Consider the following 144,179-nt stretch of genomic DNA (forward strand, 5'->3'; position numbering starts at 1 on the left):
CACTCTTGCGGAACGAGCGGTAACTACTGAGTAAAGATGGAACGTGTGTTAGTATCGTCTACTTGTGAAGAGCACCAAGGTGTAGTCCGTTTTTTATGGGGAAAACAAAAAAATCCAAGTGAAATCCACAGGGAAATGCTGGAGGTGTATGGTGATGATTGTCTGGACCGTAGCAACATCTCCAGGTAGTGCAGGTTCTTCGAAGAGGGCCGAGTAAATCTTACCGACGAAGCACGTTTCTGCCGATCAGTGACCACTCCAACTCCACGCAATGTCAGAGGCATTGAGGCGGCAGTCACCCATCCTACAGCCCAGACCTTGCACCGCCTGAGTTTCACCTCTTCGGACCAATGAAAAAATTCCTAGGAGGCCAACGCTTTGGTTCGGATGAAGAAGTGAAATCAGTCGTGCGCAAGTGGTTAGGCCTATAGCCCAGAAAACGGAGTTTTATGAACGTGATGTACTGAATCTGGTGTCACGATGGAGGAAATGTGTCGAGAGACTTGGTTCCTGTCTTGAAAAATAGTTTTTGTCTGCATTAGTGCGTTTTTCTTACTTATTAAATACGTTGCCACAAAAAGTTGTTGTGCATTACTTTTCGATCGTCCCTCGTATTACACTACGTATGTTGAGTAAAAAGGGACGTACTCTTGAAGAGACTGGAGACATACGATTCCCCACTCCAGTCTGACGGGCAGGAGCACTTGATTTCTGCTTAGGTACTTTGAAATGTTTGTTGTCCTACTATAGCAGAGTATTTCCTTGAGAACATAGGCGTCTAAGATGTAGAACTGATATCCCTGGTGCTAGGCCTATTGGGATTGTCCTATGATGAAGAAGCCATAAAATCCCGGGACCTCTAATGGGATAGCCCTTTTTTATTATATAATTGTTCTTTTTTAAATATGACATTAGGTCAATTGACTCTCAGTTTTTTCCAACTCAGGCAGGCATTATTAGATGTTAATTTTTAAGTTTGTGTTACAGCAATATAGGCCTACCAATGTAAGATGTACCATTACTATATAGAAAACCATTATTGATTGTATTCGCTCTTCTTGACTGACATATGAATTCATATGTTCTAGAAATATCGAATTGTATAAATAATTTTATCCTTATATTTATTTTTATTATAACGGACTTCGAAAATTGTAGAATTCAATTGAGTTGGAATGTTGTCTGTAATACTTCTTCTTCTTCTTCTTCTTCTTCTTCTTCTTCAGGCTCTACAACTGTCAGGTGAAAGTTTTGGCCTTCTCAACAACTTTCTTCCATTCCTTGCGGCTTCCAACTCTCTTTGTCCAGTTTTCCACTTTCACAATTTCAAATCATTCAGGACATCATCCTCCCATCTATTTTTTGGTCTACCCTGCTTTCTGTTAATTATTGGTTTCCATTTGTATATTTGTTTGACCACTCTATTATTAGCAATTTTATATGATTGATCATGTTCCTATTCTTTATCAGCTCATTTAGTTCACTGTTATATTTAATTCTCCATGTACCATCATTCATTTTAGTTGGACTAAAATTTTTTCTTAGTATTGCTCTTTCAAAAATTAGTAGTCTGTGTTTTATGGATTTTTTAAGGACCCATGTTTCGCTGGCATAAGTTACTACAGGTCTTATTCTAGTACAGTATAGCTTAAATTTCGACTGTTTAGATATCAATTCACTTCTAAATAACTCCAGGTTGGCATGGTATGCTTTGTTTCCCATTACAATTCTTTCCCTTATTTATTCCTCAATGATGTTGTTGTTATTAACAGTTGATCCAAGATATTTGAAACTTGGTACCTACTTGTTGGATCATTATATCATTTATTTTAAAATCTCCTAAAGTTTCCCTTTTTGTGCTACATTTTAAGAATTTTGTTTTCTTCTCATTAATTATCAATTCCAAATTTCATTGTCTGTTCTTTTAAATTGTTAAATATTTGTATCAAAGCCGATTTTGTTCTTGCAGTTATTATTATGTCATCAGTATAAGCTATAAATTGCCTTAGTTTTGTTGTAATGTTTCCACTCATCTCCAGTTTCTTCAATATAAAGTCTATAACCAAACTAAATAATGTAGCTGAAAGCGAATCACCTTGTTTGACACCGTTTCGTATACTGAACTTTTCACTTATCTTATTGGTCACCCTTATTTTTGCCTCAGTGTTTCTTAATGTTAGGGCTATTAATCGTATCATTTTATTAGGTACTTCATAAAATTTCAAACACTCAATAATTCTATTTCTACATATTGCATCAAAAGCATTACTGAAGTCAATGAAGGTGTTATATAGATCAATATTAAATTCATGGCATTTCTCAAATATTTGTCTAACTATAAATATATTGTCTATAGTGTTGTCTGTAACAGCATAGTATAAATATTTTGGAGAAATATAGTGTATAATTCATCACTTATACTGTAGCGGAAAGGGCGAATTATTAAATTTTAATAATTATTTTACGGTTATCAATAAAATTATAACTGCAATAGTACAGACTAAAGTAATTATATTTGTCATGCAATTAGTGACAAAATGCATATTTAAAATTCATTACTGAACGAAGTTACTGCGGGAGCACACAGACAGACAAAGTGTTGTACATTACAATTTCTTTTCGTGTAAAAAAAAATGTCATTTCGAATTAGTCGCTTCCCTCATTTTATCCCGCTTCAATCCAATTTGGAAATGTCCGTCACCTGAATAATTATTTTGCCTAATCTCCCAGTCATGCACAGATGGCAGTCGTAATCAACAGGTTCAAATTCAATGTCACTTGTCAAAGGTACACAACAATACGCATGCAGCTTAACACAGGGTGAAATGCACAAAGGCCATTTAATAGATAAACCGCCTGCACGACAAAACTTCCCTTAGTGATATATATGTGTTACCAAGTCAGTTTCTGTCACGTATTCCATCCGACTGCAACTGTTCCAGTGTATGCCCGCCGTAATTGAAATTGCTGCAAAAGCCAATTCAATTCAATTTCACTTCTGTCCCAAACAATTACATTTAAAATAATATTGCGTTGCTCTGTGTTATAAACTGAGATTTAGCGAGCCTCAAATTAAGTTTCTATACACTTTATTCTTTATTGCATTCGAACGAATAAACATGTATTAGTCGTTAAAATTTAACATAAGATTACCGTTGTAGAACCTTTAGTGTACTGTGTGATTTAAAAATGTATGTCACTACTGTATTGATTAGGTCTAAGGCTGGTTGAGTGGAGAAGGTCTTATAGCCTTAATTCTGCCAGCGAAAATAGAACATTCCACAAAACAACGAAAATATGAAAGTGATATAAATTATTTATAAATATTTCGAAATATTTACCATTAGGTACACGTATGCTCTTTAGAACAAGTAAAAATTCTCTGTATTTTCCTGGGGTTTCTCAACTTTCTTCTGCCTATCGAATTGTAGGTGTAAGCCCTGGTCACATATATATCAGATTGCCCATTCCCATGTTATGAAATACCAATATACTATAAAAGAGAAAAACACTAGGATCTCCACTGTCGAGCAAGGTAATCTATGGCGAATTCAGGGCCTCATCTCGCCAAATATTATCTCGCTATCATCAATCTCATCGACGCTAAATAACCTAGTAGTTGATACAGCGTCGTTAAATAACCAATTAAAATAAAAAAAAATCCACTGTCGGAAATGAAATTTTTGGTAACGACCGCTAGATGGACGTACTGCTGCAAGCTATTACTCCATGCAGTTCCATCAAGGTTATAAGATTACTTCTTTTGCAGACTCTAGATGGCAGCATAGTGAAATTGATAAAAGTTGTCCTGAAAGTCAATTAGGCTGATCAATCTGTTATATGTGATCAGGGGTGTAAGCTAGTTTTGCTAATCTCTGGTCATACAACCTCTTTTAATATATTGCTAATAATTATTTTGTCTGTGTGGTAGTGACTAGTTGGCCTTAGTCTTTCATTCATAGTAGTTTTAGGCTATATAAATTAATTGCTATAGCAAAGATTATTCTTTCGTAGTAAATAATGTTAGAGATTTTATCTATTACTTTATATAAACGTATATATTATGTGACTTATATCTGACTTGTCTAAGATGAAGTTCCAAAATTGATTTTAGGGGCAGCACCATCGTTTTCGTCACTGTAAATAAAATGATGACGTCATACGCTGATAAAAATAACATTCGGCCGTGCAAGTGCAAGCTCACTTGTACCATGAAGGTTATTAACATTAAGTATGGTACTACTACAGTCTAGTATAGGCTATACAGTCACGAAGTTTGAGTTGTGAGGTACTAGGAACAATAGTCTGTGCCGGTACTATTTCGCATTGTCTGTAATGAGGCGATAGTAGCGATCCTAGTGATTAGCACTATGGGTGCATATTTACTACGATTAAGTTTCGTGACTGTATATATACTAGACTGTGGTAATACTATTCACGAAATGCATATGACGCTGAGTCTGTAGCTGAAATGCTAGCGCGTTAGTTTTCCATTCAGGCGAACCCGGGTTCGATCCCTGGTGAGGTCGTGATAGAATTTTTGGTGGACAAAGCGGATGTTGCAGAGGATTTTTCTCCGGGTACTCCCATTTCCTTCTATCATTACATCAGCACTCTCCACTTCCCTCTCATTTCATCTATCATCTGCAATTAAGACATTAAAAATAATGACAGTGACGAGTCTCCTAGAAGAGAATTTCATAGACATTTCAATCTCGGACGCTATGATCATGTGCCTAGTGCTCATGCCACCAACATATGGATTACAAAATTTGTTGACATAGGATCAGCTGTGAAAAGAAACCCGCCGAGGGGTAAAAAAACTGTCCTTGAATTTATTGCAAATGCACGCTATGCACAGTTCCACTACTATACAGGGTGTTTAAAAATACGGGGCATAATTTCAGGTATGTATTTCCCACATGTAGACAATCAAAATAGTTCATTACAACATGTGTCCGGAAATGCTTCATTTCCGAGTTATGGCCTTCACAACATTGAAATTCACCGGAATGTTTTTCTTTCCGCAGGTCGTTGTCATTACAGAAGATGTTCAAAATGTCCACCTCCTGCTTGAATACAGACCTCACATCGATGTCTCATTTATCTGCGAACACGATCCCAAACTCCAGGAGTATTGCGTATGTCCTCAGAACATGCCACAATTCGATTCCGAAGGGATTCCAAATCAGGCACCGGAGACGAATAAACCAATGATTTTAAATGGCCCTACAAGTAGAAATCGAGAGGGTTCAGATCAGGTGTACTTCTGTACTTCTGGAGTTGTAGATCTTGGTCGTCCCCTTCCCAAACCAGGAGAGTTAAATTTTCCATACTCGCACAGACGGTAATGGAGACGTACAAATGTCTTCCGATCTGGACATTGTCGCTGTGGGTACCTCTCCTGCTGGTACAAACGACGAGCCAGCGCAGCATTGCCGTCCGCCTTACCGTACATGAAGTGTATCTCTGCCAGCTCTTGATTTGAATGCATGTCGCACAGTCTAACGCCTATACAACACTGAACGTAACCTCCGCCTCGGAATGAACTGTCAGAGTGCCCTCTTAATTTCTCCTTTGACGGCAACGACCTGCGGAAAGAAAAACGTTCCGGTGAATTTCAATGTTGTGAAGGCCATAACTCGGAAATGAAGCATTTCCTGACATATGTTGTAATGAACTATTTTGATTGTCTATATGTGGGAAATACATACCTGAAATTATGCCCCGTATTTTTGAAACACCCTGTATCGTGACTAAACGTGTAGTGCTGCGTAAATGGCATAGTTTCGCTAACCATAACGACAGGAGGCAGCACATTTTATCGTGTATCGCATACTTTAAAACCGTCCCTTTCCTGGCGAGGTTTCTGTTTCCTATGGATAAATTAATTTCAGTTTCGCGCTCAACAATTGAAATAAATTGAATTTTGGGAGGTGGACAGTATGACGCAGCACTGCGACCTAGAAGAGCTAAGCTTACCCTTACCCTCGAGCTAAGCGATTTCACACCCGAAACAGGCTGATTATACGAAAATTCGCTGCATATTCAGGTTTCAAGCAGGCGAGCCCACTCGTCCCTACATCACTCCCCTCCGTGCGTCACCAGCCAGCTTCGAGAAATGCTATGGAACGGTCAGGAAGAAATTATGTTGATGCCTAATATGCAGAAACGGGATAATCCCCAGAAAAAAACCCAATTGCGACCTTTCAAATGAAAAACTCCAGGCCAAACAGGGACTTGAACCCGGACCGCATGCGTCGTAGGCCGAAGGTCTGACCACTCAACCTCAGCAGGGGTTATCTATGATAATCTGTTCAATTCATATGAAACTAGTTGCAAGCTACCTCTTGTAGACGACTTCAATCCTATTCTCTAATTTTATCAGTGTTATCGGTATCAAATAACTTACTTTCTTAAACATAAATTCTTGTAACAAAGACAGTTGTGCAGGTTTAGAGTGGCATGGAAGAGTAATAAAATTTTCAACGAAGAATGAGAGCACCTTTGTCCACTGTGCGGGGAAAAGGACTCCTGGAGACATATTTTATTGCAGTGTGTCGAATCGGAACATATCCGGAGAAAATAGCTATCTACCACCCTCGATGCTAAGTCAGAATAGGAGATCGCTTGCATGTCTTAACCTCATGGGGAATAGAGAATGCGAACAAAAGACTGGATTGTTCCTCTTGAAGGCGAGACAGATTAGAACTTCAGCTGTTGAAGTTTGTGATACGAACTGACGAAGGGATAATGGTAACTACTCAATTATACACTTTTATGCCTGTTTTAGGTTAGGATATGTTATATAATGTTTTGTTTGTGACATGTTCATTTTAATCTGTGTTCGTTTGGAGAGTGGTTGGATCTAATCATAGGTGAGGGGGATGAAACCTACAAAGTAGGACTTGTTTTACACAGCACGTACGGTCAGAAGACCCGTGCATTGGATTTAGGAGAAAATTCTGATAATATAGTACATCTGTATGTTTAATATTGCTCAATAAATCCATCTATCTACTTTTTTAAATAACTCAATATACAAATATTAAATTATAATTTTTTATACATTAAATGGAATCTAAGAGGGTATCTCAACCTGTATTTATGGAACTGAGTGCAGGGTAGGAAGCTTGTCTCTTGTGTTGTCTTGCTCTGCCTCGATTGTACTTGCAGGCTGACATATTGGTGCTGAAGTTAGAGCACTCATATATTGAGTGAGAAGAGAGCCCATTACGTCACAGCAGGGAGCATTTCTTTCCTCTCACCCTCCTGCTGCCACAGCCTTCTTCAAATTTTGCAACACGTTGCTCTCCTTACGCTACTTTGTAAGCACAAAGGACGACATCAAATCAACAGAATATGTACTTCAAACCGTAACCGAATTTTGTAGTCTTTGCGTTTTGTATGTGACGTTCAATGATGTACGGCCTTCACATTTTAGATGCATAAACGTGTGCATGATGTAGACGTCATCTGAGGCCTAGATGTTACCCTGATTGCCATTGGCTACGAGGTTCGCTGGTTCGAATACTGCTGAGGGCAATATATTTCTAAAATCTTAGCATGTCTTCTTACGGATTGCAAATTTTAGCTCGGAGGCCGATGCAGTACAATTACGGCAAGTAAGTGAGCTTTGTCCACGGATTAGAGGGCTCCTGACAAAATTCACCGACCATTCCTCATCTACATAAAAATTAAATTAATTCCTGTAATTTCTCATTACGCAACACACAACAACAGTTCCTAATCCTATCTTTATGCATGATCTTAAGCAAGTCCTCACAAAATTTGTCCATTAACAAACGAGAAAAGACAGAACTATCTATTCATAGGAAGCGTAACACTTTTTGCTATGATTTTCCAGATAATAAGATGCAATGTCTGTGAAACGGTAGGCCTACTTTCTGGAGATATACAATGAATGCGTCGACCTACAATTTCATTTGTTTTTCTACCTTATGTAAGGGAATAATTTAAATACAGGGTGAACCGTAAGTAATGTCATTAATTTCAGGAGGTTATTCTTTGAGATATTTTAAACGAAAAAGTTTAATACAATTTTGCTTGTTTTTCTGCTTCCTTTTGGAGATAAAAATTGTTTTATGTGAAACATTTCATTGCGTATTCTGGAAAAGCCATTGATTTAATTCAAAATATGCTCAATCAATTTAAGAGAGCAGTGTATTATGATAATAAATCATTGGAAGAATTTTAATTTTGTCCTTTAGATGTCCAAAAATGTGATCCGAACAAATGTAACATTGTAAAATTCCTTTGCATAACGAAAATTAAATTCGGATCAAATTTCTGCACATTTAAATAATAAGGGTCGTATTCATAGACATTCTTAGCGCGGGCTTTCGGTGGATGATCAGCGAACTAACGTTTTTCGTATTCATAAACCAGTGTCAGCGATATGATATGAATCATATTTAGCACGCTCGTAGCCCGGGATAGCGAAATGTCTATGAATAGCACCCTTAAATTTTATTTTTATCTCCAAAAGGAAGCAAAAGAACCAGCAAAATTGCATTAAATTTTTCTGTTTGAAATATCTCAAAGAATAACCTCCTGAAATTAATGAAATTACTTACGGTTAACTCTGTATATTATGCAGTATATCATTTGATCCAATTGTCAGTAAATGTTCACTTTGTGTTATGGTTTAAAACTAGACGTTCATTAGTGATCAAGAAGGATTATTAAATATTTCATAAGAAACGTTCCCGAATGAATTTGCTTATAGACACTGAACAGAAACAAAATGCGAACAATAATTTAAGAGAAGTCGTTATACACAAATATATGGATGGCTATGTAAGCAGATAGACAGACAGATGGACAGACAGACAGGAATATACAGACAGATGGAGAACATAGAGACAGCTTGGGAAAAAATTATTTCGATAACGAGTTTGCTGAAGTATAATGTCGAAAAACAATGTGTGCAATCCCGCAATATATCGCTTTTGTAGCTCAATTGGTCGACCTGCTTTCGAAACCGGGTGATTGAAGAATCGTAATAAAGCCAACTTTCCTGAGAGTTCTCGGGATTCTCCCGTTTCCTTCCATCACTCCAGCTGTCACTATTAATTTTTTTATTTGGTTATTTAACGACACTGTACGAGGTTATTTAGCGTCGGTGAGATATGTGATAGCGAGATGGTATTTGGCGAGATGAGGCCGAGAACCGAGAATTCGCCATAGATTACATGGCATTCACCTTACGGTTGGGGAAAACCTCGAAAAAACCCAACCAGGCAATCAGCCCAAGCGGGGATCGAACACGCGCCAACTATTATTTTCAATATTTATTAATCATTATCATTTCTATAGTGTTCACACAAAACAGTGCGGCGTAAAATAGTATTGTAATTGGCGTACAAATAGAATCAGACTGAAGGGGCTTAGTACGCATTTGGGAGAACGAAAAGACCCTATACTGGGACTTCATAGGACCCTTAAATATACACTCCCCAATCTACAGATGGCACCACATATCTGAGTCGCGAAATCTACAAAGAAAGCTGACGTTCTTCAACACTCCTTTTTACATGAAGGGTAGTAAGGCACATTAAGCGCATGACTCCTATGGAAGGACCCAGTGCACAGTCTTCTATTACTAAAGACCATCAAGACGTAGCCTAAAGCAGCAGTCTCTGGAGAACTTTAGTGAATGAGGCAAAAAATTGTCTCTAGTTAGAGCTCTCATGGATGTTATGTTTTATTAACGACGCTCGCAACTGCAGAGGTTATATCAGCGTCGCCGGATGTGCCAGAATTTTGTCCCGCAGGAGTTCTTTTACATGCCAGTAAATCTACTGACATGAGCCTGTAGCATTTAAGCACACTTAAATGCCATCGACCTGGCCCGGGATAGAACCCACAACCTTTGGGAATAGAAGGGCAGCGCGCTCTCATGGATCACTTCATGTTATACAGAGTGATTCATTATTACGTGTAAATACTTTGTGTGCGTAATGTAGAGGTGAAACTAAGACTAAAACGTTCTCTACAACTTTTTCTCAAAACCTTTAATTCCATTGTTAACGCCATTTTGCGTGGAACTTGTGCTGTAGTAACCACTGGCAGAATTGTCGACGATGTGGATAATCTGCAGCTGTCAACTCTTGTACTTTCTGCAGGTGCAATGGATACAGCTGTTGTCTCCGAAGCATGCGCCATACAGTACTTTGCGGAATTCCTAGTGCTGCACTAATTGCTCTAGTAGTCTAGTAGTTACGGCTGGATCCTGATCTGCCATGTCCAAAACACAGTCCTCTACATGGTCGTCCTGTATGTGGCGCACTTCGAATTCCGTACTCTCTCATACGCCTGCCCACACCTGCAAATGTCTGATGACTTGGTAATTGTAGTCTAGGAAACAGCTCACTGTATCGTCGTCGTGCTGCAAGTGCATTACCTTCTGCTGCACCATACACAAGGTGCATATCAGCATACTCAGTGTTTGTGTACATCTTTCCCTCAACACCACTGCTGTGTAGTACGAAGAACTGTCTAGCCGACTGACGCTGCATCAGGCAGGACAGTAATGCCTGTGCAGTTACTACAACGTGTCATCTACTGTAACTCTGGAATTAAAGGTTTTGAGAAAAATTTGTATAGAACATCTTAGTCTTAGTTTTACCTCTACAATACACACACAAAGTATTTACACGTAATAATGAATCACCCTGTATAGCAAACAAATTATAAAGAAAAAATAGGCCCTGCTCTAATATTAGACTAGTCGTTTATGACATTTAAAAAATAAACACCCATTAATACTTCTAAATAAAACAAGTAGGCCTATGCATCATAAACGGTTGAATTGGTTCGTAATTGCTGAACATGAGCAAAATCCGTCTATTTTCTTTTACATATATAAAAATAATGCCGGAAACGACTATATATATATATATATATATATATATATATATATATATATATATATATATGAGGCGTTCACAGCTAAAGTGGATCAAGTCCATGAGATGTACTTTCGAGATAATAGAACTTAAAGTTAACTTGCTCTAGTGGATTATCTAATTTGACTAGCAATAATTTTATTGCTCCATTCTCAAATTATAGATTTATAAAATATAAACAATTGTGATGTTAATTGATGCAACGCTTTGGTGACTTGATCCACTATGGCTCAGAACATCGTGAACAAAATCTGAGTCAAAAGTGACTGGTGTCACCTACCGGCGAATGCTTGAAATTAAGACTTGATCCATTACTGCTCGGAAAATATCCAACTTCAGATAAAATCAGAAAATGAATTAAACTCATTTTTATGAAAATTTGTGACTTGATCCACTTTAGCTCTGAACGCCTCATTATGAAATAATGATGAAACGGGAATATCCACAAAAATGTAGAAATCGATTCTTCCAGAATTACTATACTGTCGCCTTATACCTTATAAAATAATTGGTTATTGATGGAGAAAAATTCGCTTTCTCTCCGAGGATCGAACTTGGGACCACCAGTTCTACCCACTGAGCGCTCTAACCACTGAGCTACGGCGAGGCTCAATCCACAGCACCGATCGAATCCTTGTCCTTTTGGTATTTCTCTTAGTGGCCTTATAAAATAAATAAATAAAAATTAATAAATGAGTAAATAAATAAGTAAATTAACGAATAAACAAACAAATAAGTAAATGAGTAATTAAGTAAGTAATTAAGTAAGTAAACAAATAAATAATTAAATTACTAAATATATAAATTACTAAATAAATAACTAAATAAATAAAGTACATAAAATAATTAACATGTAAAATGCGTATGTAGCAAAACTTCTTTCCAAACAAAATAAATACAACAGAATGCAATTTATTAAAATGAATTAACTTTTTCTTCTTTTATCTTGTCCCCTTATATGCCATTACAGCGTCGAGGGGAGGTCCTTTACATTAATAAAGCATATACTTAGATGTATGCACTGGTTTGTTAATACAACATAAAAAAATAATAAAACTGATGGATGAATGGACAGGTGAATGTAATGGATCGACTGACCCACAGGCGGGCGAGCGGGCGGACAGACTGATAGACAGACGGAAGGACACAGACGGACAGACATACGGACGAACACAGACGGACAGACAGATAGACGGACACAGACTGACGGATAGACACACGGACCGACAGACATACTGGCAGACAGACGAACCGACAGACAGAAGAATCGACGGACAGGCGGATCGTCGGACAGACACAGAGAAAGAGAGAGAGAATGTAGAATGAAATGAAGTAGGGAATAATTGAAGTAAAATAAAAACGAAAATGAACTGAATTAGGGATGGCAATGAAACATTGAAAAAAGAAAGATGAACGGATAACTGTATAAATAAATAACCGCGGATACCATTATTGGAATGGCTGTTAAGCCGTTGACGTTGGGACAGCAGGTGTCGGCGTTTGAAAGCCTTGAAAGTGGAGTCACGTCGAGAGATGGAGGGCTGGAGTGGAATAAGACAGCTCTGCTACACCGCACACTGTTGTGAGACCTTTATTTACGTCATAGAGGGAGGGGGTGTGCCTGTTCGATCGCGTCCACGAACACGAGAGCATAGCGGACATTCATAACCAGAGCACAAATCAAGTGGTCACCTCAAGGTTACTATACATACAGTACGTGGCGGACTAAGGCTTCCGTGGAAATCTATGGCTGCCGGCGAAACAATACAAAATATCACTACAAGCAGCATACAACCTACAGTCAAACATACAGGGTTCTGAGTGAAATAAACCTAACCTGCCATAAAACTCGCCATTTCACCAAACTTTCGTAACTTCAGCGAAAGATGCGTGATATAGGCAAGGAAAAAAACAAAGAAAGAAAAAAATGTCGTTTTTACAAGTCACTATTTTATTTAAGTACAAGTACACTAACATTACTTTCAGGTAGACTGGGTGAATAGGCTGTAGAGAAAGCTCAACGCGACAATCCGGCTCACGACCGAGTCGCTCGCAGATCCCGGTCATGCAGAGAACGTACTATCGTAAATACTCCTGCGCTGGCTGAGTGGTTAGACCTCCGACCTGTCACGCAGGTTCGTGTCCCGGTCAGGTCTGGGATTTTTCATCGAAAAATTCATAGGACACTTGAGGCGGACAAAGTCGCAGTTAGGGTTTTTCTCGGGGTTCTTCTTGTTTTTCTCTCATATTAGGAAAGGAAGAGGCAGATCTAGGGACGAGGGGGATTGCTTGATCAAAACCTGGATACGCAGCGAATCTTAGTGTAGTCAGTCGGTGTGGGTTTGAGAATGCGCCTAGCTTGAGGGTTAACGCCACACATCGTAACAGGTCGCAGTGCTGGGCGATAGTGCCATCTCCCTTAGATTCCATTTTATACTATCGCTAATACGCAGTGCAGTGTGGGTAATTCAACACAATACAAGCTATTAATGTAAAATTCTACTAAATATAAACAGACAAAACAGCACTTATTCGTAGTACTGGCTGCATTCCCATTCAAAGATACATATAGGCAATGTTATCTTGGATGATATTTTAAATGTCTTCCAATGTTGTACACAATTTTTTGTTTTAGAATTCTCCAGAAATGAAAGTCACAAGAGATTAGGTCAGGGGATGAAAGGGACAACACATTCCTGCTGATAATTCTATCCTCGGATACTGACAAGGGAACCGTCCCAACTGGGCCTCAGCTATTTGAATAAAAAAAGTATATATATATATACGAGCTAATTTTTGTATAATAAACAACGTGGTATTATTATGTCGTGCATTAATCCCATTAGTGTTGGGAACATTAAAAAAACTGGAACTTGATAAGTTTTATGGTGAGATAATCGGAGAAGAAGCAAAAGATAAAACATTTTCGTATGAACTTCTACAACTTATACATGACAAATATAAAACATGACATTTATTGTAACCTGTGACACTTTAGACGTCGATAGTGATTCGGATAGTGGCGAAACTTTACATGAAGGAATTGTAGATTCAGAATCTGATCCAGAACCTTCCACTAGTCCTGAAAAACGAGCGGTCTGCACACGAAAAAATGCAAATGTTCTTGACAGGTACAAAAAGGTTAAGGAACTTTATGAGAGCCTAAAAGTCTTCGGAAATATCAAGAATCTACAGAAAAAGTATAACTGCATAGTAAAATAATTATATAAAAAAGACTATAGAATATTTAAAAAAACCTCCAAAGTCAAGCATACTATAAAAAAAGAAATGCACAGGCGTTGAATGTATCCCACAAACAGAACCTAACTGTCCACGATTTTGATTATATCAAAAGATGTAGTTATTCTATTTAACATATAATTAGGAAGAGAAATGCATCTTTTAAAACATTACGTATGTAGAGGAAGTCAAGAGAAAGTTAAATGGAAAATGAAAAGGATTCCTCTTGGTTTCGAAAAATGGAAGTCCGTGAAGTAAATAATGTCTGTTACTATGAAATGGATAGCTGGAATTCTGAACTGATTAGATCTTATTAGATATGAAAACTTTGGTGCTTTATGACTTTCCATCCTTGATCGGGTGCTTGATTTCATGCATGGGATTGTGCGAACGTTAGTCATCCAGGGAAAATATACTCATTACTAGTTTATGATCCGATAAAAATGATGATCGGTAGAATTTCGATGATAATCGAATTAATAGCATTAAATACCAAATGATGGTTTGCAGAAACAACAATAAGTCGAACACTACGATAAACAAAGCTCTACTGTTATGTCTTTTTCATATCAAAATACAGTGTTATTGGTGCTTGCTTTATCATACCAATGTTATAACAAATAGGCCTACCCCATACATTATCTCTGTCCAATTATACAATGTATTAAGAAAGCATTCAATATTTTGAGAGGTGATAGTATTCATGAAAATAAAAATATTCCAATGAACATGGGTCCTAAAAACTAATGTCTTCCAAGATGTGAATATTTATTTATCATCATCATAGGATTTTCTGAATGTAATTTCGATTTATTGTAACGCATGCTTCTGCCCTATGGCTCAGGGGACCATACCTTGTCACCCTTTTGTTTACTGCAGTTCCGTTATGATGCTGTATATCAGTAGTGTCAAAACAAGCACATTTTTATGACCTTGACGTCGTGCGCGGGTATCAAGCGCTAGGCATGGAAGGAGGAAGAATTAAGTATACGAATAAGCAGCCTGTTGAATTAAGAAAATTGTGGTGCACAAACTTCAAACGGAACGTGAAATTTTATGTCATTATTTTTATATGGCTTCTGTCTGTTTGATATTTTCTATATTGTCTGTACAACAAAAGTATTAACACCAATTTCTTAATATTACACTTGTGTTTTAAATGTTAATAACGTAATAAAGAGTTAAGAAGGAATATTCACATACATTCCATAGTAGTATAATTATACTATACCAAGTGAATGAAACACATCATTCATAAAGAAAGTGATATTCCAAAGAAAGAGACTGAGTATGACATGGTAAATTGGAATTGATATTGTACCATCTTTAGCCTTATAAAAGTAATCAATAAACTAATCAAAACAGTATTATAGTACAAAGCAAACTTACCTAATGTTTTAACTGCAACTAATATTACATATCAAAACTCTTATCGCATTATGCTTTTAAGGTGATACTGGTGTGCAGTTTCCTATCATTAGGTTTTTACGATGCTTTATCAACATCTTAAGTTGTTTAGCGCCTGAATGAACTGAAGATGATAATGCCGGTGAAATGAGTCCGGGGTCCAGTACCGATAGTTATTCAGCATTTGCTCATATTGGGTTGAGGGCAAACCTCGGAAAAATGTAGTCTTGGTCTATCAAAACGTCTACTTCGACTTGCCAGGATTTGAATTCGGACCTCTATCGCGAAGAGATGAACCTTTCCGGAGAACAAAGCATTTTTCAATTTATATTCAATACTTCGAAAGAAGTTATAACTTTCAACGAATAAGTTTCATTTTCTGGGTAGAATGCTAGATATTACAATATAGTTTAAAAAGCTTGTCATTTCTGTCAGACAAAATGCGTTACAGCTTTTTGTTCTCTAGTACATTCTATTTTAGAAATGAAAAAATAGAGAAACTGGAACTGAAGCGCAAATGATATGTTATTGCATGTGTTTTTAAAAGTCGTTAAGCATATTTCCCGCAGCATTTATGCCAAGAAAAGCAATTTATTACAATTTTGTGCCTGCACAATCCATTCTGGGTAAGTTTCGCAGAGTTACAGTTATTATTAACTGGTCATAAACTTTTTCCCTACATCTCGCTGGAATACTTCTATCTGGAGTTAAACTGCTTATGAAGTCATATATTTCCCATGCAGTGGTAGAAAATGACTTTTATGAAGAGGCAGTAAGGGAGGACAGATGGCATAGCGGGGCACACACCCTTAAAGCTAACATTTATGCAGAAGTGGGCGGATCGTCTCTTTTACATGCGAGGTGAGCTATGTGAACAGGAATAACTCTTCCGTCTAAAAATACCGCGTTCAGTCTTGTGCATTAAAAGACATAATAAACTTCTCGTATTTTGAATGTACGTTATGTATCGTTGACATTTAATATTATTATTTGCAATATTTACTTACACAAGGCTATATATTTATAGTAAGAGCAATAATAATAATAATAATAATAATAATAATAATAATAATAATAATAATAATAATAACACTTATCTGGCCTTATCAATTAGCACTTACCGTATCCGGCACAATGTAGTAGAGGTTTCATGTTTGACAGGTCACTGGAGCTGAAAACAGATTAAGAAACAATTAAGTAATAATAATAATAATAATAATAATAATAATAATAATAATAATAATAATAACACTTATCTGGCCTTATCAATTAGCACTTACCGTATCCGGCACAATGTAGTAGAGGTTTCATGTTTGACAGGTCACTGGAGCTGAAAACAGATTAAGAAACAATTAAGTAATAATAATAATAATAATAATAATAATAATAATAATAATAATAATAATAATAATAATAATAATAATATTAACTTGCTTACATAGTTGAACATACAACTGGATCAGATTTAAGTAATTACATAGTGAAAGGATTTAGGTACCTAATTAGATCAAAAGAGGTAGTTACATAAAAATTTACATCATAAAATAAAAATAAGCATAGTGGAATACATATTAATATTGTTAGAATCAAATACGAATCACACAAAAAAGGAGCCGATAATTCAATAAAATATGTACACAGTAAAAATAAAAATAAACACATTGCAATACATATCAGTATTAGATTACAAGTAAGTAGGCTTCACATAATTAAACCAGAAACCGAAAATTGAATAAAATGTACCCAATAAAAATAATAGACTAATAATAATAAAACACAGTGAAATACATATTGGTGTTAAGTGATAAATAAACACAATTTACATGTTTACACAATATAAATAAGAAACAAAAAAAAAAATATATATATAAATGCAGTGGAATACATTGCATTAAATATTTGCAACGCGTTAGGTCTGGCAACTCATCATAAGATGTTTTTGTAATTTACATTTAAAAGAATTTAAAGTTCGGCAGCCCTTGACTTCAGGCGGCAGAGAATTCCAGTGACCAGAAAGATGAAGAATAAAGAGATGATGAGTGGAGTGGTATTTCTAGCGTGTTATTGTCGGACCATCGGATCTGTGCACCTTCAGCGCTGTCGTCGAACTTGGAAAAGTTAACGCCTCTACTCACTCCATTCCACCAGCTTTCCTTCCACCACGTCAAACTGCAGGCCACGAACCTTGCCGAATAGGGATGTTGCCAAACTTCCGTCAAACAATGTCATGTCTCTTGAATATTGCTTATTAATGTGAGGTTAAATATTACTTATTCAAAATTTAATTTAAGTAGGTCTAATGACGCTGATTGACTTCTACGATTATTTGGAGATAATTGTATGATTACAGTGGATATTTGTTGGTTAAATGGAAATTACGTGATGGGAATCTATTTCGTTTTTAAAGAGAAATGTTTTCGTCATAAATACTTCGTCTTCACCTCATTATCTTACTTTGTTAGGTTTGGAACGTGATCAAGTCCTAATAAAATTGTAGGAATGAATGAACACAAAGTCATGTACCATCTTTCTTTCTCATCCGGACTAGGGACCGGCTATGGCGAAGTTACTACATGCTACGATCTTATATTTCTTCAATGTCGGAACTTCTTTCTGCATGGTATAAAATTCTTGTATCTTTCTTCTTAAAATACATTGGTTCATTCGTATACAAGAATTAAAGGTTCCCTTGGTCTGTTCTTCCCTAGTGATTCTAGCTTTTCATCTCCTACACAGACTACCTCTCTCCTGATTTTCATTATTAGGCGCTCTGACCTGCCTATATAAATTACATAAAAATGTTGTATTATGTCAGCATTAATTAAGTAATACGTAATCAATTGAAATAAAATAAGTCTCACCTGTGATCGCAGCTGCTTTTTTCGCTGCCTGATTTATAGGAAACAGATATTGACCTGTTTGTTTCTCTTCATCGCAAAATGCTAATACTTGCTTAATAATATTCTTTTCACCACTCCGTGCTACAGTATTCATGTTGAATTGACAACATTGGACTGCAAGTGCAAATAAACTGTCCTGCAAGAAGGCTCAAAATTGTGAATAGTGGAAGAGAGAAAGAGAGAGATATATAAAATAAAGAGATAAGAATGCAGGGAGAGAAATGAATTACCGAGGCTGAGAAGGAATTAGGGTTCAGTTCGCATATCCTACGGGGGCAAAGATCCGATGGTCCGACAATATCATAGTGTGACCGAGTATTTAAGTTATGATAGCGAGAAAGATTGTAGAATCGGAAAAATAAGTAAGCGGGAGAAGAGGTGTGCAAAATTCGGTAGGACAGTATTTCAAAATAATGCGCTTTAGGTTACTGTAACATGAGCACATCATGGTCTTCTAGAAAATAATTATAGTCAAGCACTACAAGGTCTATTTTTTACAGTTGTATTAGGTATTTATTTTACCGTTCTGCAAGCTTACGAATACATAGAAGCGTATCAGCTAATTTTTTACATGCATTGTAGTCAGCAAGCTGTGCCGCACATGAGCATAAGGCATATCTATTCCCCAGTCGCTCTCTTATCGCTTTGAGGAAGCGTTAAATTAGGACAAGTACTGCGAATTGTAAATTAGTCGCTAATGAAAAGAAAAAAAAAACTGGTCTTTTACAAGTCTTTTTTTTTTTTTTTTTCCAGCGAATTGGCTAGCAACTAAAGATGCTTGTTCAAAGCGAATGAAACCAGCACCGTGTAAATCACCGTGTAATGTATGTTATTATACACTGAAAACTTTTCCCACTGTAGAATGTTAAATAAAAAATAAGTGTAAGCAACATTTCTGTAAAAGAGATAGAAGAAAAAGAAAAACCTATGATTATGCAATATATCTTTGATTCTAAAGCTGCCCAGAGTTATTCTGGATCCCAGTTTTGAAACAAATTTATTATATGCTGGATTATTTTTTTCGTCATATTAGCCTGAATATAATAGTTTACTAAAGAGTATTATTTTTTGGTCCTATAGAATATATCTGTTACGGTAACAATTAATATGATATGATATGATATGATATGATATGATATGATATGATATGATATGATATGATATGATATGATATGATATGATATGATATGATATGATATGATATGATATGATATGATATGGTATGATATGATATGATATGATATGATATGATATGATATGATATATGATATTATATATTTGATGTCAACATTTACATCCATGTATTGTGGACCTCACAATTTTGTATCCAGTGCCACAATTACATTAATTACAGATATACCTTTTGTAGACGCTCTTATAACTTAACTTTCGACTGCATTTAAAATGATCATTATTCCCACCTTTAAAACCTAACAACTTAATTTAGATAATTCAAAATTGCCACTTTTACGACTCTGTTCTTGATTTTCAGTTCACTTATATCGAACACACACTGTTTCTAATAATACTTGTTACAAAAACATCTACACCATTGCCCAATATGTTCGTTATTATGTCTGTTTCTTATGTACATTCCCTTTTCAGATCTCACTAATTTTCTACATATCATACTTCGTTATCCTAGCTAGTCTTCCTCGCCATATTCCTCACCTAATTTCATGATCTGTATCGTTTTACTTAACTTCCTATTACACTCCTCTAATTCATTCAAAATTGACACTTTTATCATTCCGTTCTTGATTTTCAGTTCACGTCTTAGTCTATATCGAACACACACTATTTATAATAATACTTGTTACTAAAACATATTACATCATTGTCCAATATGTTCGTTATTATGCCTGTTTCTTGTGTACATTTCATTTTCAGATCTCGCTAATTTTCTACATATTATACTTCGCAATCCTAGCTAGCCTCTTCCACCATACTCCTTACCTATTTTCAATACCTCTAACGTCTTATCCAGGCCTGCAGAACTGTAGCTCCTGACAGCAACAAACCAATTACTTTATTTGAAGAATTTATTATGATTTTTCGTGCATTAATAAAGTTTTAATTCCTGTTTTTACAAAACTTGTATTACTGGTCTTCACTAGTTTTACTAATAATAGGACGATAAACAAATTGTACGTTGATAAGTAAGTGATAGCTATATGACCGGATGTCAATGCTGTCATTCAACATTGTAACGCACTCCAGCCAAATAAACAAACAAACAAACAAACAAAGAATCAAACAAACAAATAAACAAATAAATAAATAAATAAATAAATAAATAAATAAATAAATAAATAAATAAATAAATAAATAAATAAATAAATAAATAAATAGATAAATAAATAAACAAATAAGTAAATAAATAAATGAGAAAGTAAGTAAGAAAGTAATTAAATAAGTAAATAAGTAAATAAATAAGTAAATACGTAAATAAATAAATAAGTAAATAAATAAGTAAATATATAAGTAAATAAATAAGTAAATAAGTTAATAAATAAGTAAATAAGTAGGCCTAAATAAGTAAATAAGAAAATAAGTAAATAAGTAAGTAAGTAAATAAACAAACAAACAAACAAATAATACGCGTACTGCAGTTTAAAGAGAACTGGAACATGGCAAAATCTAAACCCGTGAAGGAATACTACTTCCAAAGGAAATGGGAATATGATTATTTTGTTGTTGAAGACGAAAGAATTGCTTGTTTACTGTGTCCCATCCCATTTATTTCACTCGTCATTTCAATATTAAACTACATTTCAACAAAGTCCATATTAAGAATTATGGAATGCACAAACTTTCTGGTAAGTTCATTATTACGAACTGTATATTGATTATTTGTTTATATACTGTAAAATTAAGGACGTCACTCGTTGTGTTCATTTTGAATTGAAATTAATATTGACTTTCAAGGTTCATTACTTAAATGCTATAAATTTATGTTTCCGTAGGTGATGATAGGAGGAAAGTTTTCGAAAATCTAAACCAGGTTAGGTGCAAAAAAATCTCAAAGAAACTACCGACAGGAAATCTAGCATAATTGTAAAACTTGAAACGGGGTAACGCATTATAAAAACAATGAATTTATTACAATCCTTTTTGAAAATTACATGCCACCACTGATGGACCTTTGACGACAAGAGAAGGTAAATAACTCTACGCGGAAGTCGATCATCCCCAATGGAAGTGGAGTGAGGCTGACGTCATATTTCTCCTTCTTACGAGTTCTGCAGGCCTGGTCTTATCTATCGTCTTATTTAACTTCCTATTACACTCTTCGATTTCATATTTCAATTTACTTACTAAGTCCTTAGTCGTGTCTTCCTTAGCCGTCTCTGGACCAGAAACATCCACTTCACCCTTTTCTGTTATAAACTCGTCTTTTTTTTTTCTTCACTTTACTTCTCACCATTTCAGCCCTTGCACTCATAGAAACAATTTCACTTCTCCTCTCGGCACTGACCTTCCTTCCCACTAATCTGGTTAAATCACTTCCCAGATCACTTGAATTTTTAATCGTGTCACTAAACTTCATTGCATTTGTGGCACTTACGCCGTTCTTATCTGATTTCTTCACATATGTTTTCTTCTTCCGTATTCTTGATCTCAGCATTTCTTGGTTCTGTCTCTCTTCCTCCGGCGCGATCTGCAATTCAGCCAATTCTCTATCGTCTACACGTACCTGATCAACGGTCTTGTTATGATAGTTACTTTCCACCGCAATTGAGATTGAGCAGACTGTTCATCACCTGTCACGTGTATTTTATCCTAGTTACAATTCCCATCTTCGCTTAACATCTATTTACTTGGGCTGGTCGGTATTAATCCATACCAATGATTTTCTTCAATTTCCCTACTTTTCAGTTTGTGAGATAACTGCTGTTGCTTCATTTTATTTTTCTCTTGACCATTCTTCTTCTTCACGATTGTAATTCCATCAGTTTGTCCATTCGTACCTTGCGACCTCGTGTCTTCAGATCTCCTCTGCTCTTTTGCATATTGATGATCTCGCTTCTTCGTACTTAATCCAAATATTGGATGGTTTTCATTTGCCTCACAGAATTCTACGTCATAGAATTTCCCATTGATTTTTAATTTGTCTTCATATAACTTTGCAAAGTGTCCATTCGCTCTTGCTGCCTTCATAAAAGGGAGTAGTAGCTTCCTTTTACATTTGATCTCGTAGCTCAGGTCTTTTTTTAACTCTCATTCACGTTCCTCGCACTCTATATAAGTTCCTTAATATTTTTTCTTTGGTTACTATATTTGAGGATCGTATCACAATAGCCCTTTACATATTAATCCGATTCTTTAAGTCTCCTCGATGTCTTCTGCTTTTACCTCCAGTTTGAAGATCTCGTAGCATATTCTGCGTACTGCCTCCTCGGTTTCTATATTGCGAATTCACGTCCTTTTTCCTCTATTCCGAAGATTAACAATGTCCTTTTTCTTTGACTTATTTCGTACTGCTTAATTTTCCTCTTCATTTTTTCTATTTCTTGTCTCAGCAATTCAATCTTCTCACTGTGTCCCTCTATGTTTATCTTAACCCTTTCAATCTCCTGTCTGTTGTCACTTGATTCATTATTATTTGTCCTTTCTTCATTATTTAGATCTCCTATATTCCGATCTACTAATTCTTTCACCCCTGCTAATATTTCCTGTTGTACACTACTATGCATTTTCACTTTCTTGGATTAAATTTTCTTCTGTAACATTTCCTGAGGTCAATGCCTCTCTACTTGCAACGTCAGAGCCGCCCTCAACTTGCGTCCGTTCACTACCAGTGCTTATTGACAACTGAATTAATGTAATAATTAATGAATATAATTGACTTGTGGGCACTCGTTAATTACTGTGCAACATACGTAGCAAGATGATGTATGGAATTTCCATAGCAACATCTAATCAAATCATTATTGAAGCTGATTTAACCAAAAACCGACACTTCATTATATCTCATATAGACCTAATATTGAAACAAATCATGATTATTTTCTTCATATAAAAACCTGGTAATGATTCACGTCTGAGATAGTATGCGGAAAACTCACAAACTCGTTACATTTTGCACTTTACATTTTTATTTTCGCTATACAAAAGCACAGTTTATCACAAGTTATTTAAGCCGACACAATTCATTTTTTTTTACAAATCATTACTACGTTTAATTGCAGGTTAGTAGTCTTCCATTCTTTTAAAATTAATATCGAACCGGTGAACAACGTTTATATAACGTAGTTGAAAACATTAACTCCAGCAAGTGACCTGTGAATTGGGACTCCATTGTTTGTAAAGCTCTAATTATAAACGGCAAAAAGCTATGAATGGTTTCATTATTTACCGAAATAAAACGATTGTTATTAAATTTTAAATCGGAGCTATCTGAGCCAGAAAAGCTCTTAACAACAAATTACCAATTGAACACATTAAAATAATTCTGAATAGCTTGTTTAACTTTTCACACCAGGGAGCCAAATTCAAATGCTTGTGACCTAAGTAGAATACCTTGTGATCAGATACCTCATTGGGTTAGATATCTTCGAGTTCTCTCGTTTCTTGTGGATTATATCAATAATTTTCCATCATTAAAAAAACCAGCCGAATGGTCAGTTTAACATGCTAATAATAATAATAATAATAATAATAATAATAATAATAATAATAATAATAATAATAATAATAATAATAATAAGTCGCTAAATGGCAGCATAGTGAAATTGATATAAGTTGTCTTGAAAGTGCATTAGGCTGATCAATCTATTATATAATTATGTGATCAGTGGTATTATCTAGTCAAGTCCGGGAGCTACACAATTTCCCAATAAGTTTTTATACAAAATTTAATTTCACTATCTTAAACTAAAAGTAAAGAGTGGACGAATAAGTGAAAAATATTAACTGCAGTTAATTTCTATAAATTTCAAAGCCTATTCTTAATTAAATTGTAACAGTTCGAGTATGATACTGGATCTGAACGACAGTCTTTCTCCATGAGGTTTAATTATTCCCTAGTTTTGCCTAAGGTTATATAGATGAAATAAAAATAATGATATAGCAATATAGTAATTGAATTGTTTAATACAGACGTGGACAAATTATAATTTGTCCACGTCTGTATTAAACAATTCAATTAGACTAAATTAATTTTATGTGCAATGAAGCTGTATTTATCGGTAGAAATAATGAACAAAAATGTATTTTGCACAGATACTGTATAATGAACAGAAAATTGAGTCTTGAGGTTACTAATATTTTGTGAACATTCCCTTATTGTTTATTAACACGTTGATTTTGTCAGGTATGGTGGAAACCAAAGTTTGACACTTTCTTTGAATATCAGCATCATTTAGCTAGATATCAGACAGTGCTTAAATGAGTCTATGTTTTGTTGTAAGCCTCTTTTTGTTCACTTTCTTCTTCAGTATAGATCACAGATTTTCAATTTCGTTCATCTCTGGTCTTCTTGCAGGCCATAGGAGATTATCTTCTGCAGTATATAATTAAAACACCAGTAGTACCAACATTGCCAGAAAAAATATACTTAACCATTGGATAAATATACTATAAGATGTAAACAATTATATTTACAACAATAGAGACTATGTGAATTATACTGATAGTTGATATGACGAATTATATTACGTTTCCAAGAAAAACGTTTTAGTCTAATAATTTGTCCACGTCTGTAAATGTGTTGCCCAAATTAGTTCATATTGTAATTTTGAGAGATATAAGATGTATTTACATCGTTGGTTACTTTAAAGCCCATACTATAGCATTCAAGAGTTTTTTTATTCACGCAACTACTAAATTAGATTGAGTTTCCTGATATTATTTATATTTTTACGACATCTACAGCAACGTACTGTATGTTTGCTTACGATACAAATTAATATAAATGGAATTAAATTAAACTGGTTTAATACTTCTTAAATCCTCAGGAGCAGAACAACAATTCTTTATAATTTTACACCTGACTCCATCAAATTAAAGTCATCTCAGCAGAATATTTTAAGGACCTCCTTTTAGCTTCCCACTTCGTCTACTCATGAAATCGTCAGAGAAGCCAATAACTTGTACGTAAGTTCTCCTTTAAGCGACAGACACACACTGTTCCTAAACCTCATATATTTTATTTTGTCGGAGAAGAAATTTATTGATGTCAGACAGAGACTTTCAAAGGAGGAATTTAGCCTGTGTCGTAGTTGATGCTTCGCTATAAGCCTTTATTAATTCCCTAAGAAAATCTGCTTTCATTGGTTTAAGTTCAGCGGCTTTGGTAATGTCTGTGCTACGTCAGGAGAGGATGAAGTCTCGTTTTGGTCAGAGCATCATTCTTTTCATTTTTCATTACGCGAATTATAAAGAGACAATTTTGTGGTGTTACCAAAGTTCTATTTTCAGAATTTTACGAATATACACATTACCAGTATCTGAAAAAAGTATACTTATCCGTATGTCTGTTCGTCTGCATTTACTGTAAATTGCTGGTCGGATTTTAACTTGTCCCATATTGATGCATACGAAATTTAATATTATTTAAATAAAATGAATTTATATTTAAAAATAAATAAAAATGACAAAGCCTCAAAATTACCTTTAATGATTTTCTTTCTTTCTTGCAGAAAATGAATCGATGGAGATCAAATGGTGGTCGAAGACACGTCGTCCACAGATACAACTTCAATCATATTTATGTCTACACATTACTTTGGTCGTCGTATTTATTGTCCGCATTTTTAAAGTCCACTGACTTTCAAGTTCATTTCAGTTTTGGTCCATACCTTTCATGTCCAAAACTGCAATGTCAATTTTACAAAGTCTGCATATGGAAGCTAAATTGTAATTTGTTGCATGAAATAATGGAACTGTAATATGAAATTACAGTAAGCGCTAAATTTGATAAAATACTCATTATGAGGTACGAAACAGTGCTAGTTTAAAGAAAGGCAGACATCTGTTACTGTTATATTATCAAAATGTCTGTTACCACAATTATTCCTAACTTACATTACATTTTGGCATGTCCGCAACTACATAAATACCGTTGAAAGTTAACATGACGCCTAATGGACAAAATAATTGAATCGGTTATTTGAGAAATCACACATGTCTTTAGCTATAAATTTTTAGAAAACTGCAAAAAATCTATCTGAAGCTTATAAAATACTGGACATACATTTTTATCTTTTTATAGTGAATTTTTGATATGAATTGCATATTTCTATATATTTTAAAGAAAAGTTTAATTATATTTGAGAGCGTCAGTGTGCACTAAAATTCGTGGACATGTGTTGTTTCTCAAACGCATAAAATATTTTTAGTAAAAATTGTAACAGATTGTATTTACTTTGTGTGTAAGTTAATGGGAACAAAAGCTATTTAGGTGTAAATTTAGTGCATAATGCAGTTTGTCTTTCATGTTACAAAATGAAGTTTTAAAGTAAAAACAAAGATATCGTTCCTCAGGTGCGCCAACTCTGTAAAGACTAGGCCAAAATAAATATATTTTTAAAATCTGTTGATTTTATCCACTTGAAGAAAATACTGTCATGACATCATCCCTTAAAATAAGACGACATGTCTAATTTCTCCTACAGAAGTGAAAATACATGTATTAATCACAGTAAACTCATTTTAGATAAAAATGGACTTGTTTGGTTTCTCAAATAACCCATTCAATTACCACACAACACTCGTCAATTTGGAATTTTATGAAGTTCATCAGGAAAGACCAATGGAATTACTAAATTACCATTACGAAGCTGATTGGCCTATCATCAAAATGATAGGCATTCTATTAAAATGACACACATCCTAAATTTAATGTAAGTACAGCAAATACATCAAAATTATTATCTATACAAGAATAAAAACAACGTAGCAAATGACCTGAAGAGCATTAGCTATCGTCTCAAGTATTATGAAGATGAGAATCTGCAACGAAATTAGTAAAATTATAGAAAATTGTATAATAACTTAGGGGAGAGTTGGGTAGTATCTGAAATCTGGTAATATCGTACAGTGCGTTTCTTTCATCTACCACCGCATGGTAGTACCTAAATGACATGGTTACATTTCTGTATGCGACATCACAGAAACGTAACCATGTCATTCAGGTACTATCATCTGGTTGTAGATGTAAGAAACTCACTGTCCGATATTACCCGATGTCTGATACTACCCAACTCTCCCTTACCCTTAAAGGAACTGCCTTTTTTTACTTCACACGATGGTGTATTTATAAATATTAAAACTAAAAATTAGCATTTAACCTATTGAACATTCCTTAATTTCAAAATTGATTTCTAGACTTAAGGAATTTTGGGCAGTGTATTCCTTGTCATTGTTTCATTCGGAAGGACGTAAATCGGGATGTTACGCAACGCGGATTTATAGAACGTAAAGAGATCTCGTTCTTTATTGAGATATCTTTAAATAAAGCGATCAGCTGGTTCATGCTTCACAAAGTTCCCTTCTTTGCGAATAGACGTCTTGCGGGCTAGCATCTGGATTGATATTGCATATGTGTCTGTTGAACAACGCCATGTAATACTGCGGAGGCTTGTGACTACAAAATAGAAAATAAGGTAGAAATATTATGGCGAGAGAAAAAAAAAAACGATAGACTGCAGTATGCCTATATTCGCAGCTGGCTAGCGAACGGACTTTCCAAATAAACTGAAGAAATCTTTCATTTTAATTTATTTTATTGTATTCAATAGATCTTACATTAGTTTTAAAGCTTCATGGTGTGGAACAAGTGAAGAGTTACACAATTTCTTGACGAGATGAAGTGAGGCCGAGGGTTCGCCATACATTACCTGATATTTGCCTTACGATTGGGGAAAATCGTAAAAACCCATCCAATTAATCAACCAAACGGGAATCCAACTCCTTCTTCAATATTTATAAATTCTGAGTAAGTGACTATTAAGTATATTTATTTCTAGTTTCTGTTTCCTATTTGATAAGTAAGATGTAAACCAATCCAATGCCTAATCTTTAATACCATAAAGCTCTAATTGTTTTACAAATAAATTGTCACTTACACAATCAAACGCTTTAGCCAGGTCACAAAATATCTTTCCGACATGTAATTACGAATTTGAAGAATTCAGTACTTCTCTCACTAACCTAAAAGCAGCATTCTCTGTCGACGTTTTCTTTTAAATCCAAACTGCTTTGAAACTGACACATTGTTGGATTCCAAATAATAATATAATCTATTATGCACAACTTTCATCCTGTGATTGAGGTCCGTCCCGCGCCGTAGCGTCGCGGTCTAAGGCATCTCGCCTAGGACTCGCGTTACGGAATGCGCGCTGGTTCGAGTCCTCATGGGTGAAGAAATTTTCTCATGAAATTTCGGCCACTGTATGGGACCGGTGCCCACCCAGCATCGTGATGCACTTGGGGAGCTACGATAGGTAGCGAAATCCGGTTGCGAATACCAGCTATAACGGCTGGGAGGATCATCGTGCTAACCACACGATACCTCCATTCTTGTTGGATGATCGTCCACCGCTGCTTCGGCATGTGGGCGTGAGGCCAGCAGCCGGCTGGTCGGTCTAGGCCCTTCATGAGCTGTAGCGCCACGGATTAATTAATTAATTAATGACTGAGGTTCTGGCTGATATGTACATCTATTATCAGGCAGTACATCTCACTTGATATGTGTCAGAGGAAGAACATTTGTGTGTATGAATCTGAAATCTGACTAGTGTAATATGTAGCTAGTCGGCGATGTATGCTATGGAGGGGAAGGGAACTGACGACCCTACCCATTATCTCCTGGCCTAGTTGCCTCATAAGTGGTGTCTTCTTGGTGCCTTTGAGACCTGGAAATTCATTGTTAATGCATCTGTTAAATAACAAATTGACACATCATCTGCACAAGCTTGAATTTTTAAGTTTCCAATAATATTTAATTAGAAGTCGTTAAAATTATTTGGAATAGATTTTGGATCCTCTACTTTATAATCATTGATTTTAATATAAGATACATTTTCATTCTTTAGATACAGACAAGTTTCAGTTTTAATAATATCCCAAATAGTTTTAATTTTATTTTCTGAATTTTGTATTATTTATCCAGATGAATTCTTTTTGCCTTTTTTATGACTTTTGATAGAATTTTACAGTAGTTATTATAGTAGTTATGAATATCAGGATCATTACTGTTCTTACTATTAAATATGATATGATATGATATGATATGATATGATATGATATGATATGATATGATATGATATGATATGATATGGTATGGTATGGTATGATATGATATGATATGATATGATATGATATATGATATATGATATGATATGATATATATTTATTTGTCAGCCAACTTTACAATTCACAGTTATGATGGACCTTCACATTTCTGATTTTCGATCCACCATCCCTTTGATCCATACAACCCTTTTCTATTAATATATTCATTTGCCGAGTATTTCTTGATTACTTTCTAATGTTTTGTTTTAACTGAATTGCTATATTATGTCCTTCCCTCTCTATCCTCTTATATTCTCTCTCATACCTAGACTGTCTCCCTTCCATTTCTCGTTTACCTATTAAATATTGCATATTCCTTCGTTAATAAATTTCCATTAGTTGTTTATTTTCTTCTCTACTCTCAAATCCAACCACTCTCAATCATTATTTTCCAGCTATTCTCTCCTACATTAATTGTTGACTTTTCCCTTTTCTCTATTTTATAACACTTACATCACTTATTTTTTTCTATCCTTTTTTTAATTACGTATTGATCTCTTTCTCTTCGATTCACTCCTAAATTTTCTATTTTATTACCTCTTTCCATATATTTATTTCTATAATACTCCTACAGTTATAGTACCCCTGATACTACTACCAACCCACAACACTGAAAATCATAAAATATCTAATTCACTTAATTACACTTCCAATTTCTCTCTCTTCACTTCACATTTGTTCAGATGTTCTTTTTTTCGCTTTAATTCTCTTTTATTCATTGTTTGTTAGTCTATCTTATTACACTCTTACACTATCTTCTTACACTTAACACTTTCTTCTCTGTTCCTATTCTACCACTTTTGCCACCACTAACTTTCTTGCACTCACTTTTTAGCTCTTTTTCCCTTCGCTAATAATCTCTTCATAGCCCTGTCTATTCTATCCTCACAGTCACTAATATCTGGTAGTCGCTTCATTCCTTCGCTCGTACTATTAAGTATAGATTACTCTTTGCAGTATATTATATTTTAATTCCCAGGGTTATCCACAGGTTTTTGCTTTTGAATTTTTTCACAACCTTGATTGGAAAACAATCATTGAAATAATTCGTAAATGTAGTGCAAAATACATTAAATTTACTATTAATATCAGTGGTATCGGTACTATATACATTTTCCCAAGACTCACCTTATAGATATGAATTTAAATGATCAATAGATGCAGCATTTATGATCCTCCTTTAGTTTTAAATTAATATTTTGGAATTTTTCAGTGACATTGAAAATACTTACTCGTCCTCAACATGTGGTACCGTAATTGAATTGTACAGAGATGTTCCCATTTCTATTTCAAAATAAATTTCTCATAAATAGTATTCCGACTGATATTAAAAAAGAGAGAAAGAGTAAAATGAATGGAAGGATCATAAAATTGAGGAGGAAGAGAAGAAAAATGAAGGGTTAAGAGCCATAGTGGGCCAAGCGCCATTTATTAAAAACGGGAAAAACAAGAGTTAAAATTAAGTGATTACCATAATTTAACGAAACATATAGCAAGTAAGATAAAGTATGCACATTAAAATTATATGATATGTCAATCGTCATTAAATTATGATATTTACTTAAATTTAACCCTTGCTTTCTCCGTTTTTAATAAAAGGCGTTTGGTCCACTATGGCTCTCAACCCTTCAAAAAAAAAACATATATATATATATATATATATATATCGTATTGTCGAATTTAGCGACTCTCATGCTATAGACATGTTGCAACAAAACTGATACACACTATATTTCAACTCTTCTATATTTCGTAGTAACAAGCTTACTAAAATGATAACTGTGTGTTCGACTTTCGACATTTCTGAGCACCCCGAACCCATCTCAGTCAGACATACAATAACTGTTAGTAGAATGGAGACTCTCTCAGCAAGCCAGAATTTCTGCTATACAATATTCTCCCATGATCCGATTGAATTGGAGGAGACGTGCTCAACTGAAGCTCAAGGCTTCTGTACTAACCCAGATGCGAAATCCTTCAGATCTGCAGGTTCCTCTTTGTGCTTGCAGAGCTGAGTGTAGCCTCATACATGCAATAATCATGTTCTTTCACTAGTTCGCCACGTCATGCAGAAGATAAATTATTTAATGCGCGTTAAAGCAAACAGAAATGTTTTATGTAAAAGAGGAGCCAAGACAGAAATGCTAGACAACAATAGGGCTTCATTTATATGCAATGCTTAAGATGAGCCCTGTAGCTCAGTTTGAATGGTAGAGTTGAAAACGTTTTCAGCTCTATGTAAATAGCTAATGTGTTCCTTGGTGGGGGCTCAAGTTGTAGCATATCTAGATAGAAACCCAGCAGTTTAGTTTTAAATTCCTCGTAGGAAAGTGTATAATTATTTAACTTCCACTGGAAGTCGGGTTTTAATTCTTGCCTTAGGACTGAAAGAGGAATTACGAGTTTTTAGCTCCAACGCGTTGGAGCGATTTTAACACCCACAAACCTCGTTGGATTTACTAATGACTTCAAAATAGGAGATGCTGCTAGAGTTGGCATTTGTGACTGAAGATCCAAGAGGGAACATTTTATGTTTCATTCGTTTATAAGCAACAGTGTTCCAAGAATTGTTGCACCACTTCCAGACAACGCAATGGAAACTTGCGACCATAATAAATTTAATATCGCCGTTCGCATTTTCTGATAACCAATTTGTGTTCAGTTCCCTAAAGTCGATTGTGATGTCTACGGGGCGGGTTAAAGTGTATAGGAATGTGCTTTGTCCATTGAATAATAATAATAATAATAATAATAATAATAATAATAATAATAATAATAAATTCTAAGTTGAAAGCCAAAGAATGTCATGAATGTGATACTTAATTTATTAGTTTGTTACAAGTATGACCAGGGCCGAGTATTTATTAAGATCGCGAAAATCACGACATAACAGATATACAATAGATCTTTACTAATCTCTACGAATTAAGTGATTCTGTTTAATAATATGCGGATAAATCAGTCGCGATAAATCGCGAAATAGAGTTCTAATAGCGAATTATGAACACATTTCTCGAATTATTACTATAGCGTCGTTTTATAGCAAATTTCATATTCTGAGTTTTGTTTTCGAATTTTTTTTCACTTGAAATTGTTGCATATCCAAGTAGGCTACATTACATGTTATTCCAGGTGTTCTGATTACATCAGTGAACTCAAAAGACGGAAAATTCAACATTTTACTAATAATTTGAAAGTGTTAATTTCAGGGCTGCAAATTTTTTTTAGTTTTTAATGAATGTATGTTAAATAAAGTCTCAATCCAACAAATATTGTCTATAGGCCATACCGCACCTTTACCAGAATCCAACGAACCTACTGAGTTAATACTGCAATTACAAAATAATATTGTATTTCCCAAAATTTCCATTAATCTCCGCTAAGGGTACAAACCAATCTCCAATAATCTCCTCCGACACCAATATTAAAAAAAAAAACATATGATAAAATTAATCTCCATAAATACCTCCCCCTGAGTATTACGCATTGTATAAAATTTACTTTTTATTGTGACTTTTCCATTTTTACCTTCATTGCAGCCTCTATTCCTATACCGTTAGTGGGAATGGTGGAAATAATTTCTAAGTTAGAACGGTTGCGCTTTGTAGATATCATGAATCAGCTCTGTGGTGCCATCTATCAACTTAGCCTGCATGTCATAAGGTTCCGATGAAATCCCATGAGACTGTCTTTCCATCCCCCAAAGAGTACTATGTTTCCTCAGACTATTAACATCAACATTCCTTACTTAACTGTCTTTAAAAACATATACCGGTACTTAAATGATTTTTTTATCACACTGAAAACAGAGTAAACATTTGTTTCTGTATTGCACAAAATGACAATTCTTTATATAATCCGTACAAGTAAGACGTTTGACTGGCCAACGACATACTCGTACAGTCTATATTATGGTACCGAGACAGCACTCGGGCGTGGGTTCGAATCTCGGTTAGGCTGATTAGCTGGTTGGTTTTTTCCAGGTGATACCGTAATTTTCGAGACTGAGATGATAATGAAAGACGAACTGAGAATTTCGGTGGAAAAACGAAGGAGAAAATGGAAAAACCCCCAAAACTTTGGTTTTGTGCACTCAAATACAGCTGCTCCATCTCTGCGATTTTAACTCGGATTCTTGGTCGTCGACTGAATGAATGAATGAATGAACGAATGAACGAACCGGGGAAATGGAAGGAAAAACATTTAAAGTGTCATTGTAAGAGAAATTCAGGCTAAGGGGAAATCTCTATGTGAGCTCTAAGTCTTTTGGCTACTTGTCCCACTCCGATTTTCGCCGTATGAAGGAACATTAGAGAATTTTGAAAGGAAAACCAAAAATTGACGTAACCTAATATCTACAACATGAGGAGGGACAGGATCGCCGAATATGTTAAAAACCTGGGCAGTGAGTGTGGAGAGGGAGAGCCGCAGTCCTCGCAAGAGAAGGGATTCGAGCCCTTGCGCTGTGCGAGTGACACTGGAGTAAGCTCGCCCTAGAGTACCTAAAATGACATGCGAAAGCCAGAACTCCGATTTCAGTAAACTTTAATTTGGAAAATTCCGAAATTTGTGTGGGAAGGGAGATGTAGATCCATTTCTTTTAGGGCTCATCCGGACATTCGTCTTAGAGCCTCAGGAGCTATTAAAAATATCTATACAACACTCAAGATTTGCAAATAGAATCAAATACCTTAATTTTGGAGTTAAAGAGACTGCGTTATTTATTTGTCAATTTGTTCAATTTATTTATTTATTTACTTATTTATTTGCTCTGCTGGAGTTAAGGCCACTAGAGCTTTTCTTCTACACCACAAGATGTAATCCAGAAAGGTATACACCTAGGCTATTTTCAATAATGTTTCAAGAATATAAAATATGAACGGCATATATCATTAGCAACATATAAAGAAATTGAATTATTAAGAAAAGCGCGAGAAAATAATGGTACCTTAGTTATACGAATTTTTAATGTGGAAAAGATTCCTAGATAATAATATTTTATTGCATTTCAGCAATCAACTACTTTTGGATTATTTTTGTTTTCAAACGCAGCCTAGAGAAATAAATCATCTAATAAAACAGAATATTTTCGCAATTTCTTGTAACACTGTATGGAACAAGATGTGATAAAAGGAGATGTATTTTAGACCCTACAGAAATAAGGCTGTGACAATATCTAACCGAAGTAGAAACCAGCAAATAAGAAAGCTACGTGGCATGTAGAAGATAGGTGAATGGGAGAAAGAGAACATGGGAGTAATGTAGAGATTTCAGGAATGGCGGTAAACAGGATTGTAAAAACTGTAATAAATTGTTTTCCTTTAGAAGAAAGAAGTCTTGGAAGGCCACAAAAAGAAAAAGTTTTACAAAACTATAGAAGAAGACAGCATCTAAAAAAGTCTGAGGTCACTATGGTTTCCTGAACAAATATGTGTTCCCTCCCCATTACACTAACGGCATTACTATTGTCTGTTATATATTGCGATATATACTGACATTGCCGGAGAGGAGAGCAGCTTACTCAGTCTGATCTGTCATAATGAAAGTATCGACGTTGAATTATTAATTGGCGAAGATAGCTTCCCATGATGGAGCCAACTAACTACACTCCTGTGAATTAGTATTCTATTTCCCAGTCCGACAGGAACAGCTAAAACTCAAAGAAGCTTATGGTTTCCCACTGAAGATTCGACATTCAATTCTCAAAGGGTTCGCTTGGGATATTACGTGAGTACACAAGCTGTAGAGTCCAGCGCAGTGGAGTAACTATTAGCACGTCTGACCGTGAAACGAGCGGGCCCGGTTTCAAATCCTGGTTGGAACAAGTTACTGTTGATAGGTATAAAATGAATAATTTAATATTTTTTTCCGTCACTGACTTAACATTTCATGTATAAAGTGTGAACCATTATATTACATATTTATTCTTGGGTATTAACGTTTTCGTCGTACTAAACGATATCATCAGATACCATTATTAAATTACAATATAATAATTTCTTAATTATATATACACATATGCCCTTGACGACAAAAAGAATTGAAAGCTTAACCTAATGTACATAAAGTATAAAAGTACAAGTCTTCTTAGTTCAAATTTTTTTTAAATTTGGGAAATATCATAAACATATTAAGTATGAAGACTTTCTTACATACAAATTTGATTTTTTTATCATACAACTTTATTGTGGATAAAATAAAATATCATTTTAACCTGATAATATATTGATGTGTTCATGCTAAGTATGCAAGTATTGAGTTATTAAGGCGTTGAAGCTTTTGTTAGAAACTACTAATGTTGATAGTGAAGGTTGTCACATCAGACGAAATATTTCTTGTTATGAAACGTGTTCTTCTATATTGAATTGGTGACATGGGATTGTGTTATGAACATAGTTAACCTCGGTCTTCAATCTGGGAGGAATATTATATGAGATTATGAGGTTAGAAGATTTCCAAGATAACTTGTATTAAAGGAAGACGCCCTCAATCTATGAGCGATGTTGAATATTACTGTAAGCGAAGCTGTGAAGTTACGTTTTTTGGAGATGTACAAGACTGTGTTAGGCCTACATGTTGACTGGACAGAAGTTGTATGGTGACTGTGTGTTACGTGGTTAGCGGAGGTTGTGCACATATCATCATCATCATCATCATCATCATCATCATCATCATCATCATCATCATCATCATCATCATCATCCATACCACAGCTCCGGTCAAGTTCACGGCGCGGTGTGCTGTACTTGTACAAGAGCGCGGCCATTCGGCTACCAATCATTCACAGAATAGGAGTGGTAAGCTCAGGCTGCAGTGTAAACCTTCAGGTCCCTTCTCCGTACAAAAGAAAAGAGAGAGAGAGAGAGAGAGAGAGAGATAAGCTGTAGAGTAAATTTCTATCCTAAGTTTTCCAGAAAATTCGACAGTAAGCCTATTTGTTTTTTAAGAGAGTACGGACTATTTGATTTCCTTAAGGAAATGTCTTCTGTAGGTTTTATAAGCCATTTAAACATATAATTTATCTGATTAAATTGTCGGATACCTTAGTCTCTATTGTGACTTACAACTAGCATATAAGATCCTCAGAATACTGCAATTTTCGAATTTTTTATATTATTATATTCCCTAGAGAATTGTGTTACTAGAAAACATTAAAAGAAACAATTCTCAACCACTTTTTGATTAAGCTAGCGGTCTATCTTTAGATTCATGATTCCATCATCACCTTAAGTGTCTACAGATACTTTTTCTTTCAGTCCATTTTCCAACATCAACTTCACAAATTTAGGTTTGAGGTCTGTTTCTATAGCATGAAACTCATAATTGAAGTTAAAGAAGAATTTATTAATGTAAATGCCTATAAGAATTATTTAACTAATAATATTCTAATTAGCAACAACAAATGACATTAATGAAGCCAAAAAGCAATCTAAAAATCTGGTTTTGGGGCGTAAAACGCGTCTTTTTTCTTTCGGTTAATGCAGTGCTTCACAGAGTGCCCTGCACTGCGCAATGCACTTTGCACGTGCATTAAAAAGACAATACTGAGGGGGTGTCAGTGCGAACTGTATACGTGGCGGCGAAATAAATAAATGTAAGTTACACATTTATTTACAACTTTTGTTTTGTTAAGTAATATCTGACTGGAAGTGTGTTGAGGTAACTTGAATGTTTATTTTATTGACAGAAACATAACACCACTTAACACAAAACGTAGCCTAGTGATGTTTCTTTCGTTGTTGTTTTTTTGCGATGATACCAGTTATATCAGGGGCAATAGCAGACTGACAGAAACCCTGAGAATATAGTTTAAATTAGCATCTGAAATAGTCGACCGCAGTTTTGTTTTTGTACACTTGAGGACAGGAAAAAATCGTTCACATATACGAGTTGAGTAAACTTAAAGTAGGCCTAAACAAAGTTAAGCTCCGTTCAGTGATCTATAGCACACAATTATTTTTACATGTTGTGCCAACCTAAGATTTTATTTATCTAATGTAGCCTAACCAAACATAAAAAAACGTATTTTTTTATTTCCCTAAACAACACTATTCTGAAGATTAGAAAAAAAAGATCGATCATTAAACTGCGTAACCTTTCGACTCAGACTCCGCCTCCAGTTCCGCCCCCTAGCTAGACTTGCTGCAATAATCGCGGAAGATGTATTTGGATACTTCACAGCAGTACTCTTTACCTCGTTGCACCGTGCATTGCACCGTTGCACGGCTCTTTGCACGCGTGCAATTTTGAGCATTTGTGAAGCCCTGGGTTAAGAGGTTAAAATGATAGATGATACTCTATTTGAGTATGTTCTTTGAATATGTTAATACCAGTTACCTTGTAAACAGTTTTTTTCTTAAGTTTAAATGTTCGGATCTTGTCTGATATTAATTTCTTTTTCCGTTTAAACGAGTTATCTCTGCTACTGAAAGTAGGAGCTTCTTCTCCGTCATTTCTATTTTACTTTCATCGGATCGTTTAAATGTCCAATTCTCATCAGTACTGACATCTTTTGTAACATTAAAGTTGTGTAGTTTTAAAAGCTTTTTTTTTAATGTCCTGCATATTATTTCACACAAGCTACAAATTTATTTAGTTCTACATTGACGTTTTCTGTTTGGTAAAAGGACATCATAATCAAATAATCGAAGTTATTGAATTGCTCTATTACTTTACTGTCAGGTATAACTATTATTTTATATCTCATACGATTTTTTTTCCTCAAATGTCATTACTTTTGTTTTGTAACATTTTAAATTGGATTGCCTTATGTAATTTTGTTTAAATTTTCCAATCAGTGTCATTTGTACTATTTGACCACGACAACAGATGTTTTATTTTGGTTGGTGCTGTTAACACTGTCACAAAAGAAAAACACTATATAGCCCTAATTGAATGTGGAAATAACACTGTTGCAGCATTGGTTGCAATTCGTTTCGCTACTTTACAAAAAGGTATGGCTATATCACGTCTGCTTTCGGCATCAGAAAACAGTATTATACACTTGATTGCATGATACAATTGATACGCTTCATCTGACTAGAGAAAACACATATTTTCGTAAGCGATACAGTGAACTGAAGGAAAGCATTCTCTCTAAGTGTTGATACACAAGTGATTATCAAAATTCAAAATTAAATTGGGAAATTTTGTCGTACTTAATGCTTTTTAGGTATTGCTAGAAGTGTTTATCTGTGTTTTTTTTTACTCTAGATTAAAATTGCAAGTTTCTTGTTTATGTTAGTTAATTGGTTAGGATATAATTAATTACGATACTTAATCACTCATTTAAAGTTTGTGTGACTGCAACCTGTGTATATTTTTGTGTGGTTTTACTTTGTTTATAGTGTGATTTTTTTCTTTTTATTTCTATTATTGTATTTGTATTTCTGGTGGTGTGGAAGAGAAGCCCTGATGGCCTTAACTACACCAGAATAAATAAATAAATAAATAAATAAATAAATAAATAAATAAATAAATAAATAAATAAATAAATAAATAAATAAATAAGTAAATAAATAAATATATAAGTACATAAATAAATAAATAAATAAATAAATAAATAAATAAATAAATACATACATAAATAAATACATCAATACATAAATAAATAAATAAATAAGTTAATAAACAAATAAATAAATAAACAAACAAATAAGTAAGTAAATGAATAAATAAATAAGTAAATAAATAGATAAATGAATAAATGAATAAATAAATAAATAAATAAATAAATAAATAAATAAATAAATAAATAAATAAATAAATAAATAAATAAATAAATAAATAAATAAATACACGAGAAGTAAGAGTAGCAAAACACGTCGTAATTCTGTTTTCGGCCGCTTCTGAAATATAGCATTTGTGTTTTTATACTTTGGAAGTGAATGTGATCAGAAATAGGCATTTGAATAAATAATCCGCCGTGTCTAGGTACTTAACATTTTCTAATTGATTATTTTGCGACGCTTTATCAATTACGATGGCTATCTAGCTCCTGAGTGAAATGAAGGTGATAATGCCAGCGAAATGAGTCCAGAGTCCAGCGTCGACGGTTAGCCAGCATTTGCTCCTAATGGGTTAAGAGTCAACCAAGTAACTTGTCCCAACCAGAATTTGAGGCTAGGCCCTCTAGTTACAATGTCAGGCATACTAATCGTTACTCCACAGCTGTGGACGACAACACTAGTAACGTTTCGGAACTACATACAGGTTCCATCAACAGGGCAAATGAGTATGGCCACGACAATGATCACAAGGAGGACTATGATAGAGATCACAAGGACTACGATTGCGATAAGAACTATGAGGATGACAAGGACCACAACAAGGACAACGATAAGGACAAAGACAAGGACAACGATAAGGATCATGACATGGGCCACGACGAGCACTACGAGAATGATCATGAAAGGGACCACGACATTGGGCCACGATGAGGATCGCAAGGAACAGGATTGCGATAAGAACTATGAGATTGACAAGGACCACTATAGGACCACGACAATAACAAAGACAGGGATCACAATAAAGATCCCAACATGGATGACGACAAGGAACTCGAGAATGATCACGATAGGGACCACGACATGGGCGACGATGAATATCACGGCAAGAACCATGATAGGAACCAAGACCACGATAAGGACAATGACAAAAACAACAAATACCTAATAAGGACCATGACAAAAGCAGCAAAAAAGACGATAAAGACTATTACAAATCCAACAAGAACCACGATAAAGATAACAAAGATCACGATAAGGGACATGTCAAAGACAACAAGGACCACAACAAAAACAATAAGGATCACGATAAGGACCATGACAAGGAAAACAAGGACCAATATAAGAAACGCGACATAGATAAAGACAAGGTCCACGATAATAATTACGAAATGGACCACGATAAGGACAAAGTTCACAATAAGGGACACGACATGAACCACGACATGGACCAAGACTACTATAAGGACCATAACAAAGACAACAAATACCACGATAAGGATCATGATAAAGACAACAAGAACGATAAGGGCCATTGCAGTGACAAGGATCGTGATAAGAACCACAACAAAGACAAAATGTTTAAAGAAATTTCCAAAAACTAAGATTTTAGACAGAACTGCTACCTCTCATTAATAATTTATTAAGAATTAACGACATTGATGTCAATGACAATGTCATGCTTAGTAGGTAGACAATTTTAATTGAATGAAGATTGATAAGTAGATACGGTATATCAATACATTAATTGTACTTGCTGACTAGATAATATAAAACAAATCTGAAAACGAAATCGAGAATTATATTTTTAAACTCGACGAAGTGGCGATGGATTAAAATTTTAAAACTTCAACATTTAACTAAAGAATATGGCGTTTCAATGAAAATATACCAAAAAGAATAGGATAATACTCTACAAAAAACTCAAAGATTCGCAACCTGGTTATGTGAAATGGAATACCACACACTTACAAGAAACAAAATCAGTAAGTTCAGGAATATAGTATGTGGCACCACAGAACTTTGAAAGACAAGACTGAAAACAAACTCAGATGAAGTTCTACAGAGTGATGGCCATATGGTGGTGAAACTTGGACAGTTAATAAACAAACTTCAAAACTCGCTAACAGCAGCAGAATTATAGTTTCTAAGATCTGGGAAAGGCTGTTGTGGAAAATAAAAATTTCTTAAAAACAATGTATATAAAAACAAGCTAAGAGGTGCTGAGATGAGGAAAATCAATAAAAACTATGGACTGAGCGGGAAAATAGAAAGTAATACATCTCCAGCGCTGGCTTATAAATACAAACTCAAAAATAAAATAGAGATGATCAGCCGTAGAAAGCAATAGAATGAATGAAGGCATTGCAGACCATTGGTCTGTACCTTGTAGTTCAGGTCTATGTTGTTATGAACAGAATACATAATACAATTAAAAGGAAAGTTTGAAAATGTTGCCAAATAAGTTCAGGAGTTAATTTGAAATTTCTAACAGTGCTATTTATTAATTCTTAAAACTATAGATTGTAAACCAAAAACACAAATTTTAATAATTAGGGCTAGGATTTTATGAAATTGCATGTTTTTTCTGGTAAGTCTGAAGCATAGCTGCTACAGTATTTACACGCTTTATAAGTGGAGTGTTTTAAGAAATATTTGTTAGGACATTTTAAAAAATTTTCCTCTTAGGAGCGATTTTGTTATATGCTGTAATTTTTAGGGTATTTTCATTGTGTTTTGGTCAAAAATCTCCATTAAGGCCGTTATTTCACTTCTTATTTTTTTTTAACATTTTCTCCACATCATTATCCAGTATAGTTAATGATTTTCATTTATGCTGAAAAGTTTTCTAAGCAATTCTGTGTAATAATATGTCAGATTTTCTGAAAACGTACATAAAATGTTTATAGTATACTGCAATTCGGTAAGACGTGAAACTGTAAATTAACAAACATTGATAGATTAATACAGATGGAAACAATATCAGGTAAAATGATTTATGTACAGTAGTGGCAAAAAAAAAAAAAAAAACCGGACCGACCCTTGTAGCTGATTTCAGAGCCTTGTTCACTCAGAGCACGATAGACTTGTAACTAAGACTTTTGTGGTTCGAATCCTGCGTGGGAAGGAAACTTTTTTTTGTTCTATATTCAAATTTATTCCCAATACTTTTCGATTGCAGCGATATTTTACTACTTAATTAACTTATTATTCTCAGAACATGAATTTTACCGGTTAGTATATCCTGGAGTTTCAGGGTTCAAAATCTAACCTTAAATGCTTATGTCAGGACGCTAAGAAAGGTAAAATCTAGTTCGGTAATAATAATAATAATAATAATAATAATAATAATAATAATAATAATAATAATAATAATAATAATGTAGCATGGCAACTGTAAGTGGGATTGCTACTAAATTGAAATGGTCTGTCCGGCTACTTTTTAACCACATAAACGCACTAAAATTGCGAAACTAGCGCTGTACAAAATATTAGTGCTACTTATGACAGGAAATATAATTAGATCGATGATAATACTGAACTAGTGTATATAATATATATTATAGAATATAATAGTAAACATGATACACATTAACTGTATATGCTCTATAAATACATATCATACAATTAATTATTCATTTAACAAAATCAGCTCCGTTACGGTAAACAAAAATATATACTCTGATATTATGAAATTCATACCTTTTGCCATATCTGCAAGTAAAAATTTGTTTAAGCTAAGAAAATGTTCTTCCTATGTCACAAGACGTTACAGTGACAGAATTATAATAACAAAAATCAATATACAAATTAACAATATTTATATTTTACACAATATATACAAAATACAGATAAAATGAAATACAATATAACATAGATTGATTAATTAAAATAATATTAACACAAAAGTCTGAATGAAAATGCAACTTACTCAGTATTAGAATCAGATCACAATGTAGTCGTAACTTGGTGTTTTACATATACAACATTGACAATGGAGCGCCTGTATTGTTCTATGATTCATAGTCTATGCGTACCTGCTTACAATACTACCCTGCTTATGCATCCATGGCTAACGATCCACGTTATGCATCGACGTGACGTAATAGATGTACCAGAAGAAACTACTCGATATGCTGTACGTTTGGGAACAAAATGCGCTGCCTGCTAATAACCACGAGCCGCCACTGGTTGGAATCAAGGCCGAAGCAGATCGAAGGGCCTAATCCTTTGAAAGCAGAAGAAGGGGAAAACAATACTTTCTGATTATACTCAATAAAACATGTCAATCACTGTAGGAGTTGAAATGAGGCTCGGAAAATCTCTTCTTCCAAGCGTTCATTCCAAGATTTGAGGTTGTAATCAGACTTCCTAGGAGACAGGGGATAGTAAGTAAATGATTATGCTGAACCATTCGTAACATTTCCTAGGCTTCAGACTCCGTTCCCGGATATAGTGAAGTGAACGTTATTAAGTTAACGGAAAATCGCAGAAATGAAGCGTATGATGTGCAAAGTTAAGTCAATGTAACGTAGTTACAGCGTCCACGGGAGTGTAATCAGATTAGCCATACAAAAAATGAGCTGAAACCAGTGAACACGGCTGTGAAGTTTAATGGAAGGAAGAAACCCGCGCTCGCCAGACTTGTAGGTTAACTTTACAACTGTCCGTAGCAACTTTCACCGAACACACATTGCAGAGTTTGTGGCCATCAAAGACGAAAGCATTAGTTTTCTCAATCTAACAGTCGGTTTCGAAAGTATTCAAGCGTCAAGTTAACTACTTAACATCATATTTTCCTGAATTCTATGTTCTTTCATCGCCGCCAATGTACAAAAATAAGACTCTAGTCATCTAACGAGTATCGATATCATAGTATTTCTGAGTCCCAGTTATTTCGCATTGAAAATTTAGGGTCTATTCTTTTTTAACTTCGGAAAATAATTAATGCTCTCAGACAAGACTTCCTCAGCAGTGAAGCATAAACTAATTTTAAAAGTCTAAAAATTCAGAAAATTAGATTTTGGTGGCATATTGTAAAAGAGGTTCTGGGCTACCATTCTGACATGTTTATAAATGAAAAAAATTATCTTAATCCACTTTAATGAGACGTCAAAATTTAGGATCCTCCTATTTCGCCTTTCTTCAATTATTCATTCATTCATTCATTCATTACATTTATTCTGATCAAATTTGTTCACATTTAAAGGAAAAACTAAAATTCTTTCAATCATTTATTATCATAATGCACTGCTCTCTTTAATTGGCCGAGCATATTGGGAATTAATGCAATGGCTTTCCCAAAACACGCTATGAAATGTTTCAAATAAAACAATTTTTATCTCGGAAAGGAAGTAAAAACGAGCAAAATTGTATGGTATTAAACTTTTCAGTTTGAAATATCTTAAAGAATAACCCCATGAAATTAATGATATTACTTAGGCCTACGGTTCACCTTGTAGCGTATAGAGTTTCGTCTCAAAATTAAAAATCTTGAAGTTGCAAGTAGGTATTTCATACTATTTCATACTTTTTACTCACCTTGTATACAAAATGTATTTTAAGGCTATTTTACTTCCTTTCGAGTCTTGAAATGAACATTGTTTTAAAACATTGACACCAGTGTAATTTTAAAACCGACAAATTAACGTGTATCTCATTTCACAAGGAAGTATTAGGTGAGTTTCAAATTGCATGCAGAACTCAAAAGTTCGTATATGCGTAATACTAAATATCCCATAAAGTCTTATTTACTTATGGCTTTTAAGGAACTCGGAGGTTCATTGCCGACCTCACATAAGCCAGCCATTGGCCCCTATCCTCAGCAAGATTAATCCAGTCCGTACCATCATATCCCACCTCCCTCAAATCCATTTTAATATTATCCTCCCATCTACGTCTCGACCTTCCCAAAGGTCTTATTCCCTCCGGCCTCCCAACTAACACGCTACTGTATATGCATTTCTGGATTCGCCTATACGTGCTACATGCCCTGCCCATCTCCAACGTCTGGATTTAATGTTCCTAATTATGCCAGGTGAAGAATACAATGCGTGCAGTTCTGTGTTGTGTAACTTTCTCCATTCTCCTGTAACTTCATCCCTCTTAGCCCCAAATATTTTCCTAAGAACCTTATTCTCAAATACCCTTAACCTCTGTTCCTCTTTCAAAGTGAGAGTCCAAGTTTCACAACCATACAGAACAGCCGGTAGTATAATTGTTTTATAAATTCTAACTTTCAGATTTCTTGACAGCAGACTAGATGACAAAAGGTTCTCAACCGAATAATAGCAGGCATTTCCCATATTTATTCTGCGTTTAATATCCTCCCGAGTGTCATTTATATTTGTTACTGTTGCTCCAAGATATTTGAATTTTTCCACCTCTTCGAAGGATAAATCTCCAATTTTTATAGTTCCATTTCGTATAATATTCTGGTCACGAGATATAATCATATACTTAGTCTCTTCGGGATTTACTTCCAAACCTATCGCTTTACTTGCTTCAAGTAGAATTTCCGTGTGTTTCCCTAATCGTTTGTGGATTTTCTCCTAACATATTCACGTCATCCACATAGACAGGAAGCTGATGTAATCCGTTCAATTCCAAACCCTATCTGTTATCCTGAACTTTCCTAATAGCATATTCTAGAGCGAAGTTAAAAAGCAAAGGTGATAGTGCATCTCCTTGCTTTAGCCCGCAGTGAATTGATAAAGCCTTATGCAATTCAAAATAAAAAGGCTGTAAAAGTTATTGTAGAAGTAACGACAAGGGTTGTATTGAATTTCGTACGAAATTTAGCCTTATACGAGAAGTCATATCATCAATTTTCATCTCTGGTTTGCTAAAGTTAAATGTTACGCACCTACAATCATGCATAACATGAAGGAACTGAGGGACTCGACCAAACCTTTGGCGAGATAGTGGGGAGCCGTAATACAGAGTTTGTGAACTACTGCTATAAACATAAAACCTCTTGTACCACGAGCGTCTCTGAAGAAACTTGCAACTTTTTGCTTCTAGCAATTTTGTAGACGGTCACATCGGTAGTCTATGGTGCAAAATGTAGTGCGCTTTCTCACGCTAGTACAGTTATTCACTCCTGACACGAAATAAGATGTGTTCAAGAAGACAAAAAGATTCGCTTACTGCGCGTTGCTTTCAACTTGAGCGTTATAACAGGAAAATAGCAGCAATCTATTAATTATTCACAGATGCAGAGTACTTCTTTCAGTTTGGTTTTGCCTGAAGGAGGCGAATAATAATAATAATAATAATAATAATAATAATAATAATAATAATAATAATAATAATAATATAGGTAGTTTATTTTAACTGGCAGTGTTAAGAACTTTCTCTTCCACTCAACTAGGTCTACAATTATTATTACAGGAATATGAGTAATAGTAATAATAATAATAATAATAATAATAATAATAATAATAATAATAATAATAATAATAATAATAATAATAATAATATAGGTAGTTTATTTTAACTGGCAGAGTTAAGAACTTTCTCTTCCACTCAACTAGGTCTACAATTATTATTACAGGAATATGAGTAATAGTAATAATAATAATAATAATAATAATAATAATAATACTAATAATAATAATGGATAGGCTATTTTGTGAAATACTACATATTACTGAAAATTATACAATAATTCACCTGTTGATCTGAATACATTAGAAATGTAAGGATGATTACTTATAATTGTAATTTATAAAGTAAAATACATTTTATTAAGATATTTAAATATAATCACTGTTTAACATACTAAGAGAAAACCAATCAGTAAACTAGTCTCAAAAGAAACCTCAAATTTATCAAGAGAAAATAATAGAAAAGGGGAAAGGAAACGTAAGGGAAGAAAAAAGAAAAGGAAAAGGGAGAGGAAAGGAAAGGAAAGGAAAGGAAAGGAAAGGAAAGGAAAGGAAAGGAAAGGAAAGGAAAGGAAAGGGAAGAAAAGATGTTGAAAAGACATTGGTTACAATTGTTATGAATATCAGCAACTATTATAGGAAAAAAATCCATTTTGACTTTTTCCTTATCAACAATTAAAAGACTCATGACGACTTGTAAAATGTAAAAAGTTTTTCGTTCTTCGAAATATTGATTTGCTATTTAACATCTGAGGGATTGATTCCTTTTTATTTATGAAGTTTAAAGTGTGAAGAGTTTGCATTACAATTATCTTACTATGATGAAAAGGAAAGTGTTAGTAATTTATAATAACTGTTGACATTTAATGGATATTATGCTGTATTTATTACGTTTGAGAAGACGATAAATTAAGTTTTCAATATTTTTTCTATATCTGTTTTCTTCCTGTAGGGTTTAGATGAGACTTGGTTGATGTTTACCATGCATCTGAAAGCAGCACAGTCTGGCACAGGTCGGCGGAACAAAACAGTATTTTCGGGTCACTATTAGGACTGTTGTGGGAGTCACGTGCCTGCTTGTGAGGAAAGGTTGACGACAGGCGAGCTATATCGTGCGCAAGCCCATTCACGAAGGTAAACAGTTATGGGCAGGCCTGAATGAGATTTTGCCTGTCTCTGACATACAGCAATACAAACAGAATTTCAACAATAGTCCACGGCCTACTGATATACCCAAAAATCCTACATACACATATGATCTAGAGGTTTTTTTTTTTTTAACTAACGCCGCGCATACTGACGTGTAGACATTTGCGCCTCCGCCTCTTGTTAGCGATTAAGAAGAATTCAGTTCTGAGGTTGGGGCACTCTAGGTGGAATGCTCTAATCCCATATGATAGGATTAAAGCGTATAAATAAACGTAAATAAAAAACCGTTCCTGTAGTAACAGTTGAATGGTAATTAAAACATCCATCGGTATGTTTATGGCAACTAAGCAAAATAATATACGAAAAGCTCCTTTGTTTAACAAACACAAATTGACTTTATATTGAATAAACTTAAATAAAAAGTGTGGCACTTACAAAATAAAACTTTCTTTTAAATAACTTGTATTTACAAGACTTTACAAGTTTTAATATTTTACAGCTATAAGTAACGAAATGGCGACTTCCGGTTGAAGATTTGTATGAAGTGGAGTGAACGGTATGTTGTAATTTTAATAAATTATTACTGTGATATAATTTTGAATGAAAGAGGCTATTCGAAGACGTTTAATTGCTGAAAGTATAATTTGACGATGATGCAATGTTATAAGTAGGGGCCGGATTCATTAAAATATGCATTAAAAAGGAAAAATATGCATGCACCTATGTACCTAAAACTAGGATATATGCACTAAAAATAAGAAAATATGCATTGTTATAATAAAAAAGACTTATTTTATTTTAAACAAATTACTATTCTAATAATCCGTGGCGCTACATCCCACGAAGTGCCAAGACCGACCAGCCGGCTGCTGGCCTCACGGCCACATGCCGAAGCAGAGGTGTACGATCATTCAACCAGAATGGAGGTATCGTGTGGTTAGCATGATGAGCCCCCCCAGCCGTTATAGCTGGTTTGCGTAAACGGATTTCGCTACCTATCGTAGCTCCCCAAGTGCATCACGATGCTGGGTGGGCACCGGTCCCATACACTGATCGAAATTTCATGAGAAAATTTCTTCCCCCATGAGGACTCGAACCAGCGCGCATTCCGTAACGCGAGTCGTAGGCGGGATGCCTATTAATTACTATTAATGATGGTTTTTATGTTGTACTGACGTAAGAATACTGAGATATCATCAGTTGTTAAAGTTGCTTGCCATTCAACTCACTACTTAAGCAGTACTCTTCTGGCACATTTTTCGTTCGGCACCGTTAATAAAACAATTTTCTTGCGGGTAAGCTGTTCTAAAATACAGTTCACTTTACGCATATCGAATTTTCTCTAACTTGTCACCACAGTACAATTAAATATTCCGATTTGTCACGTCGGCAAGTATAAGGCAGAGAATTGGATTATCAGGTCTATATTATTGTTGATAGGCGGGGAAATTCGAGTTTAGCGGGCGGAAACAAGACTATCAATATTTCCTGCAATTTCCGCGCCTACCATATTGCAGCGTTCTCGTGACATCTGTCAAAATCTTACGGACGTTCTTATTTTGATTATCAGTTCTTTTAATCTCAACTTTCATCCATCATATCGTCTCTATATTATACACTTTCACAGAGTCACCAGTGCATTTAATAATGGAGTGTTTTGTTGTTTCCCGCCGAATTGTACGCAATGATTCGCTCACAACAGTACACTGTCTACATGTTGTTAGATTGTAATAAATACAATGTAACTTTACTACTGTAATGTGTTTTAGTGTCTGTATTTCTTCCGTATTTCATTTTTGTGATTTGTTGTAGTCTTAATATTGGTTTAAGCACCAGATAAAAACTAACAAAATATGTGTTTATATGCACTAAAAGCTGAAATATGCATTAATCCCTTAAATATGCATATATAATTGCACATATAATTACAAATGCACTATAAAATCTTGATCTTTGTTTACAAATAACTTAAATGCATTTATGCAATGGTAGCATATGATTTACAGCTAAGGAATAAAATATCCAAATACTGTATGTCATAAAATAATGTTATAAATTTCAATCAAAGACACAACTATCTGCAAATGTTTATTTGCTACATGAATATAAGGTATATAAACGTTTTCGCCTTGTGGGGCATCATCAGATATATTAAAATTATGTGATCTGAACTTAGATTAAATTAGATTTATAAAAGCAAATACGAACAGTGTGTAATACATGGTGATAAAATTTCATGAGTTATATGTATACTAATTGTAACAAGAAATAAGATAAAATGACGAATTTCAATGTAGTGTAAATTCAAATATGATTAAAATTGGAATTGTGTGTACATATAACTCATGTTACATTATAATACATATTTATCAAATAATGTTATGCAAATTATGATCATGCTAAAATGAATAAACGGATAAAATCTTGAGTTAAAGTTATTCAATGTTTAGAAAATGACACATCTTGGAGAACTGTGTATCATACCGAAGTTTGCAGTAATCGATGTTGTAGGCTGATTGTGATGTGCGTATAAATTATCATTCATATACTGTAAACATAAAAGTATGATTTATTTATATAAATTATGAGCATTATTTAGTGATCAAATGGGATAGAAGTCTATTTTGATTTTGGAGATGTATTATAATGTAACATGAGTTATATGTACACACAATTCCAATTTTAATCATATTTGAATTTACACTACATTGAAATTCATACTTTTATCTTATTTCTTGTTACAATTAGTATACATATAACTCATGAAATTTTACCACCATGTATTACACACTGTTCGTATTTGCTTTTATAAATCTAATTTAATCTAAGTTCAGATCACATAATTTTAATATATCTGATGATGCCCCACAAGGCGAAAACGTTTATATACCTTATATTCATGTAGCAAATAAACATTTGCAGATAATTGTGTCTTTGATTGAAATTTATATCATTATTTTATGACATTACTAGACACATCTGAAATATAAAATGAATTGCAAAATACTGTATGCTAAAATTCGCCCCCTAGTTACAAGGAAAAAACGAAGTAGCAACTGGGTAAATTTAATCGCAAACTGTCTTCCTCTAGCACCATTCTACCGGGAATTTAATTTCGATTCCTTGAATGAAAAGTCTGCTGACTGAACTACGACTGAGTTGGCCGATATTTTAACCACGTTGCTATGACAACGCACGTGACCTGTATGTCAGTTATAGAACATTGATCTCCCCTCAGCTGGTTTGTTCAATTACCCATCTCCAAGAATTTCTTTTAGATCTGTGAAATTAGGGGAGGCGTTCAATTAGTGAAACGGTTTAATGCGTCGGTTTTATACGCTTCAGACTCACTTTTAAATGCTGGCGAGTTCAAATTAAATTTGTGGTTAACAAAACAAAAGTACAGTATGTGCTGAAGGAGTTTTTTTTTTCCTCTGCTTGTCATTTCCCTTTTTTTCATTTACAATTTACAATTTATTATAAGGCTCTTCGATAGCTCAGTTGATAGAGCAGCTGGCGACGGACTGGAAGGTCTGAGGTTCAAACCCTGTGATGACTGGATTTTCTCGTTGCCAAACTTCCAGAACTGCCGAAGGTTTACTCAGCCCCCTTTCAAACTGAATATCGGGTCTTTCCCGGGGTTAAAAGACGGTCGGAGCGTAGTGCCGACCACATCATCTCATTCTCGTCCTGCAGTGAAGAGAGCATGGGGCTGTACCGGAAAATCATTGCAGAGTAAAGATAGGCGCTCACTTACCTGAACGGATTCGTTCGGCGCGTCCGGAGTTTTATTCTTTGCATTATTTTAAATGGAGATCGCCCACTGGCCAGAGAATTCTAAACGGATTTCCGCACGGGCAAAGATCGAAATAAAGAATGTCATGAAAATTATATAGATTGCAAGGCCTCCAATCGCGGTAATATTGAAGGTATATTGCACTTTCACTTTGTATATTCAAAATACATTATTCTTTGCGCGCGACCAGATAATTCTCTAAGAATCAGAAGACCATCTTCAAGCAGCAGTAGACGTATCGACTCTCACAGAATACGAGATAATACAGGCTAATCTTAAAATCCCTGCCTCAAAAACGAAATCTATGTTTTTTTTATGCAAACACCCTATCGGAACGAAAATTATATTCGACAATAATATAATTGAATTAATATCTCATTTTAGACACCTTGGCTACGAGATATCATTTAACAGAGACAGAGACGTAGACAGGAAGCTGTGTAAGTTTCAAATAATATGTGGCATACTTAAAAGGATATAAAAAATAAAGAAAATATAGAAACACGGTACCTACTATCCTATTTGGGAGTAAGACACGGATATTAAATCAAAGAGTTTATCAGTCCCTAACAACAGAAGAGATGAACTACCATAGATCAGTAAAGGGTTGTACAAGAACAGACAGTATAAGAAATTATATTATAAGAGGAGAATTAGGAATATCCCCTCCCTGTGAACAGATCGATAGTTACGGACAGAAGTGGGATGAACATCTACTTCGAATGGATAACAAATGATTTCTAAAAATTGTACATTAATACATGCCAGTGAGAAGAAGGGATATAGGAAGACCAAGAAGAAGATGAGAAGTGTGAAGTCGGAGCAGACCTATGAGCCTAAACCGTGTGGATGATGATGATGATGACGATGATAAAAATGAAAATGAGGAGTGCTAGAAAAGGAGAAGTTCGAGAAAAACAAGAATTGCGATAAAAAGAATTGAGAAGAAAAAAAATTTCGGAGAAATAGACGTTCGCGGGAAAAGAAGTTCGTGTCGGAAAGAAAATGTTTGAGGCAAAAGAAGAAGCTCGAGCGAAAGAAGAAGTTCGGGGGAAAAGAATTTCGATGGAAAAGAAGAAGTCTGAAGAGAAAGGAGAAGGAGAAGTTGAAGGAAAACGGAGAAGGACGAGGGAAAAAGAGACGTAAGAGAAGTTGGAGGAAAAAGAAGTACGACATACTGTGAGAAATACGAGGAGAAAAGACAAAATCGAGGATATAGGAGAAGACCAAGGGAAAAGGAGAAGTACGACGTAAAAGAAGACGTGCGAGGGTAGAGACATGCAAGGTAAAAGTAGAAGTTGGAGGGAATAAGGAAAAGTACAACATAAAAGGAGAAGTGCGAGGGTAGAGACATGCGAGGTAAAAGGAAAAGCTGGGGAGAAAAAGGAGAAATACAACGTAAAAGGAGACGTGCGAGGTAAAAGGAGAAGTTGGAGGGAAAAAGTGAAGTACGAGATAAAATGAGAAGATCGAAAATAATGAAGTACGAGAATAAACGAGAAGTTCGAGGGAAAAAGTAGAAATGCGTGGGAAATGGAGAAGTGCGAGTAAAATAGAGAGCAAGTAGGCAGAAAGGAAAAGTGTGGGAAGACAGATGTGTGAACGAAAATAACTGAAAACGGAATAAAGACGAGAAAACGGAAACAAAGTATTAGGCGAAACGGATGCAATAGAAATAATATTGACAGGAGAGGAAATAAGAATGAGATAGGCAAGAGCGAGAAGAAGGAATAACATACAAGATCAGAACAAGAAAAACGAGAAGAGAAAGGAGGATCTGAAGGACGAAAGTATCAAAGGTTTCATATAGGATCAGCTACTTCCGCTACACATGCACGATGACAATATTGAATGTTACCGTACGTCATCGTATTGGACCTTACATAGCGAATATCGGTTTTGATTCCTCCGTATCTCGCTTCATTACAGCTTTAATCACAAGTATTTTTGTCGCCCAGAATGCAATTATCTTCACAAAAGATTCACTGAACTATATTCCTTGCTGTAATAACCGTGCTGACGAACGACACAATGAATTCGTTCTACGATCCAACGGACTTATACTGAACCAATTAGCGTACGGAACTCATTGTTCTACAATTCCTTTTTTGCGTTTTATTCGTTATGGCTATTCTAACCGAGGAAGCCCCACTCAAGCACTCTTAACAAACAATACGAACCAATTTTTACGCGATGTTATTACATTTCCAAATGATATTCAATACCCTGGACTTAATGTACGAGACTTTAATTATTCGGGCACATTTTTGGCGTTACAATTAAGCTTTTCACAATATCAGAGCCAGCCAGAAGTAGCGAGTGAAAGGGGTGGATGGTTCTCCCATTACGCCTATAGAGGACTTCTCTTTGTCACTGGTAAATGAAAAACATTTCCAGCGCTTTATTTATTTTTCCTCACACTTTTGCCAGAATGTAATATCTCGCGGACAGCCATACAAGCAGTACTTATCATTTACAAAATCTTGTTGAGGAAGTAGTGCGCCTTAGGCAACATCTGTACAGACATATTAAAAAACGGTTCTTTTCCTAATCGCTCGAAAACTGAAATGGAGAAAGTAGCTTTGATTTATAATGTGGAAAAGGATGAAGTCACAGTCTAGTATATACAGTCGCGAAGCTCAATACGTAGTAAATATGCAAACATTAGATAGTTGCTCACCACTAGGATCGCTAATGTCGCCTCATTACAGGCAATGCAAAATAGAACCGTCACAGTCTATTGTTTCTAGCACCCTCAAAACTCAAGCTTCGTGACTGTATATAGTAGACTGTGATGAAGTCATAATTTGCGGAATATTCTATCTTACGAGATTATTTTATAAAATTGTCCACACTTGTGGAGTAACGGCTAGCGCATTTGGCCACGAAACTAGGTGGTCCGGGTTCGAATCCTGGTCGGGACAACTTGCCGGGGTTTTCCTGAACCCATTATGAGCAAATGCTGGGTAACTATCGGTGCTGGACCCCGGACTCATTTCATCGGCATTATCACATTCACTTCATTCAGACGGTAAATAACCTGAGATGTTGGTACAGCGTCGTAAAATAACCCACTAATAGAATTCTAAAAGCTCAAGTTACAATACACAAGACAATGTTATAGAACAGGTATGCTCATTCTCTGACTCGCGATTACGTTCTGTAATCACAACCTTCGAATGTAGAGCGTGCTGTTCTTCGTTCGAAGCTCGACGGATGGCTGCGGAAGGCAGTTCAATTACTTAGTAACGTAAAATAGTACAGTCATTCCGTACAGTTTGGGAGGAAGACTATTTTTTGTTGTGCATTCGGTGAAAACGTAAAGTGTTTATTATGTTGTAAGGCACTGTCAGGAATACTACTGAGCAACATAAAACGACATTATACGCTCTGCCATCCAGAACATGCCGAAGTGACAGGGAAGCTGTTTTCTGTAATATGCATTCCTATATCAAAGTTATTATTATTATTATTATTATTATTATTATTATTATTACTTTATTGTTATTTTGGCGATTTTATTCCAATAGATATGATGAAATAATTTTTCAGGGGTGCAACGTGCACTACAGCTTCAAGAATTGAAAGCACTTCATGAAAGGCCAAACATTGAAGAGAGTCGAACAATTCAGAGTCTATGTTTAGGAGCAAGTTCTGTAGTATGTTGGGAATTAGTAAGGCACTAAAACCCTTCACGGATGGTGAACTTGTAAAGAGATATATGGTGGCTGAACAAAACATAGTTAATTATATTTCTGTACTGGAACAGCTCAAATGTGAATTCACAGAACATAGATTTAGTGATTTTAGATGTAGGCCTATGGATAGTGATATTAATCTTTTTGTTAATCCTTTCATAGTAAATTTAGTACAGTCCGTGAGTGAAGTTCCAGGACGAGTTAATTGATGTACGAAGTCACGTAGAATTCAGAATTAAATGCAGAGAATATGACTTAACAAGCATCGAAATTTATTAAAAAATGAACCAAACGAAATATCCCAAGATGAGCTTATTTGCTGCCACTATGCAAGCTACCTTTGCCTTGACATGTGTGCGAACAATTATTTTCGAGAATGAGGGTTGCTAAATCCAAAAATCCAAACATAGATCCCGACTAACAAATGAACATCTTTTGGACATTGCAGTAAATTCGTTGGAAATAGATTTCCGATTACTTGCAGAAAAGAATCCACATGTTGCATAGGCCACAATGTATGGTGGTATATGAAAATAACATTATTTATGATATAATAGTATCATAACTATATCAAATATAATATAATAAATAATGTAATAACTGAATATTACAGTGTATACTCTTTCCTTTTTCAATTTCAGTTTATTATACGTATTTGTAAACGGGTGTGAGCGATGGCATGGGCGGTGCTGCAATGTAGTTGCGGAGCCCAGTCCGTACATTGTGTGTGTTATGCAGTGCAGCATCATCCGTGTAATCGGAGCTTTTACAATTTTGAGCATACCTGTTATAGAATGAAGTCACGTGTGATGCGAAGCAAACAAAAACAAAGCCTAATAATGACAATAGCATTATTTAAATACTGTATTGGTTGGGTCACTGGCTGAGAAGAAACTGCCTACTGAAGGATGCACTGAAAGGAAGAAGAGTTCGGAGTAGAAGAAGATATCAGCTGATAGGCGACATTAAGATATGTGGATCATATGCGGAGACTAAGAGGAAGGCAGAAAATAGGAAAGATTGGAGAATGCTGGGTTTGCAGTGAAAGACTTGCAGAACATGTATGTATGTATGTATGTATGTATGTATGTATGTATGTATGTATGTATGTATGTATGTATGTATGTATGTATGTATGTATGTATGTATGTATGTATGTATGTACGTACGTACGTATGGATATTTTGTAAAGCGAAACGAAGATTATCGCCTCCTTTCTTAACGAACGAAAATTAGCTTAAATGTGCATTTTCATTAAATTCAAGCATCATGGACTGGGACGGTTCCCTTATCAGCATTGTAACATATAGTCCAAAATACAGCATTTTTGTTATATAGACAGAGATAGAGAGTGAAAGACAGAGAGGCAGAAAGATAGACAAAGCAACAAAATATATATTACACCTCACTACACAGGAATTTAACACATTCACGAGTAGCTATAGGTGCTTCATTTCTGAACAGCCATTTGAACTGAAAACATAGTAAGAGAGAGAGAGAGAGAGAGAGAGAACGAGTAAAACACGAGACGTGTACGGTTTTACTGCCGTAACATACTCGTATCCACAGGAACATCGTAAATCTTCATATTTAACCGCTATTTAGGTCTGAAAAGGTACAAGGAGACAGAAAATAAGTTTGCCTCTGATACCGGACACTGCAGGATATCGTCTGACATCTAGAAAAATAATCGTATTTCCAAAGATACTTAAGAGAAATGTATATTAAAAGTTAATGACAGATACGTAATTGCTAAATAGTGAGAATGCAATAAACGAAGATTATAAAAATTAGTATTTACATAACGTCCTACAGCTTGTGTCCAAAGCTCTTCAATTAAAAAATCAACATGTTCATAGCTTCATTATGCTTTGCGTGCACTAGAACTACGTTGGATGTGACCACTTGCTGACCAGGAGAGCAAGGGGAATGGAAGGAGAATAAGAGAAATACTGGTGAACGCAAGGGGAAAAGGAGGACAGAAAGAAGGAGAACAAAATGACGTCAAGAAGTACAAGGTGAATAAAATGAGAAAAAGAGAAAGACAAAATAAACAATCAAAATGCAAAGATAACAAGAGGGATGCAAGAAGAACAAAGGAGAGGAAAAAAAAAAAAGAATTCTAATACAAACATTGGTGCTGCCACATTTTGACTATTGCGACATTCTACTAACAGATTTAAATTCTAACTTAGCCTAAAGATTGCAGCGCGTTCATAATCCTGCATACTTTTCATTTGCAACATCCGCAAATACGACCACATTACACCTTCCACTCAAACGCTCCAATGGGTAAGATTACAGGACCGAATATATATCCATTCACTAATTTTCCTATATCGCATCATCAATAGGCCTACTTCTTCGTCTAACTATCTCTCGGTGCGTTTTAATTTCTTGTCCTCTTATCACAGTCCGGGTACTAGTTCTAAAAATGACCCTTTACTATCTATGCCTTGCCATAAAACAGCTCACTATTGTTCCTCTTTCACAGTATCAGCAATTCGTTTGTGGAACTCCCTACCCAACTCCCTCAGGAACTGTCGAACGATATTGCAATTTGAAAGTAAATTGTTTAAACACGTGACCAGTATTCATGTTTAATTCTCCTTTGTGTGTATGTGTGTGTGTGTGTGTGTGTGTATATATATATATATATATATAATTTTCCTCAGTGTTGTATAGTTATAATTTACTTTGAATTTGTTATTCTTGTAATTTGTAATATTAGTTCACTTACCGCTTGAATATTCATTGAATGTAACTTCTAGCTTTATATTATTTTGTAATTATTATTTAGTATGTTTGCATTAATTCACTCAACTTGTGCTTGTATGACTGTATAAATTTTTTATTGGCGTTCTTTAAATATTAGTAAAATTGTATTAGCTTCTTTTGTTTCTGGCTGAAGCTGTAGTCGGGTGGTCCAGCGATAGTAAGATATTTTTTCTCCTATATAAGTTATAGTATAGTTTCATTTTAGATATTTCTACATTTCTGTAAGATGTTTAACTTACGCGAGGGAGATCAGCGAAGCGCGTAATAGGCTCTTTATTCACTCAGTCTGACAGGCGCCTAACGCATTTAAGACTAGTAGACGCGAGGTAGGTTACTGAACTTTAGTATAGCATAAAGGGGTTTTTCCTGTCTAGGAACGCGCTGGTAGCGTTGTTTGAATCTGGCAAACAATAGTAGCGTCTGGTGAGCGCTTCACCTTAGTGAGTATTTAAAAGGACGTGAGCCGAGCGTGTGCCTTCCTAGACGATTGCCGGCCTGTGAGCCGAGCGTGTATCCCCGAGACGATTACCGGCCTGTGAGCCGAGCGTGTATTTTCTCAGAATATTACCGGCCAGTGAGCCGATCGTGTGTTTGGTCAGAAGACTGCCGGCCAGTGGCATGTTTACTCACTTATATAGTCTACGGCCTGTGAGCCGATCGCGTGAGTATTAATAATATTTCCGGTACTTGTTCCGATCGTGTATATCTTATCATTCTCCGTTTTCCAGCCGATCGAAGTGATAAAGTATAGATTTCGCACTTTTTAGCTTTGTGTTTTACTCAAAAAGTGACAGCAGCGATTTTAAACTGGCGTTAGACGAGAAGCCGAAATCATACGGAAGACAACAGCCAGTATTCCGTCGCTTGGACTCAAGCAAGGGAAGTGAGCCGAATAAATACACTTAGTGGAACTATACTCCTTGGTTTCTTTTCGTGAGAACGACGAACATCACATTATATCCTACGCCCACAAAACCACAAGGTCCCTGAGAAGAGATCTCCTCTACCGGGGGACAAGATCTTCCAGCATCCGTCCATCGACTTCTCCTCTGCCGGCGACGCGGCAGAACAAGAAGAGGGCAACCGTCGAAATTGGCGCAACCAACACGTGCCACCAGGTAAAACCCGTCGCATGGCTAAGTGGAAGAGAAGGTCTGATGGCCTTAACTTCGCCAGAATAAATAAATAAATAAAAATAATAATAATAATAATAAATAATAATAATAATAATAATAATAATAATTATTATTATTATTATTACTATTATTATTAATAAATAGAGCGACTTGAAGAATAATAGGACAAAAAAGAGAACAACGGAAATACAAGGCAAAGAACAGAGATAATATAAGGAGAATAAGGGAAGAGAAAGGCAGCTAGGGCGATGAAGAGAGAAACCGAGAAACGTATGGAGAGGAAGGGGAATACAAGAAGAGCAAGGGGAATATAAAGAGGACAATAAGGGAAATAAAAAGATAACAAGAGGAATACGAGGAGAACAATAGGAATACGTAAGGTAGGAAGAAAATACGGGAGAACAAGAAGAATGCAAGAAAAACAAGGGTACTGCAAGAGCGAGAGGAGACTGCATTTTTATGTGACGATCAAGTCTCAAGCTATCCCCCCATATCTAGTGAGTACAAAGTCGTAGTTCTAATTTTGTCTAATGGCGGCTACTTGACTATTCATCATTCACCCTTATGAAGCCAATTGTCCAGCCAAATTTACAGACAGAGTCGTTGCCCATGGTGCGCCATAGGAGGTTGGTCTACGCTACACCCGCGTTGAGATAAGATGAGGTGATGATGATGATGATGATGATTTTTTGTGACGGCACGAGAGAACTGAAGCTCCAAGAAAAACATCCGTGTTACCGGAACCCCTGACTTATCCAACACAAGTCAAAATCCGGGTTACGCCGGGGATTGAACTCTGGTACACCTGATTATGAATCCAGCGCTCCAGCCATTGGACCGACGCAAGTGTGCAAAAGCGCAAATCTAGCTGGAAAAATTAATAACTTCTCTGAATTCTAACGGACTGTTATGAAACATTGTACATATCTTATAGCAGCACGTAAGTTATTTTTTGTTTACAAACTCTGATTATGTTTGTGTAAGAGAAATTACCACTTTATAGAGGGTAGTTTTAGACAAAATTAATAACTTCTCATTGTACGGAAGTTACAGGTAACATATATTTTATGTACAAACTCTGATTACATCTGTATGCCGCCTGTAGGCCTAATTGTTGTATAACATTTCATAATATACTATATAGGCGAGATAAGGGTATAAAGGAATTTAAGAACGGATATCAGCCAAGGGTAAACGTGATCAAGGATGAGAATGATGACTTGCTTGCAGACTCTCTATCAATCCTAAACAGATGGAAAAACTATTTTGCGCAACTACTAAATGTACATAGGCCAAATAGAAATGATCGGGACGAAATTGAAATACAAACTGCTGAGCCATTTACACCCGAACCCACGCTTTCAGAAGTCGAAATTGCGATAGAAAATCTGAAAAAGTACAAGTCTCCAGGTATCGATCAAATTCCAGCAGAATTAATACAAGAGGGTGGAAGTGCATTATATAGCGAAATTTATAAACTTGTACTTGCTATTTGGGAAAAGGAAATTATACCAGAACAATGGAAGGAGTCCATAATTGTACCTATTTTTAAAAAGGGGGACAAAACCAACTGTGGTAACTTTCGAGTAATATCACTTTTGTTGACGTCGTACAAAATTTTGTCCAATATTCTTTTGAGAAGATTAACTCCGTACGTAGATGAAATTATTGGGGATCATCAGTGCGGTTTTCGGCGTAATAGATCGACTATTGATCAGATGTTTTGTATTCGACAGATAATGGAGAAAAAATGGGAGTATAAGGGTACAGTACATCAGTTATCCATAGATTTCAAAAAGGCATATGACTCGGTTAAGAGGGAAGTATTGTATGTTATTCTTATTGAATTTGGTATTCCCAAGAAACTAGTTCGATTAATTAAAATGTGTCTCAGTGAAACATACAGCAGAGTCCGTATAGGTCAGTTTCTATCTGATGCTTTTCCAATTCACTGCGGGCTAAAGCAGGGCACCTTCACTTTTTAACTTCGCTCTAGAATATGCCATTAGGAAAGTTCAGGATAACAGGCAGGGTTTGGAATTGAACGGGTTACATCAGCTTCTTGTCTATGCTGATGGCGTGAATATGTTAGAAGAAAATACACAAACGATTAGGGAAAACACGGAAATTTTACTTGAAGCAAGTAAAGCGATCGGTTTGGAAGTAAATCCCGAAAAGACAAAGTATATGATTATGTCTCGTGACCAGAATATTGTACGAAATGGAAATATAAAAATTTGAGATTTATCCTTCGAAGAGGTGGAAAAATTCAAATATCTTGGAGCAACAGTAACAAATATAAATGACACTCGGGAGGAAATTAAACGCAGAATAAATATGGGAAATGCGTGTTATTATTCGGTTGAGAAGCTCTTATCATCCAGTCTGTTGTCCAAAAATCTGCAAGTTAGAATTTATAAAACAGTTATATTACCGGTTCTTCTGTATGGTTGTGAAACTTGGATTCTCACTCTGGGAGAGGAACATAGGTTAAGGATGTTTGAGAATAAGGTGCTTAGGAAAATATTTGGGGCTAAGCGGGATGAAGTTACAGGAGAATGGAGAAAGTTACACAACACAGAACTGGACGCATTGTATTCTTCACCTAACATAATTAGGAACTTAAAATCCAGACGTGTGAGATGGGCAGGGCATGTAGCACGTATGGGCGAATCCAGAAATGCATATAGAGTGTTAGTGGGGAGACCGGAGGGAAAAAGACCTTTAGGGAGGCCGAGACGTAGATGGGAGGATAATATTAAAATGGATTTGAGGGAGGTGGGATATGATGATAGAGACTGGATTAATCTTGCACAGGATAGGGACCGATGGCTGTCTTATGTGAGGGCGGCAATGAACCTTCGGGTTCCTTAAAAGCCATTTGTAAGTAAGTAACTATATAGGCGAGAAGTTATTATTAATTTTGTCTAAATTTACTATTATAAATGGGAAATTTCTCTTATAGAAACATATTCAGACTTTGTAGACAAAAAATATATTCTACCTGTAAATTCTATATATAATAAAGTTTGATAAAAATAGTTGTTAATTTTGTTTAAATGCTCGCCCTATAAAGGACCTATAGGTATTAAAAGTCACTATATTTGGAGAATCTTAAAAAAATATATATTTTTATTGTAATATTTAAACCATACTGTGAAAAGAAAAATACATTTTATTTCTCACAACACAATAAATCACTAAGAATTGATTTTTTTCACCCACATAGTAAGCCACTCTGTCTACGACTGAACAACCGGAGCGAGAAATGTTAGAAAGATTCTTGTTCATATCCCAACATTCTTCAAGTGTTAAACAATATAAGTTCATATTCATCTACACCTAACTAAACAAGTTCATCTAGATAAGGGAAATTGCACACTGTACGTCGTGGCAGTATATTGTATATACAGTATATAATATAAGTAATGTGGTATGGGCAAAAAGAAGTACTTCATTTTGTATAATAATAATAATAATAATAATAATAATAATAATAATAATAATAATAATAATAGGCCTAGCATTATTAAGAAACAATACAAATGTGAATAGGCTAAGAATAGGAACTGATGACATAAACAGAACAATTAATAGCACAACAAACTAAGTTAATTTTGTTTAGTGTTCAAATTGAAGTCCTTCAGCATTTAGACATTTCTAGAGTTCTTTAGTGTCTACAATTTACTGACATGTTTCTGTTATGAACTGAATCACGTCATCAAGAGCGAGTGGTTTTCTTGAGAACACTTTATCTTTGACAGTACCCCAAAAAGTATTCCATTGGCGCAATGCCAGGTGATGGTGGTGGCCATTCATCTGGCACTCGGCAACTTACCCACCTATGGGGTATTTGTTGATCAAGAAAATCTCATAGAGCATTATGGATAGGAACCCCATTTTGCTGAACAAATCTTCGTTACTATGTTGCAACCTTAATTGTGGCATAATATTTCCCATTAATATATTAAGACACAGGTGTTTGTTCGCAGTTGACTGGAAAAAGATAGCTCCAATAACCACTTTACATCAAAGCCTGATCAAACTGTAACCCCATGTTGATATAACTGTTGTTCCATTGCTAGATTTAGTTTTCATTTTGAGTAGTACGTGCAATTGTGCCTATTAATAGTGTGTGAAAGTTTAAAACATGTTTCGTCTAAATAAGTAATCATTCGAATGAACTATCTCACAGAATTGTAGATTGTTTGGATTATCCTTCAATAACACTAGTAAACAGCCAAAATGTTATTAGCATCTTGTGCTAATTTCGTGCTGCTAATTACAAATATAACATTAAAAATGGTCATTGTGGTCTGGTTGTCAATATATAACAAATATCTGCTATTATTGATTTTAGAAAGAATGTTGACAGTTTTTCTATGAAGATCACCGCACCATCGCTTAGACATAAGTGGGGGAGAAAGATTAATGGCCCTAAGAGGCTGCTTTTGCTTCTATAAATATTGTTAGTTCCATGAATGTGAGAATTTTCTGAATGCATAATGGTTTTTTTTTTTGTCTTTATTTAATATTAAATTAATAACCAGGCTTAGGATCCGGGACACTTTAGGAACCAATATACGCACAACTTGACCATAGAGTTCCTTGAACATAGTAAACAGACGTACTGTGAATGTAAATAACGACGTCAATATGCTTCGTTATATTATATTGTTAATAGTAGTACAATCTAGTGACAGTGGAGAATGAAATATGACTTATATCTCACAAGTTTTCATGTTACTCGTCGACATTGAAGTCGTTAGCGTTACAATGAACAATCGTGTAGTACAGCTATCAAGTGCAAAACTCGCCTTATCCAGGTAAAGTGATTTGTCAGAAAACAGGAAAAGCCATTATGAATATGGATATTTTTACATTTGATAGTAGTTTTCTGAGCTCTATGGATAGGAATTAGACAAGATTGGCACAAACCGACTATATCAGTAGATAGAGAGCTGCAAGAAATACAACATCCCATATGTAACTCATTTTTTATTTTATTTATTTTTTTTTTATTTTGGATAAGGCGAGTTTTGCACTTGATAGCCATTATATTGCGTAAAATGTGAAGGCGTCTAAGCACAGAACGCGCCAAAAGACTTTGGAACAAATTTTCGAAGTAAATACTCGTAATGACATTGTATTCAGTAATTATGTGGGAGGCATAATGGAAGCCATAAATATCCAACACACGTCAGAACTATGGAGGCTGTTTTTAGATTCATCCACGCTGAGTCTTACCAGGTACGCTAATAAGTTAAACACCTCCATACTCAATTCCGCTCTAAGATCTATTAAAACAAAAAAGATGACGTAACAGTTGTACTATTAGACATAAGAAAAGCCTTTGACAACGTAGGTCATACTCACCTTAATAAAACCCTACGAGCTGAAGGAATTCCTTCTAGATTAACCGATTTAATCATGAATTTGCAATCCAATAATATCACTCAAATTGAAACCCCTCATGGCAAGACGAAAGCAGTTTCATTTTTACGAGGCGTCATGCAGGGGTCACCGTTATCGCCAATATTATATAATATCGCAACTAACCAATCCTCGACGAATTAACTGAAGATAACATTTGTAAATATTATGGAAAAACACTGAGCCCAGACCTGCCACCTCTTACAGTTTTGGGTTTTGCCGACGACACCGCAATCATTGGCAAAAGTAGAGAAGCAGCTATAGAATTAACACACACAGCTATGCAGAAATTTAATGAGATAGGCCACGAAGTAAACCCAAGAAAATGTGTTGACATTCGTATTGAGAAAGGGGAACTTGTAGAAGAACCCTTGGATCTAGATGTTAATTGTAGGATAAGAGTATTGAAACACGGAGAATCAATTAAATATCTCGGCGTCACGTTCAATGATTCCCTAAATTTTGACTCTAAAGGTACAATTCAGAATCTACACAAAAAACTCGATTTACTGGCTTCTACACCCTTATTGAAATGTGAACAAAAATTTCTGGTTTTAAACATATCTATTTGTACATCGTTGATTTATCTCTTCCAGACCGCGGAGCCGAACAAAATCCCAATTAAGTTTCTTCAAGACAGTGATAAACTTATCAGAAGTGCCTCAAACAAATTCTACAGCTCCCAACGGACACGCCAGACCATATGATTTATTCAGTATGAAGTGTAAAGGTCTTGGTCTCTTCAAAGCAGAGTGGGAAACCCATCTTCAGCACGCCAATACTTGTCGCGTCCTCGCACTGTCAGCCAATCCCTATGTCACAGCCACTCGAAATCTCTTTACTGAAAGCACCGAATGCGTCAAATCTTTGCAGTTAACCGAGACATCCGACGTAATTAAAGACCCACGAACCAGTTTGTATGACGCTCGACGTATGAGGAAAAAACTGCGAGAAAAGGAATTAGAGGCGTGGGCTAAGCTACCCCAGAAAGGTCTTGGCGTAGAGCTATACAGCGAGTTTACTCCGACGAATTCCTGGATACGACATCGTAAAGGCCTAATCTCTAGCGAGTGGCGCGAAGCTATTAAAATAACTGCACACGTGTCTTCCGTATGTTCCCTTCCGGGCAGGACTCGGGACAACATCCTCTGTCGGCGATGCCACAGAGAGCCTGAAACACTTGCACATGTCCTGGGCTGTTGTCCGCACGGTGAAGTACTCCGTAACTCACGACACCATAGAATTCGTTCGATGATCGCCGAACAGTTTAGATCAATAAATTTTCAAGTGTTCGAAGAAGTTTACGGACTGGCAGACAATGGCAGTACAAGAAGAATAGACATGATTGCCATCCCGCCAAATAACAACAATGGCTACATCATCGATCCCACCGTTAGATTTGAAAAACAAAAGAGCCAACCTGATTATGTAAATAGGGAAAAAAACGACATCTATGTACGTACCATTCCATATTTCATGGACAAATACGGTCTACAACAAATTGAAGTAATAGGCCTTATGGTTGGAGCGCGCGGAACTATTCCCGGTTTCTTCTCCCAGACCTGGCAACGTTTCGGCCTACAGAGGAGGCAATTGATGACATCGTTCTTGCAGCTCTGAGAGGATCAATATTTATACTCCGCAACCATCTCTACGGTCAACATTGATCTTCAACTAATTAATTAGTACCTAATTATTTATTCAGTCATTTCTTGTCGTTGTTGTAAGACTCCTTTCAACTTATACATATGTATATTATTTATACTTCGAACTGCCTATTGCACAATATTCTCTGTCTTTGTGGCAGCCTGTTAATACAGGGGCTGTTATCGTTTAGATAAATAAATAAATATTGCACAATGTCAGTACTTTACCTTCAGTTCCAGTTGCCACAGCTGTGCATATGAAAGAGACATATCAGAATACGAAACATCTTTTTTAACTGCATAAATTATGACAGATATAAGTGGCAAATATGTGGATATTTAAAGATCTTAATTGGTCTACAACCGGGGAATACAAAGTATTGCTGTTTTCTTCGCGAATGGGCTAAGACTTTGGATTACGAAAGGAAAGACTGGCCTCTTTGACAATCTTTAGAACCTGAAAAGAAGAACATACTGCAGCAACCATTGATTGAATCTAGTAAAATTTTGCAACACAAAACTGAATTATAAAGTAAATAAAAAAGAAACTGAGTAATATAATTATATACACATTTCCACACGTCAGAGAAAAATACGTCCTGCAGAAGTAATTAAATGAGTACCAGAAAATCAGTTGAAATTAAATTCCTTGGAAGTCTAAGAGGTTCAACAAGGTTTGCCAAAATAAATAAGCAAGGCAGAGAGAATAATTAAATATGGGGCAATAAAAATAACATGTTAAAACACAGAGAGAAGCGGATCGAGCATTTAATAAGAATGGAAGAGTATGCAGTTCCTAAAGCAAGATGAGAAAAGGAATGCTCTAATAAGCGGTGGAAGAACCTGAAAAGCTAAAACGAACAAAGGGAGCAAGAAGGAGAAGAAAATAAAAGACTACAAGTCTGTATCACTACTTAAAACAGCAAGTACTAATATGTTATTAGAACTAGAAGAGATGAAAATGCGCCAGAATAAATTGTTTCTCATGTACCTATAATTTCTCTTTATGTTATGGATTATAATGAAACAGTAGCGGTACTAGAGTTGTATTTAAATTCACAGCAATAATCATCACTTACTGTAGTACTGCATGTTAAACTGACCCTTCACAATGCATATGATGTCGTAACGCTTGAAACCTATTATGGAAATAATGGTTACTGGTAGAGAACAGAAGTCCGTGCTCGTCACTTTTACTCCCAAGGAAATACTCATGGTACTCATTTCTGTAAGAGTCTAAATTCCAGGACATTAGTGCATGTGGACGAGCATGTAAAGATGCCATTATTAATTAATTTATTCATTCATTCATAGTTTTCTGACCAAGGGCAGGCCTTTTACTGCAAACCCAACATTCTCCAGTCTTTCCTATCATCTGCCTTGCTCTTAGTCTCCACATATGATCCATATATCTTAAAGTCGTCTATTATTTGATATCTTCTTCAGCTCCGAACTCTTCTCCCATTCACCATACCTTCCGGTGCATCCTTCAGTAGACAGTTTCTTCTGAGCCAGTGGCCCAGCCCATTCCTTTTCTTATTTCTGATCAGTTTTATCATTATTCTTTCTTCACCTATTCTTTGCAATACAGCTTCGTTACTTATTCTGTCTGTCCATTTCATAAGCTCCATTCTTCTCCATATCCACATTTCAAGCGCTTCTAGTCGCTTCACTTCACTTCACTTCAAATAGAGATATTGACATATTGTAGATAGATAAGTAGACTGGTAGTCATTTGCATGCCTAGATAGACAGATAGATATAGATTGGTACAGTAGATAGAAAAATACGCAAGCACATAGGTAGATTCAAAGATATATATATATATATATATATATATATATATAGATATATATATATATATATATATATATATATATATATATATATATATATATATATAAAGAGGTTGACATGTATATGAATAATGAAGAAAGCTACGCATGTAGATAAGTAGGTAAGTATAGAGTTAGCCGAACAGATAAGTAGGTAGGTGTTGAGGCAGGCATGCAAATAGGTAGCTAGACAGACAGACAGACGGACAGATCGATGGACGGACGGACGGACATACAGACAGACAGATAGATAAATACAGTAGACAGGCAGGCAGGCAGACAGACAGACAGACAGACAGACAGACAGACAGACAGACAGACAGACAGACAGACAGACAGACAGATAGATAGATAGATAGATAGATAGATAGATAGATAGATAGATAGATAGATAGATAGATAGATAGATAGATAGATAGATAGATAGATAGATAGATAGATAGATAGATAGATAGATAGATAGATAGAGATAGGTAGATAGACAGACAGACAGACAGACAGACAGATAGATAGATAGATAGATAGATAGATAGATAGATAGATAGATAGATAGATAGATAGATAGATAGATAGATAGATAGATAGATAGATAGATAGATAGATAGATAGATAGATAGATAGATAGATAGATAGATAGACTAAACTGAATTTACTGCAGCTTTCCTTAAAAATGTGGAGTCTGGATAATGAAAGCATTCGGTTGGTTGGTTTAATGTCTTTCTTTACCCACTAAAATGACAGTAAAACACGAACCGATAGTCTTTCCTTGCGTAAATTCATTTTAAAATAGAAATAAAGTTCGTTAAAAAGTAAGGGGAACTGGGATGAAGCGGAAGGAAAACGATCCTCTGTGAAAGGGATTAATATGGCGCTGAGAAACCATAAAACAAATGAAAGACACGAGGCGTATCTGTATAAATCCGACCGGATGAGCTGGCACTTGATACGGCGGAATGGAGCCATTCACGGAAAGCGTTCTTTGAAACTGTGGCAGTACAGTTACTGACAGGAATTGACAAAATTAGATTTCCACAACTCTTCTATAGCGTCAAGGGACGATTTTGGGAAGTTAGAGGAGATTTAAACACGAATTGGACAATTCGCATTCATGCCCCAAAGTCCTCTCATTCGATTTCGTTACTGCTGAGGAATACAATTCCTAAATCGTCGGAGCTTCAAATACAATAAAATGTGGTATATAAATGAAACAGTCTCTGATTGTCTGTTTCACAAATAAGTGGTACGAATTCTAAAGCTTTGTCAAATTCATTGTAAGCTATCTCCTTTAGTTCTCTTTTCTCTTCGGAAACTACAAACGCCCAACTGTTAAGAAAAGAGAGGCGATTAATAAGATAACTGTAATTACGTGAAACGTTTGTGCTATCATTTTGGTGTTATGATATTTAGATTCTTAAGGAATGCATTCTTATTTAAAATTATTTTGCTATTATTTTCTCGTTGAATATACACGCTAAAGCATTTCCCGAGCATTCCAAACTGCATATTTAACAATAGTATCTTTCTTCCAGTTACAAGTAGTAACATCTGTAATATTTACAAAAATAATACCATACAAATTAAATTAAACGATGTCACCTCAGAATACAGGACGGTAACTGAAGGTTTAGTCCTAGAATGCTATCGTATGTAATTTTGACGTATAATGGGTAAACAATATTGATCCTCACTACTTTTCCCTCCAAGCGAGCACCTCCTTCTTCTAGCTATGCTTCCATCTGTAAGTTATTGGCTGCACTGAACAACAAGAATTTTGCTCCGACTTAAAACAATGTGTCCCTTATGGGTTGGTGTGCACTGAATCCGAAAATGCATCTCTTGTCTTCGTATCACGTAAGTTTTAAAGATATACTATGATTTCACTTTTCGATAAGCGCTCTCCCAGGAAACATCTGGAGCGGGTTGGGGGTTGTAAACCAAAACAAAATCTAATGCATTTTATGAATTTATGACCTATTTCCGGTTTATTATGGTTGTTGGCATGTTCTTTTGTACTTCTAATAAATAAACAGATATTGGTCTTCATCCGCTTACGGGAGGGGGAGTCCTCTCTGTAACTGTTCCTGAGTTCCTAGTCTTCTGCATTATCTCTGCAAGGATTCATTTCTTAAGAGGAAGATGGCTCCAACATGAATCCAGAATGTCATCAAAATACTCTTACAATGTCACTCACAAGGAGTGACGAAAAGCAGGATGTCCACAGAAAAGACTCCTAGACCCTGTTTAGCTGAGATCGAAACGTGTAAAAATGGTCTAATTTCGTGCATGATGTATAATGATGTATGTATGTGTTTATTTATTAACACTACAATTGGGTATACACCCGGTGGCAGTGATATACAATAATAACATTACAATAGTTATATTAATAAAATTTACAATAATTACAGTAATAAAAAATAAAATAAAACTTCTAACTATAAATAAATAGATGCAATAAACCTAGAACTATAAATAAAAACTATGCTATAATAACGCCTACAATAAGCAAAAGTAAACCTAACTTATAAGTATTTCTATTACACCCAACTATTACCAACTTAAATAATTACATATCAACTTAATTACATATCATCTTAATTAATTAAATATCAACTTAATTACATGACACAACTTAGATAATTACACTGCACCTACAATTACATTTTCAGTCTAATCTTCTCAACCTTTCCTTAAATGTATTGATTTTGAGAGGACTACCCTGAAAGATTGCCGCAGGTAAGCTGTTCCAGTCTACTATTGTGCGGTTAACAAAGGAAAATTTTGCCACGCCCTTAATATGATCAGCCCTGCCTAAGTATGATGGTGTCACTAATCTAGCATTGATGTCGGTCCATGCTTTGTGTCCCATTTGTGTCTTAAACAATGCGGTTAGTCTGTTTTTTCGTCGCCTTGATTTGAGAAATTCCCACCCTAATGATATATAAGCCTCCCATAAAATTATATATTTAAAATTATATACATTGGAATTACTGTATTTCGAATTCACTACGAGAGGGTGGTGATGTGGTCAGCACCAAACTCGCCTCACAGAGGAAATGGTCGAACGTGATTCGAACCCACTTCCCATCAGATCCTCGAAGCACGAGTCTCCTTTGTTACTCATAGAGTATGTCGGTGAGCTTTATTTTGCGGTTATTACTAAAGGCAGGAATTTATACCTCGACATGAGGATATTAGGTTAGTTGTAATTAGACTGTCGTTACGTCATGAATGACGTGAATCCTGAGGCACGGCCAAGTTACAACTGAAATATGTTGTGTGCAGCAAATGAATGGGGATACGTTTTTCGTGCGTTCGATTCAGCGTTGTGCTCCGGCAACTGGTTTGTTTACATTGTACTGCGATTCGTTGATTGGTTAACCACATGAAGCTACAATCTCTCCCTGCTTATACCACGGCAGAGTTCCCTAACATGCACCTGCATTGCTAGCTATGCTGACTCTCTCTTTTAACAACGAACACTATGCATACCTAACCTTGTAATCTCTGTGGGTAAATTTCTATATCTTTAGTTATTTATTAGGCCTACAAATGGCTACATTCACATTAATGATTTGATCTGATACTCTTTTCTCGCTTTTTGTTTGTCTAAAGAGGAAGGCAGAATACACATACAGAGTGGCCTACATAAGTGTTGCAAGTTAGTTCCTCATATATGGATAAAATTAAATCCTGATTTGTTCAACTCTTGTTAGACTAGGGTAACTTTCAGATTGCGTCATGAACGGCATTTCGTTGCGCCACACCCATGGTGTAAATGAGGAAATTCTTTTAGATATTCTGGTTCTCGCAATGAGCCGGACAACTTTAGTTTGAAATATTATTGTGATGTACCGAAGTACGTATGATATTAATTTCCGTGCAGGAATTCTGCATTACCATATGATGAAGGATAGATGGAGCGGAACGTTAACTGAGAGGATTCAATCCGGCATCGGAACTGGAATTCGGTGTTGCTTAGTGGATAAAGCGTCAGCACGTAGAGCTGAAAACCCCGGTTCGAGTCCTGGTGTCGGAGAGAATTTTTCTCGCTCCATCCATCCTTCATCATTTAGTTTGAAACATTTATTTTAAAGTGGATTATTAAGAAGTTACAGCGATTTTACGGTCATATATTATAAATATCAAATGAAATTTTTACAGTGTTCACATGTGTATATTGATAACATGTACATTTATAGTTAAATGTTAAAAAAATTATGATTTTAACATTTCAAAATAGGCCCTATCCATATTATAAACGTTACAGCGTGTTTTAATAAGGTATAATAGGTAAAGATACTAATTAACAAAAACTACTGAACTATTACTTTTCATGACTTTATTAAGTACTGAAAGTAACCTCCATTAACACTTTTTGTAGATGAGAACTGTACATTTTGAGCATTGTTGATCATTAAATGTTTGGTATGGCATTCTTCGAATCTTTATCATACTTTTATCGAGGCACAATGCTATTTTGTCAGCTGTGATTTACCTATAGGAAATGTGCTTCTTAATGTAAAAGTGTGGTACCAGTAGGATGGTGCGTAAAACGTACAAGTAAATTGTTAAACGACAACTTCAGAGATACACTTGGGGAGAGATTACAACAAATCTTCACTATCCCATTGCCATCTCTTTCTCATGTCGCGCGACAATTCTGAACTTCACAGGATTATCACGTCTATCTTTCACTTGTCGACAGAATGTCAAGTGGTGATTAAATGCAATGCTATAATTGAGTTGTAATTATTTTAAGCATGATTGAAGTATGTAGCATTCTATCGAATATCTGGTTGAACAAAACCGTTATGTTTAAAGGTTGCATGTATGAACGCACAATTTACAACACAGAGAAAATAAATATGATGCACAGTCATTGCCCTAGTAGTAAGCTAAAAATTGATCGACATTAATTGATAAATTTAAATTATTTTTGTAACTTTGTTATTCATGAAGCCGAAACAATAGCGTTCTTCCTATATTATTACAAAAATAGAGTGTTGTTTAGTCAACTGTCCAAAGAGAGGTCTGAACCTTACAAGTGATATCAATAAGAATCACTCATGAGGCAACTAGGACAGGGGAAAATGGGGTAGGATGGCCAGCTCCTTTCTCCCTAAAAAAATAGATGAGGTATTTTTTATTTAAGTAAGTGAAAAATTATTCGTACAGTGAATAAATGATTTTAAAAAACGTTAATTTGATTAGTTCATTTATGTCAATTAAGGAGGAAGAGTTATGCTGCCTACTATTCTTAACCAGGGCGTAAAACTATAAATACACTAACTATAAAATAATTAGTAAATCTAGCTAATCGCAAGAAAGAAAGAAAGAAAGAAAGAAATAAAGAAAGAAAGAAAGAAAGAAAGAAAGAAAGAAATGTATTAATAGAGTGAAGACTAAATGAAAAAAATATTGGGAAGAGAAGAAGAGGGCTCAGGATAATTCCGTCCTAAACTTACCGATGGTCGAAAAAACATTAAGACATTTTCTTCGCTATCATTGACACAACCACTGTGCACTGACTTATACAGACTCAGAGCTTTAATTGAATAACAGCATTTACTTTCCTTCAGGCATTAAGATTGGCGCTGGGTTTCGTCCTACAGCTGTTGTATTGCTAGAATGGAATGCAATTTCGAGAGGGGGCACTATTTAAGGTTCGCTGTGTAGCTAGAATTCGAGCAGGAAATCTCTCTGACCGAACTACGGAGCCTGCGAAATGGAGAAATGTTGACGGAATGAAGTAGATACCTAATATGGGGAAATGGGAGAACCCCGAGAAAAACTCTAACTACGACCTTGTCCGCCATAAGTGTCGCTATGGATTTTTCAATGAAAATTCCATACCTGACGTAACTCAGGTGGTAGGAGCATTATTTTGTCTACTGATCCGGTATCGTGTTCGTTTGGATTTCCGCTTAGGCTTATTACTTGGTTTGATATTTTCCGAGGCTTTTCAACTATAAGACGCATGTCAGGTAAACCCATGGTGAATTTTCGGTTTCATTTCGCCAAACACTATTTCGATGTCACCGATTCCATTGACAAATGAACTCGTAATTGTTACAACGTCATTAAATAGCTCACAAAAAATAGAAATAAATATATTAATTAAGTAAAGCGCCTTATAATCCTTCTGTCGAACCACCAAACCAGGCAGGCGCCGTTTCTTCAGTCTCGATTGTAACCAGTGACTCGTTTGAGTTCTTTCGTATTGAATGGAGGTCACAATTCGAATGGAAACTTCCGTGCAGTTGAGCATGCTAGTATGTGTTTTAATTTATTCGCATATGTATCTTCATCAAGGTGCTTTATTACGCTCGTAATAACTTCTCTTGCTGTGCTGTGTGCTGTCTTTCCCAATTTACGAGCAGTCGTCATAGCGAAATGCCTAACAAAACACGGTCAGGATTACTACACAATAATGGAATTAGACTTGGTAGGTAATTGAGGGAACGGGAACGATGCGTGCTTAGGAGATACCAGAGGAAATAAAGCGCAAAAATTTTACGGTCTTACTAATAAACCGTGTATAGTTTTTATACGAGACTTATGCAGCGTTGAGACAGAAAACGTTACTAATAAACCATGCATAAGCGATGGATGTATAAACAATCTGTAACTATACAATGGGAATTGGTTTGCAGTAGTTATATATACGAAACCCTTTGTTTAAGCGTTGTATATAGAGAAAAAATGGCCGCCCCACTAACAGCTGTTCGTATCGACTGTAATTTTATGATGATGGATGCCTTGTAACCACAGAAGAACACACCAAAGAGCACAGAATAAGTAGAATATTATTTCTGTAGCTTGTTCTCTTTGACCAAAATATAGTGTGGTAATCGATCAGAGCCAGTTTACTATCGATTCTTAACACGGCACACTAGAGTGCTCTACCGGATGCAATAGAGAATCTCAGATATTCTATTACCTTTCGCAATGAAGTAATGACGAAAGTATAACGTAGCTGTGTAACAGTTATACTGTTATACACGACGTATGTATAGTAGTGATTATTAGTAACGAATTTACACACGACTTATAAACGAGCTACTCATTGCATAAGTATAAGAGAGTTAAACATCTGTATATAGAGTTTTTATTAGTAAGACCGTTAATGTATAGCTAAGAAACAGAATTCACCACGAAGCTATCAGGAAGAGGAACAAAATCAAAGATACTGCTGACAAAGCAAAGACCTTGAAGAGGAGGTGGACAGACAACGTGATGTGTCTGGACCAGTACCAATGGACCAGGTTCACAACGTCGGATCCACGTAAAGGCAAAAGAAAGGTGAAAAGACAAAAAGTGGGTTGGGCTGACCTGTCAATGGTCAAGGAGTGCTAGGGACTGCCATTTGTGGAAGTACTTGGAAAATACCTTTTTGAAATAGAATGACACCTTAAAATTGTGCAAGAGTTTTCCCCCAGAATAGCTAGTTGCACGGGAATTGTATTTTAAGGTCATATCGCGAAGCAAGAGACCCTTGCCCATATGAGGTTTGTGTGCTAATACTAATTACTGAAAAACAAATCTCCAGTAATAATTCTAAGTAATAAATTTCACTTACTTACTTACTGGCTTTTAAGCAACCCGGAGGTTCATTGCCGCCCTCACATAAGCCCGCCATTGGTCCCTATCCTGTGCAAGATTAATCCATTCTCTATCATCATATCCCACCTCCCTCAAATCCATTTTAATATTATCTTCCCATCTACGTCTCGGCCTCCCTAAAGGTCTTTTTCCCTCCGGCCACCCAACTAACACTCTATATCATATAAAACTTCTCTCTTAACCGAATCATATACCTTTTTAAAATCTATGAATAACTGATGCACTGTACCCTTATACTCCCATTTTTTCTCCAATATCTGTCGAATACAAAATATCTGGTCAATAGTTGATCTATTACGCCTAAAACCACATTGATGATCCCCAATAATTTCGTCTAAATATGGAGTTAATCTTCTCAAAAGAATATTGGACAAAATTTTGTACGACGTCAACAAAAGTGATATTCCTCGAAAGTTACTACAGTTAGTCTTGTCCCCCTTCTTAAAGATAGGTACGATTATGGACTCCTTCCATTGTTCTGGTACAATTTCCTTTTCCCAAATGGCAAGTACAAGCTTATAAATTTCGTTAGATAATGCACTTCCACCCTCTTGTATTAATTCTGCTGGAATTTGATCGATACCTGGAGACTTATAATTTTTCAGATTTTCTATCGCACTATATAGACTTGTAACAATCCAAGTACCAAATCTCAAAACCTTATTCCTTTGCTGTGGTCGTGTCAGAGAATCAGTCCCATTTCCGAGGCTTATTTGAAGGATTCGTAACAAGCTTTTTTTTACGGTGATGGATTGTTAGCCCTTCGCCCAACCCCCAAGCTGGAGGACCACTCCTCATCGGCTGTCCGCGACTGCTTATTCAATATATTCACAGGTACCCTCCATATCTGGAGACCGTCTCCTCGATCCGCAACCTGAGGACGCGCCATGCCGTGGTGATAGGGACCCACAACACATGGAATAAATTTCACTATAATTTATTTTTAAACATAAGAGCAAGAGTTACGAGCGTAATCGCAGTATATTTTCCACAAAACTTAAAAATAAAACCGATTTTGTCTTAAACCATTTCAACATAGTCCTAGTTGCAGTTCTCTTACACGAATAAAAACCTTGGAGAATTCCTCAAGAACTCGCTGACTCACGCTATAATTATATTTTAAGAAAGAAAAGAGAGCAGTAACAGCTTTTTGTAAAGAATTCTTCACACTCTTGTGTTGTAGCATCAGGAGGAGATGATTGGAAGACTCTAAAGCTGGATTCGCGGTCTGTGGGAAGGGAAATGGGATTCCAATTAATATTTGAAAGGAATGCAATATGTAACCCAAATAATGGAATGTAATATTAGAGGCATACAGACAGATACACTAATAGCATTCCAGACGTCTGATAGGAGCTATACCACATCAAGGTTCAATTATGAAGCGTTTACGCAGGCAAGAGAGAGCGAAATCTTGTTATGTTAGACCGGACAGCCATTACCTTCATCTATCAATCCATCCGTGTCACTCACTTTACGGTACGAATTCAATAACACGTTACTTACAAACAGAGCTATAAAAACAGTTAATGATTTCATAAAAATTCTACAGGAAACATTCGTATGTGCAATGTGTGCCAATGGTATACTTGTGATATCCCAGATTAAAAATAATAATAAACGGTTTGCGAATTAATTACACAAAATCTAAACAGCTCAGCCAGCAAGGAACATCCCATGTTAGAAGAATTTATACGAAATATTAGATTTTGAAAATATCAAGTACAATACATTGCACGGAACAATTAGAGAAACACTTGTAATGAAATATTGAGTTTATTGTTTTCTGAAGCTATGGTGCTAAAAATTGTAGAGTATGTAAATTTAAATTTTAAGGGGATACTGTGGTGAAATTAGTATCTTAGAAACCGATGCATCTTTTCGTTTCATTTATTTTTTCCCACAAACGACTCTCAAAGACTTACTTATGTGTTGAAATTTTTAGAGTGATTGATTAAGAACTGTGTCGTTAAAAAAATATATTTTCATATAAATTATATAAAATCTTGAGAATCATTTTGGAAGTGTATCAGAAATTGTGATTACATGTTTCTGTGCACAAAATATAGAGACAACATGGGTCTATGTACTCCTTGATTATTGTTGGTTAACATCACCTTCTTAGCCGGAAAAAAATGCATTCTTTCATTATTTATTTATTTATTTATTTATTTATTTATTTATTATTTTGCTAATAATTGTAACATAAATTATAAAATATACAGAGAAACTTTAGCTCGCCCCTGAAAGAGTAGAACTTGTGCTCAGGGGCGGAGTCCTGAATTGAAATTAATAATTATACAATACAATTTGCAATTATAGTATATAAATTTAAATCACAGTACAAATATTCGAATTAAAAATTACATACAATACTAAAATAATCATATATCCGATCTGCTGTTAGACAGAACAAAATGAATACTAGAGCTGTTGTATAATACAATATGTATTTAACGTGTGTACCAAATTTTATGCGTCTAGTCTAAGACAATAAAGAATAAAATTAATCCCAGTATTGAAAAATGAGAAATTTAGCAGGAGATTTAAAAGGACGAGAGTGTGGCCCTTGAGCAATGCAAATGTTTAAAAACGACTGTAATAACAAGTGTTCTAGTTGCGCCAATGTCACTAAATTTACCATACTTGTTAAAAAAAGCCATGGAGAATATTTAAATGTAAAAATAAACAAAAATAGATTTTTTTTAAGAAATACGAACATATTTCACTGCAGTACCCCTTAAAAAATTAATGGTACAAATTCAGAGTACAGACGTGTGCAAATTATTAGATCCAGCACCACATTTTTTACATTTTCATAATTATCATGAATTACTGGCACACAAATAAATAACCTAATACTGTAGAACTCAATGCGACAGGATCAGTACAGAAAAGTCCTAGAGACCCCAATATTTCCAGAAATGGTGGATTGGTTCCCTGATGGTGATTGTGTCTTCATGCAGACTGAGCACCCTGCCACAAAACCGGATCAGTAACTAATTTTCGGCTGAAAATAATGTAGACGTCCTTCCCTGGCCAGGTAACAGCCCAGACGCAAATTCAATTGAAAATCTTTGGTATATCGTAAAGAAAAAACTAAAAAAGACGACGATTACCATCATGGTGAACATCATAGAAGCACTTTTCCAAATATGGCACAGAGATGAAAACATAAAAAAACAATGTGAAAATCGCATGAACAACATGCCAAACCGCATAAAAGTGAAGATAAACAACAAAGGGTTTCATACTAAATATTAATTGTTGCAAATAGTGTGTAATAAATAAGTTTTGTAGAATAAATGTTACTTGAATCATATATATTATCGTTTGAGTCTAACAATTTGCACACGTCTGTAATCCACACCTCCACACCCTCTTACGTAGCATCTCGTTTTGTTTACCTTTCAATACCTCGAACCCGGAACATGTACCTTCTCTCTATTCCTCTGCACAGAACATCCTTCTACTCATCATCTTTCAGCATATCTATTCCACGCCTCTGGAATTCTCTCCCTGACCACGTCAGAGACTGTCGGACAATATCAAAATTCAAATTTAAATTAAAAAATCACATTCTAGTTCGTGGAATTGCTTGTTGAACACATGTCAGGTTGCGCAACTTCACCTTAACCCATGACATTTAGTAAATATTGTAACTATGCTGTTGTAAAATTGAAAATTAATATGTAATATATTTATTATTACTATTATTATTATTATTATTATTACTACTATTGTTATTATTATTATTATTATTATTATTATTATTATTATTATTATTATTATTATTGTCAGTTATCAATATCATCATTGCTATCTCTGTTTTCTTTCTTTTTGTTGTATTAGCTCGATGAGAGCTCTATAATGTACTTTTGACTCTGTTGACTCTCTATAGGGCTTTAACTTACTTTGTATCATTTTCATCAGTGTTTGTATTTCTTTTTGTATTTATATGTGCTATCTGGTAGGATGGAAGAGAAGGCCTTATGACCTTAATCCTGTCAGATTAAATAAATTATTATTATTATTATAAACTGAAATAAAAGATATCGCGATATATTTTTTTTATTAATATAGGAGGTACCTAATGGAAAACTTTTCATTGGCAAGTTTTCTGGCATTGTCATGGTAACGAATGCTGATTATTGCATTGTTTACTCAAGCTACTGACAAAATGAGATATTTAAACGATTTAGGAATTACCATGCCTGTGAGCAGATTATGAGTTTCCCGCCAGCGCGCAGTCAGTCAGCCCAGTCTCGGTATTGAGGGCTGTTGAGACCGCACGTGTGCAAGAGTGTGCTAAGAAAGGCATGACTAATACGGATCAAAGTATTCTATTCCACAACGAGTATCTAGTACGATTCATAGGTGCGTACAAAACCAGCTCTTGCAGTCAAGAGATTATTCCAAGAAAATTTACCTCATGATCGCTTTCCAACTCATGCAGTGCTGCATCCATAAATTAGTTAACACTTTTCGGGAAACGAGTAGTGTTCGAGCTAAGAAGCGAATATGACGACGTACAGTGTTCACTGAAGAAGTTCTCGATAACATCATGTATAGCCTAAAAATTTCCCTCGGCAATTTCATTAATCGATGCCAGAAATGTTTGGAATATGAAGGAAGTCAGTTCCAACATTTCCTTGGGTGACACGGGTGAGTGCATGTCTTTTTAAATGATTCTTGTTTTGTAATATTATTGGCCAGTGTCTCCAGTATTGAAGTTGTAGCACAGTCTACTATATACAGTCGCGAAGCTTGAGGTGACTTTTTGCAAATCTCGCGTTAAAGCGCTCCAAGCGGTTAGCAACTAGAAACAATAGACTGTCCACGGTCGACTTTGGATTTAGAGTGGACTGAGTCGTATTTCAATCGAGTGCTAGATCGTTGCGTATTTCGCATTGATGCTCGTGAAGAAAATTCCTAACATCTATTTCTTATTTTAATTCTAGATGCAAAAAGTGGTTAATAAACAGCAGGAGGGAAGATCTAATGACAAAGAATGAAGCATATCTTTATAATAATATAAAGGTTTGCTCTCTTCATTTCGAAAACACACAATTTATGAATGAAAACAAAAATAAATTAATCTGGAATGCAGTTCCAACTTTATTTGATGTTTCAAATAAACCTGTTCTGTTATACCTGCAGCTGAGAAACAAAAGCTTTGCACTAATTCTACGTCTGTATCAGCTGATTACTTGAATAATTGTACATTTTCAGACAACTTAGGCCTACTTTTTTTTTTTCAAAGGATATGTTTTTAATTATAGCTGTTAATTTTGTTGTTATTTTTATTTGTTACTTTACTAGAGACGTAGAAAAAGTAAGTCTGTTACAATAAAATTTATTGATCACGTTTTATTTCCAATTCTGGTGTGATTATTATTGCTTAACCTCATCCCACTTTGTTAACTACGTAAGCCTGCACTACAAGTCCCGGTACACGTAAGTTACTCCCATTAATTCATATTTCCATTATTATTGTTGTAAAGGGAAATGCAAATTAATATTTATTGGTTTCATAGTTCATTATCGCTATAATCTTGAATGAGTGAAGCGATTATAGTAAATTTCAGTTCGTCTTGCACAAACAAAAATAATATTAACCTATTTCTTGGAGGTATCTTCGAGTTTATTAATATACTTCACTAAAATAATAAATGAACTTTATCCATTTAATATTTCAATAATGGAAGGAAAGTGTTAATTTTTACAAAAGAACACGACAACGAAAATGTAACATATTTTGTGTGAGATCGTGCGTATTTGCTTGCATGTTCGAGGAAAAGATTGAAAAAGCGAAACGTAGTTGAGCATTTTTAATTTCCGAGAACATGAAAACAAACATACCGCTCTTGTAACGCATATTACTATTGTCATCTGCTAGGAGAGATCTGTGATGATGAGGCGATAGTAGCGATCCTAGTGGTGGGCAACTACCCATGTTTGCATTTTTACTACATATTGAGCTTCGCGACTGTATATAGTAGACTATGGTTGTAGTTTGGTAAAGCGCGGACCCGTTTTGCCGTACGGCCGTGAGAACAGGCTGCGCGGCCCATGCAGCCCCTCGCGTAGCACGGGAAACTCGTAATTTTTTCATCCTGTAATACAAGGACAATCTCTGCCACAAAGGAGTAGTGTTAAAGAGTTGGCAACAGCAGGAAACGCAAAACAAACGTTCGGGATGACAGATTCATTAACACTTGTGTTCTGCGACGGCATACAGGTAGGCTACTTCAAGAAGAGGCATATTGAATGAGCTCAATATGGCTTCTGGAATCCGGAATCAGATTGTGAGTAACAAATTGGCTTTGCTTAGTTTGGCTATTCAAGGGCTGGACCCGGATAATGTATTGCATCAATGTAAGCAGAGTTATAGAAAAGGGGCTGTAATAAGGAAATAAAGCGTTTCCGGAACAATGTCCATTATAATATTTATTCATCCACTCTATGAGAGGAATACGCCCTTAAAGTTTTGACATACATTTTAGTTACACTCTGTATTTAAACATGTTGAACATATTGACCCACAAAAGAATGAAGTTCGTTTATGTAAAAGCGATTAATATAGAATTAAAATTGATCGCCAATTTATTAATAAATCACTAGTTGCTTCCGAAAAAAGGGGCAGATTACATAGCATACACTTGTAACCATTTATCAACATAGCGACCAGATCTGCGTCTTGGCTTCATAATCATCAAAGAAACCGACATCTACTTTAATTTCTTTGCAGCCTATTACTTATTCTGTGGTAAGGAGTCACATAACAATTGATTGAAACTTGAAGTGGGCTATTTCAACATTTTCACAGAAGTGGGGTAACAGGCCTATATTTCCAACATTTAGTCGTTAAGATTTTATGACGGAAAAATGTTTAACGAAAAAACTCGTAAGTAGTGCCGAAAATTTTGAAAAAAAAAAAAAACACACGGTTATAATACCCATAATACAAATCGCAACAGCTGTTTAATAATCTCTACTCATACATTGCAACTCTGAAGATGTGAATACGAAACAATGAATGTCATCAGGTTAAATGACATATACTCGTATGCTATGAAAACATCCACACAACCACGGCTGTAAGAGACAATACTTTTGCTTTAAATAATATTACATTCACAAAGATATGGAAATGGCGTGTTGACTCAGCGCTGTCTGAATGGCTCGTGACGAATGGCTATTTTCCATCCACTACAACCCCGTTGAAGACAAAATTAGCTTCTACTAGTTTTACTATATCTCTCCCCCTACGAGTTTGATGTACAGTGTACAGTTTCATTATTACCCTCCGAGCAGCTCTTCTGCAAGCCGTGGCGTATGTATGTCAATGTTAAACCGCAGCTTTAATATGACGCAGCAGATAGGGTTATGAATTTTAAAGATGGAGTTAAACCTCAAATGTGTGTGTAATGACTACCCAATTCACTTACGTGATTCGGGTTCCTATATTGTGGATAGATGGCAGGACTGTGACCCATTTCAAGCTGCACACCACTTCGGCGTGCCACGTTATGGGTGATGTATATCTGTGAAGAATTATGTTGTGTACTAGGGTGAGTGTATGTGTAAGTGTAGTGTAGGGAATGGGTTAGAATTATGATGGTGATGATGATAATGCAGGTGCGGAAGGGTGAAGGGGAAACCCGGTGTCGGCACTTAGCCTACTCCTGTCGAATAGCAACAAGGGGGCCGCCATTCTTAACGTCTCCATCTGACGGATGAATCACTATCAACAGTGACATATGCCTTCTCTTCATATGCACTGGGGAGAGATTTGAGATCTAACCCAGGCATATTATTGCACAATTTAGTGATTAGAAGTTGTGCACCGACATCTCTCCTAGTCCCGAGATAGAAATTTTACAGAGCTAACTAGAACCACAAATATGTTAAAGAGAATCAAAATCGTTTCCAAAAGTAACGTTATTATTAAGTCATAGAGGCATATAGAATGGCGGGAAGAAAAAGCTTCTATTTTATTTAACAATCGGTTCAAACCTGTCTTCGGACAGTTGACTAAACAACAATTGATTTTATTTTGGGATTCATTCTTGGATGTTACTGATTTCATTTTTAATGTGGTCTTGTGCTTTACATTCCTTTATTTTTCTCAAGAAACTCATTATTGAGCTCTGAATTTTTTCAATTGGTTATTTGTGACGCTTTATCAACTGCTATGTTCATCTAGCGTCTGAATGTTATGGTGATAATGCCGGCGAAGTAGTCCAGGGTTCAGCGCCGAAGTTATCCAACATTTGCTCTTAATTGGTCGAAAAGAAAGCCCGGAATAAAACCTCAACCTGATAACTTGTTCCAACCAGGATTTGAATCCGGAGGCGCTCGTTTCACAGTCAGACATGCTAACAGTTACTCAACAACGGTGGACTAGCTCTGAATTCCAGCTAGATTTGGATATACAGGGTTGTCCTCACCGACAAACTTTTAGGAAGAATAGGTCACACAGTGAGGATCATTTTTTGTTAAGGAACGTATGCTCGATGACACGTCTTTTAGGAATTATGCATCCAAAAATTAGATGTCCAGTATTTTTTTTTTACAGAAATGAAATGTAATTTTTCATACATGTTCTGATAACTTAAACAACTGTTAAAATTACATTCCCTATTACAGTACCTCATTACATTTTTGGCACCTTAGCAGCATCCATCATACAACTCTGTTACGCATGGCAGTGTTGTGTTAGATTGTTGGATGGTAAGACTGATTGAAGATGCACCAGACGGACCAGTAACAAACTACAGCAGTATAACAGAGATGATAAGGACTTACGGCACACTTATGCAACATAAATGATGCCGAATGCGCTTCTAAAAAGATGCTTAACTCATGAAGGACTCGTCATCGAGCTTATGTTCGTTAAGAAAAAATGACCCTCTCTGTGGAATCTATAATTCCTCAAAGTTTGTCGGTGAGATCCCGTTACACCCTGTATAATGCATAATTCACGTTCAGTCTACATGGGAGACATATAAATCTCATTTTATACCGGATATCGAATCTATATTTATAGTCGGGTAAGACATGAAGGCTATGAACGTTCATTAATTAATTCTAGTTTGAAAGTGGAGCGGTGTGTCCAAAATAGAACATAATGAGAGTTTTATATCATATCTCATGTGATATAAAGTAACTGGCATTCGAAATATCTGAAGTGAACACACACCATCGCCTTCCTCTTATATTAGATTTCTCTTCAGAATGAAAATATTGGCTTAAACTGCTTCTGCTGGGAAATTCCCAGGTCTTCATATGAGTTTTAATCAATTTGATGAACACAGAGAACGTCTTGTATAAACAACAAAGATCCTGTCCACAGACTACCATATAAATTAAATGAAACCATGAGAAGAGTTATGAAATTTCTCCAGCAGAGACGGACTTAAAAAATTAAAACTCTTGTGCAAGTCAAGCTACAAACATGCTCCTGTTATTGATTTGAAAGCTTTAGTGAGTGAAATATGTGGTCTTTGGCGAAACATACGGTTTCAAGCAGAGAGGTTTCTGTTCCGCTTCTTTAGAATGACTCTCAATAACAGATCTGGGACACATTCCATTAAAATTATAAAGCAGCAAGTTAGAAACTACAAAAAACCTCTTCTGAACTATGCTGTCGTACTTTTATGTTCCACAAAATAATATATAGCTACAAGTGACGTCATAATTCTTGTATGTACGTTTCAAAGAGCTAAATATGACGCTTTGTGAATTTATATGCCACAATGAACAAAATATAAGCAGTACAGACAGCGGATTTAGTAACTGATGTCTAACCGATACTACTATTCTCTATAATCTGTGGCTCCAAGGCGAAGTGTGATATCGTTGATGTTGAAACAGCAACCTCCTATGTCAAAATATTGAATTTTACAGGAGAGTAAAAAAAAAAAAAACATATTAATAACATAAAATTTTCTTAAAATTAAAACGTTAAAATTGTTAAAAATGGTAATTTATACCTTAATGACAGACGGGCTCTTTTCGACACCACTGTGTCACCATCAGAGTCTCTCGAAAAAAAGGGGCTCCAGCTCGTCGATTGCTGTCGTCAGTTGTGGGGGTGTGCTGCTCTTATGGTGGTCAGGGATTGTTTGTATGTCGTGCATTATGATACTTGTATTGAACTGTAATAATTGTGTATTAAATATATTTTGTGGGTATTTATTGTGTGCTTGTATATTTCGTATTATTATAATATGTTTAAAGCAATAAATAAACCATACATCACATCAAATAACGCAGAACACATTACTAACAGCAATCACAACTACAATAACAAAGAAGCAGATATGGACATACTTCACATCACACCAAAAAGTCCACAATTAAACAAAGAGGGAAAATGAAGATATGCATATCATACTGTATTTTGCCACAATAAAGAGACCTTAAGGCGACACAACATATAGGAAAAACATATAGCCAAAAATTGACATCTCACTTTTACCTTAGAATCACAGATTATGTAAGATATTGTGGCGCCATGTTAGAAGATTCTGGTAGTGCCAGGGAGTTGCGCACGCATCTAGCGAGAGGGAAGGCGCGGAGAAACGGAAACTCGTTCTTCGGTCGGCGCTGTAGCGCAACACGGAACGAGAGAAAAGAACTGCGAAGAACCACGGCGCGGAGCGGAGAGAGCAGGGGAAACATCTAGAAGCGTATCCCTTTCAAAGGTTCAGAAAGCCACGCGAATCGAAGATTCCAGACGTTACGGTTTAATAAATAAAAGCAAGAAGCAGTCTTGGGGAGTCAGTTAGTAAGTCTTTCTGCAAGTGAGTCTTCGAGCGAGCAAGGAAGCCAGCCTTCGAGAGCATCTGGTAGACCGGAGTTCGACGTGCAGAGAACCGCAACTGGGAAGACCTGAGTTCGACGTGTTGTGAACCGTAACCGGAAGACCGGGGTTCGACGTGCAGTGAACTTGAGTGAGTCCGTAACTGTGGCACTGTCCAGGGGAATGCGACGTATCCGGAAGACCTGGGTTCGATGTGCAGTGAACTTGAACAGGGAGCTAGAAGAACTAGCCAAGGCGAACGAACTGTGAACTGAGAACTGACAGTTTTGTTCTGCACATAATGCTTTGTGAACATTAGTTGAAATTAGGAGTACATTGCTGTTCTTCTCAAAAATACATGTGTATTGTCATTTCATTGTCGCTATGTGGAGTGCAATAACGACTACTGTGTTGCTGTGTTGAGTGGAATACCCATTGTTGTAGGGTGAATTTTTAAGAATGAAAGTCACATTATTGACAGGTGTGATGGTTAAAAGTAGAAATAAAAGTTACAATATTCTGCCGAGCCGAAATTGTTCTTCGAAACTGCACTAGGGCGTGGGTCCAAACGCAGCTTGGACTAATTAATCTGGGTGATTTTTCCTGAAATTCTCCCGGACTCTAAGGCAAATGCCAAAATACAGCACTGCCATCCACGCTAGATAACTTGATAGATTTTACATTGATGTTAGGCCCGTATACACGACAAAAGAAATATTAAGAAGTCAATACGTACAGATAGAATGCTGAAAACTACTTTTTCAATTGTAGGGATTTAGATAAAGTAATTTTCTCGTGAAAATCTCGAAATAAGTTTTTCTTCAGCGTGAATATTATTTTTCCTTTGATACAGAGGTGGACCTGGAGGCTAGCACTGCAGTCTCTGGTGGTCTTATTGTACTTTGTTACTCCTATCATACGCGTATTGTTCTTTTCTAATGTGGTGCAAACACTTCCAGATATGTGGTAAGCAGCAACCATCTTTTGGAATTTACCATGGAAAGCTTTACTGCGTTATTAATTCTTTAGTGCCTGTGAAATGTTTGTAAATACACGTTCCAAACTGCAGGGGGAAACCCTCGGGGGAAAAGATTTTCTGCGTCCTTGAGCACGTCTGCCTCCTCCCACATTTGTAATTTAAATATAGTCAGCTAGTTCATCGATGTCGTCATGTAACAAATCAAATCTGGCTTCGAATTTTTTAATGTATCCATCATGTTTATTTTATTTTTGCAAAGGAATTACTTGAGGCATTATAGTTTAAGTTTGTAACAGAAATCTTAGTGTTCCTAACTTGCTTACAAACGATTATAATACAGCACAGTGAACAATTTTGGACATTTTTGTTCCTGGACATTAAACAGTGGACATTCTTCTGACTGGACATTTGTGTCCACGGATATTTTTCCTTGGACAAGTTACACTGGACATTTTTGGATATGGACATCTTTTTCTGTGGACAATTTGGAATGGACATTTTAACCTGGAAGCCTTCCAACACCTTATTTAAGAAGTGAATACCTTTAAAACTTTGCTGTCTTTCCCGTCAGCTCTCCCAGAGTCTGCTACGCATGGTAAACAACTCGGCTACAGCGGGTTCAAATGCAGATTAACGGACCGCGAAATATTCGCACCTCTTATATAAATTTATTCTATAATATTGTTAAATGAAATCACAAGGAACTGTGGCGCTTAGCAACCGAAAGACGGAGTCAACCGTTATCTTAACAGCATTACATACACACAATAGTAGCTTTGTTTTTACCATCTCGAAATGGAGTTAATCATTGTTATTATTCATAACGAACCAAATCTGAAATTTGTAAATCTCTGTTAAGATCTAACACACTCTATTATTTGATGTGGAACGTGTAATCTGTTCTCAAACTCATGTTGAACATTTTTAAGAGATCGATTTCGTGGCAGATAAACATTTTGGTAGGTCACACTGGAACTGCTGAGATATTTTCAGTAAATCTGGAAAATTGTTGAAAATGCAGAGTGTAGAGGAAATCTCATTGCAAGCAGATATTTCCCAAAGGCCTGATCTTCAAAATCCTGCTGATTTCTCAAAGTGAGATAATATAATATAAAGAATTCCTCTAAATAATTCTTATAATTTGAGGAAATGAGGAGATCAGTTGCTCAGGAAATTCAGAAATTCCCGCTGAGCATAGTGTAAAAGAGAGAGACTATTAATGATTAAAGAATTCTGGTCATATTGTAATTCTTTATTACTATCCTTCAGCATACATAAATTCATTCTTTTTTAATCAAACGGTGCTTTTATTTCTATGCAAAGTTTTGCGATTTCTATAGAGAGTATTTTTTTAATAATCTCGCATATTTAGTATACGAAACGTATACATGCAATGTCCTATGCATATAAAGGAGGAGCGAAGCGGATTTTGTTTTATCTAAACTCCAGTGTTTATATATAAATTGTTAATTTGCAATACTTCAAACGTACTGTACCTCCGTATCTCACTGTAAAAAGCTAACAAGATTACCATGTTGATTAAAAATTACACAAATCCAACTTATTTCACATGTAGTGAGTGTAATTCCACTGTTGTGATGGCTTTGCTCGATTTGTGATGCAAATCAGTTGCTTCATTAAATTACGGATTTATCGTGAATAATTACAAACCACGGAAATTGAATTTACAAGTTCAAGGGATGCTTATGGAAAAACAATATTTGCGTTGGTAAAAATACAGAGATTCGTGCAATTTCTGTCAAGGTAAAATAAAATTTATAACGACATATTTAGAAGACCAACACTGTCATTATAGTTGCTAAAAGCTTGCTTACGCTTCAGAATATAGGGATGAACTTTCCCGTCAAGCAGAAATCAATGCAATGCCAACCATCACGATTCGTTGTCGTAATTATTATCATTATCATCATAATCTGTTCTTAATATTTCAGCTCTTTGACCCTTTCCATCCTAATTACAACAGCTAAGAATATTATGAATTCTCACTGAAATTCACAAGTACCAAGTCTCATTGGTGATGTGGTGACATGATGAAAATCCACTACATGACATAAGACTAGATAAACGCAAAAAGTGATACACAATGTGTTTCATAGAATAGATTTTTTCACCTCTGCTTATATGGACTCGTGGTTCTTTCAATGTTTAGCGAGAAAGGATATAGGTCAGACGTCCTCATGGTAGGCATTTTGCCCATTGTGTGCAGCGGGCACTAGGTGTGTGTGCGCTGGAAACCTGCTGCACATGTCAACAAACAGTGTCGCGCCGTCAAACCTAGCATAACCAAGCAGTATCACCGCTGGCGGTTTGTAAAATGGTCTACTGATATGGTATTAATTTATTTGTTCATTTATTTACTTATTTATTTATTCATCCATTGACTTATTTATTACTCAGTTACTTATTTAGTTACCAGAATTCATTCATTCATTCTTTCTTTCTTTCTTTCTTTCTTTCTTTCTTTCTTTCTTTCTTTCTTTCTTTCTTTCTTCTTTATTCTTTTAGTTTATTTATTTATTTCTTTCTTTATTCAATTTTTTCTTCCTTTTTCTCTCTTTGTTTATTTACTTCTTTATTCATTTATTTATTTTATCTGGTAGAAATGACGTCATCAGACCTTCCCTCCCCTTCTACTAAGGCAGGCCTACAGAACTCGCAAAGTAGGGGAACTATGACGTCAGCCTCACTCCACTTCTATTGGGGATGATCGACTTCCGCCCCGAGAATCAATGTTGATGCAGACGAGCGTAACTATAACGCCGTGACCGCACAGGTAGAAATGGTGGGTGGGGTAAAATAGGGGAGGAAAGCAGTCGCTCTCAAGAGCTACAGTTCTGCAGGCCTGTACTAGGGGATTACAACGGCAATATCAAGAATACAATTAAAATTAAAATTACAATCGATATTAAATTTACAGTTACAATAAAATCAAAGTACCAAAACATTACCTGATTAATAAAGACAAGACAATTTATTGTAGAATTAAAGAACAAAGAAAGTATTAGTTACTGAAGTAGGCCTAGAAATTAAACATAGAATAATTATCTAGATATGTAATTACTGGAGACTGAAGTATTTTATGCTACAACAAGAAACTATTTAGAAAGAGAACAGAACAAGTAGCGGTACTAGATTTAAAGTGATTCAAGGTTCCCAATGAGAGGAAAGGTTTCTATGTGTTCAAACTGGCGAACGGGCCAAATGCTTAGCATGAGGACACATAATAGTATATATATATATATATATATATATATATATATATATATACACACATACATACCGTTGAGCCAGCAGACTACAACACCAGGTATGCCCAAACATAATTTATAATAGTACTGTTTGAGATGAGAGTATGCAACTAATAGAAAAATTTAAAGCAATCCTTCGTGAATAAGATAAATTGTTTTAGGAAAGTAAATTATTGTTTCAGACATTTCCCTGCTTATTGTAAAATACAAAACAAAACATATAAGGAAATACATAAATCAAAATCATCATCATAATAATCATATTTATTAAACACAGTATGTAGGCCTACATAAGTATAATTAAGTAACGTTAGCATCGTTTGCATAGTGGGATAGTGTCAACGTTCTTTCTTTGTATTCGAAGACGTGATACGTATCGCAGGGTCCTCCACATATGGTGCACTGACATCCGTCGGTGGGGCTGTGGCATCCCTTGGTTACGTATATTCGGTCTTGTAGTTCGATGGCACAGCTGGTAGTTGACTTCCTTCCATTCCCTGTTCGTCATCACTGGGATGCTGAGGAGTCTGTGGTTAATGTATTTTGCTTTCTCTCGCCTGTCTTCCAGGAATCTGGTGCTTTGTGGTGTTGGTACCAGGCTGTGAGTTGCCATCAGGTCCTCTATGATGTAAGTCGTGTCTGCTAAAATATATGCTATTCTGTTTTGCGTGCATTTTGAGATGCAGAGCATTCTTTTCAGGTAGGCTGCTCTGACTCCCTCGAGCCGTTTGTGATTTGAGTACGTGAGGTGGTTCCATATAAGTTGTGTTCCGTATGTTACAATGGGCGCAATCTTTATGTTGAAAAGCCTCAGAGCTGTCCTGACGGATAGTAGGCTCAAAAAAGTAATAGCATTTCATTCTGTAGATAATGTAAATATATTGTAAAAACAACTCTCTGTTTTGAAAAGACAAATTGAAACATAAAAGAAAATGCATAAAGCATAACATCTTGTTTATTTATCTTCGATATAATTGCAGACGGCGAGATCCTCATATATGAATATAAAATAGCCTATATATATTTTGTTTTTTAGGTAATGTAAATATAGTTGAAATTGTTTCTCACTTTTTTTTACATTTCTATAGAGAGGGATCTATAGCTTTCACCAGATTTTCGAAGGGGGCCGTTACTCAAAAAAGATTAAGAACCACTGTCCTAGTGGGATTGACAAGAATATTTTAACGCTTTATTTCAGTATTAGACCTATGTCTTTTAAAATTAGAGAGTTGTATTTATAATATATTTATATTATCTACACAACGAAATGTTATTATGATTTTGCTTTATGTATTTCCTCATATGTTTTCTTTGTGTTTTGCAATAAGCAGGGAAATATCTGAAACAATAATTTACTTTCCTAAAACAACATACATCATTCAAGAAGGATTGCTTTAAATTTTCTATTAGTTGCATACGCACATTCTAAACAGAACTATATGTTTGAACATTCCTGGTGTAGTAGTCTGGCTCAACGTTATATACTCGTGTGTATATATAACAGTGTGTCCAGATACTAAGCATTTAACACGTTCGCCAGTTTGAACAGAAAGAAACCGCTCCTCTCATTGCGACTCTTAAATCACTTTAACTGTAGTGTCGGTACTTGTTCTATTCCTTTGTAGACAGCTCTTTTGTAACATAAAATACTTCTGTCTCCAGGAATTTCATATCTAGATATTATTCTACGTTTAATTCGTACTGTAGTAACTAAAACTTTTTTTGTTCTTAAGTTCTACAATAAATTGTTCTATTCTTATTAATCAGGTAATGCTTTAGTACTTTGATTTTATTGTAACTGTAAATTTAATATTGATTGTAATTTTAATTTTAACTCTACTATGATTAAATAAATAAATAAATAAATAAATTAAATAAATAAATTGAATATATAAAATAAAATAAAAATAAAATAAATAAAATAAAATGAATAAATTAAATTAAATTAAATAAATAAATAAATTAATTAAATAAATAAATAAATTAAATAAATAAATTAATTAATTAAATAAATAAATTAAGTTAAATTAAATTAACTTAAATTAATTAACTGACAAATTAAATAAATTAAATTAATTTTTTTTTTGTCTGACCCAATATTTTGGGTTTTCCCTGCGACACAGAATAGCTCACAATAAAATTTAAAATGAAAAATTATATGAACAGGTTTCAGACAAAAGTGAATAAAACATAAGAAAAAAAAATAGAACCAAGTGTAATTTAAATTGAATGTACACCATAAAGATGCTGACGAAATATCGCTACAGAAAATTTTATTATGGTGGTGATGATGGCATCTTGAAGATCTTAAAATAAATAAAATTAAAATAAATAAATTAAATTAAAATAAATAAATTAAATTAAAATAAATAGATAGATAGATAGACAGACAGACAGATAGATATAGAGATAGAGATAGAGATAGAAATAGAGATAGAGATAGAGATAGAGATAGAGATAGAGATAGAGAGACAGACAGACAGACAGACAGACAGACAGACAGACAGACAGACAGACAGACAGACAGACAGACAGACAGACAGACAGACAGACAGACAGACAGACAGATAGATAGATAGATAGATAGATAGATAGATAGATAGATAGATAGATAGATAGATAGATAGATAGATAGATAGATAGATAGATAGATAGATAGATAGATAGATAGATAGATAGATAGATAGATAGATAGATAAGGAAAGAACATTTAAATAATTTTGAGAAAAATTTCGTCATGTATAAACGTAAAAATGCTTTAGTAGTAGGTTAGGAATTTGTTTAGTAGTTTATTTAACGACAGTGTATCAGTTACAAGGCTATTAGGGTCTATAGAATTTGTGTTAGTGAGATGAGGCCGAGGATACGCCATATGACTACCTGGTATTATCCTTGTAGTTGGGGAAAATTTCAGAAAAAATCCCATCCAGGTAATCAGCCCAAGCGGGTATGAAACACTTGGGAGTTCATCAGTTGAGTGGAAGAGAAAATTGAGTCCTTTAGGCTTTCTAATGTGTATAAATATCAGCGTATTCCAAATCTCACCGGACCGGTGGACAAAAATGACGTCACGCTGCAGCGAAATAGGAACAAAACTGCTGGAAGGATCGATGGCTGTCATGGCGACTGTATAAGTTGTCTGTGCTAAGCTAGCAAAATTTTGCGAAATTTCCGTACTGCCATCTCGTTCAAAGAAAAGAGAGCATAAACAATTTATTTCTTGAACCGGTAGTAATAACTGGTCCGTTGACATGTTCGCTCATAAGCCATTAACATATTGTTTTTACGTTGTGCTCATTACAAACAATACAGCAGAACTAAAGCAGAACACACCGCCATGACACAACAGTGCACGATATTATTCGTCTGCTAATTTCCGCCCTATACAAGAACCAATCAGATTCACTGATGGCGGCTGATGGAGACTGCCACCACCTCTGCAAGCTGAACAGCGTATTCCGAATCTCACCGGTCCGGTGGCATCAATGATGTCAACGTTGCAGCGAAATAAGGAACAAAACTGCTGGAAGGATCGATGACTGTCATGGTGACTGTACAAGTTCTTGTCTGTGCTACGCTAGCAAAATTTTGCGAAATTTTCGTACTCCCATCTCGTTCAAAGAAAAGATAGCAAAAACAATTTATTTCTTGAACCGGTAGTAATAACAGGTCCGTTGACATGTTCCCTCATAAGCCATTAACATTTTGTTTTTACGTTTGCTCATTACAAACAATACAGCAAAACTAAAGCAGAACACACCGCCATGACACAACAGTGCACGATATTATTCGTCTGCTAATTTCCGCCCTATACAAGAACCAATCAGATTCACTGATGGCGGCTGATGGAGACTGCCACCACCTCTGCAAGTTGATGGCACCGGTGCGACACCGGTGGAGCATCAATGACGTCATCGGTGGAATTCGGAACACCGTGATGCCATCGGATTGCTCACCGGTGAGATTCGGAATTAGCTCGATGGCACAGGTGCGACACCGGTGGAGCATCAGCATCAGTGACGCCATCGGTGAAATTCGGAACACCGTGATGCCATCAAATTGCTCAGTGCTGAGATTCGGAATACGCTCTATAACAATACTGACAACGGTAAATGGTAGAACTGAGTATTCGGTCTTTCATTTCTTCCTCCAAATTAAGTCGGGGATGCATTTGTTGGATATTCAGATAGCAACCAACCTGTTAATGGAAGTATCACAGCCTTTGCTGATTATTTGGTATCAAATTTCATAGAACCGAATTCGTTATTTCCTCCTGAAATATGGGCTTCCAATACTGTTACATCAGACAGAAGTAATAATGGATGTGAGGCGTTCCACAAAGCGTTATCCCTGAATTTTAAATATTGCGCAGCCTCATATATAATTGTTTCTTCAAGTCATTATTAAGACACGAACTAGCACATACTTACATTAAAATGAATGACAACAGGAATATTGTTATAGCCAATCCTATATATAAAAGTAGGAAACAGTAGCCTACAAAGTAATTATAGACGCGGAAATATTACTAGAATTAGTTTCCTACAGAGAGTGGCCTACTATTATCCAAGAAAGTGATCTAGATATTAAACAATCCATTACTGGCACTGGAACAAATATTTTAAACTCTGACAATTACCAAGTTATCGGTACGAGCATTTTAAACTCTGACAAGTACCAATTTATCGGTACGAGCATTTCTACGAGAGTAGCATTTTTAACCATATCTGTCAATGTACAAAATGGGAATGGAAATTGCTGCGGCTTGTGTTAAACTGACCGCCGCGCTCAACTGATGCATCCCAAAACTGACCTCCGCGCTCAACTGAGGCATCTCAAAACTGACCTCCGCGCTCAACTGATGCATCCCAAAACTGACCTCCGCGCTCAACTGATGCATCCCAAAACTGACCTCCGCGCTCAACTGAGTCATCTCAAAACTGACCTCCGCGCTCAACCGATGCAGCCCAAAACTGACCTCCGCGCTCAACTGAGTCATCTCAAAACTGACCTCCGCGCTCAACTGATGCATCCCAAAACTGACCTCCGCGCTCAACTGATGCATCCCAAAACTGACCTCCGCGCTCAACTGATGCATCCCAAAACTGACTTCCGCGCTCAACTGAGTCATCTCAAAACTGACCTCCGCGCTCAACCGATGCAGCCCAAAACTGACCTCCGCGCTCAACTGAGTCATCTCAAAACTGACCTCCGCGCTCAACTGATGCAGCCCAAAACTGCCCTCCGCGCTCAACTGATGCATCCCAAAACTGACCTCCGCGCTCAACTGAGGCATCTCAAAACTGACCTCCGCGCTCAACTGATGCAGCCCAAAACTGCCCTCCGCGCTCAACTGATGCAGCCCAAAACTGACCTCCGCGCTCAACTGATGCATCCCAAAACTGACCTTCGCCCTCAACTGATGCATTCAGTTCAGGTAAATTTTTCTCATGCGCTCTACTGATGAACTTCCGAATGTTTCATACCCGCTTGGGCTGATTACCTGGATGGGATTTTTTCTGAAAATTTCCCCAACTACAAGGATAATACCAGGTAGTCATATGGCGCATCCTCGGCCTCATCTCGCTAACACAAATTTTATAGACGCTAAATAACCTTGTAACTGCTGCACTGACGTTAAATAAACTACTAAACAAACTCCTAACCTACTACTAAAGCATTTTTAAGTTTATGTAGATGGTTAAATTTTTCTCTAAATTTTTTTAATGTTCCAAAACTTGTTTAAAACACAGTTTTCTCAAGGAACACCAGTGCTAGATAAAACATTAAAATTCAATGGGTGCGGGCAGAACTTCAGTGTAATAGGCAACATAATGGAGCTTCAGTGGTGTGATTTCGCCAATACTACGAATCTAAGACAAAAGAGGGCACAACAGTGATAACAGACAATACATCAAGTTGAAAGTTTGATAGAAGGCACATCTCAAGTGAAGCTGATGCATATTCTCGCGTTCCTGGAAGGCGCTGAGCTAAGAGCACGCCGTCCATGTCAAGCCCACGTAAATGGCGTATTGACACTGGGGACGAGGGTGCTTGGTTTAACCATTACAGCGAGACGTGACCGCGGGTCGAGGTCGCATGATGAATATACAATCAGAAGCGGAGAGACGTGTCGAAAGGTTTACACTGTGGGGTTGACATCTTGGAGACTCGTTAGCGTCTCCAAACCTTCGATGTGCATCCATAGTATTTGCAATGCATAGGCCTATTTGTATTGGTAGTTGTATCTCTATTTGCTCTGTTTAAACTTCGAAAGGTTTTCATTTGTTCTATCCAAGGTCGCGGGCTCGATTCCCGATGAAATCATCAATTTTCTTCATTGATCTACGGGGTCGGACAATAAAGTAATGAGACTGGTTAAAATAAACACTTTTACTTACATCTTCAACTAACTACAATGTGATTACTAGAGACAGGATTTCCATGCAAATGCATGTTTTTGTATAAGCTTGCTATAGTTCTCAAACTTTGTAAATATCCGTTTCATGGCTTAGTGATTCGAAATATGTATACTTTTTCCGTGCATATTTGCATGTTTTGGTCTTTTCAGTAGTAAATTCATGGATAATGTATGTTTTTTTTTTAGATTTTTAGTTTAATAATGTACATTTTGAGGTTCATGTTGCATATTACGTCCATTTTTATAGTTGCATTGCATATCTTATATTAAATCGCATGATACTCCATTTGATAAATGTTGCCTCGTAGAGTTTGGTATTTCAGAGGTTACAGTATTTGAGTATATGCTAACGGTTTGCAGAATTTCTACCTGAGAACTTTGAACCTTACCAGCTAATCCTCTCATTGTATTATCATACTGGAATTCCACACTCCTGTTATATGCAAGTCTTACACTGAGGCTAAAATTATTATTAGAAGGATGCCTCTTCTGCTCCCTCCCATACATTGTAGTTTGGCGACAATAGCAGTAACATGCTACTCCTAACATGCCTTTAATTTGGACAGGTAGATAGGTAGAAGGTCTGTAGTAGGCTACATGTACAGGTGTTTTATGAATTAGCTATTGTATTTGTGTTCTGTGGTTATCTGTGAAGTGTTGTAATGCCCTCGATTAAATATTCGAGAAGAGATCTTGTTGCATAGTGGGTCAAGGGGAAAGAATATCTTAGAAATTTGGAAAGACTGTTAGTAGTACATTGTGCCATTCGAAAATAAAATGTAAGTTTCAATTTTGACATTGCATATTTTCAGTGTTTTTTTCCCTCATTGTGCATATTTGGCCATTTGATAGTGCATGGATGAATGCATATTTTACGATTTGATAGTGCATTAAAATCCTGTCTCTAGTCATTACCTTCAATGTAGTTCCCTTGAGACTGCACACACTTATTCCAATGTTGCTGTCACTGCTGATAGCAGATGTGAAACTCATCTTTTGAGACACTGTATAATGTATAATAAAATTAATATATTTTACTATAATTGCCAGTAAAGATTTGTGGAAGCTAAGAAAATGTTCTTCCTACGTCACATGGCGTTACAGGGACAAAATAATAACAAAAGTCAATATCCAAATTATCAGTATTTATATTTTACACAATATATACAAATATTTTTTTATCAAAACCTATCCCTTTGCAGTGAACGGAAACATATATTTTGAGGTTATGAAATGCAAATATTTTACATCACATAACATTTGTTTCAACTAAGAGAATGTTGTTTCTATGTTACATGACATTGCAGGGGCATATTTATAATACATTACATCATTATTATTTAATGGCCCCATGTGTACCGGCTTGCAATTCCACCTTGCTTACCTATCCACGAAACTACTCGATCCCCCGTACGTTTGGGAACGAAAATGCGCTGCCTAGTTATGAAAATAAAGATAAAGTGATAAGTCATTTATGAAATGTCTTGGATTGAGTAAAACACTTTTATTCTTGGTGTACTTCTTAGGTTACGTGAGAATTGATTTAAGGATGAAATAAATACTAAGTACTACAGTCAGGATTATACACCTATCCCAAAATTAGCTGACGGAGCGAGACAAACCGTCTGGAATGACGCAATGAAAGAAGAAGAAAAATGGAAGGAAAAATAATCAAAATGCCAGTAAAATTTCATCAAACGTCAATAGTTGATACCCACTATTGCCTACCTAAAACTTCTCGCATAGTTGCCACTGGATCCCACGTTCCTTACACTTCTACGAGTATAATTATACTCCCACAGGATTCAGAATAATAGGAGAATTGTTTATAGTAATTAAGCTTGCTCATCTATGTGATACTGAATATTGTCTCTCTAGTCTCTGATGCTAATGTACTGTTCCCCTTTAATTAAGCTGCGTTTCGCCCGTGACTGTTTACAGTAGTAATAACAATCGCGATACCAACTGTTGTGTCAAGCAGATGCGAATTCCGACTGTAATATGCAAGGTGAGTGCGCAATATTCACGAATAAACCTCAAAATGTGCTTTTACTTTATAATTTCTTTACAAGTTTCCAGTTGTAATGGAGGAAGATACAGACTGAAGTAAAGGGGATGGAAACTGAGTGGAGAGGAAGACTGAGAAAGTACTGCATAGTAGTGTATGAACTGAAAGGTGCGGTGCCATTCACTTCGAACTCAACTGGTGTTATACGTAGAAATGAGAGATGAACAACGATCGAGAAGAGAGACTAACGGCGCCCACAACGCCGAAAACCCGCACGGCAATGTTGTATTACGTCGCGTCCTTGACATAAAGACTGGTTGTAAGTATTCCGAGACTCGAGTTTGATGACTCCCGAAATCCAGAAGTCAAGCAGCCTTGAATCCCCACAGTTGTTCATACCTGGCTGAACTTTTATCTACTTTGGCAACTGTTATGTATGTACAGGGACATCATTTCATTTTTACTAACATTTCTAATAATAACCTGGCTATACCTCTGGATTAACGATTCAGAACCGGAAACACCGATTGATACCCCCTTCCACGACCGTAGTTTGATGATACTGGCGTAAAATACAAACAGATTACTTTACTAGGTATAGGAGGGGAGAAAAGTAGTTCACTTATTTACGTAAACTAGGAAATATCGCGATTTTGAGTTTGATAATTTTCATTAAGTTCTCTTTAGTCAAAATACAATACTGTATTAACAACAACTGAGCTATCCATGCGGACGTATTCATTATGCAGTGTACATTATACAGTCTACAGCACATTAACGTACAATATAGAGAGTGAAGTTAAATGGAAAAATAATAATAATAAGGATATTTAAACACATTTTTTAAATGGTGGACGTTCATTTGGATAGAAGTTTCAGTTCTTTTGTGCATATTATTTCACTTAGACTAATGTAGGCCTACCTAATTCCAATTTCCAATTTCGTTCTTCGTACCAGTAACTCATGTTGAAATAATTCTGTACCTACTCTTTAAAAGGGTACCTTACGTACTGTAAATTCAATCTTCACTTCTGTCCGATCCGAAAAGATAAAATTACTCAGACTGCTATCTACTGTCCGCCCAAGTGGTTTTGTCGCAGGATTGTATAAAAGGGGGAAATCACGTGATAGTTAATTACTTAATGAGGCCTTTTAATTAAGTTATTTGAAACAGTTGTACAATATTACGTATAAGTCCAATTCCTAACAGAAATTAGCCCAATGTCCTCAGAAAAGGACTAAGACAGCACAGCCACTAGTCATTACAGAGAGAGGAGCAGAAGCAAGTGGGGGAAACCGGGATGTGACGTAAGAAAACTGACGTACAGAGTCTGTGTGAAAATATGATTCAGTATTGAAACTCTTTCTTCACTGGAAAACGCGACCATATTTCTGGAACGTACTATACTCACCAAGTCAATACTATTTACTATCACCGTAAGGCAGCGTTGTCAGACAGAGACTAAAAGGAGCGGAGCGCTCTACTAGATTGGTTGCGTGGTCCGGTGTTTCCATAGACATAAGCAAGTTCACGCTCCGGTCTAGCTCCACAACCGGTTTTGGAGCTTACAACTCTGATACTACTGCCGTAAAGCGACTTTGATTACATATGCGGCCTTGGTTCTGTGTGGAGGACGATTGAACTTCATTAGTAGAGGGGGTGGGAGTGAAGTACATTAAAAAACTTAGGTACAATAAAAATTGAAGTAAAAATAAAATGATGTCCCTGTATAAACAATCAAGTAGCCTATTTGAAATATATCTCTACCTTTCAGTGTATAATAATCCGTTTCCCAGTCTTTATTTAATAACCAGGCCCTTATTAAAAGGCTAGGAATTGTCTTTTCATATGTTCGAGATCAAGTGTGCAATCTCAAGTAAAAAGATATTAACGTTATGTTTTATGTTTCTTAGAAATGCAAATTTATTTGAGAATTTTTTTTCTATTTATATAACCATAGGTAATATCATATAATATAACCAGAACATTTTTATAACTAAGATACTGTTCTGTTTTGTACTTTTGTCTCATTTAAACATTTATAATGTTATTTCAATGATGTAAGTTATGTTATTCAAAGTTACGAAATCTTTCCACGCCGACCAAATGCTATTTCGAGAATAATGAGCGAGACTCGAAGCGCACGAGAATGACGAGCCGAGACTCGTAAGACAAATGCAATGAACACAGCGAGCGAGAGCGGCAGTTAGTTTTGTTCATCTCTAGTAACAATATTATTACTGAATATCTGCTACCAGTGATAAGTGTAATTGAAGGTCAGTTCAATTCTCCGATGTAGTCACAGTGAAACTGCTGTAGCCTACATCGTGAAATTTTAAACGTAGAATTACAGTATATCGAACAAAGTTGTTTCTAGTGGCGAAACTAAGGTGTAAATACTGGGTAGGCTAAAAAAATATGCTTACCTTAAATCTTTTTACAGAGCAGATGTTTCTCGGCTTTTCTATCAATATTTTTTTGTGACACAGACCTCACAAGAACACGATTACTCATTTTCACCCACAAAGAGAATACATGTATAACAATATAGGCCCTAACTTATTTGTCTCAAAAAATCCTGTCAGCCAAGAATATTTCTTATACCATTAAAATTAAAAATTTCTATTTTGTCTTTCTCCATCCGCTATTTTAATATGTAAATGTGTCGTCGATCTCCAATTTTTCTTAGCACATTTTCATATTTCCAACTTGAAAATGGTTTCTCTTTTAATTCTACAAATAATGACCTCAATGTTCTCTCAGTTTGTGTCATTTTACACAAAATTAATATGCAACACACACGCATATACTCATGATTAAACTAACATTCAACATTAACAGAACAACTAAATAGAGCGACGTATTATTGTGGCGAAAGGCTAGCCCCGTTTCGTACGTGTACATAGATGTAGCGACTCGATACCCTCTCCCCGGTCCTCCCTCAAGCTTGCGAGTCAAAGTCGTAGCCATGCCTTTAGAGGTTTCTACCACAAGCCTCACACTGAACTCTACATTCTGGAATGACTGCCAAGAGTGAACTTAATATATGAAAGGATCGGAGTAAAACCAAGTGTTACGATACATAGTTAATACGAACTTATAGGCCTACTGCTATTAGGTATAACTCAAGTTTTTTTGGGTAGGCTTAGTCTCAAAAGTCTCTTAAGAGCTTCGCCACAGATTGTTTCTGAACTACTAGCGTTACCGAATCTAAATATTGTGAACTCGGGTTCGTTTCTTGGCAGGGAAACATATATATAACTTCCACAGTGCTTAACTTATATGTATCATATCTCTTACATCAGAAGGCAAAAGAAAGTAAGCGACAAAACATGGGTTTTTAGTTTATGGTTGAGTCATATATAAGATTTTATACTTGTTTTAATGTTGGTACTTCCAAATTGCAGGAATGGATAGTTGCATATATTTTTCGATATTCGAAGGAATAAGTGACAAAGTTATGCGAATATTTTTCTGTTGATTGCTGGCAAAAGGAAGCAAGGCACATATATTTCAGCTCAGTTGCTGCCACTTAAATTAAATAATAATTAGCACCACGTTTCGTTTCACTTTAGTGTACTGTTTCGAAAAAGGAACGTTTAGGAAGACTGGAACATTCATCTCACCATATCTCTAAATAGGAATGGTAAGCACAATAAGCCTCAAGCTGCGGTGTAAGCCTTCGGGTCCCTCCTCAGTACAAGAGAAAAAAAAATGAGACATCTAATTCTATGGTGCACGGTAAAAAGGAATTTGTGGTTTTGAGTTATGATCTCCATGTGATTACAAAAAATGTACTTCTTCAGATGGTATAAAGCGAATATATCTATCCTCTTCCATGATGATGTAGAACAGTCTTGCGATGGTAACTAGTATTTGCGGGCGAGAGCTATTTTATGCCCTCTGCGCGCGCGCGCGGAGCTCTTTTACCTGTAAACATTGCTGAAGGATGTACAGATCTTAGAACACAGCGCATGATGACGGAACGGAAGCGCTTAAAGCTTTCAAGGAAGAGTGGAAGATACAATATTTATGCTTCGAACATGGTGATGAAGTCCAGTGTTTGTTGTATAAAAAAATATCATTTGCAAAAAAAAGCAACATAAAACGGCATTATGAGGCGCAACATGAACAAAATAGGCATTATTCAGGAGAAGAGAGAAATAAATTCATTTCGGAATTGACATCGAAGGTAAATTAATTTACATTTGGGTCAGTAGATAGTATCTAGATTCCTTTTATTTCTTTATTTTAAATGTATTATTGATGTTTTATTTGTTGCGTGTTTCTGGATATTTACTTTTATTAGACTACGTGTTTCTTTAATTTAGAAATAATATTTTATCTTTGATTGCACTTTAACTTATACTATTACTACCGGGTAAACTCAAAATGCTAATTCACTTTTATTCCAATAACTATCTTCAGGATTTTTAGTAAATATAAACTAAACATTTTGAAAACTTTGATGCAAGGAGCTTTCTTAGTAACGTCAATATAAAATATACTTAAAATATAATTTCAAAACTATTAGACCTAATTGCACAAAATTTTGTACAGATGATATTATTATAGATCTGTTTATATAGTTTAAATTTCACAAATTTTGGCCGAAATTGTGGAAGTTTTAAAAGTCATACATATCCCCTTAAGGGGAGGTAGAGGTGAATATTTAAAAATCCACAAAATTTGTCCCATTTGTTGGAAATTGATCATGGATACTAAGTATGTTATTAGTAATGGACATACCAAGTTTCAACTTTCTAAGTACAATAGTTATGTAAATATTAATAATTTTATGAAACTTTATATCGTTTGATATAAAATGCTCCATGCACCATATTGTAAGAAATTTTCAATATTTCTTTTTATTTATATGTTCAGAGAAGGTATATAAATAATGATAAGTATTAGTTTATTATGGGAATAATATAGTAATACAGTTATCTTGGTTTTAATTTCATACTTTTAAAGAGCACAAAATCAAAAACTAAAATCGGAATATGAAAATAAAGATAATAAAAATGGAAAAAACCAAATTTTCATTTTTTCTTCAGTTTTGTTCGAAAATTTCACCTCTGCCTCCCCTTAAATGATTGACCCCAAAAATTACGATGGCTCTCAATATCTTAATTTAATCAATTTGTTTTTTTTTTCGTGTTACGTGCATCTCACAAATAACTCTAAGAAAACTCATTACATAATCACGACTGGAGAGTAAGGACTACATTTTCACAATCACACAATCAATATACTCTATTTCAATCAATATTGTCATTATTATTTTTTCAACAAATACTCACGTCACACACGTCGAGCAGGTAGACCCTATTAGTTTCTCCTAACCAATGAAGTGAAGTATTTACATAATAAATAATTGCTTCTAACAATAAAATGGTTTACATACAATTAACTTTTCCTATTTCTCTTTTTGTTCCTAAAAACTCTTCCCTTTGCGATTTGTTTATATATGTACATGTATATTAAATAACTGAGTAATTAGTCCTATTACATAGCCAGAAATTTAGTAACGCAAGTTATTGTAATAATTGCTGCCTTTATTCGCTTCCTGTGCATATACATCCCTATTGTCTACGTTACAGTGAATGCGCTATGCGCTCGTGATCAAGGTCGAGCTCTTCTACCATGATTGGGAGCTAATATCGTCTCAACCCTGATGTAGAACGTCAGATTTCCAGTCCATCATAATGCTATTGGTCCTCATTTCAAGGTTTGTTTTTGCTCCACTGAAAACTTTCAATTTGACTTAGTCTATATCCTTTTTTATTGTGCATCATAGAATTTTCTCATAAAATTTCGCCCAGTGTATGGGACCAGTGCCCACCCAGCATTGTAGTGAATTTGGGGAGCTACTATAGATAGCGAAATCCGGTTTCGAAAACCAGCTATAACGGGTGGAAGAATCATCACACTGACCACACGATACGTCTGCTGTGTCATATGAACGTGAGTCCAGTAGCTGGCTGGTATGCCTTGGTCCTTCAAGGGCTGTCATACCACGAATTCGATGGGAAGCATCTATACATGTGAGACAAGAAGTCATTACCAGTAACTTTATAATTATGGAGATTTTTCTTCTGATTTTTAATGCCTGAAATCTACGCTGTGGCATCCCCGACTTTACTTCCTTTACGATGGAAGCGATGCTAAGTATTCTACAGCCCATTAAAGTTTTTAGTCCACAAACATGCCAGAAAATTCAAGACTAGATGTATTCATAAACAACTTGACATTTTATTACTCCACAATCTATGAGATATTTTTTTAGCTGCAAACATTGTTTTTTTTTTAGCAGAAATAAATTTAGTTTATTTTCCTTTCATTCCTTTCAAAACGATATTTTACTATAGAAATGGTATAAATATATTTTTCTTATGATTTTCTTGTAATACATTCTTTACATAACGTATGTAGAAAAGCTGTTGACAATATCGCTAGAAAGGTAGTGTGTTGTCAGATCTTGTTTTTATCCACAATCCACTTAAAAGCAACTACATTCGAAGCTGGGAAAAGACGAAAAGAGAGATTTCTTTATGTCGCTGACTAAGACGCAATAACATTCGCATCAGTATGTTTGGCGGGGTTTTGTACTTATCAGATTTTATTCTCTTGCTATTTTTTTCTTTGTATATATTTTTTCTAAGACTGATTTACTTCTCTCCTACATTTTTTATCCAGATTTGTACAGTCTTCAAAAGAGATTTTAGCTTATATGCTTTCACATAGAAGCATTCCTCATTCAACCACAGTCTCAAAAGAGACAAACAAGTCACGTAAGTCGCATATACTTTCCTATTATAAATTTACCAATCTACTAAACAATCATACAGGGACATCACTTTATTTTTACTAACATTTTTAACATCAACCTGGCTATACTCGGAAACACTGTTACCCCCCTTCCATCACAGGAGTTAGGAGTTGCTAGTGCAATATGTAAACAAATCATTTTACTAGCTATAGGAGGAGAGAAAAGTAGTGTATCCATTTATGTTACAGGGAAATATAGTATTACGATTTCCAGTTTGGTCATTACTTTACAGTGTTTTATCAAAAAACAGTAGAAGAGTAACAATTTTTTTCACAAACTCAAGTCTTCAGGCGGTTATATATATTATGCATAATGTCTATTATTCAGCATGTTACTAACCTAATTTATTCCTGAGAATTTTGTGAGCACTTCCGTAAGGAACCCCAATTTCTACAGCTAACTTATTGACCGACTTCTTAGGACCTCGCTGCATCCTTTCTCTAGCATCTTCTACAGCATCTTCTATCACCTTTGTTAGCCATCTTACACGTTTCTTCCTTTCTGTACACTCTGTTGCTCTAAATTTATCTACCAGATTAATGACATTTCTACGAAAATATTCCGTAATGATATAATCAGGAAATTGTGAAAAAAAGAGAAAAACTGTTATTCACATTCGGTTATCGTAATATTGTAATTCCAGTTTCCATCATCGTCCTTCATTCCTACAAACAGTAAAACAAAACTCTTTTTTAAATAATGCTGTTAAGTACCGTGCCATATTACAGGGTACCGTACTTTCGGTAACTCTAATCTTCACTTGTGCTCAGTCCACACAGATAAATTCAGTTATGCTACACACTATACTTGTGTGAAAATAAACTTCAATAATATAAGCTTTTTCTTCTATAGAAAATGCAACATATTTCTGAAACACACTGTACTCTGTACTGTTTATTTCACTTCTAGCAACAGAGGCCGTAAGTTTGTGTGGCTGACGTTAGCAAGGACTTTAGTGAAAGGGGTGGGAGTCAAGTACATTTAGAAACGCAGGTACAATAAAAATTGAAGTAAAAATAAAATGATGTCCCTGTACAATGAAAATATGAGTCAAATATATTGTGTCAGTATTGGTAAACATGTATTTCTGAAGAGTTGTAATCACCAGGCTTAGGATCCGGAACCTTTAGCAACCAATGTACGCACAGCTTGACTATAGAGTTCCTTTAACATAGTAGACAGACATACTGCGAATGTAATCAACGACGTCAATGTGCTTCATTATATTCTATTGTTAATAGTACAATCTAGTGACGGTGGAAAATGAAATAGGGACATACCTAACAAGTTTTCATGTCCTCGGCAACGTTGAAGGAGTTAGCGTTACAATGAACAACCATGTACATACTTGCAACTAGTTCGAAAAAAAAAACTGTTCACTATGAATTATAAAATGCACTGTGATGGCCTGAATTCGTTTCGTAGGGTGAGACGGAAGAATACTGTATCTCTAATCACGAACCAGATTGTACACTAACGCACAGGTAAACAAAACTCAATGCACCACCTCACTCCATCTATACTCCGTTGCACTGTAACTTCACTTCAGTCTTAAGTTGTCTCGAATCCTAAGCCTGGTAATTAAAATAAAGTGTTTTTACGAGCTGTAGAAGTAATTCGTGGAAATGTTTACTTAATGTAACTTATGTGCGAATGTTATTGTTCTACATATGTATTAGTATTAACTTAACGCTCCAAGACAGTAATAAATGAGTAAATCATACAGCAGTTTAATACCTCCAAATATACCCGTAATTCAATTGGAAGAATGGAGGCTCAAGATAACTTAGGCCTACAGTATATTTCTTGAAGGTATTTTGGGATACGATGTGGTAGACTATAATGAGTGATATACGAAGCTAAAATCTTTTGATTCTGATATGTTGGATACATAAACGAGGAGAACAAACATTATCAGACTTAGGGATAACGTTTCTTAGACAATAAATAATTAATTAACATTTAATACAAGAAAAATGAAACTACGCTGAACGATTTACTAAAGCAATATCCAAGTGATCTAAATGCAGGATGGAAGCGATATAATCCCGCACATTGAAAGGAGATATAAATTACGTTAAAATAAACAAAATAAAAAATCCAATATACGTTTCGAGATTCAGTGTATGGTTAATTAAATAATTGCATCGAAAGTTTAAACTCGCTGGCAATGTCGTAGTGTCCAAGATTCCAAACGGAGGCATTGGACTTATCCGACGTGAGATATAAACAATCAAGCACAAGCGACTGCTTCGGCCTGGGTTTTTCTTGACCGAATTTAAAATCTCCTCTTACCTGTCAACAGTTTCATCAGGTCGTTGTCGATCCCGATTCCGAAATGTTGGAATTACGGTACACTGTCACGGGCCAACTACCAGACAGCGATGAATTTTTTTTAGTTGGTTATTTAACGACGCTGTATCAACTACGAGGTTATTTAGCGTCAATGAGATTGGTGATAGCAAGGTGGTATTTGGCGAGATGAGGCCGAGGATTCGTCATAGATTACCTGGCATTCACCTTACGGTTGAGGAAAACCTCGGAAAAAAACCCAACCAGGTAATCAGCTCAAGCGAGGATCGAACCCGGGCCCGACCGCAACTTCAGACCGGCAGGCAATTGCCTTAACCGACTGAGCCACGCCGGTGGCTGACAGAGATGAATATCTCTGCACTGGGTAATGAATGAATGAATGAATGAATGATATAGCCATGATGTCCCATGTTGGGCAAGGCATCCTGTGCTGGGGGTAGAACCCCCATTACAGGTTGGCTCATGGGTATATGCTTAGTGAGCCAATCCAGGCGAGTTGCAGATACTGTCGTGGCACGGTTATTAAATCTGTTAAATTTAAGTAGTCTCAGTACTTTGTTCTTTGGTCCTTTTATGCATTGTCTATGTATTACTAAGACCAGCACTTTGAAAAACACTGAGATTACTATTTATAATGTTTTAACTAGCACTTTCATGAACACTGACTTCACTATTTACAGAATTTTAATTGGCATTTTCACAAACATTGACGTTACTATTTACAATACTTCAACACTCATGTGTGTTATTTTCAACTACCACTTTCAAAATTACTGAATTTATGTCACTGTTGGTAGTGATTCGTCCGTCGGATGGGGACATTAAGCCTGACGGCCCCCTTGGTATATTAGAAAGGAGTAGACTATGTGCCGGCACCAGGTTTCTCCTTCTCCCTTCTTCACTTTCATAATCATCCTCACCCATTCCGCACACCTCACCTACAATTAACATACACTCACCCTAATACATGACATAACTCTTCACAGATACACATTATGCATAACGTGGTCCGCCAAAGTGGTGTGCAATTTGAAAATGAGTCACAGCCCTGCCATCTATCCGCAGTATGCGGAACCCGAATCACGCAAAGTGAAGTGGATACGCATTAGACACACACACACACACACACACACTATTTATAGTTATTTAATATTCTACCGTAAACTTTTCTGCCTATACGCATTGAACGGAATGCTAGTTGCTTTTTGTTTCTCCGTAAATTAAAATCATGTCCAGATATACCGAATTAGAAAATCTCGGCATTGCTAAGTTGAATGGCAATACAAACTTCACTCAAGATCGAAAGACTCAAACACCCACTTCCACTATTATCTGTGCATTTCGAACTGGCGGCTCAAGGTCAAGCAATGGACTGCATTTGCCAAGTGTGCTTACCCCAATCCTGGACCATTCTCCTCAACTAAAGTCAGCTGGGGCAACCGGAATTCCAATGCTTCAGTTCATAATTTTCAGTTCAGTGACTAGTGCGTGGTTTCTACGTTTATACGTGACTTGATGCGTCAGTTCGAAATGCATAGATAATAGATATTCATGCAATACTGAGACAAGACGACCTTGACTATCAGTTATCCCCTACTCTATTCAAAGGTCAAGAACAGCTGTCCAGTGTTGCCACGTTTAGTTTTATTAGGCAACAAATCTGTAATACTTCTCATTTTACACGAAAACCGTTCATTCTATTGAAATACGACAAAGGAAAAACATATTCTTTATTACGTTCTATATTGGTATTGACAGAAATCAAGATTCTATGTATAGTAATTATCCACAACGACGACGTTAAAGTTTTCGAAAAAAATTTTTTTGAAACTATAAACATCCCACCGATATGGTATTACACTTTTTTATTATACTCAATATAACCAGTCCACTCTGTAAATCTGCAGGTTTATATTTCACTTCAACCCTGTATATGGTGATTCGGGAGGAATAGTAAATATTTCGGGTGGTGGTAATATGGAATATTATGAATGAAAAATTCATATAGCCAAAGTTTATGTCAAATTTTCAATGGATTTGGTGATGTTTGAATTTTACGCATAACAAACTTTAGAAATGGTATGAAGAAACAAGAAATGACTACTACTACTGACTAGATACAAAAGAATAGTAACTTACGTATCCCTCCTATGAGATCATCTGAGGGCAGCATTGTGCGTAATGAATGTAGAGAAATAGTTGTTCGTGGTTCATTTGGCTACAAGGATGGGCATGTTCTTCCAGCATGACGAGGCTCCTGTACATTTTAGACGTCAGGTGATGCATCATCTAAAGCTCACATTCTCCGAACGATGGATCGTCCGCGGTGGTCACTTACATTGGTCGCCAAGGTCCCTAGACTTCATTTATGTCGATGGATGAAAGGCGAAGCATACAAAAACAAAATAAACGCAAAGAACGAATTGGTGCCTCGCATTACGAATAGTGCTGTCCGACAAAACGACCTCAATAGAGGTTGTCAATAGAGAGTGAAAGTTCACTGAAGTATTGAAATGTATTGATACCATGTAAATAAGTAATATATGTAATCATTAAGTAATTTGTCTTTCCTTCTTGGCAGATGTAACGCTTGTTATGCGTAATAATTTCAGAAGTTGTAACTCCACATACAATGAAAATTGTACGCGCATTGCTATTCAAATTTTGATACTTATACTTAGGCCTACATCAATTTCCTTATGCAATGCATAAGAATGTAAAATTATTATTTTTGAATTTACTCCCATAGTTGTTACAATAAACAGGATAGCAGAAATGGCCAAGTTTGTTTTAGGAAATTCAATACGGATTTAGGTGTCTTCTTTGGGTTGACTGAGCAAATCCGTTCCATTCTCTGTATCTCTGCATTTCATTCTCTTCTAAAAGCTGTACAGACTCCAGTTTCAGAGTTGATATAATAGATGGCTTGGGCGTTTAATCTTGGATGTGAAGATCGTCTGTCTCTGAGTATTTACGTAGTCCACTCCGTGTAACAAGAAGAGGACTTGCGTTAATGAGATTAAGTATAAAGGCGCCCCTATTCAAAGACGAGTTAAAACAAATAGAACCGACTATTTCTCATAATTCAACTTCCTTTAGTAATATCACAGAACACTGCGTCAAAAGTATAATATGTTAATTAAATTTAAAATCTGCTACTTTTTCGCTTCCAATTTTCAGAGCGGATATATAATCAAAGGAAAGTAACTCTTTTACATCATCCACCATTTCAAAGGTCAGGACACTTTAAAACTCACACTGCTATAAATACATTACAAAGAGTTTAACTAGGTATATTACTTGAAATAATTAGATCTAGAATATATTTTGTCTGAAAATCTCTAGCTGGCATTTCTTTCACATGCTATTTTTTAATCGCTTGTTGAACGACGTTGTATATCAAATAAGCGGTTATTTAGCTTCAGTGTAATTTGTGATAGCTCTATGGTAATTCAGCAAGTTGAGTCCGAGGATTCGCCATCGAATTACCTGATATACGGCTTACAGTTAGGGAAAAATCTTGCAGAACATGCCACCAGGTAATCTCAGCAAGCCGGAATCGAACCTACGCTCAAGAGTAGTTTTGCAGTAGGAGTGACGCTCACTACCGCTAGGCCACGCCGCCGGTAGTCCTTATTCATAAGCCATTGTGGAGATTGATATAATCCATTACCATCATGATCATATCATCTACTGGGATTAAAGGGAATGAGCTGGAGTTGGCTGTAATGAAAGAATATTTTATTTAACCTTTCATTTCATTCGTATTTTACACATTCATTTATCAGGTCAGCATCTCAAGATTGAAATTAAACCGCGAGCTAAGTGTGTGTAGAGTTTATTTACGTTATATTATTACTAATATTTTGAACTGTAATATCCATCTACCGATTGGCATTTAATTCAATGTGATTACGGAGGTTGGTTTGTCAATATCATCATCAAACCACTTACACAGATTAAGGGAAGTTTAGCTGTATTATGGTAATTCTGCTAATTATGCACTGACTGGCATTTCATTCACATTTCAATGTGAAACTGAACTGTTACATACACCATTATGTAATCTATTACAAGTAAATGAAATTAATAGACCGATTATTAATTAATTCACACTTCATTATCTCAAGAATATTAACTGAAGTCATACTGCGAAGTAGGATTTTGTTCAATCGTAAAGACGGTGAATATTCCACCGCTATGGAGTAACGGTTAGCTTGCCTGATCGTGTAACAAGTGGGCCCGGGTTCAAATCCTAGTTGGGACAAGTTATTTGGTTGGGTGTCTTTCCGAGGTTTTCTCTCAACCACTTGAAACAGAATTGCTGGGTAACGTTCGGTGTTGGACCTCCGACTCATTTTGCCTTCATTAGCATAATTCATTAATCGTCTTTAAAAGTTACAGGTTGAGCAGAAGGACATGGCGGACGTAGTTCCAGGATTCGCCTACAGATGGCATGTATCTGCAGGAGCTACACATATCCCATAGAAGCTGTAGGGTCGGACTGCAGTAGACACGGTTAGTGTAGCTCCCTCGGATAGATGGTACCTTGGTGCGTCGCGGAATCAACAGCGGCGTGACCCTCTGGTTAAGGATGCAACAGATTCATGCACGTGAATTGCGAGCAGATGCTATTGATCTGAAGAGGCCTCAGAGGAACATCACAGGGAGGCGGAGGGACGTTCCTGTTCACGCGGACTCTGTCAGACCTGGATGCTGTGGCTGAATCGATAAAATGGCACCAAGAAGTGAATCACGTGCTTGATGAGCGGTTATAAGGACATCAAAAATCATACCAATAAAGGAGGTTGCACAAATAAGCCTAAGGTTGCAGTGTGCTTGCCTATGGTCCCTCCTCCGAAAGAACAAAAGGGCAGTAAATATTATGATTAAGCCGGATTTATTCACTTCAAATAAGCAAATACAGTGCGATTAGTTTTTCTTTTTGCCGGAGTGTTTTGCCTATGGGTGGAGGCGCCGCTCGTTAGCCGGTTAGCCAGTTAGCTGGGTCTCAGTGATTAGCGGGAGGATAAAATAATAAAACAAACCAATCATGCAACAATACACAAACAAATTTAAGAGGCTCATTACTTACCAATTATTATCAAGTGAGGTATTGAAACTGCCCGCCTTCATTCTCCACACATTTTTCGAATCTCTTTAGGAAATTATTCATCACATTTTCCAGAATACACTCAAAATGTGCGCCTACGGGGTCACCTGGCTGAAGAGCATGTGCTACAGTTATGTTATACGGCTTGAAGTTCAATAATTTAGTACCCTTTTGCACAGACCCATATGAAAGTCCCACTTGTTGTGCAAGACGACGAATAGATTTTCTAGGAGAATTTTCTAAACGATTACTAATGTCATGAAATCTTTCTTCGGTGAGAACCCTACTCTGCTTTGCTGGTTTCTTAGGCTTGACACAGCCAGTTTTCTGAAATTTATGATAAAGATTATGGACTGTTCTACGATCTAGAGCGTCTACACTCTGGAATCTTTCCTGAAACCGTCTTCGAACTTCACGAGCTGAGTTAACACATATGAATCGTAAATAAAGACAAGCTGTGCCGTTGTAAACTCATGAGGCATAATACACTTTATGTATAATGTCGAATTAAGAAACGAACAACACAACACACACCCGTGAACAGCTGCACTGCGACATTCAGCAAGGTCAACAAGTAAGCAAGCAGGCTTGCTACTCCCTCCAGTGAGCGGAAAAGGAGTGGGAGCTCGCTTATAGGAAAAACCCTGCGCTGCGGGGGAAAACATAACTGATCGCACTGTACTATACAATAAAACAGTTCATAAAAATAATTGTATTTCTTTAGATATTTAAATTATGACGAAGTGTATTATAATGTTTTTACTCTAGTTTTTAAATAATTTTGCATCATTGTATTCACATTTGGCACTATATTAACTGCAATATTATATTCTAGCATCTATTACCGTTATGTATTTTCTTTCTTTCGTTTGTGTTGTTTGCTTTGTTTTTATTTTCTTATTATGTATTTTGAGTATGTATCTGTGTAAGCCACCTGTAATTGGAAGCCTGCTTCTGTTGGTGGTGGATTTAAATAAATAAATAAATAAATAAATAAATAAATAAATAAATAAATAAATAAATAAATAAATAAATAAATAAATAAATAAATAAATAAATAAATAAATAAATAAATAAATAAATAAATAAATAAATAAATAAGTATAGGCTACTGTACTTCGAAGGAGTTCCTTTCATCGGTAATAACACTACCTTTATTATGAAGAAATAGATATTTGGACAATATCAATGGTTCATTCATGTTAATGTTACTCTTAAAATTTCGAAATAAGCTAATATTAATAAAACTTTATACGCAGTAGGTCCGGGCGCCGTGGCGTCGTGGTCTAAAGCATCCTGCCTAGGACTCGCGTTACGGAATGCGCTCTGGTTCATGAGGGAAGAAATGTTCTCATGAAATTTCGGCCAGTGTATGGGACCGGTGCCCATCCAGCATCGTGATGCACTTGGGGAAATGCGATAGGTAGCGAAATCCGGTTGCGAAAGCCAGCTATAACGGCTGGAGGGATCATCGTGCTAACCACACGATACCTCCATTCTGGTTGGATGATCGTCCAGCTCTGCTTCGGCATGTAGGCGTGAGGCCAGCAGCCGGCTGGTCGGTCTGGGCCCTTTACGGGCTGTAGCGCCACGGATTATTATTTATTATTATACACAGTAGACCTATATCACGCTCTCCAATTATAGTAGATAGAAGTAAGAATGAGGTTAATAAAAAATGCAAACAGAACAAAATCTAGTAACATGTCTAAGGGATGAAAAGTTACCTAGGAAAGGGATTGTTATTTTGTTGTTGTTTAGTCAACTGTTCGAAGACAGGTTTGAACCTCATAAGTAACACCAAAAACGCATCACTCATGAGGCAACTAGACCAGGAAGTAATGGTGTAAGGTGGCAAGTTCCTTTCCTCCTCCAATGTATACATCGCCTATTAGCTATATATGAAAGGGGTTGAAAGTATTTAAATGCAATATCAAACTGATGAATACAGGGAACGTTTGAGTGAACAAAGTCATAGAATATGAGTATAACAAGCGATGTCAAAGATGATATTTTTGGATATAAAATGGCGATAGATTGAACAATACTTATAAAGCACACTGACCAGTCATGAATGGAAGAGGAAAGGATATTTTTGGATCAAATGAAGAATAATAAAGGAATTCCAAATTTTACTGTTCTAATGCAGGATTCCAGAATTTGAACTCGGCTTGACATTGACACCACTGGCAGTTTATTTTCTTTGCATCGAACCTTGAAACCTATGATAGACACTGGTGTAGACACACGAATTTAACACTTTCTGAAAGAATTAGCACAATTGGTTGGAATTTATATATTTTATTAACGTTTATACAAATCGCATTTTTGTCGTCTGAAACGAATGTTTTCCCATTTCGTCAAAATATTATATATATGACTTGCATAGAATATTATTTCATCTAAACTCCACATTGTCCACAGAGTCTACATCCTTTGCCAGATAGCTCCGTTGAATCATATCAAAATTTTATAGCAATGGGGCTTAGGCCTACATTGTTTATGCAGTTTCTCCAATACCTATATTATTCAGTTCCTCTCAACGCAGTCAGTCAATCTCTCTTAATCGTGTTCACATTTGTGTCCAACAATAGACCCGCAATGTTTGCAGAATAAACAAGTGTGATCAGCAAATACGAGTAATGCAGATTAAATGCAATGTGTGAACAACAACTTCAATTGCACGCTTTGGTAATAGTTGAATTACGGCTGAGTTGCCATACTAGCACTCCATCATATTATATTTAAGTGCATATAATTATCTATTACATTAGTCCAATACGAAAGAGAAAATAACACCTCATTAAGACTTCTTTCTATGCAATGCCATCATAAATAATGTCGTCACTATCATCATACGTTGGAAGCAGTAAACATTCTAATTTTTAGCCGATAGGGAGGGTTTTCAATAGCGCACGATGGATTGGCTGAAAGTGTGAAATCTTGGTTTTTCTTAACCATTTTCACAATGACGCTGCGAGGCTTGTGGTTTCTCAAGCTGCTCTCAAGTTAGGTTTATATTAAATAGAATATACAGTATTATTTTCTAAATGTTTTATATAAATATTGTTTCTTTCATAGTAATCTAATTAGTTTCAGACAAGTCTATTTCTGTGTCCTAAGTTTTATAGGCTATTTTTTTATTTATTTATGTCTATAACAGAGCAAAGCCCCAATTACAATAGACAGTACAGATATTCGTTTAAAAAACAAAGAATTGCATATAACATGAATAAAAGAGATGAAACAAATACAAATGCAAGATACAAGTGTAAATACAAATTAAAATGGAAAATGAGGAAAAAAAACAGACAAATAGATACTACCTAAATAAAAGACATATATATATATATATATATATATATATATATATATATATATATATGAAAAATACAAAATAAAATAAATGAAAAATAGTTAAGTATAGATATCATAGCCAAAAATGTAAAATGTAGCTATAGTTGGGAAATTACAGAGTAACAAATAGCAATATTATTTAAAATCAACTACCTTCAGTATATTAATAAGAAAATGTTTATATTCCATGCAATAAAAATGCAGAAATCTAGATCCCGTGTTTTACATATTTCATTGAAATTTGAACACAGTTTTAACACTGGTGAATTTTTATGTGATGAAGTGTTTGGTTTTTTTATAATTATGTCGCTTCTTTCCCTCATTTTGTAATTTGTGTAGGCCTACAGTTACAAATGGTATGTGTTCTGATATTCTAATAGTAAGTATTATTATTATTATTATTATTATTATTATTATTATTATTATTACGAGCGTTACTAAAATTGTTACAAGTAAATAGTATTGCCCTTTTCCTGTATAACAGTTTATAGGCCTAAGAATAATATTACGTTTCTACAATCTAGAGACGATAATATATATATATATATATATATATATATATATATATATATATATATATAATATTCCAACCAACGTAATATTTATTTTTGTCATTCAGGCGAACATTTAATTTTTTCCTTGCTTGGCCTATATTGCTCCATCCAACTAACATGATGTTAGGGAGGGGAGGGACTACCTTGCTAGCTGCTTTGTAAACACTGTATTATTCTGCGTGTACTTAACTTCAGAGTAAATGTGCCTCAAATTCTAATCTAGTTATAAGAGGGTTAAGCGTAACGATAATTTTGTGATCATCCAGTAAACTTCGTTAGCTCATTTAACCGTAAACAAGTGTGTTGTTCATAATCAACAATGATTTGCTGAGACTTCTTGTGTGTTTCCTAACATGCATAAAGATATTATTTTAAAGGACTCCGAGTCTGAGGTCCAACGCTCGAAGTTATCCATCAATTCTGCTTCAATTGGTTGAGAACTAATTTCGGAAAAACCTTAACCAGATAACTTATCCTAACCAGGATTTGAACACGGTTCAACTCGTTCCACGGTCAGACATGCTAACCGTTATTCCACAGCGGTGGACCAATGATAATGATAATGATAATTTTCAGAATTTCTAGTTTAACCCTGGACTACATACCGTACCCTTTTTTGACAGCTTTGGTTGTATACCTAGGGTTACTAGTCACTCCACATTCTTTAGGAAGTATTGTTTACAATGGTTTTCATTTTGTACTATATTCTTTATATTATGGAAGGATTTTTGGATTGTGAACAAATAAATATGAATTTGAAAAGACAAATTAACTAGATAAAATTTAAAAATTACAGAATTTCTGAACTTAATAGCTATAATGCAAATGTCTGTCTTTGAAAATTGCTGCAAACTGATCAATTATAAAATTATGTAATTATTTTTGTATTTAAAACATAGTGATTGCTGATAACATTATTTTTTTTCGCACATGAGTTTTAAAAATGTATGATAAATAGTCGGGATATATAATAATAATAATAATAATAATAATAATAATAATAATAATAATAATAATAATAATAACAATATATTACAGTTTACTTACAAATTGAACACACTATTTTTAGACGAGACGTGTTTATAACAATATTGTATAAGTTGGAAATAATCTAAGTATTATTTTGAGGCTTGAGTGATAAAAACAACCTCATTTTGCATATTGAACGCAGATATCTCTCCTGTGTCCTGAGCATTAAAGTTTGTTGCACTTCACATACGATAATTTTGTTTTCCTGTCTTTAGCGCAGAGACATAAACCAAATCTACCGTGTTTCATTTGTTTCAATTCATGCCCCAATACGTACACCAGAGTTTATAATATCATCACCTCTTAGAGCCATCTCTAACACAATGACAAGAAACGGCTATAAAAACTTACAAACATGCCTGTATAACTGGGGATTACTAACCACCCCAAAAAGCTCTTGAAACATGTGTACTGCTTTGAAACGCACAGCCTACTGAGAGTGAAACTACTGAAAATAGTGAATGAATATTTGTATTTGAGAGCTGTTGAAAGCCATCTAAAGGTATGACAAGGGTTGATAATTTAATATTTCGATATGTTTGATCTTATAAATTTAAACTGAATGAACCTATTACGAAAGAATGTGATACACTAAAGTATAATTATTTTGCTTTCCTATTTTGAAACACTCGATTTTTATGCACTGATATACCAAGTAACTGAAATTCATCATCGTCATATTATTCTGCACATTTTGTCTTCAATGAAGAGCAACTCATTACTGAACGCTCTTCAGTGAATAAGTATCACGTAACAGCCATTACTTACAAATATTTCTGTCACTAGTGACAATGGGATGTGAGAAAAGCAACTATCACAGACTCGCTCATATTTTTGGCCTTAGTCCAACTCAGAGCTCCAGAAACCGACCGTGCCAGATCAGAGCAAAGCGATGATGGATGGCAACATTAAAGACCTGGAAGTATTTTTTTTTCGGAAAGGGAGTAAAGGTGGGCCTATAACTGATCTTAATTTAGAGACTAACTGTACTGGATAGTACAGAATAAAGGAGAGACTTCATACGTTAATGCCTGGATATTCCAAACAACTGGGCTCAACAAATTAGGTGACTCCTCAGGTCGTGCTAACTTTCACCGAATGTAGTATGCAGTTCCGAAACTTCGGAGACATTAAGTTCCAGCACATGGAATCAATTACCATGAATGTCTAAAATCTCATATTGGCTGAGTAGTGCTGTGACATCCTCCATAAAGGCCGGATTTATCCCCGTGCGATCGTCATCCGTTTGGACCACTCAAGAAAAGTGCAGGAGAAGAAATACTTGCAACGAATGACCTGGTGATGGAATAAATGCGGAAATGGCTGCACTACTATTCTAAGATGATAATTCAAGAAGAAAAAAAAGAAGCTCTCTGGTCGCTGTTAGAAGTGTACTAACAAGCTTCGGGACTGAATAATTTCAAGGGAAAAATTGTTCTAGGGCCGGGTATCGAACCCATGAGCTTTGACTGAGCGCGTCAACGCTCTACTGACTGAGCTACTCAGGAGCTATACCAAACCCCGGCTCAATTTTCCCCTTATATCCACATATTTCAAGTGGGTTGACAAAACGCGAGAGCCCAGCATTGAGTGCACACTTACTGTGTGACTTAAATTTGTGGTTTTCTGTTATCGAAACACTAATGCGTAATACACAAATCTGGCATTTTCAGGTATAGCTCACTGTAAAGGTGACAAATATTTTCAAGGGAAAAAGTGTTCCAAGGCCGGGTATCGAACCTGGAACTTATGGCTGAGCGCACCAACGCTCTACCGACTGAGCTTAAATTTGTGGTTTCTGTTATCGAAACAGTAACGCGTATTCTACAAATCTGGCTTCTTCAGATAAAGCCGACTTGAATAATTAAAACAAAAAAAAAAAATTGTTCCAGGGCCGGGTTTCGAATCCTGGACCTTTGGCTAATCGCATCAACGCTCTACCGACTGAGCGACTAAAAATTTAAAGCTCACTGGTGAAATTTCAATTTTAAAGCGTTCGGCAGCTATGGCTGCATAAAGAACGTAATAATTTTCATCATGTACGGTACGGTTTACGAATTTTTGTATGGAAATTATTATTAGACCTAGGGATGTCATATTTCGCAAAAATATCCATCTCTCTCTATTCTAATTGTATAACAAATATGTGATCCGTTGCGCGAAAAGGGACCTAAAATCGTGAAAGGAAAATTTTACAGGAGAACAAAATAAAGAATTTGCGGTGTAAAAACTGCATTTCTAAATTTTGACATTTGCGCTACCTGTAGGCTTTTTTACATACTAAACTAGGACGTAGTTTTACAGTTCTTCTTAAATACCTAAATCTTTCTTATAGTTGCTAAGAAAACAAATAAAAACTTTAACGTGTATTTTTCTCGAAAAGTACATAATATAATATCAATATTCAATAATTAATATATTAAAAACTATAGCACCTAGAACCATGAATTTTTTAAGTGCTCAGTATTTCATCCTCTTTTTGAAACCACAAAAAAAAATAATAAATAAAAAATCTGACTTTAGGTCCCATTTCCTGCATCTAGTCATATATAATGACAATTACAAATTGTTAGGTAAATTTCCATAATTTTCCATCCGATTTCACATGGACTCGCCCTTACAGCACACACATTTGGACCAACTGATCTGCCGTTCTGCTAGCAGTGCAGGAATATTCTTGCTTACGTCATGTGTACAGAGTGAAGCGAGCACACACCATCACCCGACTCGGGACTTCGGCGAAGCTAATATAATAACGAAATGATTTTTTTACAGGAGCACTTCTTTGTGCAAAAGCGAAATTAAAATTGATATAATTTCTTCAGAGAGAGAGAGAGAGAGAGAGAGAGAGAGAGAGAGAGAGAGAAACCAGTAGATATTTTTACGTGACTGTTTTCCGTGGAAATGTCTATCAAATATCGATATATCTACTTATGCTCCTGCCAAATATTAATATAAAATATGGTGCATGCATACTAGTTACAAAAATCGTACTCTCAGCTGCTATAATATGAACTTTTGTTGGAATGTCTATCATAAATCGTTTCAAGTTCATGTCCTTTGAAATTGGAGATTTTTACGGAATTACGATAAATTTAACGCATTAAAAGAAGAAAACTAATTGACTTGAACGAGAACAGACTTCACATAATAAAGTTCTCGTAACCCTCGATATATACAGGGTGTTTCCGGCCTGGTGTTACAAACTTTCAGGGATGCTAGGGAAGGACATATGTGTCAATTTGATATAAGGAACCCTGATCCGGAAACGACTGAGTCGAAAGTTACAAGCGAAAATAGTTGTGTGGAAATGGAATTGTAATTTCGCACCACGTGCCCTCTTTCCCTTAACCTTTGGAACTGTCGTGGAAAGATGGCATGGGCCGGATGTCTCCTACGTGGGTACTTTGCCCGATACAATCTGTGAGCTTGTCTACTGTTCCCATTGGCCCTTCCGTATTCGAAAATCGGATCTACATATTCCGCTCTCGTGTACTCCTCCATTTCACTAGGACTGATCGATTGGACACTGCAACTTGTACACATACACTGCTGTCTACAGACGTGCATATCAGGACCGACCATGTCCGTTACACATTACGCTATCTGCATTGCTTTAGTGTAGTTTCCTGTCCCCACCCCTCAGACAGCGCACTGAATGGAATAGGTACTGTAAGTAGACAACGTAAACGACGTGAGATGAATACAGTATGTGTAAGATGTACAGATGAATACACATAAATAAGGTCTACAGAGGAATAAAATTATGTATTTTCCACACAACTATTTTTGCTTGTAACTTTCGACTCAGTCATTTCTGGACCAGGGTTCCTTATCTCAAATTGATACATGTGTCCTTCCCCATCATCCCTAAAAGTTTGTAACACTAGCCCGGAAACACCCTGTATATATATTTTTTTTGCAGAGAAATTACAGAGTTTTAAGATTTTTTGCTGTCCGATTTCACACGGAATGTCTCTCAAGTACGAAAGTGCCTGTACGAGAGCCACTGACCATTCGTCTAACGCTGAACAGCTAGACATAAAGTTGTAGGCGACATCACAGATGGAGCTTTGTAGTTTCGTCAGCTCCCATGTGAGGTCTGATGCTATTAATTTAGGTAGCATTACTGCTGCTCAGTCGGTAGTCCCGTAATAACCCAGACACTCTTCAACGTCTGCGCTGATGTGCGACGCGGGCTGCATATCTCTCAGCTCATTTCTTTCTATAATAGCAGGTGTCAGACTTTTGCACTGCACGACATTGAGTTTGATTTATGGACTCGGTAAGCTTTCCTCCTTCAAGAAAATTACCGTAGCGCAATACGATCTAGAGTTTAAAATTTGAGAGATGTCACTGAGAAGACTTGAATGGAAAATGCGGTGAGCATGTTAAATTAGACAAATAAATATTGACCACTATATAGCTCGCGCAAGAAACGATTACCGAAAACCAATGGTGGCGTTGCTGTCTGTTTTGACGTACAGTGTCTGTATTTTGACGTGTGTATGAGGAGAGGTGCGAGCCGATGGAAGTACTGTCTCTTTCAAGATGATGGACAAATGAGGACATCGCTGTGAAAATAAAGAACGTAGCAAGAGAAAAATTCGAAACTATTTAAACGCGCAACATATGTTTACGAATGTAATAATAATACCGTGCGATACAAGACACTTATTCACATGCAATGGAACAAACTAAAGTCGTAATGTAAAGTTACAGGTTTAACTAAATCCAAGTGACAATAATTTATTTGAGGTAATAATTAAAAAAATTCGAATTATGTACTACCTGTTATATTACATAGCGACATTCAAGAATATGATCAAATACAATTAAATACAACGAATGTGTGGTACATAATTATAGCGACTTATACGGTTAGCTTATGCTTGCAGTGACATAATAATTTTTATCTTTGTAACCTATGATGATTCCAAGTTGAAACTTATCAGTTCATTATATCACTAATTGAGGCATACTATATATTTTTTTCCTTGAAATAGAACCTCCGCATTTTTAAATATGAATATATGAAAATTGTTTCACCATGTTTTTTTAGTGTAATTGAATACATGCAGAAAACAATATAAGCAATAAAAACTATCACATATTAAGAATGTATCACCCAATTTTTATAATTTAATCTGGAGACGTAGTTGAGATATATAATTTTAATTGAAGCGACGTGCTTACAAAAATATGATTTTTCTTCATGTTTGAAACGCTACTGGCAGAAAACGAAAAGCACAGGACATATGAAACTCGGCAGTTTCAATTAGCGCGGCAGGTAAAACAAACCCTCAAATTTTGAAAGATATCTGAGTCCGTCGGGTTGAGCGCCTTGTTGATTTGATATGGAATGACCCAACTATCACAACGCAAGACTGATTCTATCGATGTCATTTCTCTTCCGACTGTACGCTTGAATATCATTCAAGTTATCTCCTGACCTTTGCTCTCGCCCGCTCTTCATTAGCGCAGTGTTTGATTCGCATTCCTTCTGTCGGTAACCCGTACTTGCGAGACCTATACACATTATACCGTATTTAACATTTGCAGCAGCTGCTGCTACTGATACTAATACTGCTACTACTGTTATTACCACTGCTGGTAGAAGCTAATGCTAATACTAGGCTACTGCTACTGCTGCTACCACTACTACTGCTGCTATTATCACTACTACTGCCACTACTGTAGAATGTGTTCAATTGAGGGGCTCCGTGGAAAAGAGGTCTATTCCACAAAAACTATTTTTTGTACGAGAAGGATTTTTAAGTCAGTGCTTCTCCTATGCGAAATATGCGCATATGTGCAGTGAGGCCAATGATTACTAAATATAATACTCTTGCATATCTATATCCAAATTGTGGCTGGTATCGAGTCATTACCACAGTGATAAAACAGTAATCGAATTCATAACTTATAGAATGATATCTTGGAAGGTTACTTGGTTGTTTTTAAGACAGTACAAGTGGACTGAATACCGATTATTAATATAGCCGTATATTTACTGGTAAATGTGATCTTTTCCAATCATTATTTTGGACTCTGATATTGAAAACAAACCAATAAATAGGCCTAACAATAATATTACACTGTCCTTATACACTTTCTCAGGCACAACAGATTTGTTTCGTCTCACATACTACCAGTTGTATGGGCTATCAAATATCGATGTATCTAGAGAAAAAGAGTTTCTACACAATGTTGATTGAAGGACAGTTTGAAGAAGAGCAGTTTGACTTCAGGAAAGGAAAAGTACAAGGGATCCAATTGGAATGCTACAAACAATCGGCGAAAGATACCTAGAAAAGAATGAAGATGTGTATATAATATTTGGGATCTAGAAAAGTAATTTGAGAGAGTGAATTGGAATAAACTGATGCGAATTCTGAAGAAAATAAATGTGGATTTTAAAGAGATGTACTCTTTATATATGCTCTTTATCACCTAGATCCTGTTCAACATCTACTTAGAGGATTTAGTGAAGAACTGTTTTCAGAACATGGGATGTGTTATAGTAGGAGGAAGAAGAATAAAGTGCATAAGATTTGCTGAAGATATGGCGTTGTTAGCAGAAGAGGAGACGATACTAAGGGATATGTTAGCGGAGCTAAATATAATAACAGCAGTGAGCAGTATGGGCTGAAGATAAATGCAAACAAGACGAGGACCATGGTTGTCGGAAGAAACATAAAGAAGGTGGATGTGCGAATACTAAATGAAGCAGTAGAGCAAGTGGACAGCTTTAAATACTTGGCGTGTACTTTAAGCAGTACTATGAGCTGCTGTCAGGATGTCAAAAGGAGAATAGCAAAGGCAAAGGAAGCTTTTAATAGAAAAAAGGAGCATCCTCTGCGAACCTATGGAGAAAGAAATAGGGAGGAGACTAACGAAGTGCTCTGTGTGGAGTATAGCATTGTATGAAACAAAACGCAAGGACATTACAACGAAGTGAAGAGAAGCGACTGGAAGCATTTGAAATGTGGACATGGAGAAGAATGGAGCGTGTGAAATAGACAGAATAAGAAATGAAGTTGTGTTGGAAAAAGCGGGTTAAGAAAGAAAGAATGCTACTGAAACTGATCAGGAAGAGAAAAAGGAATTGGTTGGGTCACTGGCTGGTTAAGAAGAAACTGCCTACTGAAGGATGCACTGAATTAAATGGTGAACGGGAGAAAAGTTCGGATCATGAAAACATATCAGATTAAAATATATCATATGAAGAGTCGACTGCAAGAATTATGGATGTCACTTTTTTGTCGAAAATGAACCAAGACTGTCAATGCATAGCTTAAGACATATAGAATGTACATAGAGAGTTACATGGCATTAACACTGATAGTCATTGTCCAGTAATGATAGGAAAATCACAGTTACGCTTTGAGCTTTAAGCATTTCAAACTTTCAATCGCTTCTCCTCCAAAATGTATTCCAAATGACATCCATCATTCTTGCAGTGGACTCTTCATATGCGGAGACAAAGAGGAAAGCAGAAAATTGGGGAGACTGGAGAATGGTGAGTTTGCAGTGAAAGATCTGCCGTTTGGCAGAACACTATGTATGTATGTATGTATGTATGTATGTATGTATGTAAATTGGAGCCTGGTCATCTCACAGTAAATTTAAATCTGTTAAGTAAATCGTGTGATGCATTTTACAGAGATCAATTAGTTATACGCTGGTTTACGGAAGGAGATTATAGAACAACAAACAATTTTTTACATTCTTTTAATTACTGAATCCCTGGAAGAATTACTCCACAAAATTCAACTACATAAAATTACAAATTAGTCATAAGGAAAGTCAAGAAACGAAAACGAGCCACATCTCTTCAGTTCATTATTTGAAACGCCAAATTGAATAAAATGACGTATTGAGTATATTATAACATCAATGAAGAAAACCATGTAGGAGTAAAAATAAAGAATGTCTTGATCCCTGCAGAAACAGAACTTCAATTAAACATTATGTTAGTTGATTGATTTACATAATAAGTTATATTGCATATCTATATGTGTTTGTCTGATGTCATCTCATGACACTGTCTAGACATTTAATGGACAAAATATGGGACTTAATGACTTTGAAAACTTGCAACATGTAATGGGGTTACAATGAAGATCACCAGTGTAAATTATTTAGACTTTAAGTTAACAGTCCTTTCACGTCTGTAGAGGAAGCAGAACTAATTCCAGCCCATAGGAAATAAATGACTGTTTGTCTACTGGTTAAGAAAAGGAAACCCAGAACACGAGATGCGATTTGTTGTGCTTTAGAGATGGAAAAGTTTTTATTTTTCTACAACTCTTCCTCTTGTACATGGAATGCTCTAAGAACAAAGGCAACTCTTAAGACTTAAATATTAATGACATACAAATGAAACTAATTAACTTTCTTAATTACCTTGGTTGAAAAATAAATAGTAGCAACACAATGAATAAGAAATCGCAACAGAGACTCTCTCTAGACAATAAAGCATTTTAAGGTTTGAAAATGAACTACAATATAAACATGACAAAGTGAAAATTTACACAAGAATGATTAGACCAGTTGTTATAGGTCATTCTTTACCTCGTGAAACCAAATGCTTGTGTGTGCTCTAGCTAATAGTAAGAACCTTATGGTGGGGGTAAGCGAGCAAGTAGCACCTGCAATTGGAAGTGTAGCGAGGGAGAATAGCTTCCCAGTTCACGTCTTCTTTATCCTTACGCGCAGGTAGGTTTCACGAAAATTTCGTTATGAAAAAAAATCCATACAACAAAATGTAATAATACGATATTTATTCGTTAACCAAACTTTACAATTCATAGCAGTGATGGACGTTTACATTTCTGCTTTTCATGTAATAATACAGGGTGATTCACGAGGATTTACCGTCCTTTACGGAGCTTATTTCCGAAGACATTCTGTACAAAAAATGTCACATAAACATGGGTCCTATTCTCAATATTTACAGAGTTACGTTTCGTTATTGGAACGCATTGCTGTGAACGCATGATTTTGGTCAGCGTGCAGCCAGAATCCAGCGCGAGCACACACATTGAGCACCTCCTATGAACAAGTGTTTAGATCTCAGAAATTATGTGTTGTAGGACCCATGTTTATTATACATTTTTTCTTGTTTTGATGCATACTATCACCTCCTAAAATATTGGATACTTTTTTAACACCCTGTATTTCTACATTTTAAATACATCACTTTAGTTTTATGTTGTTGGTATCTTACAATTAAATGTGTGTGCTATTTTATTCAGTAGGTATAATGTATATTATATTGTACTTTGTCCTCAGTTTCATTTATAAATACCTGATCGTAAGCAAAGTAAATTCTATTCAGAAATTCTCTTGTAGCAACTTCTATTTCGCTCTTAACGCCGTTTTTACACTCTATTAGCATCTCGTCTAAATATAAGTTAAAAGGCAATGATGTTGCAAACTTTATTCCCTGTATTGATGCATACTTGAGTGTTAATGTACAAATTTTTTATAACATTTACTAAATATAATGGGATATTCTTTTTGATAAGTATTTTCCAAAGTTTTTCTGGAATTATTCTGTGAAATACTTTCTCGTAGTCCATAAAAGCAAAGTGTTTTTCTAAATTACACGTTCTTCTTTATTGTATTAGCATTTTCAGAAGGAACACGTACTCAGTACAGGAGCGTCCTTTCCGGAATCCAACTTAATTTTATAATTAGCTGTGCATTTAATTACAAAACATAATATATAAGTTTTCTATTTATTTAAGTGTACCCTATCCTCCCTTTCAATCTGCAGGGTTACTTCACTTACACCCTGTATAATAAAGTGTAAAAAAATCTAACTTATCTATGTATAATGAGAATCTTGGCATCCGGATCTCAGCAAAATCGCAGTCTGAAAATAAATAACAATAATTTATAGCTGAAAGTGGCATCAAACTGAGTCTTATGAATTTAATTATATCGATACACTGAACAACGAGTTCATAATCAACAACGAACTGTGATGACGATAAAGTTCACTGAACAATTTGATATAATTCGAATAGCAAATAATACCGCAATTAACAATTAATTATTTTATTAAATGAACACTTAATCAATGATAATATGTGAACTAATAAGCTAATATAAGTTCGCTGATGCGAACAGAGAATTACATACACGTTGATCCAGAAATAATGCGACAAACTATTATATATCGTGGATAGGGTCAACAGAAATGCCACAAACGAAACCTTCGTATCCGGTCGAAAGTAAACTATAATCTTTTCGCTGAAAGAAATATCCTAATGCAAACAATAGCATGTGACTGAAGTGAGGCTTCATTGGCCACTGTTTGGCGCCATAGATTCTCAGTACATGTTCCCACCTACTGTTGTACGAGTACATTCTGTTTCATGTTAAACATTTCCCGTTACTCGTCAAGTAGGCCTAACCTCACTACTATGCATTCATTTGATTAGGAAACATTTACTTTATATTTACTCTAATTAAAACTCACATAACTTATATACATTTAAGACTATTTGTTTTCTCCGCTTTTGAGAGGGTTTCTACTCTTATGATTAATAACCACACACACCGAGGATGCAGAAGCTATGTGCTTACGTGAACATCTTCGAGCTCAAATGACGCCAGCTTGTTACAAGAACAGACTACCTCGGTATTACTGTTTGTATTCATCCGCGTTCATAGTACATAACAAAATATAAAAGTAGCTTTTCTTTTATATATCGTTTTACATATGAATGAAGTTATATGTTTCATTATATTTAGCAATTAGAATTCAATTTTTTATTTTCAAATAATACAAGATGATATAGTTTCCCAATACGGACTATATTTTCCTGCGTCGTGTGAGTGTTTCGACTGAGAGCCAATCACGGGTATGACAGCCACGTGCTTGTGTTTACATTAGGATTTTTCTCACAGCGAAAACAGTATATATAAAACATTATGCGATTCGGCAGTTAGAGTAACGTATTACCCGTCACCCGAATTGTTTTCACGGTACTGTCGTACATCGTACTCTCTACTGCTTGTCCATTTGAATTTAAAGAGGTTCTCTGTACGACAGTAAGGTCTGGTCTGCACTGACCAAGCACACGGCCTAAGTCCAGTCCGACCCGGACTGTGGATAGTGTTAATGTGTCTTTTTTAAGAGGACACGGAATTGCCTATCTTGGCAATGTTAAATTATGTGTTACATAAGAAACTTTTTCTCAAAAACTGTTGAAGCTAAGATAGCTGATTTTTTACAGTTCATGAACACATAACTTGACTTTCTGCTGAAGCAGTATTTTTTCTTTAATTATTCCCGTGCGGAGAAGCCTACCCCCCTCTAACATCTCCAAAATTTAACACATTTAAAAAATATTGTTCCAGTAGGCCTATACATGAATCATCCAAGTACACCATTTTTGGAAATTACAGCTTTCTGGATTAAATAGAGACCGAGAAAAAGTTCGTTTTGTATGGAAAAACTAAACTTACGGAAAATGAGTGTTAAAATAATACATATAGCCTACATATAGGCTACTGCGTACCTCCCCAGAAAAACTAAAAAGTTTCAGTAAAATATGTGGTATAACATTTTAAAAAGAAAAATCAAAGAATAAACTGAAAAAAATTATATACATATGCATTTTTGTTTTTACAAAATCCATCAATTTACGAAGAATAAGCGTTAAATTATACCGCTCTCAGAAAATTGAAAAATCAACATGGATACGATTTGAGTATAGTCATAATGTGATATACTAGCCCTGGGCACAACGAGGAAGTGAAAGGGAACGTAGAAACCCTCGCCTATATTTTTTTTCGCTTAGACCGCTTTATAAACAAATTGACAGTGAGGCACTGTGTATCAGTGATGGATTTCAAACGACCAAAGAGGGTCGAAAGTTCATAAAAACTATTATGTCTCCCATCACTGAGCAAAGCTTATCTTTCTGTCTGCTCGTCTAGGGCCAAAACATTACTGTTTCAGCCGGGGAAGGTAGAATAGGGAGTTAAGGGGTAATCTGCAGTGAGTCCGTTGAGATATTAGTGCACAGGCCTGTTATATACCATTTCAAAGAGAGAAAACAGAATAATATAATTGGAAAAGTAATGAAATAAAAAATTTCACCCGAAATTCAATTCCGTTTCCCCCTAAGTAAATAACTTTTTAAATAATCGTGGGTACTCGAATATTCGCCATTCCAACCATTAAATTTGTGCAGATCAATTAACCAGCAGTCTCTCCTAGGAGGCTGATCTCTCTACATCCATGAAGAGATGAGATGAGATGAGATTAGATGAGATGAGATGAGATGAGATGAGATGAGATGAGATGAGATGAGATGAGATGAGATGAGATGAGATGAGATGAGATGAGATGAGATGAAATGAGATGAGATGAGCAAACCGGAAGCTCTAATATGGGTCTCACGAAACAAACTGGCGATAAATGATTTCATTTACATATTGTATGGATTAAGTAGATGTAGAGAATTGAGATATTTCTGCACATGTAGTGTACTATAATAATTTCTAATACTTCCTCTTTATTTGACTTTATTTATAACCGTTTTAACTCTTATGGCCACATAGCGACTTTTCTATGGATGTTGACATGTTTAAGTTCGGTATTCTGTCTAATCTGAGACATGTCTGACGTACCGATCTGAGGTGCTTTCTCACCATCACGACATACGTCGCACTGACTTACTGACCGGACCTCCAAAATGCTCTCTCACCAAGCATGTCATATAAGGCGACGGCTCGGCACTACAACTACCCACAGGAGCACCATCTATCTCTGAGCCGGACATTAAAATTCTCACTTCACAGTCGCAGTCTCGTGTACAATGTTGCAACTATTACGATGGCAGGATAATTTAAAACTACTGTTAGAGGGTTATGTGTCTGTTTTTCGTGGAAATTGGGTACCAACCCGGCATTTTCCGTTATTACTGAAAAGCTGCAGTATAATCGAATGAGCAAACACGAAAAAATAAAACGCAGAGAAACTTTACACCATTTTCCACTGACATCCGCCATGTTGTCTTTTCTTGCGTTACCAACAGAAGCAAGTATATCATGCCAGTTTCAAATTAATGTAGGCCGTGGAAAAAATTCCTATACTTCATCTATCATTATTTGTTATCAGATTATTGGAATGATAACAAGCTCTAACCTTCGTCATCTTAGCCAACGCTTCCTACCGAATTTAGTATTTAGAGGATTATTACATATTAGCATTTCTTTTGACAAGTTGTTTCTTATGTTGGCGACATTTGTGTACAAAAACGGCATAACTGCAGTAGTGGGAAATGGTCTAAAGAATACTAAAAAATGCAATCAAGTTTATTGGCCCAGAAGTTTGAACTCCGGACATCCCAAATAACAGTTCCAGACGGTAGCAACTGAGTTACCACGCTCGGCAATACTTCTCTTATATTTAAGAAAATCTGAATTTAAAAATGTTACATGCTAAAATATATTAAAGGTTTATACTTCGATTCCTAACCATACCGGTTTTAATTGTTTATTCGCTTGAACTTTAGTAAGATCTTTTTATACGTGAGTGAATTTTCATAGGAACCAAAAGAGATTTATAACTTCTTTGAAGAAAGATTTCCCTACAATTTGTAAATTCAAACGTAGCTGTTCACTCATCCAGCAGGAGGAAATTAAAGCTTAACACTGAATTCGCATGAGAAGTATAAATAATTCTCTATACAAACTTAAATTTCTCTTCGGAGATAATTTCTCGCTTGTTAAAAACTCAACTGTTTCAACACAATCACAAAGGTAGTCGTCTGATACTTCATCCAGTAGCTCATCATCATCATCATCATCATCATCATCATCATCATCATCATCATCATCATCATCATCATCATTAGAAACCGGATTTTAAAGGGAATCCCTTTTTTTATTTCAACACGAAACATGAAATAATTAATTATGATATTCAAAACTTCTTCCAACCCCCCTTTTTAGTCAATATTCCTTTTTTTTCCTCTTTTTTAAAAACAGCTCTTATTTTGGTCCTTTTTTGATAGAATATCGCAAACATTTAGGTAATTTTCCTATATTTTTTTCCTGAGCAAGCGAAAATAAATATCGTTCTTTTTCTGATTCCAGACATTCAAAAACTAATAAAGTGTGCTGATTTAGAGTTTAGGATAAAAAGAAAATTTTCACCTCTGGTTTCAGTTGGTGTTGAGCGATCATTTTCTGTTTATAAAGACATTGTGCATTCAAAGAGACAGAATCATATTGAAACATATTGAAATGTTGGATGTGATCAAGTTCAACACATTCCTTATGCTGTGAAGCGATAACTATAAGCTGGTGTGTGCTGTGTGTATCCATGACTGTGCTGAAGTGTGTTTTCAATTAAAATAGCACCCTCTTCAGGGAGTAATATAGTTCTTTTTGAAGTTCTTTTTTGACCATATCAAATACAACACTTTCCTTATGTTGTGAGGAGATAAATGTAAGATTGTGTGTGCCATGTATATCCATGAATGTGCTGAAGTGTGTTTTCAATTAAAATAGCACCCTCTTCAGGGAGTAATATAGTTCTTTTTGAAGTTATTTTTTTGACCATATCAAATACAACAATTTCCTTATGTTGTGAAGAGATAAATGTAAGATTGTGTGTGCCATTGTATATCCATGACTGTGCTGAAGTGTGTTTTCAATTAAAATAGCACCCTCTTCAGGGAGTAATATAGTTCTTTTTGAAGTTATTTTATGACCATATCAAATACAACACTTTCCTTATGTTGTGAAGAGATAAATGTAAGATTGTGTGTGCCTTGTATATCCATGAATGTGCTGAACTGTGTTTTGAGGAATAATATAGTCCTTTTTCAAGTCCTATTTTGGCTATAACTATAACTCATTCTGTAGGTAAAATACAGGTCTATAGACTGGAATACAACATAAGTAGACTAACTCAATTAGTGCAAATAGTAAAGAGGAAAAACGTAAGAAAGATTACAAAAATTGAAATTATCTAAAATTTAAATAAAAGCAACATAAAAAACTGTTATAAATTCTGCAGTGCTTGGGAAAAGTGACATAAGTCAGTTTCCACAAACCTTTTTTGATAATTTATTGACAACTTACGGAACATCTGCTCGCTTGGAAAAAAAATGCGTAAGTATTTCTCACATTACAATAATTCATAAAGAAAAAAATCAAATCGACATAAACCAGTGTAAGTTGTCAATAAATTATCAAAAAAGGTTTGTGGAAACTGACTTATGTCACTTTTCTCGAGCACTGCAGAATTAATCTGGTGATCAAGGGATTGTAGTAATGAAAAAAAAAAATGTTTATAAAACTGTGGCAGAGAAAACGGCTTATAATTGAAGGGCATATGAAGTGTAACATTAGTTTATTTTTTTTTAATTGATAATGCCTGGCAACCTCTGGCATGCTGTAGTTCAGAGTTACAGAAATGAGCTGCAGAGACGGTGAAAGATGAAGAGTAGGAGGATGTTCTGTGTTTAGGAACGGAGAGTGTGATATGATGTTGTGAATGATATCTATTTCGTGATATGAAGGAAAATTTTGAAAGCGAGTAACTAAATAGCTTAGGTTCGAGTTCTAAATAATATCAAAGAGTGAGGTGAGATGGACACAGGACAGCATATTAAGTGAAAGTGAGTTACAGTCAGATCTAGGGGTGTTGCAAACAAATCGAACACATGCATTATGAACACGCTGTAGTCTTTCTGTCTCATATTAATATCAGTGGAGAGAGAATCACAGTAATCAAAGTGAGGCATCAAGAGGCATTTACTCTTTAATGAAATTCTATAATAAAAAATGGAATGAAATTTGTAGCTCAGCCACATGATCATAATACAAGACGAAATGAAATTCTTAATTTAGTTGAACCTAAATGTTTCACATCTGCTGCTTTACTGCACAGTACAAATTATGGTCCACGTCTATATAATTCGATAATAACATTTCATCCAGAATTGACTACATTAAGCAATTAAATTTTCAGATCCAGAATTAAAAAAAATATATATGGCAGACTTCCCTGTATTATATTATGTACTATGTATTGTAAAACAAGTTTATTTCTATCCTATGTAGGATATTTTCTATCTTATCTTGGTTACTATATCACATGACCTGTACTAATTATACTACTACTAATAAGTTAATATTAATCCACTAATCTCAACATCGTCTCTTTTTTCACTCAGTTATTACTACAGGGACACCATTTTATTTTTACTTCAATTTTTATTGTACCTGAGTTTTTGAATGTACTTCACTCCCACCCCTTCTACGAATGAAGTTCAACCGTCTTCCACACAGATCCAAGTCATAGTAGCCTTACCGTCACAGTACGTTCCAAAAATATGTTCGCGTTTTCCAATGACGAAAGAGCTTTCAATATTGCATCATTTTCGCAAAGGTACTGTCGTCCATTTGCCTACGTCGCATTCCGGTTTTCCCCACCAGCTTCTATTCGCCTCTCGGTAAAGGCTAGTGGCTGGGCTGTCTTAGCTCTTTTCTGAGAACATTAATTTCTGTTAGGAATTGGACATATACGTAATATTATACCCATAACTTAAATAACAGGCCTCGTTAAGTAATTAACTGTCACGTGATTTCCCTCCTTTCTACGATCCTGCGACATAATCACTTGGACGGACAGTAGATAGAATGTCTGAGTAATTTTATCTTTTCGGATCGAGCAGAAGTGAAGATTGAATTTACAGTACGTAAGGTACTCTTTTATAGAGTAGGTACAGAATTATTTCAACATGAGTTAGGCCTACTAGTACGAAGGACGAAACTGGTAATTGGAATTACATACATTAATCGAAATGAACCGCCACAATTTTGAAAAATGTGTTTAAATATCCATATTATGATTATTTTTCAATTTAACTTCATTCTCTATAGTGTACGCTAATGTGCTATAGACACTCTAATATACACTTCATAATGAATACGTCCGTATGGACAGCTCAGTTCGTGAGTAAAAACACTCATTGTTAATACTGTGCTGTATTCTGATTAAACAAAAACCTAACGAAAATTATCAAACTCAAAAGCTTGATATTTCATAGTTCACGTAAATGGATGAACTACTTTTCTTCCCTCCTATACCTAGTAAAGTGATTTGTTTGTATATTACGCCATCGAACTCCAGTCATGGAAGGGGTTAGCAACCGTTGATTCAAAGGTATAGGCAGGTTAATATCAGAAATGTTAGTAAAAATAAAATGATGTCCCTGTAGTATTATTATTACTAACTTTATTATTATCATCTTTATGTGACCTTTTTTCTTACGTATTTTGTCTACAAAGTAGGCCTATGTATATTTATGTCACGGAACTGTCCCCGAACACGAGCTTTGCTCTTTCGGGGTACTTTAATGTAACATTTTTATGTATATGTTATTATTAAATAAATATAAATAAATAAATCTCAAAAAAACAGAAAGAGTGTACTAGATCCTTCGTAAGTACCAACGAAAGGAAAATCCCCCCCTTTTTTTTAGTGTGTGAATTTTCATAAAAATTATTTTACATACGTGTGTGATTTGCGTAATCCAACTTTAGTTTCTGTCTATATAAATTCCTAGATTTTTTTTTACTGTATCATTGAATGTGACAACATTTTCACTTATTTTAATAGGATTTGAACTGCATTCACCGAGATTTTAACTTGGGTCTTCGATGTCGAAAACGACACCCTAGCTGTACGGTTGACGTTATGCTAGATTGCCGTGTAAGCGATGTATTTTATTCAACGTTCATATGTCTGAGTAAATATTTGTCCTTGTATCCTGTAATCACTTCTTCCTTTGTACATTCTCATATCCGCTCTAAGTCCATAAATCTAGATTAAATATTTTATCATTTCAAAGGCAAAGCTTTCCTAAGTACCTTGTTTGAATCTCAGTCTTTCTCATTATTTACTCTCAATGTTTGCACATTGAGATGCATGTTCCAGTTACTCTTAAATGAACATCATTACAACGTATCGCTGTTTATTTGCTTCGACTTCGACGAATTGCTATCCTACACAGAAAATAGATACGCCTACGCAATTTAATTAAGATTGTAATTTTCGAGAGATGTAGCTTCAACCCACAGCTAAGTTCAGTTTGGAATTTGCACTTGTGCCGTTTCACTGCTGCATCAAGAAAAACAGGAAATGTAATCTCTGATAGTATTTGATGGAAAGGATTGACCTACGTAATAAGTGGCTTATCTGAATATAGGAGTTACTGATATTATTGGAACTCGATGAGTATTGAATATCGGACCACATGAATTACATTGTAAACTATTACACATGAAGGATTCATTCGGATAGAAAATCTATTAAAATACGTAACTCTGACAAAAGTGCAATCTTTAGGGAATTTTTTTAACAAATGTGTAGGCTTATATATAATCGAGATTCTCTTATTATCACACTTAGGGTTCTTAAGCAGTTAGCATCAAGCTGCCTATACTCAGCTATTACGCCAATACAAAGAATTCAAACACGGAAGATATGAGTGACTGAGAGCAATAATCAAGTGAACTTATTTGCAACATATGCAATATATGTTTTAGACACTGCATATATATTTACAATGTGAACAGTGTTGCAACATTAATGGCCACTATAGTTACAATATGTACAATATCAACAGTGTTTCATTATTAATAGACACTATATTTACAATATGAATACTTAAAAGTTTGTATCTTTTAGAGGTAGATATTTATTCTCAGTTGTTATCATGCATGAATCCATTATAGTGAAAACACAATGTGTCTCTTACAAAAAACAAGGACTTTTTCATATGAATCTTTTAAATATCCCTTCCATATTATCGTTTCGCTTGGCAAGCTTCTTTTTGTATGATAAAGGATGGGTGGAGAGAGGAAAAATTCTCTCCGTCAGCAGTCGAACCCGGGTTTTCAGCTCTACGTGCTGACGCTCTATCCACTAAGCCACACCAGATTCCAGTTCCGATGTCGGATTGAATCCTCTCAGTTTAAGTTCCACCTCTTATTTTCCCTTTAGTAGCCAACCCTCATGCACTATGTCACAGATGTGTGACAGTGGCACAATGTCCAACACACTATGAGCAGAGGTGCACTCATTACGAGTGACTAAGTGACCGGGATCCGACAGAATGAGCGCCGTTTTAAATCACTAAGTGATTATTTACTCATATCATATTATTGTAATGTACCGAAGTACATTTCCGTGCAGGAATTTTGCAGTTTGATGAAGTTTGGGTGGACCGCAGAAAAATTCGTGTCCCGGTGTCATTAATGCTCTATTTTGTCGATGAAGTTGACGATTTCTAGCTCATTTCTGATGTCTTCACTACTTTTCTTATATTTTATGCATATACCTACTTCCATATTACATCTCAGAAAATGGATCTGCGTAGATTCAATTTTTCTTCTATCTCGCTTCGTAAGCGTTCAGAGGCATATGTCAGCAAAAGGACCGCCATTGTCTTGTAAAACTTCAGTTCGGTTTCCTTCCTGACCTTGTTTTTTTAGATATCTTCTTGTAATTTCTCATGTCAATTGAAATCTCTGAAATTTAACTTTCTTGTCCAAATACACCGTTGTTGTTTTGTCAACTGTCGGAACACAGGTCTGAACCTCACAAGTAGTGATACAAAAAGACACCTCTTATGAGGCAACTAGGCCAGGAGGTAATGGGGTAGAGTGGCCAGTTCCATTCCCCCTTCATTGCATACATCGCCCACTAGGTACATATTACACTTGTCAAACTTGAGATGCATACAACATTTGTTCTTCCTCCGACACATATTGTCAAGTGAGATGTAACTACTGGCTGATAATGATATACATATCAGCCAGAACCTCAATCAGAGGATAAATAGGCTATACCATTAAAGTTAATTTAAAACTTAAGTAGTTGAAGTTACTTATTTATTCTATTATTTATGTTTTACATATTATTAGCCGATTCTTAGAACTATCAATGTTTTTATTCTCTGATACGATATATTTAAGGTATTCTGCAATTAGGTATGAAATATATAGCAAACCGGTCGCTGCCATCGCTTTGTAGTTATTACCCGAGCATTCTGTCTGTGCAAAGGCAGTTGCTTATACTAATACACAGCGCGCCGCTATTACGCCACCTGTGTTCGTACAAAATGGTTACCTAACATGTTAGAAACACGCCAAGTTGTCTATATAACACAATAGTCATCCACATTACTTCCGTTCTCCCACATTGACAAGATAATCTACCGGATGTAGTGATTATTGCCAAAATTTCACTTTTAATTTTATATTTTCTCCCCTTTATTACTATTATTATTATTATTATTATTATTATTATTATTATTACCTATTATTATTATTACCTATTATTATTATTATTATTATTATTATTATTACTATATCCTCTATTAAAAGCCACCGGCGTGGCTCAGTCGGTTAAGGCGCTTGCCTGCCGGTCTGAAGTTGCGCTCGGGCGCGGGTTCGATTCCCGGTTGGGCTGATTACCTGGTTGGGTTTCTTCCGAGGTTTTCCCCAAGCGTAAGGTGAATCCCAGTTAATCTATGTCGAATCCTCGGCCTCATCTCGTCCAATACTATCTCGCTATAACCAATCTCATCGACGCTAAATAACCTCGTAGTTGATACAGTGTCGTTAAATAACCAGCTAAAAAATATCCCCTACCAAATTTAAATCTCCAGCATTTAATCCCTCGTAAATTGACAGGTCTGAAATTAAATTCGCTTTAATTCTTAATAGCCTACAGTTCAGTCGTATGCACGCATTTTATACGTTTCTTTTACGAGTATCTTGCTTAATAATTATAGTTTATACACAGGTATTTGCAAATTGTCCTCAGAATCAGTCATTATTATTTGGTTATCCACCAATAAAATACCTTTCGCCGTCATGTCATTAATAATTCTAAAATTATTGTATAAAACAATCTGTCCAGTAATAATGATGTCGTCCAAATCAATAGTAGTAATAAAGGGTTTTGTAAAAGTGGACATCCCTGTCTTGCGCCTCTATTAACCCCTGTAAATAGTTCTCCAGATCCTTTTAATTTATATCTGTATCCTTACCTTTGTATTTCATTATAGACTTTCATTGCTGTTACAGTTTGATTGGGACAACACTTCTTCTTCTTCTTCTTCTTCTTCTTCTTCATATGCCATAATTTGTGTCTTAATATTTTTGGAAACACTTTTTTATGGTTAATAAATAGGAAGTGGATTTCAAAATTGAATTCCCGTTGTTTTTATTACGTTGTCTGAGGAAAAATTACGGTCGATAGACTCTCCTTTCTGAAGCAAACGTTGCTCATTAGAAAGCAACTGTTCAACTGTTTTTTCGAGTCCTTTTGCTGCAATCTCAGCATAGATTTTACTGCATGTTCCCAAGAGACTGTTCTATAATAATGGTTAAGGTTTTAGCGATCTCCTTTCTTGAATAAAGGTATAAATATGGTTTCACTCCACTCCTTGAGTAAATAACCATAATGCCACCAAATATTAATAAAATTTCAAATTTCGAATAATAGATTCTAATGTGAGATAAATTTTTCAGTAGTTCAATATCAATCTTATCTATTATTAGAGAAGTCTTAATTTTAAAAGATGTGATTTAGTAATGAGATACATTAAATTAAAAGAGAAAACATGAATTCAAGGGAGATATCTTATGGATAGGTATAACGGGACTTTGAAAATCGGAAGAAAATAATGAAATTCCTGGAAGGCCAGTAAAATAGAGCTACAGTTCTCTGATCGACAAAGTCTGGTAGACTTACGAAAGTATTAGACGAAGAAGAAGAGACCCAGATTTTATCTCATTACGTTTTCTCTTATGGCACCATACTGAATTTGTTTTCTTGAGTTCGCCAACTTTACTGAACTTTGACCCGATTCCTGTATGGCGTTCTACATGTATATGCAAACATAAGGTCTTCAGTTTTCACATCTCGAAGCTGTGGCAAACTTTACATCTGAAGGCATATTCGCATGAATAAATTCGGAATTTTCCTCTCTAGAACTCAATGCAGAAGTGGAAATATTTATGTATATAAAAGCTGGAAACTGTTTTGTACTTCCGAGAAAAAGATACGTGGATTTATGAGTTCGCTGATAGAAAACGTCAGATAAGATGCCAGACAGCATGCACGACGAATGTTTCTGGAATATGAAATAGTTCAGAGGAATATTTTATGGTTTCCTGTGATGCATACAAATGGAGAAAGAATGTTATTGTATAAATAGTGTAACGTATGCGACTGTAAATTTTAGTGTTTATCTTGAGCTTCTCCTTTATCTTGATTTTAATTTTCATATTATTCTTCATTTTTAATCCTCATATAAACTTACACTCCTTTTTAACTTTTATCATAATCTTCTTATAATTAATTTTCTAACTTAATCTTCACATTCATCTTCATTTTCATGTTGATACTTACACTGTTTATTTTTATCTTAACTTCTACGTGCTTCTTTACCTGCATTATAATTTTAATATTAGCCTCCGGCGTAGCTCAGGCGGTAGCGCGTTTGCCTGTTGATACGCAGTTGCGTTCGGGAATGAGTTCGATTCTCGCTTGGGCTGATTACCTGATTGGCTCTTTTTCGAGGTTTTTCCCAACCGTAAGGCGAATATCAGGTAGCCTATGGAGAATCCTCGGTCTCATCTCGTTCTTGTTCTTAATTTTCAGCTTAATATTCCTAATGTTAATAATTTTCATATTAATATTTAGGCCTACATTAATCTTCACGTTTTCCTTCATTTTCATCTTAATAGTCTTATTTTTCTTAATTTTCATGTTAAATAATAATATAAATTGCGCATAATGTGTTTGTTTGCTAGGCCTATACTTATTGACACATCTGTGTCAGTGTTTCTTGTCTATGTGTCATGCAATGGCATGATATGAATCAGGGATTGCAGAAACAGCACATGTCACTCACTATTTGTGGCAAAATGAGTTTATTCGACTTTCATGGACTGTTGATATAGGGCTATCATTTCATGAGAAACCACATATGTCAGTACAGCCGTCTCACATTTGGAGACCTATGAAATCCTGGAAGCTCGCAGAAACAACTCATGTCAAAGACATGTGCCGACACATTGGTTCCGATTCCAGACGGCAGACATCTACGACACAAGGATACAACATTTGATCCCACTGAATAACAAATGTCACAATTCTGGTAGTGAATACGTTGAAAAATAACTCAACAATTGCTTTATCTGTTCCAATAAAACTTTACATGAAATTTTGTTCTCTTTCTGTAAACAGCCCAGGGAAATTTTTTTTTACGACCATCGTCATTGCGCTCGAGTGGCAAAAATTTGTGTAAGCACTTCTTTTGACATTATTAAAATGATGGAAGAAAAAAAGATTAATTATTTTATCTGCCCCCGTGAGAATGTTTGCTTTTAAGTACAAAGGAGAATACCATATTTATCTTTTTCATTGGAATATCCAGACAAAATCGTGCCAATTCAAAGAGAGAAGCTTGAGGATATACGCAAACTAATGCGTAACATACCAAATGAATATCAAGAATTTTACAGTAATATTCTTCAGTACCCTATTGTGGAAATAGTAATATACGTTACAAGAGCGGTATGTTGACGTTTTCATGTTCGAGGAAAAGATTGAAAAAGCGAAACGTAGTTGAGCTTTTTTAATTTCCGAGAACATGAAAACAAACATACCGCTCGTGTATCGTACATTATTTTGTGCGAGGATCGTTTATTACATACCTGAAAGACGAATTTCTAATTAGTTGCAATGAAATCTCCATGTTGGTTTCTGTTTAATGACGGCAACTTCGGAAAACCAAAATATCTTTCTTCAACATTGTTGCTATAAAATGTTTTCTGTGTTTACTATACTCCAGCAGGCCGTGATATACGTCTGTGTTTTTTTTCCCCCAGTCTATAAATGCGAACTTAAAACAAACGGTAAGGTTATGTAATGATTTATTTTTCATTTTAATATTTTAACAATATTATTTATATAACATATTGCAGTAATAACATCGGCATCTGGAATCTTGTTGATTTTTTCACGGCTTCCTTAATGTTACTTGTATCAGGAATGCAATAAGTTTCGTGGAGTAGTAGACTTTACTTAATTTTTGCAAATATTTAAAAACAATAATTAACATTGGAATTTAGATGAAATTGCAGTGGTAAGTTTCCAATTTATAATTATTACTATGTTAAACGTCTCTAAAAATAATATGTTAAAAGCCTAAAGCAGTAAAATGAATGTCGCGCTTAAGCGGTAAGACGAGGGAAATTGTTATGCGTGTTACGTTGGGAATACTGAATGTGGCATTTCACACTTACCGCGTATTGGGTTTGTGCGGAAAACAAGCAAATACGCACGATATCGGACAAAATAAGTCTTATATATATATAAAATATTGTTAAAATATTAAAATGAAAAATAAATCATTACATAACCTTACCGTTTGTTTTAAGTTCGCATTTATAGACTGGGGGAAAAAAAAGACAGACGTATATCACGGCCTGCTGGAGTATAGTAAACACAGAAAACATTTTATAGCAACAATGTTGAAGAAAGATATTTTGGTTTTCCGAAGTTGCCGTCATTAAACAGAAACCAACATGGAGATTTCATTGCAACTAATTAGAAATTCGTCTTTCAGGTATGTAATAAACGATCCTCGCACAAAATAATGTACGATACACGAGCGGTATGTTTGTTTTCATGTTCTCGGAAATTAAAAAAGCTCAACTACGTTTCGCTTTTTCAATCTTTTCCTCGAACATGAAAACGTCAACATACCTCTCTTGTAACGTATATTACTATTATATGTTGAACTTATATAATAAGTAGTCTACACAGTAGGCCTATGCAGATATTATATCTCTAATTTGATAAATAAACTTTAGTTGAATTGAAATTATTATACTACAATTTTGATTCCTTGCAGAAACAGTACATGTCAAGCTAATATATGAAGAGTTCGCGGGAAAAACGATGAATGTCACAGTTTTGTTTAGGTTGATGTCATTATCTAATTCAATGGATCACTACGAAATTTAATGTTGTTCTTATGAAAAATGGTAAAAAGGAGAATTATCACCACGAATACAGTAATCCTTTCCTTTATTTTCTATAGAAACAGCACTACATCTTGCAGTTATAGACTCAATTAGATCATTATCTAATCCTTAACAGAAATGTGACATTCATTGTTTTTCCCGCGAACTCTTCATATATTGATTTATTTATTGATTTCATTAAGAATTCATTAGATTCCAAAAAAATTTGGTATAAAACTACACATCTATCAGGATTCTGTCTGAAGAAGCCAGTACTATAACCAATGATGTGGTCTACCACCAGTAATACCTTTTTGTGTCTACTGAAAAATTTAGTTTTCATGACATGTGCCGTTTCTGCAATCCCTGATTCATATCTTTCACACTTTTGGTAACATCGTGCGCGCACGCACGCACGCACGCACTCGGCACTTGGTTCATGGAAAACTACAGTTCTGCACATTTATGGTGAAAACCATGTATGGCGAATCTGGTGACTGTATGTCTCAGCCCGAAGCCCCCGCGTGTCCATTCTCGGTCGATTATCGCATCCGTCGTGTATAACTCGATCTATATCATGGTTTTCATATTAATCCTTCACAATTTTTCTTACTTTCAACTCTGCAGTCAGAAT

The sequence above is a fragment of the Periplaneta americana genome, chromosome 2 (genome assembly GCF_040183065.1).
Source record: "Periplaneta americana isolate PAMFEO1 chromosome 2, P.americana_PAMFEO1_priV1, whole genome shotgun sequence".
Lineage (NCBI taxonomy): Eukaryota > Metazoa > Arthropoda > Insecta > Blattodea > Blattidae > Periplaneta > Periplaneta americana.